The sequence below is a fragment of the Bos indicus x Bos taurus genome, chromosome 23 (assembly GCF_003369695.1).
Source record: "Bos indicus x Bos taurus breed Angus x Brahman F1 hybrid chromosome 23, Bos_hybrid_MaternalHap_v2.0, whole genome shotgun sequence".
Classification (NCBI taxonomy): domain Eukaryota; kingdom Metazoa; phylum Chordata; class Mammalia; order Artiodactyla; family Bovidae; genus Bos; species Bos indicus x Bos taurus.
The window spans coordinates 29,449,714-29,593,892 of NC_040098.1; the positions used below are offsets into that span (position 1 = coordinate 29,449,714).

The 144,179-nt window shown below is 44.4% G+C and overlaps 2 protein-coding genes, 4 long non-coding RNA genes and 1 pseudogene across 9 annotated transcripts; 2 read left to right on the top strand and 5 right to left on the bottom strand.

The window, feature by feature from the left end:
• Positions 1-7,082: 7,082 nt before the first annotated feature.
• On the bottom strand, positions 7,083-33,022 carry LOC113881452 (annotated as a pseudogene). Its single transcript, XR_003508041.1, has 8 exons — positions 32,889-33,022; positions 29,957-30,248; positions 28,409-28,630; positions 9,538-9,813; positions 9,316-9,420; positions 8,855-8,891; positions 8,682-8,725; positions 7,083-7,923 (listed from the first exon to the last, which is right to left on the bottom strand). The product of XR_003508041.1 is annotated as a BOLA class I histocompatibility antigen, alpha chain BL3-7-like (transcript).
• Positions 33,023-50,819: 17,797 nt separating this feature from the next.
• Positions 50,820-52,849, bottom strand: LOC113882070. Its single transcript, XR_003508271.1, has 3 exons — positions 52,524-52,849; positions 51,503-51,840; positions 50,820-50,931 (listed from the first exon to the last, which is right to left on the bottom strand). It is a non-coding gene; the product is annotated as an uncharacterized LOC113882070 (long non-coding RNA).
• Positions 52,850-56,833: 3,984 nt separating this feature from the next.
• On the bottom strand, positions 56,834-108,472 carry LOC113882058 (BOLA class I histocompatibility antigen, alpha chain BL3-6). Of its 3 annotated transcripts, none has more exons than XM_027525229.1 (8): positions 108,246-108,472; positions 107,638-107,907; positions 107,166-107,441; positions 106,000-106,275; positions 105,774-105,884; positions 105,316-105,348; positions 105,130-105,177; positions 103,517-104,120 (listed from the first exon to the last, which is right to left on the bottom strand). In XM_027525229.1, exons 1-8 carry the CDS (start codon positions 108,442-108,444, stop codon positions 103,864-103,866), a joined length of 1,470 nt encoding a protein of 489 aa, XP_027381030.1. In that variant the 5' UTR covers positions 108,445-108,472; the 3' UTR covers positions 103,517-103,863. The 3 variants fall into 3 exon arrangements, with proteins under 3 accessions (XP_027381031.1, XP_027381030.1, XP_027381032.1); XM_027525231.1 differs by lacking the exon at positions 103,517-104,120 and adding an exon at positions 104,640-104,967; XM_027525230.1 differs by lacking the exons at positions 103,517-104,120; positions 105,130-105,177 and adding an exon at positions 56,834-56,970.
• Positions 57,113-62,005, bottom strand: LOC113882063 (BOLA class I histocompatibility antigen, alpha chain BL3-7-like). The gene is made up of 6 exons (XM_027525236.1): positions 61,894-62,005; positions 61,309-61,578; positions 60,835-61,110; positions 57,782-58,057; positions 57,560-57,664; positions 57,113-57,141 (listed from the first exon to the last, which is right to left on the bottom strand). Exons 1-6 carry the CDS (start codon positions 61,964-61,966, stop codon positions 57,128-57,130), a joined length of 1,014 nt encoding a protein of 337 aa, XP_027381037.1. The 5' UTR covers positions 61,967-62,005; the 3' UTR covers positions 57,113-57,127.
• Positions 72,099-82,203, top strand: LOC113882067. The gene is made up of 2 exons (XR_003508269.1): positions 72,099-72,627; positions 81,885-82,203. It is a non-coding gene; the product is annotated as an uncharacterized LOC113882067 (long non-coding RNA).
• LOC113882072 lies at positions 75,418-83,405 on the bottom strand. Its single transcript, XR_003508273.1, has 3 exons — positions 82,927-83,405; positions 81,732-81,828; positions 75,418-75,540 (listed from the first exon to the last, which is right to left on the bottom strand). It is a non-coding gene; the product is annotated as an uncharacterized LOC113882072 (long non-coding RNA).
• An 8,166-nt stretch (positions 108,473-116,638) lies between the features above and the next one.
• LOC113882071 lies at positions 116,639-127,368 on the top strand. Its single transcript, XR_003508272.1, has 3 exons — positions 116,639-117,121; positions 125,020-125,147; positions 126,601-127,368. It is a non-coding gene; the product is annotated as an uncharacterized LOC113882071 (long non-coding RNA).
• Positions 127,369-144,179: the final 16,811 nt, after the last annotated feature.

The following is a 144,179-nucleotide window of genomic DNA, read 5'->3' on the forward strand; positions in this document are numbered from 1 at the left end:
AGTATTATACAGAGATATTGTTCCCAGAGGAGGGAACACTGGGAGCACCTTAGATCTGCCAAGCACAGGATGACTTTGGGATCATCTGACCACATGGCTTCTCACAGAACTAAGGCTAGGAATGCAGAGACCAAAATAATAGAGAGTTCAAGTCCAAGGTTTTGGGTCTCACTCCTCATATATCCAGAGAAAAATTATGTTCCAAAAGTACTAGGGCAAACTTCTAGGTTATTTGGAATTAAAAGAGAGAACTTTGTAGGTAGAAACATAAAGGTAGGAAATGAAAAGAAAGTAGCCAGGTTGAGAGTTACAGTTGTCTCACTGTCACTGGCAATTATCATGCCAGTTTCTGCAAGAACCACAGTGGAGAATTAACTGGATATGATGTGACCACCACACTTACATCCTGTAAGTCTTTGAGGATGACATTAATTTCTTTCATTATCCCCAGGACACAATATTGCCTTTAATACTCTGTTCTGGCTGAGTATTTTCCAACACCATTTTATATTCCCAGTAGCAGCTTCCATGCTTCCAAACTCTCCACATCCTCTCCGAGGATATGAATCTTGGTTTCTGGACTTTCAAGGAGGGGATGTCACGTATGCTCCCCACATGAACAAGCTCTGGGTTACATTTCCTATTACAACTCATAAGCTTGAGCAAACCAAAGGGAAGATTTTTCCAGATTTGGCTAATGCCCTAAGGGCAAAAACAACTCCCTCTAAAATATTGCCCACATTTATGTTTTCTGAAACATTTATTCTCTTAGTACTGTGCTTACGGAAGTTTTTTATACTTAATCTATTATTTTTATTTGCTTTCACTGGCCACGTAAACCTTAAAACCAGGCCAACCATGTTACTAAAAATGGACTCTCCAAGGCCTATATTTCCAATCCTGCTATTTTTCTGGCAAAAGGGTAGTTGTCAGAATACAAGTCCATCTAAACCAATGATACTTTATGTCTTCTGTCAGCCAGTGCTGCTTTGGGAAATGCTTGTTATCAGCTCACATACAGATATTGAAAGTGAGCATAAGCAAGTAAACTACCTTATCTTGACCCAGACTGGTAATTGCCAGGAAAAAGATGAGTGTTTTTATCATGTCATGGATCTGCTTAGACTGTTGGATTATTAGTCTTCATGGACTTAGAGATTATAGCTTGGTGTCTAAACTAGTACTTAAAAGACTTTTGTGTGGGTCACACGTAATTGATCAATTTCATAGATACTTTCCCCAGCAAATGCATGTACAAAGAAATACAAAAGTACAGTTCAGTTGCTCAGTCGTATCCAACTCTTTGCAACCCCATGGACTGCAGCACAGCAGGCTTCCCTGTCCATCACCAACCCCTGGAGCTTGCTCAAACTCATGTCCCTCGAGTCGATGATGCCATTCAACCATCTAATCCTCTGTCATCCCCTTCCCCTCGTGCCCTCAATCTTGCCCAGCATCAGGATCTTCTCCAGTGAGTCAGTTCTTCGCATCAGGTGGCCAAAGTATTGGAGCTTCAGCTTCAGCATCACTCCTTCCAATGAATATTCAGGGTTGATTTCCTTTAGGATTGACTGGTTTGATCTCCTTGCATTCCAAGGGACTCTCAAGAGTCTTCTCCAACACCACAGTTCAAGAGCATCAGTTTTCTTGTACTCAGCCTTCTTTATGAAGTCCAACTCTCACATCCCTACATGACTAGTGGAAAAACCATAGCTTTGACTAGACAGACATTTGTCAGCAAAGTAATGTTTCTGCTTTTGAATATGCTGTCTAGGTTGGTCATAGCTTTTCTTCCAAGCAGCAAGCATCTTTCAATTTCATGGCTGCAGTCACCATCTGCAGTGATTTTGGAGCCCGCCTAAATAAAGTCTGTCACTGTTTCCATTGTTTCCTCATTTATTTGCCATGAAATGATGGGACTGGATGCCATGATCTTAGTCTTCTGAATGTTGAGCTTTAAGCCAACTTTTTCACTCTCCTTTTTCATTTTAATCAAGAAGCTCCTCAGTTCCTCTTCGCTTCCTACCGTAAGGGTGTTGTCATCTGCATATTTGTGGTTATTGATATTTCTCCCGGCAATCTTGATTCCAGCTTGTGCTTCATCCAGCCCAGCATTTTGCATGATGTCCTTTTCATTATAGGGGACTGGAATGCTAAGCTGGGAAGTCAAGAAACACCTGAGGTAACAGGCATTTGGCCTTGGAATATGGAATGAAGCAAGGCAAAGGCTAATAGAGTTTTGCCAAGAGAATGCACTGGTCATAGAAAACACCCTCTTCCAACAACACAAGAGAAGACTCTACACATGGACATCACCAGATGGTCAACACCGAATTCATACTGATAATATTGTTTGCATCCAAAGATGGAGAAGCTCTATATAGTCAGCAAAGACAAGACCGGGAGCTGACTGTGGCTCAGATCATGAACTTCTTATTGCCAAATTCAGACTTAAATTGAAAAAAGTAGGGAAAACCACTAGACCATTCAGGTATGACATAAATCAAATCCCTTATGATTATACAGTGGAAGTGAGAAATAGATTTAAGGGACTAGATCTGATAGAGTACCTACTGAACTATGGAATGAAGTTCGTGACATTGTACAGGAGACCGGGATCAAGGCCATCCCCTTGGAAAAGAAATGCAAAAAAGCAAAACGGCTGTCTGGGGAGGCCTTACAGATAGCTGTGAAAGGAAGAAAAGCAAAAAGCAAAGGAGAAAAGGAAAGATATAAGCTTCTGAATGCAGAGTTCCAAAGAATAGCAAGGAGAGATAAGAAGCCTTCCTCAGCAATCAATGCAAAGAAATAGAGGAAAACAACAGAATGGGAAAGACTAGGGATCTCTTCAAGAAAATCAGAGATACCAAGGGAACATTTCATGCAAAGATGGGCTCGATAAAGGACAGAAATGGTATGGACCTAACAGAAGCAGAAGATATGAAGAAGAGGTGGCAAGAATACACAGAAGAACTGTACAAAAAAGATCTTCATGACCAAGATAATCACGATGGTGTGCTCACTCACCTAGAGCCAGACATCCTGGAATGTGAAGTCAAGTGGGCCTTAGAAAGCATCACTACGGACCAAGCTAGTGGAGGTGATGGAATTCCAGTGGAGCTATTTCAAATCCTGAAAGATGATGCTGTGAAAGTGCTGCACTCAATATTTCAGCAAATTTGGAAAACTCAGCAGTGGCCACAGGACTGGAAAAGGTCAGTTTTCATTCCAATCCCAAAGAAAGGCAATGCCAAAGAATGCTCAAACTACCACACAATTGCACTCATCCCACACGCTAGTAAAGTAATGCTCAAAATTCTCCAAGCCAGGCTTCAGCAATACGTGAACTGTGAACTTCAGATGTTCCAGCTGGTTTTAGAAAAGGCAGAGGAACCAGAGATCAAATTGTCAACATCTGCATGATCATGGAAAAAGTTAGAGAGTTCCAGAAAAACATCTATTTCTGCTTTATTGACTATGCCAAAGCTTTTGACTGTGTGGATCAGAATAAATTGTGGAAAATTCTTAAAGAGATGGGAATACCAGACCACCTGACCTTCCTCTTGAGAAACCTATATGCAGGTCAGGAAGAAACAGTTAGAACAGGACATGGAACAGCAGAGTGGTTCCAAATAGGAAAAGGAGTACGTCAAAGCTGTATATTGTCACCTGCTTATTTAACTTATATGCAGAGTACATCATGAGAAACACGGGGCTGAAAGAAGCACAAGCTGGAATCAAGATTGCCAGGAGAAATATCAATAACCTCAGATATGTAGGTGACACCACCCTTATGGCAGAAAGTGAAGAGGAACTAAAAAGCCTCTTGATGAAAGTGAAAGAGGAGAGTGAAAAAGTTGGCTTAGCTCAACATTCAGAAAACGAAGATCATGGCATCTGGTCCCATCATAGCCTTGATGTTCTCCTTTCCCAATTTGGAACCAGTCTGTTGTTCAATGCCGGGTTCTGATTGTTGGCCCTTGACCTGCATTCAGGTTTCTCAGGAGGCAGGTAAGGTGTCTGGTATTCCCATCTCTTGAAGAATTTTCCACAGTTCATTGTGATCCACGCAGTCAAAGGCTTTGGCGCAGTCAATAAAGCCGAAGTAGATGTTTTTCTGGAACTTTCTTGCTTTTTCTGTGATCCAACAGATGTTGGCACTTTAATCTCTGGTTCCTCTGCCTTTTCTAAATCCGGCTTGTACATCTGGAAGTTCTAGTTCGCATACTGTTGAAACCTAGCTTGGGGAGTTTTGAGTGTTACTTTGCTAGCATGTGAGATGAGGGCTACTGTGCAGTAGTTTGAATGTTCTTTGGAATTGCCTAAGTTACAAAAGTTAATATGCAATAAAATGTCAGTATATATGTATGGGTCCCATGAAGACTTATAGATCTTCTTTTTTTAATCCTGGAAAGAGACAAGGGCAGCTGGGGGACATTTTGAGTGATCATTTCATCATTCAGAAGTGCACTTCACTTATCTGAGAGTATAAACTAGAGTAGACAGAAACTGGCCCTCATAATGCAACGTCACAGAAGAATTTGAAAGATATGATTCATTCATCCAACCTGACTGGTTATGATGTAGCAGACCAAGTTCTGATCTAGATCACTGCTCAAAAAAGATTGAAGTTTGTCATTCTTTTCCCCTCCCTCACTCTCCTTCTCCAACCCCAGAATCTGTGCCCTCTTCCCAAATGAGGGGAATTTCACACTTGATGATCTTGGTGGAAGGCAGACAGCTTCCTCCATTAGACAGAAAACCTTGCTTCCTAAATATTCTTGCTGGTAGAAAGAGGCTGAGGCTCCACCAGGCAGTTTACCACATGCTGGACTCTTCCTTAGGACGTGATGCCACAGAGAGACTGGAACTGCACTGAATGCCTTAGGCACACGTGGCACATGGAGCAGGGGTGGCAGTGTGCCGTCCAGGTGTCAGGAGCAGCAGAGATCAGGTCTAGCCCAGGGTCCATTGTCCAGCATCAGGGCTGACAGTGCTGTGAACAGGGGTATCTGTGCTCACCTGCAGGGGAAGGGGTTCGTGTGTGGGACCCGACCAGGGTGGGGTTGAGGATTCTGTTCCCGGCTAGGGCCTCAGGGCTGTTCAGTGGTTTTCCCTGAAATAAACTCAAAACCACAAGTGTGCCTCTCTCTGTTCCATTTAGAACAATTTGAAATCTTTTTTTTTCCACCCAGAACTACCTAAGAATACCATGCAGGGAAGACTCAGAAAGCAAGGATTCAGAGACTTTTCCTTCTGCTTTATTATGATTGATATACAATACTGAGTCAGTTTATGGTGTACAATTGTTGATTTGACACACTTCTGTACTTCAAAATTATCACCACCATAGCTTTATCTGACAACTGAATCATGTCACATAATTACCTCTTTTGCATGTGTGGAGAAAATTTAGATCTACTCTCTTAGCAACTCAGAGACTCTCTTTATGGTGAGATGATAATCATTTCCTAAATTTTCAGCCTGGTGATAGCACAGGGCAGAAACAACATGTAACTCGCACCAAATACTTTTTCTTTTTCCTTTCAGGAAAAAAAACATTTAAATGTGTGTTTAAGACCCCTCCCTACCTTAATCATTCTCTGATCTTTAACGTCAGTGGATCCCAGTCTGCTCAGGACTGCTTGTAGAGCTTGTTACAAAATATTCAGGACTCTTCCCAGATCCACCGTCTAGAGTGTAGGGCTCAGAGTCTGGGAATCTATTATGAACGAGCTGTACAGGGAGGCTGGTGCATAGCCAGGTGGGAATCCAGATCTGTGTTCTTGCTATGAAATGTGTGATCTGAAGATCAGCACCAACCATGATATAAGTCTATTCCAGACCGTCTGTCTCTAAGAGGAGTGCAGGTGAAGGACATTCCTTCATGTCCTTCAGGACCCCTTTCCATGTGCCATCTAGACGTCAGAATGGTGCCGTCTGCTCAGGTGTGTGGTCTGATCAGTTCCCATAGCGCAGGGGATTCAGGATTCAGTCCTTGTCCCTCTGCTTCTATAGCCAATTGTCCCCTCATCTGTGACCTCATCTGTTCTCAAGGTTCTAAACATCATTTATATGGTGTCACCACTTCCATCTATTTCTGCAGTCAAGTCATCTCACCTAAACCCTAGACTAGTAACCCCAACTCAGTTGCCACCTCCCTAAACCCAATGCTGATGGCGATGCCTCCTCAAATATGTTCCTTCCAGAGTCCCCTCATTTCCACTGTAGGCGTCCCATATGCTTACTTGCGAATCTCAAATTTTGCGGTTCTCCTTCACTCTTTCTCATAACTCAGGTTTAATCCACCAGGAAATGCTGTAAAATGCATTTTCAGAGTAGATCAAGAATCCACTCACTCACTACTATCTTCCCTGCTCACACTCCAGACAAGCAGCAGCCTCCCCAGCCTGGATCCTGTGCTGTTTCCCTCAGGCTCCTTTGCGCCTCCTTCGCCCTTCACCTCCTGACTCTGCACAGCAGCCTGGCTGACGCTTCTAGAGAGCAATCACAGCAGGTCCTCCCCTGTTCGTATCATTCTATGACCCCACTGCTTACTGAGATAAAATCAATCCCCTCTAACATCCTGGAGGCCCACAGGATCTGGCCGGATATGGGATCTGAGTGCAATTCCTTTTCCTTCAGCCCCAGCTGTCTCCTGGCTCTCCCTTGAACACAGATACTCTCCTGCCCTCGTGCATTTGCCCTGGAGGCTCCTCTGCCCGGAGAGAACCTCCCCTAGGCCTCCTTGTGGACATTCCTTCATGTCCTTCACATCTTTACTTAAAGGTCACCTTTTCAATGAGGCCCACTGTCCAGCCTAGTAACACAGCCACCTGCCCTGTCTCCACACACTTGTACCCTGGGTCACCTTCCTCAGAGCACTCATCAACCTGTAAGGGAAACACTCCCTCACTTACTAGGCTCATAGTCATGCTCTGCCCCTTCTCCCTAGAACACACTGTACATGGCGGACAGGGTTTGTCTGCTGTTAGTTCACTGAGCTCTCCTAGATGCAAAAAGAGTGTGTCGTGTCTCTGTCACACAACAAATATTAGTTCAATAGATGGTCAGTAAAGCACTTCCCTATTCCAGAGATAGTGTCTTTATTGATGTGACCTCAGGCCACATGCTGTCTCGTGGCAGTTACAGCACAACATCCATTTGCACTGACCTCAGTGCCGCCTGTATTTTACTCACAAAGGTTGATCTCCCTTCCCTCCCACACCAATCAGCCTGCACACCACACACAAGGCTCTTTATCTCTTCAGAAAGGAAGATCCTTTGCTTCCAGCTCTTATATTCAACCTGCTGTGATTTTATTAGACTCTGCTTTCTAAATCCATGAGTTGAGACGGGAGCCAACAGTAGCCTTAGAAGATGTAAGGGCAGAAAAGGGGGCAGACTGCAGAGAAGAGAGAAACCCTGCAAGAATTAAGTCAAGATATGAAACTATTGGGTCCCTCCTCTTTGCAAGTTCCATCACGTGGTTCCTTTAAAAAGATGAAGAAAAGTTGGAAAGAAGAATCCAGCAAAATCTCTAGAAGGGGAGCAAGAGCTGGATGGCTCTGAAATTTCTCTCTTGACACAGCTGAGATCCTGTGTGCATGGATCCTTTGACTTGTGGGGACAATGACAGGCAAAGTGACCCCTGCTGCTGTCAGAGATGGGGTCACCCAGAGAAGAATGAGGCCGGTCTCTACAAATGAAAAAGAACAGTCATTACACCAACAACAATAATACCAGTAACTAAATAAGCAAAATATAAACACATTCAAAAATGACAGGAGCTAAGGATTGGACCAAGGCCTGAGCCTAGCCTAACTGTTTAAGAAACGCACCCTGACCATGGTGCTGGAGATCAACAAGGCCCAGGTGACTTCTCAGTCCATGATCACAGGTCCTTGGTGGAACAAGGATTTACTGAGGGCACAAGGACAACGGAATGGAGAAGAGTAACCAGTCCAGGAGTGACCATGGGCAGTGCATGCATGCCCACCAGGCACGGATCACTGACTGGGCACAGCCCTGTTCACACTCAGCTTCTCACAGCCTCCTCCTGTTCTCCTGCAGCTGATTCAGCACAGCAAAGATGTGGATGGATCTGGAAGGTTCTTGGTGTTTCAATTTATTTCCTCATTCAAACTTTAGGAATCTTCACCTTTATTATTTATCCCCCATCATGGTACCAATTAGTAAAAACAAATTCATATATATACAGATTTTGTCTTCAAAAAGGAAATAAGACATCATTACTCAGTGCATATGAAGCAAAGACAGCGATGGAGATGGCCCAGCCCCGTCTCTGCCAGAACAGGACAGTGTATCAGGGAAGAGAACATCAGGGTGCTGGGAGGGGGCGCAGTGGGCAGGGGTGACCAGTCTCCCCAACTCCTCACGTTATGCTAATAAGAACACAGACACATTCGGATGCAGCTGCAGAAAGAGGGGTCTGGGGATCTGACGTCACAAAGTGGGACTGAGCATCACTCAGTCCCCCCAAGGCACGTGTCTCACACTGTGAGAGAAAAGAATCAGGAACCAGTTTAGGTCAATCATGAAAGGGCTGACATTCTCCACAGTCCCCCACAAGCTCACATGTCCCACTCAGAGATCCCCAGCACCCAATGTGTCCCCTCTGCCCCAATCCCCCTTCCAATCTAGACCCTCCAGGGTCTCACCTTTAGGAACCGTGAGAGACACATCAGAGCCCTGGTCACTGTCGCTGCCTGGGGGAGAACAAGACCAGGACGTGGTCAGAACCCACAGGAGAGAAAGGCACTTTGAGGAGGGTGAGCCCCCCATGGCCTCCTGTCTGCACCCTCACAAGGGTCTCAGGAATCACCCTCTCCACAGCCTTGCAGCCTGGGTGTAGGTCCGTCCTTTTTCACCTGTGAGAAGAAAATATCATGTGAGAGGCCAGGGAGAAGGCTGAGTCATGAGACCCTACAGGAACCCCTAGTCCTGGACCCCAGAGAACTTTCTGGAACTGTGGTCAAAACTCATGCTAGGATCAGGAACACAGAGAAGGGAGACGTGTAAGATTGGGCCACGTGCCCTCCTGGAGGTCTGTTCTCAGCAAGGACCTCCCTTCTGATGTTCAAGTGCTGGAAACCTGGTCCCCAACTGGAATTAGGAAGGTGAAAATTTTGTCTTTCATAACACACGTGTTTTAGAAAAGGAGAATGTTAGCATCAGCTCCAGACTCCACAAGTATGTGGAGGGTACTTTCCAATAACCAGGCAGGTAAACTTCTACCTGGGCTGAAACCCCCAGTGAGACAAGAAATCTCAGGTCCCTCCCTCCCTTCCCTACCTGAGCACTTCTTCCTCCAGATCACAGCTCCAGCCACCATGGCCACCACGAGGAGAACCTGGACAAGAATGATGCCCATGATGGGGACAAAGGGCTGAGGAGGTTCTGTGGAGGCAAGGGAAGAGGCCCTGACCTCAGGCTTGAGTCCTGACCTTGCTGAACTGAGTCCTGAAGGGCTCCTGCTTTATCTGAGAGGAAGCTCCATTCCTACCCCCTCCTTACCCCATCTCAGGGTGAGGGGCCCCTGAAGCCCCTCGTGCTGCACACGGCACGTGTATCTCTGCTCCTCTCCAGAAGGCACCCCCAGGGCTGCCCACTTCTGGAAGTTTCCATCCCCTGAAGGCCTGGTCTCCACAAGCTCCATGTCCTGGGTCAGGTCCTCCCCATTGCGTTGCCAGGTCAGTAAGATCTCCTCAGGGTAGAAGCCCAGGGCCCAGCACCTCAGGGTGACCTCACGGTCAGAGATGGGGTGATGGGTCACATGTGCCTTTGGAGGGTCTGAGGAAGAATCAGAAAAGTCAGTTTGTGTAACCTCCATGGGTCACTGAAGCAGCATCATGTGATCATCCTGAGAAAGGACAGACAGTGATTTTTTCCCCAGCTTTACTGAGGTATACTTAACAAAAATTGTACACATTTAGAGTGTACTACATGTTGCTTTGATATATATGTACACTGTGAAGGTAATTAATGTATTCATCAACTTGCCTTATGTGTGTGTCTGTTCGAGAGGGCTGATGAGAATGATTAAGATCAATTTTAAAGTATACAATACAGAATTATTATTAACTATAGTCACCAGGCTGTACATCAGATCCCCAGACTTATTATGAAATTTTTTTTACCCTCTGAGCTATGGAACATTCAGGACCAAGGTTTTCAAAAAGGCAGCACAAAAGCTAGATAACATCTTGGAGATCAGGGATGATCTACATTAGTCCTTGGAAGTTTCTAGAATGAGAGACTAAGACAGGAGCTCTAAAAATGTGAGGGGAGAATACAGACTAAAGGTCCTGATTCTGGTGGAGGCTAAATGACTCAGAAAAGCTGGAGTCAGGGGGTTCTCAGAGTGAGAACAGGCCTTAAGGGAGAAAGTCAAGGATCACAAGATGATGGCTAGGGTCAAAGGGCACCCACACAATGAGAAGCCCGCCCACCACAAATGGAGAGTAAGCCCCGCTTGGCCCAACTACAGAAAAGCCTGTTCAGCAGTGCAGTCAAAAATAAATTAATTAAAAAAATCACATTCGGCACATCTGCTGCAATTAAACTAATTCGAGTTAAGTTCTTAGCAGTCCACTGTCATCTACCACGATCCATCCAATTTTTGCTAGAACCAGACTGGCAAATTCACTGCTAATATATTTGGACCAGGCTCCACCCCACATCCCTTGTGTATTCAAGGGTGGTATTAAGCACTTTCATTACCCTTGAGATATAAAATTGTTTTAGTTTTCTATCCTGGCTAAGGTTCAAAGGCTATTTCATGGGCTTCCACCTGCCCTATATTATCACCAAACTTTTATTGCACAGGTCAAACAAACGTGAGGTTCCAGCAATTGTTAAACATGGCCATTCTAATGACGCATTTGGAAACTGGGGAAATAATCACAGGGGGGATGTGTGGACACAGAGAATCCACTGAGACATGGGTGGACCTGAGACAGGACACAAACTATTTCCTGGTCCTCATATACCTCTCTTCTAATGGGAGTCCATGACGGTGCTTTGGTTCCCTAAGAATTAGTGTCAATTCTAATAAGCCTAGCAAAGATCTGGGCATTTTCTTTCTTCAGTGTATTGTGGCCGTTGATTCCTTTAGTGAAGGACTTGGGGAATTACTAATGTACCACACCTGCTATAGTGTTACAGAAACTATGGGGGCCTCTAATTAATGGATTCTGGGTCTGAGATCTGGAAACTGGTCAAGGAATCATAACTTTCTATTGAGGCCGTTTATCTCAGCCTTCAGCTTATTTGTCATTCTTCTACTGGCTCAAATATTAGGCAACACTCTTGTAAGCTGCCCTTCTATCTTGCCCCAAGGAGTATAATGGTCTGTTACCCATTTCCAAAATTCCTCACAGTCAGAATTTCTCTGGTTTCAATTCTGACAATGATGCCTATTTTGACAATTCTGCTCACTTTGTTTCTTACTTGCTGTCACCTGTCCTCTGGCTTTCTGGGATCTTATTATCCCCACTAATGCTAAGGAGACGTTAATGCTAAGTTCTGTGATATTATCTCCTAGAGTCAGCCCCAGCTCACCAAGGACAGACACAATGAGCTTGATACTCCCCTTACCTGTGCATTCCTTATTGCCTGATAAACAGTACCCTTTGTGTCTCTCCAAGGAAATAGTCACCTGTGTGTTTTCCAGTTCTATAGCGTAGATTCAGACTAGCATGCCCCCTTCTCTGAACCTTTTCATCTTTCTTTCTACAAACTGCCATGGCAGTTCTGGCATCTATATTTCATTTAATTGAGCCATCACTTTCATTAGAAGTTTTATTTTTTTTAGATATAATTCACATATGTTACTCAATAATTTAATTAATCAGTAGTTTTTATGTTCATAGAACTAATGCAACAAATACCACATCAATTTTAGAACATTCTCATCACTCCAAAAACATTTTCAAAAACATTTTCATCACCACACATCCATTATTTCTCAGCAGTCATCCCCATTTCCATCCAGCATTCCCTGAGCCCTAGGCAACTACAAACCTACTTTCTGTCTTTATAGATTCACTTATTAAGGCCCCGTTGTCACCAAGTCGTGTCTGACTCTTCGAGGAAACGGACCCGTTAGATAAATGGAATAATACAATGTCAATCTTTGGTGACTGACTTCTTTCACAAAGCAAAATACTTTCAAAGTTCATCCCCATTGTAGCATGAATCAGTACTTCATTCCTTTCCATGGTCAAATAATATTGCATTATGTGGATATATCACGTTTTATTTATTCATTCATTCATGTGTTCATAGACATTTAGGTTATTTCTGTGTTTTGGTTATTATGAACAATGTTGCTTGAATGTATGTTCCAAACTTAATAATACACTTTAATAATTATTACTTCATGTAATTTTGGGAAGTTTCTATGTTTACGTCTTCAAGGTCACTGATCATTTCTTCTGCAATGTCATATCTACCATTACACATCTACCATAATCTACCAGTCTACCAATACACATCCAGTGTATTTTTATCTCAGAGATTTTCATCTAGAATTGTAATTGTGATCTTTCAAACATCTTTCATGTCTCTGGTATAACTTTTTGAACATAAGAAGTACATTTATAGTAACTTTTTATTAAATTGACTGCACTGTGCAATGTAGTTCCCTGACGAGGGATCAAACTTGTGCCCCCTGCATTGGAAGGCAGAGTCTTAACCACTGGACCACCAGGGAAGTCCTATAATAATCTATAGTAACTTTTATTGTCACTGTCTGCTAATTCTAACATCCTGGTCTCTGCAATTCTCAACTCTGTCCCCTTAACTCACAGGGACTGCTGGGCTCTCTTAGGGCTCCTCCCTTCCCACACTGTGTCCTGGAAGCTCTCTCCAGGAAGGAAGCTGGACAATTGTAGGCCTTGCCGCTTTCGTTTTCTTATTCGTAGAAGTCACAGTGCTTGTGCTGCCTGATGTCCAGGGTCTGAATACTGTTGTTTCACGTTTTATCTGATTTCGTCATTGTGTAAGACAAGAGAGTAAATCTGATTCTTAATGCTCCATGATGGCATTTTCAAACTTGTCATTTTTCTCTTTACACAAAATATCTGGGTTGTTTTATTTTCTATGTTTTATAATTTAAAATATTGAAGTTTTATGTACTATTGTTTCTTGTGGTTCTCAATCATATTGTCTTTTGCCCACTTGTACTTATACATCTCCTGCTCCCAGCTGTTCCTTTATCTTGCACCATTATTTGTGTAAAGTCTTTGTCATATAACGTAGGTTAAATGTCAAACAAATATATTAGTAATAAATGTGAATGAAAATGTGGACTAAGAAATGGAATATAACAAAATAGATCAGTTTGTCAGAGATGAAAGTGAATGAGGAGGATATTGTCAGTATAAGGAAAAATACTGGTCATAGTATTGGGGGAAACAAAACCTCTTTTTTTCTCCTCTTCTTATCAACTCTATTAATTTATGTTTACTCTTAGAATATTATAGGGTTACAAAGTAAGGAGTAAAGGGAACATTTAACTTAGTAATTGAATATTAGATTCTCTATATATGGTCTAAATATAAATGATACCAAAAGATTGAATGAGTGAAAGTCACCCAGTCATGTCCAAGTCTTTGCGACCCCATGGACTATATAGTCCATGGAATTCTCCAGGCCAGAATACTGGAGTGGGTAGCTGTTTTCTTTTCCAAGAGATCTTCCCAACCCAGGGATCAAACTCAGTTCTCCCGCATTGCAGGCAGATTCTTCACCAGCTGAGCCACAAGGGAAGGCAACCAAAACATTATATAATATAAAATTAAGTGTGGTAAGTACAAAGCCCACTTTCTCAACCGCTCACAGAAAGCTATCTAAAATACAGACTCCTTTGCTCATCTCTATCCTGAAGTATAGAATTTGGAGGGGGGAGTAAAAGAATTGACGAGTATATTAAATTTTAATAAGCAGTTATGCTTTTTTCAACTTTGAAATAAAGTAGTATAAAATTTTTTTTTAATGGAGGATAATTGCTTTACAATGTTGTGTTGGTTTCTGCTTACAACATGGTAAATCAGACATAAGTATATAGATATATATCCCTCCCTCTTCAGCCTCCCTCCCACCCAAAGTAGTGTAAAATTCCTAAAGGGCACTTTTGCAAATCATCTCCACAGTTTAAGTGTGCTTGTATTTTGATGCAGAAATAACTAAATTCCTGGGACTTTTCTGGCTTCCCAATGGTTAAGACTCTGTGTTTCCAATGCAGGGGGCATGGGTTCAACCCGTGGCTGGGGAGCTAAGATCCCACATGCCGAACGATGCGGCCAGAAGAAAAGCAAAAAAGAGAAATAACTAAATTCCTAAAAAGGATTTATCCTAGGAAGATAATCACACCTGTCTCAAAAATATTAATATGTGCTTAACGATGTTTCCTGAGTTGTGGTTTATATAAGCAAAAGAGTGGAACTTATCTAAATGCTGTAGTCAATATAATGATGATGTGCTCAGTCGTGTTTGACTCTTTGTGAGCCCATGGACTGTAGCCTGCCGGTCTTCTTTGCCCATGGGATTTCTCAGGCAAGAACACTGGAGTGGGTTGCCATTTCCTCCTCCAGGGAAGATCTTCCCCACCCTGGGATCAAACCCAAGTCTCCCATATTGCAGGCAGATTCTTTACCATCTGAGCCATCAGGGAAGCCCATTATAATAATGAAAACTGTGAATAAAGGAACACTTAATATGTCTCAGGCAATAAGACCATGTGATTTACATGGTCAAATTTTATCCTCAAAGCAAACCCATGAAGCACCCAATTTGTGATCATTTTGTACTGAGAGAGTTTAAGGACGTGGTGGAGTTGGGGTTGGGATTGAACCCAGGATATCTTCCGTCAGAAACCTTTGTGACCTGTTTTCCATTAGGTCCCAGTCCATGAGGTAGCAGGCATGACTCTGCACCCCGTGCTAGTGAACTGTTGCAGTGTTCCAGAATGTTCTATGATAAGAGGCTGCTAGGTTCAGAAGTCAGGAGGACATCAAGTGGCAGTGTGGCTTAACTGCCTGAGCCACACTAAAGTCCATCATCCAGGATATGTTTTGAGGCCTCCAGTGGGTCAGGATCTGCTAGTTCCTGGAAACAGAAGGAAGAGCAAGGGTAAGACCCTGGTGATATGGCACTTTAACTGTCATAAGGGAAATGAACATTTAGCAGAAATCATAAAAGAAGATAATCAAGAGACCTAATGGATTCCATATGACTATAATCAATAATATATAAAAGATGCAAAAAAGATATGGCATATGAAAAAAGACCAGAATTACATACTATTGTATACAGAGAAGAAGAAAGCACTCTTAGAAATTAGAAATATGATCATAGAAATAAATAATTTAATAGAAGAATTAGAAAATTAAGTTGTACTTCCATTTAGTGCTACAAAATGGAGAAGAAATGGCAAGAAGGAAAGAAGAACCATGAGTTCTGGGTTATCAGCAAGGGATTCCAACACATCAAGAACATAAGTTTCAAAGAGAATGGATAGTACCAAATATTTTTAAAATTTCAAGAAAGTTTCTCAGAGTTTGACAGACAAAAGTTTATACTTTGAATGGTCCCAACCAAGTTCTCGGCACAGAAGATGAAAACAGATCCACACAAAGATATATCACAGGTGAAATTTTGGTGAAAAGGGTGCAAAAGAAGAGACTTTGAGCACTTCCCTGGTGGCACAATGGTTAAGAATCCACCTGCCAATGCAGGGGACACAGGTCTCAGCCCTAGTCTGGGAAGATTTCATATGCCCAGAGCAACTAAGCCCAGGCACCACAACTACTGAGCCTGTGTGTCGCAACTACACAGCCCACTCGCCCTACTGCTCACCCCGACTACTGAGCCCGCAAGCCTAGAGCCTGTGCTCCACAACAAGAGGAGCGCGCCCCGCTAGGTGCAACTAGAGAAAGCCCTTGGACAGCGACGAAGATCCAGCGCAACCAAAGACAAAGTAAATAAGATTTTTTAAAAAAGAAGAGACTTAGAAAACTTCAAGAGGGAAAAAAAAATCTTCTCTGGAGAAGCTAGAAAATGCTGAAGCAATGCTTTCTAAATTCTGAGGGAAATTATTTCCAAGACAGAATTCTATACCAAGTCACTATGTGAGTAAGTGGAGAAGGCAATGGCACCCCACTCCAGTACTCTTGCCTGTTAAATCCCATGGATGGAGGAGCCTGGTAGGCTGCAGTCCATGGGGTCGAGAAGAGTTGGGCATGACTAAGTGACTTCACTTTCACTTTTCACTCTCATGCATTGGAGAAGGAAATGGCAACCCACTCCAGTGTTCTTGCCTGGAGAATCACAGGAATGGGGGAGCCTGGTGGGCTGCCGTCTATGGGGTTGCACAGAGTCAGACAGGACTAAAGCGACTTAGCAGCAGCATGTGAGTAAATGCTAGTAGCCTAAAGACATTTTTAGATATTTGTGTGTGTGTGTGTGCGCGCGCACGCTAGTCACTCAGTCGTGTCCAACTCTTTAAGACCCCATGGACTGTAGCCCACCAGATCCTCTGTCCATGGAATTCTTCAGGCAAGAATACTGGAGTGGGTTGGCATGCTCTTCTCCAGGGGATTTTTTTTTAGATATTTAGAGTTTCAATATTTTACTTTACATGTTCCCTTTCTCAGGATACTAACAAGATGGAGTAAAGGGACAGTGTTTGAAAACCAAAGAGGGGAACATGTGAGATCCAGGCAACAGGGCAAGCCAGTAGGAAAGAGAGGCAGAGGTCAGCCTGGGATGAAGTGAAGGAGATTCCGAATGTCAGCCACGCCCATGTGAGCAAGGAACCTGTCCCCATGTGGCAGCACCGAGGGCCGTGGGAAAGTGTGCAAAGAGACGAAGTTGGTAGAATATCTGATGTGCTTGAATATATTCATAAGGACTTAGGCTGTGGAGGAAATTTGGGAGTGATCTCATAATCAATACAACAGAAACTAAGCAAATGAAGGCATAAGACATTTATTAACTCCAGAACAATGTTTTTAAAAATTCAAGGGAGAAAAATTATCACAGTCTACTAAATGCTTAGCCGTGAGTAGCATTTGTTTATATGGTAATAATAATGTAGACACTGAACACTGAGCTAATAAAAATTATAAAACAACTATTTGAAGGATTGTGGTATGTTAAAGGAGAAGGCAATGGCACCCCACTCCAGTACTTTTGCCTGGAAAATCCCATGGACGGAGGAGTCTGGTAGGCTGCAGTCCATGGGGTCACTAAGAGTCAGACACGACTGAGCGACTTCACTTTCACTTTTCACTTTCATGCATTGGAGAAGGAAATGGCAACCCACTCCAGTATTCTTGCCTGGAGAATCCCAGGGACGGGGGAGCCTGGTGGGCTGCCGTCTATGGGGTCTCACAGAGTCAGACACGACTGAAGTGACAGCAGCAGCAGCAGGTATGTTGAAGAGAGCTAATTCACTAAAAGGATACACATACAAAAACAAAGAAGGAGTATCATGAATGTGCTATTTAGAGGAACAGAAATACCAATAAGAGAAACACACAAAGTTAAAGAGGTTGGCTCTGGAATCAGAAATGGGATGTATGGAAGATTGGGAGGCTTCCCTGGTGGTTTAGATGGCAAAGAATCTGCATGAAATGCGGGAAACTTGGGTTCATTCCCTGGGTCAGGAAGATCCTCTGGAGAAGGGAATGGCTACCCACTCCAGTATTCTTGCCTGGAGAGTTCCATGGACAGAGGCTGCAATCCGTGGGGTTGCACAGAGTTGAATACGACTGAGTGACTTTCACTCACTCAATTATTTCCATTAACAGGCCTTGTAGTAGTATTTATTTTTCAAGATATGTCCATATATGTATCTGATAAAAATAAAAGACAGCACAGTAGGTGAGAGCATGGACTCAAGTATTGTTCTATAAGGAAAGTCATAGAAATGGGGCACTGGTTGGAGGGGGATATGGCATCAAGTGGTGGATTTTAATGGGACCATATTGTTTTCATTTATTTGGTTTCATTTTGTTTGTTCTAATGAGAGGTATTAATATTATAGCACATTTGTATGCAAGAATGAGTGATACAGTAGAGACTAGGAAGTTGATTATTGGGGGAAGCAGGGGCCCAATCTTATGCTCAAGCTGAGAGGTGACCTTAGGTATGTGCAGGACCATCCATCATCACTGGTTGGAAGGCAGAGATACAGACACAGGGCTTGGGGCCACTGAGATCTGTACCCATCAACTTAGAGCTTTGGCACCTGGGCAGCATCAGTTTATATAATAAACTAGAAGAAAATACAACAGAATATTTCCAAGTGTGAAGGCTACAGCTATTTTTATTATCATTTATTTTCATCATTTTATAAATTTTCTATAGTGAACATACGTTACCATATATATTATAGAATTTCCGTATACATTATAATCAGAATTTTAAAAACTTGGTTTAAAGTTTGAAAGAAGACAGATGGGTGAAAACGTCAGGGACTTGGGGCGAAGAGCTGGAAGTGCAGGATTGCCTGTTTGGACTCTGGTGCAATAAACTTACAGGGCTGCTTCTCCATTTCCAGGACACAGTTCTCTATGAAGGGCAAGCAGGATCTTTCCCTTCTTTGGGAGGCTAAGTCATTTATTACTATCTTGTCAACTCATTGATGCTTTTAAGAAGATGGTTTTTGAGTTTAACATGGTATTTTTACTGCTTTTCAGTGCAAGGATTTGTCCACATACTATAGCCCATCTTTTCTAGAAATGGAAAATGGAAGTTCCATGAAAAGATCTTTGGGGAGTTTCTGGTTTCAGTTCTACTATAAGCAGCTTGGAAATTACATTTCTGTCCTTAAGACAACTAAAAACCTGAATGAGCTGAAAAATTACCAATTCTTCTAGAATTCATAAAAGAGAGGAAACAAGGGCAAACCACTGCCCCCAAGATGAAAAAAAAAAAATTCCCAGAAGTTCCCCAAAGCAAAATTTGAGTTTACTATACACTGGGAACTATTCATATAGCATTTACATTGTATTTACAACCATTTCCATAGCAATTACAGGTATTGTATTACAGGTATTAGAAGTAACCTAGAGATGATTTGGAGAAGCCAATGGGACCCCACTCCAGTACTCTTGCCTGGAGAATCCCGAGGACAGAGGAGCCTGGTGGGCTGTGGTCCATGGGGTCGCTAAGAGTCAGACATGACTGAGCGATTTCACTTTCACGTTTCACTTTCATGCACTGGAGAAGGAAATGGCAACCCACTCCAGTGTTCTTGCCTGGAGAATCCCAGGGACGGGGGAGCCTGGTGGGCTGCCGTCTATGGGGTCGCACAGAGTGGGACATGACTGAAGCGACTTGGAGGAGGAGGAGAGATGATTTAAAGTACACAGGAGGATGTGTGTAGGTTATGTACAAACACTATGACATCATTTAAAAGGGACTTGAGCATCCACAGACTTTGGTATCTTTGAGGGGCCCTGAAATTAATCCCCTGTGGGTGCTAAGGGACAATGTAGATCAACTGAATAGAATGAGGAGCCTAGAAATAGACCCACATAAATATTGTCAACTGACCTTTGACAAAAGAGCAAGGCACTACAATGGAGGAAAGATAGCCTCTTTAATAAATGGTGCTGGAACAACTGGACATCTATATGAAAAAATATCAGTCTCACACAGACTTTACACCCTTCACAGAAATTAACTCAAAATGGAGTATAGACCTGAATGTAAAATGTTAAACTGTACAACACCCAGAAGGTGATATAGGAGAACCTTGATGAATTCTGGGTACGGTAATGACTTTTTAGATGCAACACTAAAGGCACAATCCATGAAAGAAATAATTGATAAGCTGGACTTTAATTAAAGTCTTCTACAAATGTAGAGGATGTGGAGAAAAAGGAACTCTTATGCACTGTTGGTGGGAATATAAAATTAGAGCAGCCAATTTGGAAAGCAGTATGGAGATCTCTCAAAAAATTAAAAATGGAACTACCACGTGATCTAGCAATTCTACTTCTGTGTTTATCTGAAGAAAATGAAAACACTAACTCAAAAAGAGATGTGGCAGCCATGGCGATGGAGAACGCGGGATGTCTGGAACCTTGGGTGGGGCGACTGGGTGAAGGAACCCCTGAGTATGAGGCTGGACCACAAGTTTTGCCAGCTGAGCAAGACCAAGGCTAGAGCACAGAGGAGCGAGCAGCTGCAGGAGGAGGCCACCATCTGCCACCAGCTAGGGGAACTCCTGGTGGGATGGCTGTGGCCAGGCTCTGGCCTCTGTCCTGCAGGCCTGCCCCTCGCTCAGCACTGTGTACCTCCAAGCCTGTAACTTAAGCCGCACCTTTTCCCTGAACCACCAGGCGGCCCTGAGCAGCACCTTCCAAGACACCCAGTGCCTGAAGACACTGGCTCTGTCCTACAATGGCCTGGGCGCCACTGCCCTAGCCTAGGCCCTGAGTAGCCTGCCAGCCCACAGCCTCCTGCATCTGGAGCTAAGCGCTGTGGCTGCTACTGAGTGACCCAGGCCTCATGGACCCTGGTCAGCTACCTGATCTGGAAAGGCTGCGCCTGGGGTACCTGAACCTGTCGGCAAACCACCTGGGCAACGTGGCCTGAAGAGCTCTGAACAGATGTCTCCATCTCTGCTCCTCACTGGTCTCACTCACCTGTCTGCCCACCCTGAGATCAGTTGAACTGGCCTGGAGGAGCTCCTGGCTGCCCTCCGGGATTGGTCCCGAAGCCTCAGCTTCCTCCACCGTCAGGCTGTGCTGTCCATGCCCTTGGGCCTGGGCGTCTGGAACAAGATTATGGTGCAGCAGCTGTCTCTCCGCTGAGGACCGTGATGCCCTGCCTGCCAGCTGGGCCCCAAAGGGTGCACCCTGGACCGAGCCCCAAGCTCTTCTTCAGGTGCCTCTGACTGGCCAGCGCCATGCCCCGCCCGCCCCACCCAGTCAAGCCTCTACTAAAGGAAGCCCTTCTGCCTGCACCTCGCTCCGCTGCTGCTATCTGGAAGGCAAGTGGGAGGCAGAAGGCAAGGCTGTAAAGCCTAGAGCCTCCTGGAAGTGAGGATGTTACTGAGACAGGTTCATCTGCCCACTTAGCAGTGAGCCAAAACCGCAACATGCCAAGGTTGGCAGCAGAGAAAGGATTTAGTCACAAGGCAGCCAAGTGAGGTGACGGGAGGACAGATCGAATGTTTTCTTCCCCAAAGGCCAGGGGCTTGCGATATTTCCAGGACAAAGAAGCAGGCCAGGGGAATTCCCTGGTGGTCCAGTGAGTAGGACTCAGCACTTTCCCTGCTAAGGGCCCCGAGTTCAATCCCTGGTGGGGGAAATAAGATCCTACAAGCCAAATGCCTGTCTCTTCCTCCCCCACCCCATCCCCCAAGCAGGGTGGTCTTAGGCGCAGGAAAAGGACATTGGAGGCACAAAAAAGGTGAGGTAATCTGCTCTTCAGAGCCGCATCTGAATTACTTGCTTCTTCAGGGGACCCATGTTAAAACATGGTGGTGCATGATTGTCAAGGGGGCTCTGCTGTCAAAAGGTCGTTCATTAGACACCTGTGCAGGGCCAGTTTTTACTGGGGTCCAGCCCCAGCAAGAGCCAGGGATACCCTCAGGATGAACGGCATCAGCGAGAGAGTAAAGGAGAGAGAAGGAGGCTGATATTCCTTGGTTTACACAGAAAGACAATAAAGCCCCTGTCACAGGACTTGCTCTGTTCACGGAGGCCACAGGCACCCTCTCGAAGGAGCGAAGATGCAGAACGCCTTCTCTCCGGAGTGAAGATGCAGAGTGCCTTCTCGATTGGTTCTTAGAAGCCTGGGCAAAAAAGTGAACTCAGAGAGCCTCTGTGCTCCAGGGAATCAGACTGAAAAGAGAGAGAGAGAGAGAGAGAGAAAGAAAGAAGGACCCGGGGAGACCAAGCTCTGATGAAGCTGGGTCTGCAGCTTTATTTTCAGAAGGAGCTTTTATATCCTGAGTTACACACATTTCCAGAAGTGAAAGATACAAAGTCACGCAGAGTCAGCTCAACATTACATCAGTTTGACCTTCATGGGGACCAGGATGTTTTCTGCATACCTTTTCATTTACAAGGGTCTTTGTGTTATGTACATTATCTTCTGGCCCTGTGGCCTGCCAACATTTTATGACTCTTTTCTGATAAAGGTTGGTCAACCAGAAAACTTGTTTTCCCTTAAAGTGTTTCTCTTTATTCATCCAATCTATTAAATAATGTTACATTCTTATGGAGCAAAGGTGCAGTGGCTACAACAAAGAAAGCACTTATTAACTCAAAGGTCTTATGTTGTTAATGCCAAGGCTTCTGCTTGCGTTTCTTGCATACCAACTGTACTAGCTAATGCACTCCCAGGTGCACCTTGGGTAAAGGGCAAGGAAACTCGGTAGCAAACATTGGCTCAACAATGCAGTATTATTTTAATAAAGCTTTTTTATCGCTCGAAGGTTATGCTTGGGGTGTTGTGAACAATCATATGCGTTAGTTGCAAGAGTGTGGATAAACCTGCCAAGCAAGCTAAAATGGTGACAGAGGGGTTAGAATGGAAATACTCCTTTCAAGCCCAGGAGACTTATTAACTAGAGCCCTAAGTTGATTTTCTTCAGAGAAAGGTGGTCGGGGATAGCCCCCTGTTAAAGTCAGAAGAGTTGGTGAAAGCATAATATAGTCAACAGTAGACAGATTTTGGTTTCGTGGTAGATGCTTGAGCAAGTCCAGGGACTCCCTTGAGTCCTGATCTACCTTTGCCTGTCAGGTCTTCTCCACATGACCTTTGTCATGGGTGGGATCTCCCGTGGTGGCTCCCGGCAAGTTTTAGTATGAAACATGCAAGTTTTTGTGTCAACAATTAAAACCAGCTTGATCAGTGGAGAGAAAAGAGATGTGCACCCCCATGTGCACTGAAGTATTATTACTACAATAGTCAAGATATAGGGACAGCTAAGTGCCCATCGATGATTGAAAGGATATGAAAATGTAAGAGGAATATTAGTCTTCCATATAAAATAATGGAATCTTGCCATTTGTATCAAGATCTATTGTACAATGGTGGGACGGGCATAGGATAACTTCATACACTTTTAAAAAACATTTTATCTATCTATTTATTTTTGGTAGTGCTGGGTCTTCATTGTTGTGCAAGGGCTTTCTCTAGTAGTGGAGAGCAGGGGATTCTCGCTGTGGTGGCTTCTCTTGTTGCAGAGCACAGGCTCTAGAGCATGTGGTTTCCAGTAGTTGTGGCCAGTGGGCTCTGTTGCTCTGCGGCGTGTGGGATCTTCCTGGAACACGGATTGAACCATGTTCCCTGCAATGTCAGGCAGATTTTTAACCAGTGGACCACCAGGGAAGCCCCAAACACATTTAAAAGGGGAGAAATGGGAGGCACAAAGAGTCACTGGTCTGTAGCAATGTTTGAACACAGCCAAAACCAAAATGAAATTTGTCATTCTTTTTCCATCTCTCATTCCCAACCTCCACCCCCAGTAACTGTGCCCTCTTCCCATGTTAGGGGAATTCCAGACTTTAAGTGCCCTGGTAGAAGGCAGAGACTACTTCCCTCCATATGAGAGGAAAACTTGCTTCCCCAACATTCTTGCAGGTGGACACAGCATAAGTCCACAGTGAGGTGAACACATACTGACTCTGGCTCAGAGTGTGGTGACATAAGCTGCAACAGTGAAGAATGCATTTGGCAAAGGTGGCATGAATGGCAGTAACGACACCCATTTGCCAAGAGAAGTAATGAAAGTAGTCCCAGCCCGGTACGGGGTCAGTGGTGTGAGTTGTCACATCTGTGCTCAGCTGGGGCCAGTGGGTCCTAGTGGAACCCCACCTAGGAGGATTGTGGATTCTGTTCCTGGCTGTGTAACTTCAAGCTTATTCTGTGGCTTTTCCTGAAATGAAATGAAATGAGTTCAGTTCAGTTCAGTCACTCAGTCGTGTCCAACTCTTTGCGATCCCATGAATCGCAGCACGCCAGGCCTCCCTGTCCATCACCAACTCCTGGAGTTCACTCAGACTCATGTCCATCGAGTCAGTGATGCCATCTCATCCTCTGTCGTCCCCTTCTCCTCCTGCCCCCAATCCCTCCCAGCATCAGAGTCTTTTCCAATGAGTCAACTCTTCACATGAGGTGGCCAAAGTACTGGAGTTTCAGCTTTAGCATCATTCCTTCCAAAGAAATCCCAGGGCTGATCTCCTTCAGAATGGACTGGTTGGATCTCCTTGCAGTCCAAGGGACTCTCAAGAGTACACATACACACAATTTTCATTTATGTAACAGAAAAATTTGTATTCTGTTGTTTACACTAAGGAATGAGTGAGAAATCCATTTAGGTAATAGTTTCAAAGAAATCCGTTGGTTTTCATTATTTTGAGCTGATGACACTTCTTCAGTCTTCCACCTGGCTATGTACCTATGTAGGGTAGAGAAACCAACATGCATCTCTAGCCCTTTTCTTCCTAGGAAAATACAAATGTTGAAGTGTGGATTTAAGACTCCTCCCCAATCTGAGTGCTTTCTGATCACTCACCTCAGTCATTCCCAATATGGCTGAGCTCTGGGATTGCCTGTGAGTCCCTGTGATCACATGTTCTGGTGGGACAAGTTTCTACGGAAGGGACAAGGACAAAGAAACAGAGAAGATGACCCATCCAACCAGTGACCACTTTGAAGCTCACAAAGGACTCAGAACTCACTGGAGAGGGCTCATACCTCTTCATATCCTTCTCTGGCCCCACTGAGATCAGACTCAACACAGCAAACATGTAGATGCTGGAAGATTCTCAGTGCTTCCGTTTGTTTCCTATCTCAAACTTTAAGAATCTTTTTCTTTATTAACCCATCGACCCTCATGATATGAATTAGAAAAAACAAATTCACATCCAGATTCTTATTTTCAGTATTTCTTAGCACAACATGATGTTAAGACAAAGGTAGAAAGGGCCCAGCCCCGCCTCCGCCGAAACAGGGGAGTCAAACAGGGAAGAGAACACAGGTCAGGGTGGGTAGGGGGAGTGGTGGACAGGGGTGGGCCAGTCTCCCCACCTCCTCAGGTTATGCTAATAGGAGCACGGATACATTCAGATGCAGCTGCAGAAAGAGGGGTCAGGGGATCTGACGTCACAATGGTGGGGGGCGGGGAGACTAATCTTGTGTCACTCGGTCCCACATAGGCAGCTGTCCCACACTTAGAAGAAAATGGTCATGAACAAATTTAAGTCAGTCACAAACGTCTTGACATCCTAAACAGTCCGTTGTATGTTCCAAATGCCCACTCAGAGAATCCCCATTACCCAATCATGCCACCTCTGACCTACTCCTCTCCTGCTTCAGGCCCTCCAGGGTCTCACCTTTAGGACTGGTGAAAGGTAACATCACAGCCCTGGGCACTGTCGCTGCTTGGGATAAAACAGAACAAGGCCTGGTCAGAACCCACAGGAGATGAGCCTAAAGGAGGGATTATGGGATGGGTGAGATCCCCCATGGGCTCTCATCTGTACTATTCCAGGGTCTCAGGGATAACCCTCCAACCCACCAAACTTACTAGCAGCCTGAACATAGCTCCCTCCTCTGCCTGTGGGGAGAAAGCATCACATAATAGGCCAGGGAGGAGGCAGGGCCATGACATCCTAGAGGAGCCCCTTAGTCCTGGGCCCACTGAAGACCCAGGTAAGGTCAGGAAATATGAAAAAAGGAGATGTGCAGGCATTGGACCGAGTGCCGTCCTGGAGGTCTGTCCTCAGCCAGGACCCTCCCCTCTGACCTTCAACTGCTAGGAATCGGGTCCCCATCATCAGAATGATTAAGGTGAAAAATTTGTTTTCATGTTCACATATACTTTACAGAAAGGTAAATGTTAGCACTCAGCTCCAACTGGCAAGCACATATGTGTGGATGGTTTTTCCAAGGGATGAGGCAGGCAAGATTCTACCTGGGCTTGACACCCCCAGTGAGACAAGAAAACTCAGATCCCTCCCTTCCCTACCTGAGCACTTCTTCCAGATCACAGCTCCACTCACCACAGCCACCATGAGGAGAACCAGGACAACAGTGATGCCATGATGGGGACAGAGGGCTGAGGAGGTTCTGTGGAAGAAAGGAAAGAAAAGAAAGTCATACCTGACTTCAGGTATGAATTCTAACCTTGCTGAAGTTCTCCTGAAGGCTCCTGATTTCCTGATAATAAGGTTGACCATTCATCCCACTCCTTATGCCATCTCAGGGTGAGGGGCTCCTGAAGCCCCTCATGTTGCACACGGCAGGTGTATCTCTGCTCCTCTCCAGAAGGCACCACCAGGGCCACCCACTTCTGGAAGGTTCCATGCCCTGAAGGCCTGGTCTCCACAAGCTCCATGTCCTGGGTTAGGTCCTCCCCATCATGCTGCCAGGTCAGCAAAATCTCAGGGTAGAAGCCCAGGGCCCAGAACCTCAGGGTGACCTCAAGGTCAGAGATGGGGTGATAAGTCACATGGATCTTTGGAGGGTCTAAGGAGGAAGAATCGGAAAATTCACACTTTGTGTTATCTCCATGGGCCCTTGAAGAGGCATCATGTGACCATCTTGAGAATGGATAGGACAGTGGGTTTGAAAAGAAATACAAACAGCAGACACCAGCCTGGACCCTGGGGTCTGGGACACTAATGTAGAAGGCTCCAGGTCTCAAAGGGATAAAACAGATTTCTGGACCCAATCTGAGTGAAGAATGAATGACTCAGAAATTCTGGAGTCAGACCTCCAAAGATGTTTTCAGGCCAAGAACAAGGCCTTGACAGAAAAAGTCGTGGTTCACCAATATTGCTGTCAAGGTCATAGGGAATTATTGATCAGTTACTTCAGGGATAGTCTTCCTTTCCAACCCCATGAGACTGGATTCCTCAATTGTCCCTTAGAGAAACTCTAGCCCTCTGGATGCATCACTCTCTAGTACAGAATACGAGAACTGTTGGGGGCCAGCGTGAGGCACTCTGCCCATGGCAAAGGTCATGAGGAAGGAGGCTTGACATACGCAAAGGCGGGATTGAGCCTCAGGAGTCCGCCTGGAAATCCTCGAGCATCTACCCCCGTAACCAGAGCCTGCCTACTTTACTATGTGCTCTCACCTACACCTCTGACTTTATGGGGGGCTGTCCCCAACCACCTCTTTCGGAGAAGGAGTTAACCTAGAGCTCCAGTTAATAAAAACTTCTGGGCATGACAAGAGTGTTTTAACCTACAAACTCCTCTGAAGGTTCTCTAGCCTGCCTGACAGGCTTGTCCGGCCACATGTGATTGCTTACAGCCTCCCAACTGTGAGAGGCACGAGATGCTTTAAACCTTCTAAAAACAGGTTCCTTAGGAAAGTTAGAAAACCATTAGTATAAGTATAGTGGGCTGATTAGAAATTGTATTGGTGAAGGGTTTTTCATTTGTTGAGCCAATGTTTGTTGCTAAGTCTCCACATCCCCTGCCCTTCCACACATTAATGAATATATAGAAGAAATAAGTATTAACCTTTGATATAAATTACATTAGACCTTAGGCTAAGTAAATTCTTTTCTTAACTAAAACCCACTACACCCTCACCCTATAGGAACGTAACTTTATTTGGGTGGCGTCTGTTTTAAGAATAATCACCCCTGGAGAAATAAGTGTCCTGGTTGACTGACCGCTGTCACAAGGAGAGGGTCATAAATTGTCAGCAGGCCCCCTGGCCAGAAGATGATGTAACACCCCTAAGACCTCTGTATACATTTGTATGAAGCACCTGACTTTAATAAAAGTCAGGACTGCTGACCCACGTGACTTTTGCATAACATCTCAGTGTATAAAAGTAGACCATGGAAAATAAAGAATTGGGATCAGTTCCTCGAAAGACTGGTCTCCCCATGTCTCTCTCTCTCTCAAATTCTGGCTGAGTCTCCATCTGGAGCATGGAACGTGCCATGCTTACTAATTATGCCTGGGCTTCTAAGATCTGACCGGGGAGGCCTCAGTGTCTCCTCTACTTCGGGAGAACGGAAGGACGCCTGCGGCCTACATAAGTGGTGCAAACTTCTTGTCTTGAAGTTTTATTGGTCTCCCGTGTAAACCAAGCTACTCAGCCTCTTTTCTCCACTGAATTTTCCTACTGAGCTATCCTCATTCTATTACTCTTTATATCTCTAATTAATATCTAACTGAAGCTATTGTATCCTGATCCTTGCCGACGTCGTCCCTGCTTCGAATACCCTGAATCAGCTGGGGCTGGACCCCAGCAGAGAACCTAGAAGGATTCCTCCCTCTCCCGCCTAGAAGGAAGAGTGGTATTCTGATACTGATTCCACTTTCCTCTCCTCGTGGGAAGCCAGCTCCAGTCCAAGGGGAGATCAGGGAGGCCCCGCGCCCCTCCTACCTGTGCGCAGCAGCGTGTCCTCCTGTTCTCCTGGAATCTGTGGAACTGCTCCACGCACGTGCCCTCCAGGTAGTTTCTGTAGCACTGTGCATCACCAGAGGCCTCTCACTTGCGCTTGGTGATCTGAGCTGCCGTGTCTGCCGCCATCCTTTTCCGTGATCTGGTGGATGTTGGTAATTTGATCTCTGGCTCCTCTGACTTTTCTAAATCCAGCTTGAACATCTGGAAGTTCACAGTTCATGCACTGTTGAAGCTTGGCTTGGGGAATTTTGAGCATTACTTCACTAGCTGGTTTTAGAAGAGGCAGAGGAAACAGAGATCAAATTGCCAACATCCATTGGATCATCGAAAAAGCAAGAGAGCTCCTGAAAACATCTACTTCTGTTTTATTGACTACGCTAAAGCCTTTGACTGTGTGGATCACAACAAACTGTGGAAAATTCTCAAAAAGATGGAAATACCAGAGCACTTGACCGGCCTCCTGAGAAATCTGTATGCAGGTCAAGAAGCAACATTTAGAACTGGACATGAAACAACAGGCTGGTTCCAAATCGGGAAAGGAGTACTTTAAGGCTGTATATTGTCACCCTGCTTATTTAACTCACATGCAGGGTACATCATGAGAAACATTGGGCTGGATAAAGCACAAGCTGGAGTCAAGATTGCTGGGAGAAATATCAATAACCTCAGATATGCAGATGATATCACCCTTATGGCAGAAAGTGAAGAACTAAAGAGCTTCTTGATGTAAGTGAAAGAGGAGAGTTAAAAAGTTGGCTTAAAGCTCAACATTCAGAAAACGAAGATCATGGCATCTGGTCCCATCACTTCATGGGAAATAGATGGGGAAACAGTGGAAACAGTGACAGACTTTATTTTTTGGGGCTCCAAAATCACTGCAGATGGTGACTGCAGCCATGAAATTAAAAGACACTTACTCCTTGGAAGAAAAGTTATGACCAACCTAGACAGCATATTAAAAAGCAGAGACATTACTTTGCCAACAAAGGTCTGTCTAGTCAAGGCTATGGTTTTTCCAGTAGTCATGTATGAATGTGAGAGTTGGACTATAAAGAAAGCTAAGCACTGAAGAATTGATGCTTTTGAAGTGTGGTGTTGGAGAAGACTCTTGAGTCCCTTGGACTGCAAGGAGATCCAACCAGTCCATCCTAAAGGAGATCAGTCCTGAATATTCATTGAAAGGACTGATGTTGAAGCTGAAACTCCAATACTTTGGCTACCTGATGCAAAGAACTGACCCATTTGAAAAGACCATGATGCTGGGAAAGAATGAAGGCGGGAGGAGAAAGGGATGACAGAGGATGAGATGGTTGGATGGCATCACAGACTCAATGGACATGAGTTTGAGTAAACTCCAGGAGTTGGTGATGGACAGGGAAGCCTGGCGTGCTGCAGTCCATGGGGTCACAAAGAGTCGGACAGGACTGAGCGACTGAACTGAACTGAACTGAAAATGAAATTGGCTGAAAGACCCGCTGACTCTGGCTGGGTGAAGGTCCCCAGCGGGTCCACCTGTGTTGAGGCAACCTGGCTGGTACCTGGGGGTGGTGCTAGTGACCTGGATCTGGGCCAGCGTTGCTCACCCACTTTGCTCTGGTTGTAGTAGCCCCGCAGGGAGTTCAGGTTCACTCTGAAAGTCTGGGCAGTGTCCTTGATGCCCTGCATGTTCCAATCCCAATACTCCGGCCCCTCCTGCTCCATCCATAGCGCCCGCGCCTCCATCCTTGGATTCGGGTCGTCGCTGTCAAACTGCAGGAACTGCGTATAGTCTACCACAGTGAGACTGATTGGTTTCTGTAGAACCGAACAGGCAATGGGACTGAGAATTGGAACAGCATCAGGAGAATCCACGTGGGAAGGCCCAACATATTACAACCCAGGCAGGGTTATAATACTGATAACTCTTTACATGTTAACAGAAATAATATGTTTTTTTAAATGAGAAAGAACCATTTCCCCAAATAAGGAAGGTAGTGAGAAGAATAAATCTTTTAATTTTACATTTTTGCAAGTCTCTTGTCTCAGAAAAAACTGGCCTAAAACTCAACATTCAAAAAATGAGGATTATGGCATCTGGTCCCATCACTTCATGGCAAATAGATGGGGAAACAGTGGAAACAGTGGCTGACTTTATTTTCTTGGGCTCCAAAATCACTGTGGATGGTGACCGCAGCCTTGAAATTGAAAGACGCTTGCTCCTTGGAAGAAGAGCTATGACAAACCTAGACCGCATATTAAAAAGCAGAGACATTACTCTGCCGACAAAGGTCCATATAGTCAAAGCTACAAAGCCACGGTTTTTCCAGTGGTCAGGTATGGATGTGAGAGTTGGACCATAAATAAGGCTGAGTGCTGAAGCATTGATGCTTTTGAACTGTAGTGTTGGAGAAGAATCTTGAAAGTCCCGTGGACTGCAAGGAGATCCAACCAGTCCACCCTAAAGAAAATCAGTCCTGAATATTCATCGGAAGGACTGATCCTGAAGCTGAAACTCCAATACTTGGCCACCTGATGCGAAGAACTGACTCATTTGAAAAGACCCTGATGCTGGGAAAGATTGAAGGTAGGAGTAGAAGGGGATGACAGAGGATGAGATGGTTGGATGGCATCACCAACTCAATGAACATGAGTTTGAGCAAGCTCTGGGAGTTGGTGATGGACAGGGAAGCCTGGCGTGCTGCAGTCCATGGGGTTGCAAAGAGTCAGACATAACTTAGTGACTGAACTGTCTGTCTCATTAGAACACCACAGGATTTTTGTATTTGCTTCTGTATTTAAATTGTTATTTTGGTTGAAGTATATGACAAAACATACAGCCTTACAAATATGTTAAAGTAGTATTTTTACTAACCTTAGTAGATAATTGTCTCTGATTATCTGAATGTCTCTGATTATTTCAGCTATTCAACTCTGATACTAAAAATTACAAAATTGGTAGTTTCTCAGGGTTTGAGGGTTTTTGTTTCTTTCTTTTATCAAGTGAACCTGAAACACCACTGTTGAATATTTTCTGTTTTGTTACATTAAAATCCACAGGCCTATCTTGGACATTGAATGGATCTTTTACTAATGCATGAGTTTTTAAAGTAATGTAGTGTTTCACTAAGTTATGTACAACCTAAGTTATGTACATCCTTCAGTGTTGACTCCTGTAAATCAACACTGGAATCAGACTATTTAAAAAATTATTATTTGTTTTAATATTACCACAGATCCCAAGAGAAAGGTTTGTCGGTACTGAGAAACTCTCAGTCTTACAGTGATTGGACACACATTTTCCAGAAATCTGATTTTCTCTGGAGAGCTTACCTTTTATCAAGGGAAGTACTGTGAATTGTCATCTGTCAGTTATTTTCTTGAATGGAGATGCTCACGTTCATTTTCAAGAAAATGTCCGCCAAATGTCCAAGTCTAAACAGCCATAATTCTGGGTCATTCTTTCCTTCAAGTAAAAATGGCATTCCATTAAAAAAAAAAAGGCTAGTTCAGCTCATAAAAATTATTTTCCTTGGGACATAGTACTTTGGAATGTTGCAGAAATGCTTGTATATATCTTGTGTGTGTATATATACATATATCCATGTCATCGTGTAAGATATTTTTAAAAAGTGGATTGTGGATAATAATTTAGTACAGATAATAATTTTTAATGCTTTAACCAGGCAGTTTAAAGTGATATTGCTTTGATTTTTTTTTTTTTCAGTGTGAAAGTAGGTGGTGGTGAAGAATAAATAACTATTGCAGTTTGGTACCATAGCTTTCATTCTTGTTGAGTTTCACCTCAGTGCAAATGTCGATATAGTGCAAAGGCAAATACTGTCTAAGAAATGTTGTGAAACTAGTTTTGACCTTATGATTCAAGATATGATCGTGAAAGGGTCTCATTGAATTCAAGGTTTCCACAGACAAAACTGTGAGAACTGCTATTCTGAGTAATTGCTATTCTGATCTTCCCAGGTGATACAGTGGTAGAGAATCCACTTGCCAGTGAAGGAGATGCAAGAGACGTGGGTTCCATCCCTGGGTCAGGAAGATCCACTGAAGTGGGAAATGGCAACCTGCTCCAGTATTCTTGCCTGGGAACTCTCATGGACAGAGGAGCCTGGTGTGCTACAGTCCATGGGGTCTCAGATTTGGACAGGACTCAGTGAATAAACAACAACACACCACCTGACCTTTCAAGCCTGGAAGGCAGCCTCCTTTTCTCAGCCCAGAGAGCTATGACCCTAGCATCCTGCCTCTTCTTCCCATTTGTGAACCTGATAGACAGGCCACCTCTAAATCCTGAAATCAAATGTCCTAGACCCAAATCTAATTTCTAGCCCCATTGATGACCCAGGAGTTCGGGGTCTTCTCCAGTCAGGGGAGACTCCCCAGTCCCACAGGCTGCAGCTGAGCCATGCCACCAGCTCATTCTGGATCTAAGACTGGGAGTTGGAGGACTTCACCACCTAAGAACATCTCCACCAGATCAAGGCGTCCCTCAGGAGTACGAGTCTGTGGAGGCAGCTGGTGGTCTGGCTGTCTGTTCTCGGTGCTTGTGGCCACAAGTGAGGGCGCTGTGGAGCTGTCTGTCTGCTTGGCTGCCAGCATGGGGTAAATTAGTGAGTAGCTCCTCCTCCTTCTAACACAGTCTCCTCCTCATTCCTTACCAGGAACTGCCTGCGTTTCCTGCCCCAGTCTCAGCTTTAAGGATGTGTTCAACCATCAACAAATATTTTGGGGCATCTACTATGTGCCAGGTACAATTCTAGGCAGGGTATTTAAACCCACTCAAATTCCTGCCTTGATCCACTTACATGCTGATGGAAGACCTGATAATAAACAGCAAGGCCCTTGAAGTAATGATCGGGGAACCATAAAGCAGTGAGTGATTTAGAGAAAGAGAACAACCAGCAGGAGAAGGCAATGGTACCCCACTCCAGTACTCTTGCCTGGAAAATCCCATGGACGGAGGAGCCTGGTAGGCTGCAGTCCATGGGGTCGCTAAGAGTCGGACACGACTGAAGCGACTTAGCAGCAGTAGCAGCAGCAACAACCAGCAGGAGCTGGCTGTAATTTTAAATACAAGGGAGGCTTTCCTCAGAGACGACATTTAAGCTAAGCCCTAAAGGAGGTGAGGAGTGTTCTTGAATTATTGGGAGGAAGAATGTTCCAGGATCACCGTCTGCCCACACTTGGGGCTCTACTAGACAAACACTGAGGCTGCAGCAGGAACTGGAGTGGGCAGACTTCAAGAAGGACTTCCTGTAGAGGAATGTGGGGATCTAAGTTTGTATACCTCATGCCCTCCTCCTGTTTGTGCTTGGAGATTCACGAAACCCTCCAGATTAGAGGAGGAAGAAGGGCCTGTGAGTGGAGCAAAGTGGGGAGAGGCGGGAAAAAACTGAGGTGGGGTCCTGCCCCAACTCCGTGCTCATTCTCTCCTGAGTCCAGAGTGAGGTGGACGCGGGGACACTGATTGGCCTCTAAAAACTGGCCACCCAATGGGAGTGAGAACTAGGGCCGCGTCACGAGTGTCCAGGCAGGAGGGCTCGACACAAGTTGTGAGAGAGAAAGTGAAACTCGGGAGACGGGGAATCCCTAGCACCAGCGTCCCCACCCCTGCTGCTGCTGCTAAATCGCTTCAGTCGTGTCAGACTCTGTGCGACCCCATAGACGGCAGCCCACCAAGCTCTCCCATCCCTGGGATTCTCCAGGCAAGAACACTGGACTGGGTTGCCATTTCCTTCTCCAATGCGTGAAAGTGAAAGGTGAAAGTGAAGTCGCTCAGTAGTGTCCGACTCTTAGCGACCCCATGGACTGCAGCCTACCAGGCTCCTCCGTCCATGGGATTTTCCAGGCAAGAGTATTGGAGTGGGGTGCCATTGCCTTCTCCGGTCCCCACCCCAGACACCTCCTTTGACTCAGACCCTGAGAGCCTCGTGCCCTGGGGCACCTGGGACTTTGTCCTGATTGCTCCCCTCCTGCACCGAGAGCTCTTTGTCATGCTTACTCTTATAGTCCTGACCCAGTCTCAGCCCTTAGTGAGGACCTCAAGGATAATTTTATGTGGCCAATTTATCGTTATTTTCCACACAATAATAATAGAGTTAAAATTTTTTGTTAGCCTATTTATAATAATATTAATAACCCATGAGTTTAATGTGAACAATAACTATTTCCCAGAATAGATAAGGTAGTGAGAAGAGTGGAGCTTTTTACATTTTTATGTTTTTGCAAGTCTCTTTCTTGTCTGTCTCATTAGACCACCACTGGATTTTCAGGTTTCCTTCTGCACTGAATCCACTTTTCTGACTGAAGTCTCTGAGGATCAAAAGGCCTACACAAATGTAGGAGTAGTATTTTTAATAATCTTTTCAGATAATTGTGGATGTTCATCTTTCTTACAAAACTATACAAGTGGTAGTTTCTAAAAGGTTATTTTCAAAGTGGACCTGAAAGAATATCATTGACTATTTCTTATTCTGTTACATTAAAATCCATAAGCAACTAAAGATCCCACATGCCACAGTGAAGCCCTAGTGCAGCAAAATAAATAATAAGTAGCTAAAATAAATATTAATAAAATAAAATGAGTACAACAAAAATAAGATATATATTCCAGGGAAAATTGAAATATCCACTTTAGAAAAGCAAAGTCGATATGTGTACGTGTGTAACAGATTGATTTTGCTGTATACCTGAAACTAACACAACACTGTAAATTAACTAAATTCTAATAAAAATTATAAAATAAAAAACAAAAAATAGAAAATGAAAAAGTAGTTTTAGAAACTATATAATCCAATCTTCTTCTTTTCTATTTACTTTCTCACAATGTATTTATTGATTTATTTTTGGCTCCAGTGGGTCTTCCTTGCTACATCTGAGCTTTCTCTAGTTGCAGTGACCAGGGGCTGCTCTCTAGCTGCAGTGCTTGGGCTTCTCCCTGCGGTGGCTTCTCTTGTGTGGAGTACTGGCTCTAGGGCGTGTGGGCTCAGTAGTTGTGGTGCACGGGTTTAATTGCCCCTTGGCATGTGGAATCTTTCCTGACCAAGGATCGAACCCCTGCACTGGCAGGTGGATTCTTAACCACTGGACTACCAGAGAAACCTTTAACAATTTCATTGAGGTATAATTGCTATACAAAAAATTGCACATATTTAATATATATAATTTGATGAGTTTGTACATGTGCAAACACCTATGAAAATATCACCAGAATCAAGGTAATAAAGATATCTGTCACCTCCACACAAAAAAAGAAAGAACAAAAAGAAATTGTAGTCTACTAAATGCTCAGTCGTGACTAGCTTTTCCATCATTATAATAATACAAATATTGGACATTGAGCTAATCAAAATTACAAAAATGATAGATTTATAATTATAAATTGGGAAGATGGGATATGTGAAAGAAAAACCAATTAACTACAAATGGTACATAAAACTGAAAACCAGAAAGGAGTGTTATAGGTATGCTTTTAAGAGACATAGAAGAAATAGAGAATCAGCTGAAGGAGCTAAAACAATTGGTCTCTGATATTCAAGAGATGGGGGACATCCATCTTGATTTCAAGTCTTGTAGAAGTATTTTATTTCTTAAAATTTTGTGCATAGATCCACTAACTAAAAATAAAAAGACAAGCCAGTAGGTGAGAGAGTGGACTTTGGACTCAGGAATTGTTCCGTAAGAAGAGTCCTAGACATGGAGCAGTAGTTGGAAGGAAACTGGACATAGAATGGTGGATGTTTATGGCAGGATTTTGTTTGGATTTATTTATTTATGTTTAATTAATTTTAATGAGAGGAATTGTAGCATGTTTGTGTGCAGGACTGAGGGAGCCAGTAGAGAGTGGGAAACTGATGACACGGGGAAGGATGGAATCAGGTCCTGTGCCCACGCTGAGGGGCGGCCTTAGATGTGCGGGGTGGGGCGTCCATCATCACTGTGGAAGGTAAAGGTACAGGTGCTAGTGTGGGAATGCGGGGGGAGGAGGATGGACTGAGTATTATTTTCTGAGTGGAAAGCTCAGCATTAAGAACAGGGAGTAGGGAGGCAGCCGAGGGTTTGAGGAGGGAGAGAGGGATGAGAACTAGCCTTCTCAGGAGGTGTGAGAGTGAGCTGACGGGAAATGGCATCAGGGGAGTGCAGGCTGGAGGCCACTGAGGTCTGGGCTCATCAGCTTAGAAAATGTTTCAGCAGGAAGATGTGCAATAAACTAAAAGAAAATGCAACCAAATTTCACTGGGTGTAAGGATTACAGGGTTTTTTTACTTTGTCATTTATCACTCTCAACACTTTATTAGTTGTTTCACAGTGAATATACATTAGATCATGTATCATACATTGCACGTATACCGTACATTGCACATATATCATGTGTGTGTGTGGGTGTGTGTATGTGCGTTCAGTCACCTCAGTCGTGTTCAATGCTTTACGACCTTATGGACCGTAGCCTGTCAGGCTCCTCTGTCCATGGGATTCTTCAGGCAAGAATACTGGAGTGGTTGTCATGCCCTCCTCCAGGGGATCTTCCCAACCCAGGGACAGATCCTACATCTCTTACATCTCCTGCACTGGCAGGCAGATTCTTTGCCATTAGCACCACCTGGGAAGCTGAGAGAAATGCAAAAATACTCAAGAATATACAAAATAAATAATTCATATTCTCCCCTGCATGCTCCAGTCACTCAAGTCCTCTACTCAGATATCAAGACAGTTAGCAATTTCTAATTTTTCTCACTAGAAAAATATAACTATGCATCAATATATATTGCTATTGTCAGTAATAGACCTCAGGCCACTGACTGGAGAAATTATTGACAAATTTACATATCTAGTAAAGGACTTAGAATATGCATAGAACACTTAAACTCAACAATATGAAAACAAATAACTCAATTAAAATTGAGGAAAAAATAAAAATGAGGAAAAGTCTGAATAGACATCTCATCAAAGATGGTATCTCAATGAAAATATATAGGGAAAGATGCTCACTGTCACATGTTATTAGGACATGCAAAGAAAACCAGCAATGATACATCCTCACACCCCTATTAGAGTAGCTATAATCCAAGAACCTGTGATGCCGAGTATTGATCAGGACGTGGAGCAGCAGAAACCCACGCTCACTGGGGCAGGAATAGGAAGCAGCGCAGCCGCTAGAAATTAGTCAGCAGTTTTTTATGAAGCTCATGGATGGAAGCTGTCCATCCAGGCTACTAATCAATCTAGTATTTCTCTAACTCATTTGAAAACTTAGTTTTGCACATAACCCTGCACACCAATGTTTATAGCAGAAAGCCCTTTAAAAATTATGTATTTATTTATTGGCCGCACTGGATCTTCGCTGCTGCGCTCAGGCTTTCTCTAGTTGCAGAGAGCAGGAGCCACTCTTCACTGCAGTCCTCGGACTTATCGCAGTGACTTCTCTTGCCGTGGAACACAGGCTGTAGGTGCACGAGCTTCAGTAGGTGCATCACTTGGACTCAGTAGTTGTGGCGCATGGATGCCTGGGCTTTAGTTGCAAGTGAAATATTCCCAGACCAGGGATCAAACTCGTGTTCCCTGCCTTGGCAGGGGCATTCGTATCCACTATAGCACCAGGGAAGTACTAGCAGAGCACTCTTTAAGTGTGCACTGCACATTGTGACTTCCTTCTCCAGACTGCAGTGTGGAAAGTGGGGAAGTAAAAAAGAAAGGTCCCAAGGAGATAGCTAGGGAATGCTACCCTGGCCAGACGATGAGCTGAACTTAATAGTGATAATAGAGATGCCTCTGAAGGCATCTCCATCTCCCATTGCTGCTGTCCAGCCTGCAAGGCAGCCATTTCCCCAGGCTGTGCTGAACAGGAGAGAGCAGAGTGGTGGCGCTCCCATGAGGCCACAGGGCTGGCGACAAGAGACCTGAGCTCCCTTTTGACCTCCTTAGCAGGGACCTGCCCAGGATCTCCCTTCCAGTGGGTCAGGGCCCCATCCAGCATCAAGTTCAGAGTCCGAGTTGTTTTCCCAACATACACTCTGACACAGACATTTCTCTCCCCATTAAATGACCAAGGACTTTGGCTTCAGGGAGCAGCTGATCTCCAGGCTATAACAGCTGGTTTCCAGGTCCAGGAGGGACCCCACAAACATACTGGGTGCCCTCAATGTCCTGAAATCAGTCTTTGAACCCCAAGTTCCTGTCACTTGTTCCTGTTGCTTTTGTGATTGGAGGCTCTTCCTTCAGGAAATCAACTCGGGATTCTTCATCCTAGGATGAGATGAAAGAGAGGGAGGAAGAGGAGGAGATCCCCAAGGTAATGGCCTGTGGAGACGGGGAGGCTCCTGGAGAAGTGAAGAGAGGGAGGAAACAGTGACACCATGGGATGGAGGCCACGGGAGTGGAGGGCGAGGAACCAGAGAGGGGCGGTGGGGGGGGGCACTTAGTGGACTCGTGTGCAAGGAGGTGGGTAGAGGCACAGGGGCTTCTGGCCTGGGCACTAGTAAAAGCTTTATTTTCCACCAGGATGATAATTACATAGGTGTCAGCTCGATATTATTGCTTGGAAATTATACTTACAGTTTAGGTATTTTCCTGTCCTTACAGGTATGGTATAACGCAAATACACATGGAAGAGGGGGAAAGAGAAAAGCAAAGAGGGGAAGTGATTAAAGGAATTCCTCTCTTCCAGAACAAGACCTCCCCCAACTCCTTCACCAGCCCCACTTAGGCTGGGGTGCAGGGAGAACCATGGCAGGGAGAGGAAGGAGAGCAAGGTCCGTGCAGCCCTTGGGGAGTCCCCCTGGCCCTGACTCCGAGGTTGCCAGAGTCCCACTAAGACATCACAGCTACATCCAAGTCTGTCCTCATGTCACAGCGCTGGGCTACTTGGATACTATCTCTTTATTTTCTAAGACAGTGGGAATTACTGCGTCAAAAACAGTGGCCCCAGAGCAGCAGAAAAGGAGCTGCCCAGCTGATGGTCAGATAGGTCACTCTTGGAGCACAGAGAGGGGGACATGGGGTGGAGCCTGGAGTCTGTAGTGAGCCCCAGAGATGGGCCGTGAGTCTCAGCCCATGGGTCTGTCCAGTGTTTTCCCTGTTCTCAATTAGTCAGGAGAGGTAACCCAAGAGAAGGAGGACAGCCATCTCTAGAGTGATCATTTCCTTGTGCCCAGTTGCTCAGTTGTGTCCTACTCTTTGCCACACTTTGGACTGTAGCCCTCCAGGCTCTTCTGTCCATGGGATTTCCAAGGCAAGGATACTGGAGTGGGTTGCCATTTCCTCCTCCAGGGGATTTTTCCTGACCCAGAGATTGAACCCATATCTCCTGCATCTCCTGCATTGGCAGGTGGATTTTTCATCACTGAACCATCAGGGAAGCCCTGGATGATCACCTGTCACTTTTAAAATATTGTTTCTTGCCACAGGTTTGTGAATAAAGATACCTCAGGGTTGGGGGGGTGGTCAGTGGCTCTAAAGGAAAAAACCATCTGCCGCAGGAGGAGAATGGACAGCTGGTGTCCATCAGTCTGAGTTTCATCATCCTCTCCACCCCTCCACCCCCAGGGCAGCTGGGCCAGTCTGGGATCTCATTGCTATCTGGGACTTATGTTTCAATACTGAAGATGATGTAACCACCTCTGCTTCATGCCAACCTTTAGAATATCTCTTATAAATAGTACAAGAAAACAAATGATCACTTTGAGACATCAGTTTGGTTGTTAAAACCATGATCAAAACACAGGCAGGGAAGAAATCATCGAATTGTGCCGCAGAGACTGAGAACCACTGCTCTAGTGTTAGACCATATGAGATGAAAGGAGGGTGTCAGTCTAAGTGGGAAATTCCAGACCCTGACTAGGGAGGGCATGCGTGGTGACCAGCCCTTTGAAGAGAGAGGTGCTGGATAAGCCCATTGTCTGAGTGCCCAGAAGAGATGGGCCTACCAGGCTAGACTGAGAGGAGATAACAGCAGGAGGAACCCCCCAGTCAGCTCATCTGTGCAGGACACTGGAGTCACCCAGCTCCATGTTCTGAACATTCCAGAGGCTCCAAATGATTGTGCTGCTCATACCCAGCATAGACTCTGCTCTAACCCACCTCCGGCAAAGTGATCCCTGCAGGACTGTTGTAAATGACCCCTGGTTGTCCTTCCTATGGGGAACAAGTATCCTGTGGACACTGTAGCCTGAAGAACACTGTACAGTGTTTCCTCACTGTGCTGTGTCCACTGCAAAGCCTAAGCTGTTCACTGGGGTTGGCTTAACCAGCTCTGGGTTCTTTCATTCACTGTACATTTCTGCCACCCTGTGAACTTGAATGAAAAAGGTGAAATACTCACTCTCAAGTAGCTCTGAGGATTTGATCATGGAGGTAAGGACATAGGCAAGTAGTTAAGAGCTTGTAGGAGCTGGGGGTTGTCAGAGACCAAGGTTCATTGGAGCAAGAGATGGACAACACTGTACTTCAAAGGAGCAGCAGGAGCTCTGGGTTATGTCTTAGGGTTTGATTCATTGATTTTAGAAGAGTCTTCTTTTTTCACCGCAAGAGAGTAATTTTAAAAATATACAAAGAGGGACTTCCCTGGTGGTACAGTGGATAAGAATCTGCCTGCTAATGCGATAGGCACGGGTTCGATCTCTGGTCCAGGAAGATTTCACATGTGGCAGACCAACTAAGCCCGTGATCCACAACTACTGAGCCCTCGCTCTAAAGCCTGCCCTCCAAAACCAGAGAAGCCACTACAAGAAGCCCCCGCTCAACTAGAGAAAGCCCGTGCACAGCAATGAACACTCAGGACAGCCATAAGTAAATAAATAAAAAAAAAAAGAGAGAGGGATTGCTATTCTTTCAGGAGAAAACTTAAATGCATCTTATTCTCTGTGTTACAACAGAAAGAGTAATGGGACTATAGATTACATCTGAAAGAATTTGAGAATCCCAAATTTTTGAGAAGAGCTCTGAGTGTTTGGGGACGACATTTTGAGAAAGATGGTTTTAGAGCAGTGCTTCTGAAATGTTAAGATGTAAGCAATTGCCTCAAGGGCTTGTTAAAACATAGATCCTGATTTTCTAAACTGTGCAGTAGTCCTGAGAACTTTGGAAATGATCTGTCTAGCCTCCCAAGAAAGTCTAAGAATCCAATATCCTTCACTTGAAGTGTCCAAGTTTGGAAACTCTGTGATTTTCCTTCCTGACACTTAATCGCCCTTATGTGTTATGCTGCCTTTTTCCTTATTTACTAATTCACAGACCCAGGAACATTCATACTTCTAATAGGAGGGCTGGTAGAGCTAGATGTCAGGACAGAGCTCCACAGGGGGAAGGTGTGGAGCTGAGATAAATTGACAGGGCAGGAACCTTCCCTGGGGGCACCTACCTGACGGGAGGAAGGAGAATGGATTCTACTCCACAGACAGTGAGAGAGAGTTAGGACTGTGTTTGGTTGTGGCGCTTTTGCTTTTAGGCCCAGATAGCTGAGAAAACTTTGGGTTCTGGCTACTCAGAGTGTGGTCCGGGGAGCAGCAGCAAGAGCTCCCTGTGGGAGTTTCGTAGCTATGCAGGGTCTCGGGACCAGCGCACAATTTAGAGAATCAGGATCCGAATTGTAACAAGCCCTTGAGATAATTGCTTCCATCTTAACATTCCAGAAGCACTGCTCTACAGAGCCATCCCTAAACACTCAGAACTCTTCTCAAAAAAGAAAATTCTCAAGCTCTGCCCGACTTGCAGCAGTACTGCGTTGGGTTCTCTGTGGGTAGACCCAGGAATCTGCATTTTCAATAAGCACCCTAGGTTCTTGTGCACATTGATGTCTGAAGACCACTGGAGGCAATTACATGGAGGCAATCTGGGCGGGGTGGGAGATGTGGGCTGGAAATGGTATGATGACATGTAGCAACCGCAACATGTAGCATCCTGCTGTGTTGGGAGCAGTGGGGGTGGGATGGGGAATCCTGCAGATACAGTGAAGGAAACAGAGCTTTGTCTGTCCTCCAGAATCCCAGGGGTGTGGTGGCAGGGTGGCTGCCACATCTGCCCCCTCACTGCTGACCAATAAATCATGGAAACACTTGACCATCGTGATTAGAATCTCATCTCTCGTCAGGGTCTCATAAAAGGCCGTGTCTGTCTCAGGGATACAGCAGTACCCCTGGTTCCTCGAGGCCAAAGAATGGGGCTAATTTCCCTGTAAAAGAACCTGAAGAGTAAAAATGGTACCCTCTTTATGTGCAGTAGTGAAGGTCACCTGCCCCTTCCTGATATTGAAAGTCACCTCTGTCATTGGGGAATTTTCATCAGAGTTGGTTTGGTTTTGGGGGTGTGAGAGTTCACTCAGTGCTGTCCCCTGGTGACCCTACAGCCCAGATCCCCTCCTTCTGGCAGTGGGAGATCCTTCCCTTTCTTCCATTTGACTCTAGAGCCACCCCCAGGATGCAGTCTACCTAGTGTGAAGATGCCACCCTCCAGGGGTGGTCCCAGAGGAGAAGCCGTCCTGAACCAGCACATAGGGGTCGGTGGTAAATCCTTTAGGAGGAGCAGATGGTCCTAGTACAGAGCCCCTCATAGCCACATATTCCCCATTCTAGGACACAGTAGTTTTAAGTGAGCAATGTCCTGGTTCAGAACCACTTGCACAGCTAGAGAAAGCGTCCGAGGGTCAGAGCTCCACTGGGTTGGAATAGGAGACCCAGATCCTACCCCTCACTAGACTCAGAGCCTATCCCTTCAGCCATCTGTTCCTCAGTTTCCTCCTGCACAGGATGGGAGAAGTCATTATTATTAATGATATTATGAAAAGGACTTAAATGTCCATGTCATCCTACGGTTTACAAAACACACATTTAAGGCTCTTGACAACTTAAATGTGATGTGGCAAAGAGAGAAAGTGTTACTTCTCTTTTAAGGGCAGGAGTGTGTGTCTCAGGAAGATGAGGTGTTTGTGTCCAGTCACTTGGCACCTGAGACAGAAGAGCAGCTCCAATGTGATCACTGGAGGATGACCTATTTTTCCTATTTCCTGCATTCTCCTCACAAGAAAAGGGAACTTTCCAGATATCTTTATGCTTTAATTTTCTTTATTCACGTTCAGTGATTGCTGCTGTAGAAGCCATTTCTAAGTGAGGAGGTTGCCCTAGCCTGTAGTTCACGAAGACCCTACTATGCTTTGGCCTCTCTCTGGATTGATGGCCATGGCCCCTCAGAGAAATAGAAAATCATCATTTGCTTTCAAAAGTTTAAGTCTCAATTATTATTTCCTCCAGCAGAGAATCTCAAACTTTCTTCACTCTGCTATTTTAAGCACAATTGCTCCCCCAACACAGACTGTTGAGACTTTTTCATATTTCATTCACAAATACACGTTGAACTTGTACAGAAGTAAATAGGGCTGTTTGCATGGACTGTGACTCCTCAATAGGGCCCTTAGCTTTGTGCACATAGGCCTTACCCTGGGTCACTTTTTCTAGCATATCTGCTCGTGTTCCCAAGGTGAACTGTCCTGAAACTCATGCCAATTGTTGTAAGAGCAGATTTTATGACTTACAACATGCAGAACTCCTGAAGACTGGGGTATCCTTTTGATATCTAATTTTGATTCCTCATGTCCCCTCTAAATTAATAACCTTTTGTGAGGAAGATTGAACTGGGACAATATGAAATAAAACCTGCTACTAGACTGCCACCTCTTAGTGTTATTCTCACCCATCACTTAAAACTCTATGATCAAATATCTTACACTCAACCGCGACCAGGAATAGACTCTTCTCAGACAAACCTGTGTCTTCTGGTGGCCTGACTCTGGCTCCATTGGGTCTCACCTTTTTCTGTGAGGAAATGAAACAGAAAGAAGAGAGTCTTCCACTTTTTTCCTGGGACCCTCAGGCTTTGTCCTTCCTTGAGGAGCAGTGAAAAGTGCAGTGGACTGGGGGTCAGCAGTCCTGGGTTTCCATCCACATTCTGCCACAGACCAACCTTCATGGCCGCTAAGAATCTATTTACCTCATCTGTACACGTGAGTTTAGAATGATTTTTAAGCACAAGCTCTAGACCCTAACATTTCCTGGCAGTCATGACTTTCTGTAGCTCCACCCTCCTTATTTGGTGTGATTTTCTCAAGACTGAACAGACCAGGAAGCTGTCAGGTGTGTCAGGCACACACGCTTCAGTGGGGCCATCACCAGTCCCAGCATGCAACGTGTGCCTGCTGTAACATGAGCACTGCCCAAGGTCGGCCCCCGAGGAGGAGAGAGCTGATCAGCAGTGTTTGAAGTCAGGCCTGGCCTCTCTGCCATTCCACTGCTCACACTCATGCCAGAAGCTCAAGTTGGGGTGAGAGTGTGTGACTCACGTTCCCTCCTTAGTCAGCCTCATGGGCCCCGCTGTCTTACAAATATCCTTCTATTATTTATTTATGGTTGTGCTGGGTCTTCTTTGCTGGGCACAGGCTTTCTCTAGTTTGGGTGAGTGGGGGCTACTGTTAATATGGTGCATGGGTTTCTTATTACAGTGCCTTCTCTTGTTGCAGAGCACAGGTTCTAGGCATGCAGACTTCAGTAGTTGCGGTGTGTGGGCTAAGTAGCTGTGGCCCACAGGCTTAGTTTTTCTGAGGCATGTGGAATCTTCCTAGAGCAGGGATTGAACCCATGTCCCTGTATTGACACTTGGATTCTTAACCATTGACCTACCAGGAAGTCTGCAAACATCCTTCTATGAATCTCTCTCTTCCAGCTCCTCATTTTAGCCAAGATAATTGAAGCAGCACCCTGTCCATCCTCATTCCATAACCCTGAGAGTGAGTGGACACAGGCCCCGTCATCAGAAATGATACCCTGGGCTTCCCGGGCTGTGGTTATTAGGCTCAAGCTGGTCCGTGCTTAGTGCTCAGAGGGAGATGGCTCCCGGCCCCTGCCCTTCTATATAACTTCTATTGCTCCCAGGCCTTGGACGTGAAGGCCCTTCTGGGAGGGAGAGAACAGTGTTTGAACATAGGCTGCCTCCATGTGCTGCCCTGTAGTTCTCTCCAAGGCTTGGTGGTGACACTGCCTGCCCTGCATCTGATTGACCCACGTGTCCTCTGGATACTGGACCCTAGGGTTGGAGAAGCAGCATGTAGGGCACAGAGAGCACAGAGCCCCAATCAAAATAGAAACAAGACTGAGGCTAGGACTGTTGTCTGGTTAACAGTCTATATGAGCTGTGTGACCTCAATGCATGTGTTGTTCTTCCTGAGTATCAATTTCCTGTGCATAAAAACATGTTAGAGAATCTACCCTGGGTGCATTACTGTTAAGGGGATGTGAAATTATGAATGAAAAGACCTGCGCCACAACAGTTACAGAGTAATTTTTAAGTCACATACACTGGACACATGAGGGCGTCATTAATTTAGTACTGTCATGATGACCCCCAACTTCCTCATAGTCTCCTTGTAAGTTCTTTTCCTGGTTAGCCTTCTAGGTGGATCTTAGTCACATTTATTATACTTAGAAATGCACTGGACATGATTGTCTTATCCTTCTATTGGGTTGGATTCCCTCATCTTTTGGCTGGAAAATATCAGAGAAGAAATCATATACTGACTGAGTTTCAGCAATATGACAATTCTTCAGTTTTCTAATCTCACAGAAGTTTAAAAAAAATGATCTAGTTTTAAATAATGGAATCAAAATCAAAATTTAAATCAAAATCCACAGAAGTAAAGAGGACAGTTTTTCGCTCAACAGCTACAAGCTCTTTTCCGTTACTCTCTGCGAATGGCTCTCAGGGATCCTTAGAACCTCAGGAAAGCCCTTCTCTGCTGGGTCTGTGGAGAGTTAAGGAGAATGTCACAAAGTGGGGTTGAGGGGAAAGGGGCTAGAGAGCTTCCCTGCTCCTTTACTTAGAGTGGGAAGGAGAAGGTGCCTCATCGTTCTATATCAGGGGTAAATTCACTCTCTTTAGCTATAGTGGGCTTCACCTTGGTGTCCTGGATGTTTTTTCCTGGGGCTAAAACCATTCCCCGGGTTGCCTGGTATTGCTCCAACATGTGACATGGCCTGTGGAAGAGGAAATGGAGGCCTGATCACCATGGAGTAAGAGTTCAGCTACAAGAGGCAGAAGGGGCAGACATCTGGCCTGGAGCTGGCCCTGCCACTAGGTGACCCATTAAAGGCAACTTCCTGCTCAGTTGGCTCATAAGGTGGACTGGTTTTTGTCGTCCTTACTGGATCATTTTGAAAAATTGTAAAGTGCAATCCTGCCTCCAATTGTACTTTTTCTGACCCTAAATTATGATGCTGTGAAAGTGCTACACTCAATATGCCAGCAAATTTGGAAAACAGCAGTGGCCACAGGACTGGAAAAGGTCAGTTTTTATTCTAATCCCAAAGAAAGGCAATACCAAAGGATGTTCAAACTACTGCACAATTGCATTCATCTCACACGTTAGTGAAGTAATGCTCAAAATTCTCCAAGCTAGGTTTCAATGATACATGAACTGAGAACTTCCAGATGTTCAAGTTAGATTTTAAAAAGGCAGAGGAACCAGAGATCAAATTGCCAATATCTGTTGGGTCATAGAAAAATCAAGAGAATTCCAGAAAAACATCTTCTGTATCATTGACTACACCAAAGCCTTTGACTGTGTGGATAACAACAAACTGGAAAATTCTGAAAGAGATGAGAGTACCAGACCACCTCACCTGTCTCCTGAGAAACCTGTATGCAGGTGAAGAAGCAACAATTAGAGCCAGACATGGAACAATGGACTGGTTTCAAATTAGGAAAGGAGTACATCAAGGCTGTACATTATCACCCTGCTTATTTAACTTATATGCAGAGTACATCATGCGAAATGCCGGGCTGGATGTAGCACAAGCTGGAATCAAGACTGTGAGGAGAAATATCAATAACCTCAGATATGCAGTTGACACTAACCTTATGGCAGAAAGTGAAGAGGAAGTAAAGAGCCTCTTGATGAAGGTGAAAGAGGAGAGTGAAAAAGTTGACTTAAAACTCAACATTCAGAAAACTAAGATCATGGCATCTAGTCCCATCACTTGATGGCAAATAGATGGGGAGACAATGGAAACAGTGACAGAATTTATTTTCTTGGGCTCCAAAATTACTGCAGATGGTGACTGCAGCCATGAAATTAGAAAGTACTTGCTCCTTGGAAGAAAAGCAATGACCAACTTAGACAGCATATTAAAAAGCCGAGACATTACTTTGCTGACAAAGGTCTGTATAGTCAAAACTGTGATTTTTCCAGTAGTCATGTATGGATGTGAGAATTGGGCCATAAAGAAAGCTGAGGGCCAAAGGACTGATGCTTTTGAACTGTGATGTTGGAGAAGATTCTTGAGAGTCCCTTGGACTTCAAGGAGATCAAACCAGTCAATCTTAAAGGAAATCAACCCTGAATATTCATTGGAAGGACTGATGCTGAAGCTGAATCTCCAATACTTTGGCCACCTGATGCATAGAGTCAACTTATTGGAAAAGACCTTGATGCTGGGCAAGATTGAAGGCAGGAGGAGAAGGGGTCGACAGAGGATGAGATGGTTGAATGGCATCACCAACTCAATGGACGTGAGTTTGAGCAAGCTCTGGGAGCTGGTGATGGTCAGGGAAGCCTGACATGCTGCAGTCCATGGGGTTGCAAAGAGTCAGACACGATTGAGTACATGAACAACAACCCATGCTAGTAAGGTCATGCTTAAAATCCTGCATGCTGGGCCTCAGAATAATGTGAATCAAGAACTTCAGATGTCCAAGCTGGGTTTAGAAAAGGCAGAGGAGCTAGAGATAAAATTGCCAACATTTGCTGGATCATAGAGAAAGCAAGGGAATTTCAGAAAGAAATCTACCTTTATTTCATTGACTACACTAAAGCCTTTGACTGTGTGGGTCATGACATGCTGTTGAAAGCTCTGTTGTCACCGTGTTGTACTCTTTTCTCAATCCTGAACCACTCTGTTGTTATACAAGGGTTCTAACTGTTGTTTCTTGACCCACATACAGGTTTTTCAGGAGATAGATAAGGTGGTCTTGTACTCCCATCTCTTTAAAAGCTTTCCACAGAAAGATTTTCTCTTCTTGGGCTCTAAAATCACTGCATATGGTGACTGCAGCCATAGAATCAGAAGATGATTACTTCTTGGCAGGAAAGCTATGACCAACCTAGCCACTGTGTTGAAAAGCAGAGACATCACTCTGCCAACAAACGTCCCTATAGTCAAGGCTATGATATTCCTAGTGGTCACATACATTTGTGAGAGCCGAATCATAAAGAAGGCAGAAAGCCAAAGGATTGATGCCTTCAGACTGTGGTGCTGCAGAAGACTCCTGAGAGTCCCTTGGACAGCAAGGAGATCAAATCAGTCAGGAAATCAACCCTGAATACTCATTGGAAGGGCTGATGCTGAAGATGAAACACCAGTATTTTGGTCACCTTATGTGAACAGCCAACTCATTGGAAAAGTCCCTGATGTTGGGAAAGATTGAGGGCAGAAGGAAAAGAGAGTGTCAGAGGATGAGATGGCTGGATGGCATCACCAATGCATTGGACATGAACTTGGGCAAACTCCACTTGGGCAAACTCCAAGAGATGGTGAGGGACAAGGAGGCCTGGTGTGCTGCAGTCTATGGGATCACAAAGAGTCAGACATGACTGGGCGACTGAACAACGTAGCACTTGTTAGAACAACTTTATTGAAATATAATTCACCCACTGAGAAGAATCAATTTTAGCATATTCACAGAGAGACATGACCATCTCCACAACCAATTTTGGAAGGTTTTCATCACCCAGAAGCATTTTTAGAATGTTGTTATCCAGGTACCAACTTCCCAGGTGGCTCAGTGGTAAAGAATCTGCCTGCAATGCAGGAGAATCAGGAGACATGGGTTCACTCCCTGGGTTGGGAAATCCCCTGGAAAAGAAAATGGCAACTCACTCAAGTATTCTTGGAAAACTGCATGAACAGAGGAGTCTTGCAGGCTACAGTCTGAAGGGTCACAAAGAGTCAGACATGAATGAGAGACTGAGCATGTAAGCAAGCATTGAGGTACCAATTTATTCCTGGGAAGTCAGCCCCCATTTCCCTTCAACATTCCCCTCATCTCTAGACAAACACTAATCTACTTTTGGTCTAAATGGATTTGCATATAAATCTTATATAAAATCCAACAATTAATATGATCTTTTATTCTTGTTTTCTTTTGCAGAGCATAATGTATTCAAGGCTCACCCATGCTAGGCATCCATGTACTAGACATCTGTACTTCCTTCTTTTCATTTTCAAATAATTTTCCAATGCAGGTTTATACCGCTTTTATTTATTCATTCATGAAGGGATGGAGATTTGAGTTATTTCTGCTGTTTGGCATCATGATTAATGCTGCTGTGAGTGTCACATATAAACTTTAGTGTAGACAGATGTTTTACTGTTTCCCAGGTAAATATCTAGGAATGGAATTTATTTATGAGTCATAGAGTAACACTAGGTTCAAACTTGGAAGAACTTCCAGATTGTTTTCCAAAGTGGTAGCACCTTTTTATATTCCCACTAGCAGGTTCCATGGTTCCAAATTCTTCACATCCTTTCTAAGGATATGAATCTTGGTTTCTGGATTTTCACAGAGAGGATGTCTCTTATGCTCTCCAGGCGAATAAACTCTGGGTTACATTTCCTATTACAGCTCCTAAGCTTGAACAAACAAAAGGTAAGATTTTTCCAGATTTGGCTAATGCCCTAAGCATAAAAACAAATTTTCCCTCTGAAATATTGCCCACATTTATAGTTTGGCCTACACATTTATTCTCTTGATACTGTACTTTATGGAAGCTTTTTATACCTAATCTATTATTTTTATTTGTTTTCACTGAACAAGGAAGCCTTTAAACCAGGCCAACTATGCTACCGAAAATTGAATCTCTAGGCCTATTTTTTCAATCCTGCAATTTTTCTGGCACCAGGGTAGTCACCAGAATACAAGTCCGGCTTAATCAATGATACTTTATCTCTTCTGTGAGCCAGTGCTGGTTTGTGAAATGTTTGCTATCAGCTCACAATAAGAAACAAACAGACATTTAAAATGAGTGTAAGCAAGTAAACTTCTACTTTATTTTGACCCAGACTGGAATTGCCAAGAAAAAGATGAGCATTTTCATTGTATCACTGGATCTGCTAAGACTGATGGATTAAGACTCCATGGGCCAGAGATTATAGCTTGGTGTCTAAACTAGTATTTTTAAAAGATGTTTGTGTGGTTCACATGTAAAATAATCAATTTTATAGATACTTTCTCCAGCAAAATACATATACAGAGAAATTAACATGTAATAAAGGAAAAGTCACTCAGTTGTGTCTGACTCTTTGCAACCCCATGGACCCCATGGAAGTCCATGGACTTCTCCAGGCCAGAATACTGGGGTGGGTAGCTTTTTCTTTCTTCAGGGGATCTTCCCAACCCAGGGATCAAACATGTAGTAAGATGTCAGTATATATGTATGCATCCCATGAGGACTTATAGGTCTTCTTGTTTTAAGCCTGGAAAGAGACAACAGCAGGGAGAAGACATTTTGAGTAATCATTTCATCATTCAGAAGTGAACTCTGCTTATCTGAGAGTATAAACTAGAGTAGACAGAGTTGGACCTCATAACAGAACATCACAGAAGAAGCTGAAAGATGTCATTTATTAGTCACTTACTCATTCATCCAATCAGACTGGCTACAAGGTAGTAGATTAAGTTCTGATCTAGATCACTGCTCCACAAATTAAAATTCGTCTTTCTTTCTCCTCTTTCACCCTTCTTCTCCAACCCCAGATTCTGTATCCTCTCCTAAGTTAGGGCTTCCCTCATTGTTCAGTCGGTAATCTACCTACAATGCAGGAGACCCAGGTTCGATTCCTGGGTCAGGAACATTCCCTGGAGAAGGAAATGGCAACCCACTCCAGTATTCTTGCCTGGAGAATCCCATGGACCGAAGAGCCTGGGAGGCTATTGTCAGTGGGGTCACAAGAGTCAGACATGACTTAGTGCACTAAACCACCACCACATTTGACAATCTTGGTAGTAGACAGAGCCCACCTTCCTCCATAAGACAGAAAACCTTACTTCCAAACATTCCTGCAGGTTGAAAGAGCCCGAGGCTCCACCAGGCAGGTGACCACATGCTGGACTCTGACTCAGGACACGGTGACACAGAGGCTGAACTGGGCTGAGTGCTTTGGCACACATGGCGGAGGTGGCAGTGTGTTGTCCAGGTGTCAGGAGCAGCAGAGACAACAGGTCTAGCCGCAGGGTCCATTGTTCGGCATCAGGGCTGACAGTGCTGTGAACAGTGGTGTCTGTGCCCGCCTGCAGGGCAGGCGTTCTTATGTGGGACCTGACCCGGGTGGAATCGTTGATTCTGTTCCCGGCTGTGTAGCCTCAGGGCTGTTCTGAGGCTTTCTCTGAAATAAAACAAAACCACAAGTCTGTCTCTCTCTGTTCCATTTAGAACAAGTTGAAATCCTTTTCCCCCCCACACAGAACTAAGTAAGAATACCATGTAGGGAAAATCTCAGACATCAAGGATTCAAAGACTTTTCCTTCTGCTTTATTATGATTGACATACAATACTGAATCAGTTTATGGAGTACAGTTGTTGATTTGATACACTTCTGTACTGCAAAATAATTACCACCATAGATTTATCTGACAATTGCACCATGTCACATAATTACCTCTTCTGTGTGTGTGGAGAAGATTTAGAAGTCAGCAACTCAGAGACTTTATGCTGAGCTGATAATCACTCCACCTAGTGATAGCACATGGCAGAAACAACATGTAATGCCCACCAAATGTTTTGTCTCTTTCCTCTCAGGAAAAACATTTAACTGTGTGTTTAAGACTCCTCCCCACCTTGATCATTCTCTGATCACTAACGTCAGTGGATCCCAGTCTGCGTGAACCTCAGCACTGCTTGTAGAGATTGTTACACAATACTCAGGACTCTTCCCAGACCCACATCTCAGAATGTTGGGCACGGAATCCAGAAATTCCTTATGAATGAGCCCTACTGATAAGGCTGGTGCACAGCCATGTGGCATCCTGGACACCCTACTACATGTGAGATCTTAAGATCAGTACCAACCATGTTATATGTCTGTTCCAGATAGTCTGTCTCTAAGAGGAGTGCAGGTGAGTCCTGCGCATATGGAGGATCAGGACCCCATTCCATGTGCCGTCTAGACGTGGTGTCAGAACTGTGCTGTCTGCTCAGGTGTGTGGTCTCATCAGTTCCCATAGCGCTGGGGGTCCAAGGTTCAGTCCTTGTCCTTCCCCTTCTGTAGCCAATTCTCTCCTCATCTGTGACATCTTCTCAAGGCTCTAAACATCATTTATATAGTGTTACCTATTTTATCAACAATCTCAGATATGCAGATGATACCATTCTAATGGCAGAAGTGAAGAGGAACTAAAGAGCCTCATGATGAGGGTGAAGGAGCTGGCTGAAAACTAAATATTGAAAAAACTAAGATCATGGCATCTGGCACCATTACTTCATGGCAAATAAAAGGGGAAAACGAGGAAATAGAGACATATTTCCTCTTCTTGGGCTCCAAAATCACTGCAGATGGTGAGTGCAGCCATGAACTCAGAAGATGATTGCTTCTGGGAAGGAAAGCAATGACAAACGTAGACAGTGTGTTGAAAAGTAGAGACATGACTCTGCCAACAAAGGTCCCTAGAGTCAAGGCTATGGTCTTCCCAGTGGTCATGTATGGTTGTCAGAGCTGGACCATAAAAGAAGGCAGAACACCAAAGAATCGATGCCTTCAAACTGTGGTGATGGAGAAGACATCCGAGAGTCCCTCGGACAGCAAGAGGATCAAATTGATCAGTCTTAAATGTAAACAACCCTGAATATTCATTGGAAGGACTGATGCTGAAGCTTAAGCTCCAGTATTTCGGTCATCTGATGTGAACAGCTGACTCATTGGAAAACTCCCTGATGCTGGAACAGATTGAGGGCAGAAGGTGAAGACAGTGTTATAGGATGACATGGCAAGATGGCATCACTGATGCAATCGACATGAACTTGGGTGGACTTTTGGAGATGGTGAGGGACAGGGAAGCCTGGAGTGATGCAGTCCATGAGATCACAAAAAGATGGACACGACCAGGTGACTGAACAACAACAACCTCTTCCATCTAATTTCTCCAGTCAAGTCATCTCATGTAAACCCAATTCAGTTGCCACTTTCCTAAACTGAATGTTGATGGTGATGCCTCCTCAAATATGCTCCTTTGAGACTCCCCTCATTTCCACAATAGGCGCCCCACTTGCCTAGTTGGAAATCTCAAATTTTGCAATCCTCTTTCATTCTTTCTCATAACTCAGATTGAATCCACTAGGAAATGCTGTAAAACGCATTTTCGGAATAGATTAAGAATCCACTCACTCATCTTCCCTGCTCACACCCCAGACAAGCAGCAGCATCCCCACCCTGGACCCTGCGTTGTTTCCCTCAGGCTCTTCTGCGCCTCCCTCACCCTTTACCTCCTGACTCTGCACAGCAGCCTGACCGATGCTTCTAGAGAGCAGTCACAGCAGGTCCTCCTCTGTTCAAATTATCCTGTAACTTCATATCCTACTGAGATAAAATCAACCCCTTTTAACATCCTGGAGGCCCACAGGATCTGGCCCATCTTTGGATCTCATCTCAGCTTCTTGCTCCTTCAGTCACACCTGCCTCCTGACTCTTCCTTCGAATACAGACACTCTCCTTCCCTTGTACATTTGGAGGCTCCACTGCCTGGAGAGACCCTCCCCCAAACATCCTTGTGGACATTCCTTCATGTCCTTCACATCTTTACTCAAAGGTCACTTTCGCAATGAGGCCCACTGTCCACCCTAGTAACACAGCCACCTGTAGTGTCCCCACACACTTATATGCTGGGTCACCGGCCTCAGAGCACTAACCAACCTCTAAGGGAAACACTTCCCTTCTTACTTCTTACTAGGCTCCTAGTACACACTCTGACCCTTCCTCCTAGAACACACTGCACATGGCTGACAAGGTTTGTCTGGTGTTCATTGAACTCTCCTAGATGCAAAAATAGTGTGTCATGTCTCTGGCACACAACAAATATCAGTTCAATGAATGGTCAATGTAAAGCACTTCACTATTCTAGATACAGTGTCTTTATTAATGTGATCTCAGGCCACATGCTGTCTTGCGGCAGCTACAACAGAACATCCATTTGCATTGACCTCAATGTTGCCTGCATTTTGCTCACAAAGGCTGATCTCCCTTCCTTCCCACACCAATCAGCCTGCGCACCACACACAAGGCTCTTTGTCTCTTCAGAAAGGAAGAGCCTTCACTTCTGGCTCCTGTAGTCAACCTTCTGTGATTTTATTAGATCTGTTTTCTAAATCCATGAGTTGAGATGGGAGCCAACAGTAGTAGCCTTAGAAGATGTAAGGGCAGAAAAGGGGGCAGACTGCAGAGAAGAGAGAAGTCCAGCAAGAATTAAGTCAAGATATGAAACTATTGAGTCCCTCCTCTTTGCAAGTTCCATCACGTGGTTCCTTTTAAAAGTTGGAGAAAAGTTGGAAAGAAGAATCCAGCAAAATCTCTAAAAGGAGTTTAAGAGCTGGATGACTCTGAAATTTCTCTCTTGACACCACTGAGAATCCTGTGTGCATGGACCCCTTAGACTTGTGGGGACAATGACAGGCAAAGTGACCCCTGCTACTGTCAGAGATGGGGTAACCCAGAGAAGAATGAGACCAGGACTCTACATATGAAAAAGAACAGTCATTACACCAACAACAAGAAAAATCAATAACTAAATAAGCAAAATATAAACATGTTAAAAAAAAAACCAAAACCGGAGCTAAGGATTGGAGCAAGGCCTGAGCCTAGGCTGACCTTTTAAGAAACGCACCCTGCCCATGGTGCTGGAGATACAACAAGGCCCAGGTGACTTCTGAGTCCATGATCACAGGTCCTTGGTGGGACAAGGGTTTAATGAAGGGACAAGGACAAAGGAATGGAGAAGAGGACCCAGTCCAGGAGTGACCATGGGCAGTGCATGGGTAGTCCAATGCATACCCACCATGTACTGATCACTGACTGGGCACAGGCCCTGTCCACACTCAGCCCCTCATAGAGTCTGCCTGTACCTCTTGCAGCTGACTCAGCATAGCAAATGTGGATGGATCTGGAAGGTTCTCAGTGTTTCCATTTATTTTCTCTTTCAAACTTTAGGAATCCTCACCTTTATTATCTGATCCCCCTTCATGCCACTAATTAGAAAAAAAAATTCATATATACAGATAAGGAAATAAGACACCATTACTCAGTGCATATGAAGCAAAGACAGGGATAGACATGGCCCAACCCCGTCTCTGCTGGAACAGGACAGTGGATCAGGGAGGAGAACACAGGTCAGGGTGGGGAGGGGGCACGGTGGGCAGGGGTGACCAGTCTCCCCAGCTCCTCACGTTATGCTAATAGGAGCACAGACACATTCAGATGCAGCTGCAGAAAGAGCAGTCTGGGGATCTGACATCACAAAGCAGGATCAAGCATCACTCAGTCCCCATGACAGAGTTATTTCCTAGGCAGGTTAATAAGAAGTCTAGGGGTCCCCAAGGAGAGAGGGGTCTGGAATTCTCAAGGAGGAGGAAAGGACAAACTTTTTTGTTTCTCTACATTCCTTCAGTTCAGTTCAGTCGCTCAGTCGTGTCTGACTCTGCGACCCCATGAACTGCAGCATGCCAGGCCTACCTGTCTGTCACCAACTCCTGAAGTCTACTCAAACTCACGTCCATCGAGTCGGTGATGCCATCCAGCCATCTCATCCTCTTTCGTCCCCTTCTCCTACTGCCCCCAATCCCTCCCAGCATCAGAGTCTTTTCCAATGAGTCAACTCTTTGCATGAGGTGGCCAAAGTATCGGAGTTTCAGCTTCAGCATCATTCCTTTGAAAGAACACCCAGGACTGATCGATTTTAGACTGGAAACAACCTTCTGGCTAATCCTGTTATCTTAAGGTGTAAATTATGGGAGTAGGTCTAGTGAGGTCTTTACAACCTCCAGACAGTCTTTTGATTCACTGTAATAACTAATTAGAGAGTATATAACTCCATGGCTAACACTAGCAAGGGGGTACTCTTTCTGCCCCCTTCTGATGCCTATGTCAGAAGCTTTCTCTATCTCCTTTATACTTTAATAAAACTTTATTACAGAAAAGCTCTGAGTGATCAAGCCTCGTCTCTGACCCTGGATTGAATTCTTCTCCTCCGGAGGCCAAGAATCCTGGTGACTTTGTGTCATTCAGCAACAACCTTTCACCCACAAGGCAGGTGTCTCACAATGTGAGAGAAAAGAATCAGGAACCAGTTCAGGTCAGTCATGTAAGGGCTGACGTTCTCCACAGCCCCCCACACGCTCACATGTCCCACTCAGAGACCCCTGCCACCCAGTGTGTCCCCTCTACCCCAGTCCCTCTCCCAATCTAAACTGCCCACGGTCTCATCTTTAGGAACCGTGAGAGGCACATTAGAGCCCTGGGCACTGTCACTGCCTGGGGGAGAACAAGACCAGGACGTGGTTAGAACCCACAGGAGAGAAACAAGAGAAGGCACTTTGAGGAGAGTGAGCCCCCCATGGCCTCCCGTCTGCACCCTCACAAGGGTCTCAGGAATCACCCCCTCCATACTTACTTGAAGCCTGGGTGTAGGTCATCCTTTTTCACCTGTGAGAAGAAAATATCATGTGAGAGGCCAGGGAGAAGACTGAGTCATAAGATGCTAGAGGAATCCCTAGTCCTGGACCCCAGAGAACTTTCTGGAACTGTGGTCAAAACTCACGCTAGGATAGGGAACACAGAGAAAGGAGATGTGTAAGGAATGGACTAACTGCCCTCCTGGAGGTCTGTTCTCAGCAAGGACCTCCCTTTTGACCTTCAAGTGCTAGAAACCTGGTCCCCAGCTGGAATTAGGAATTTGTCTTTCGTTTTCACACGTGTTTTAGAAAAGACAAGTGATAACATCAGTTCCAGACTCCACACGTGTGTGGAGGGTACTTTTCAATAACCAGGCAGGTAAACTTCTACCTGGGCTTGAAACCCCCAGCGAGATAAGAAAACTCAGGGCCCTCCCTCCCTTCCCTACCCGAGTGTGTCTGCATCCAGATTACAGCTCCAGCCATCACAGCCACCACGAGGAGAACCAGGCCAACAATGATGCCCATGGTGAGGAAGGGGGTCTGAGGAGGTTCTGTGGAAGAAAGGGAAGGAGACCAGACTTAAGGCTTCAGTCCTGACCTTGCTGAACTGAGTCCTGAAGGGCTCCTGCTTTATCTGAGAGGAAGCTCCATTCCGACCCCCTCCTTACCCCATCTCAGGGTGAGGGGCCCCTGAAGCCCCTCGTGCTGCACATGGCACGTGTATCTCTGCTCCTCTCCAGAAGGCACCACCAGGGCTGCCCACTTCTGGAAGTTTCCATCCCCTGAAGGCCTGGTCTCCACAAGCTCCATGTCCTGGGTCTGGTCCTCCCCATTGTGCTGCCAGGTCAGTGAGATCTCCTCAGGGTAGAAGCCCAGGGCCCAGCACCTCAGGGTGACCTCATAGTCAGAGATGGGGTGATGGGTCACATGTGCCATTGGAGGGTCTGAGGAAGAATCAGAAAATTCACAGTTTGTGTTACCTCCATGGGTCACTGAAGCAGCATCATGTGACCATCCTGAGAAAGGACAGACAGGGATTTTTTCCCCAGCTTTACTGACATATACTTAACAAATTAGTACACATTTAGAGTGTACTACATGTTGCTTATAGTGTACATATATATATATATGTACACTCTGAAGCTAATTAATGTAATCATCAACTTACCTTATGTGTGTGTCTGTTTGACAGGGATGGTAAGAGTGATTAAGATCAATTTTAAAGTATATAATACAGGATTATTATCAACTATAGTCACCAGGCTGCATATCAGATATCCAGACTTAGTACGAAATTTTTTACCCTCTGAGCTACAGAACATTCAAGACCACAGTTTTGAAAAAAGCAGCACAAGAACTAGATAATAGCCTCATCTCGGAGATCAAGGATGATCTATATTAGTCCTTGGAAAATTCTAGAACGAGAGACTAGGATGCTGCTGCTGCTAAGTCATTTCAGTCGTGTCCGACTCTGTGTGACCCCATAGACGGCAGCCCACCAGGCTCCCCCGTCCCTGGGATTCTCCAGGCAAGAACACTGGAGTGGGTTGCCACCTCCTTCTTCAATGCATGAAAGTGAAAAGTGAAAGTGAAGTTGCTCAGTCCTGTCCAACTCTTCACGACCCCATGGACTGCAGCCTACCAGGCTCCTCCATCCGTGGGATTTTCCAGGCAAGCGTACTGGAGTGGGGTGCCATCGCCTTCTCCAGCGACTAGGATCAGTTCAGTTCAGTTCAGTCGCTCAGTCGTGTCCGACTCTTTGCGACCCCATGAATCGCAGCATGCCAGGCCTCCCTTGGTCCATCCACCAACTCCTGGAGTTCACCCAGACTCACGTCCATCGAGTTAGTGATGCCATCCAGCCATCTCAGCCTCTGGCATCCCCTTCTCCTCCTGCCCCCAATCCCTCCCAGCATGAGAGTCTTTTCCAATGAGTCAACTCTTCGCATGAGGTGGCCAAAGTACTGGAGTTTCAGCTTCAGCATCATTCCCTCCAAAGAAATCCCAGGGCTGATCTCCTTCAGAATGGACTGGTTGGATCTCCTTGCAGTCCAAGGGACTCTCAAGAGTCTTCTCCAACACCACACTTCAAAAGCATCAATTCTTCAACGCTCAGCCTTCTTCACAGTCCAACTCTCATATCCATACATGACCACTGGAAAAACCATAGCCTCGACTAGACAAACCTTTGTTGGCAAAGTAATGTCTCTGCTTTTGAATATGCTACCTAGGTTGGTCATAAATTTCCTTCCAAGGAGTAAGCATCTTTTAATTTCATGGCTGCAGTCACCATCTGTAGTGATTTTGGAGCCCAAAAAAATAAAGTCTGACACTGTTTCCACTGTTTCCCCATCTATTTCCCATGAAGTGATGGGACCGGATGCCATGATCTTCATTTTCTGAATGTTTAACTTTAAGCCAACTTTTTCACTCTCCACTTTCACTTTCATCAAGAGGCTTTTGAGTTCTTCTTCACTTTCTGCCATAAGGGTGGTGTCATCTGCATATCTGAGGTTATTGATATTTCTCCTGGCAATCTTGATTCCAGCTTGTGTTTCTTCCAGCCCAGCATTTCTCATGATGTACTCTGCATAGAAGTTAAATAAGCAGGGTGACAATATATAGCCTTGACGTACTCCTTTTCCTATTTGGAACCAGTCTGTTGTTCCATGTCCAGTTCTAACTGTTGCTTCCTGACCTGTATACAAATTTCTCAAGAGGCAGATCAGGTGGTCTGGTATTCCCATCTCTTTCAGAATTTTCCACAGTTTATTGTGATCCACACAGTCAAAGGCTTTGGCATAGTCCATAAAGCAGAAATAGATGCTTTTCTGGAACTCTCTTGCTTTTTCCATGATCCAGTATATGTTGGCAATTTGATCTCTGGTTCCTCTGCCTTTTCTAAAACCAGCTTGAACATCTGGAAGTTCATATTGCTGAAGTCTGGCTTGGAGAATTTTGAGCATTACTTTACTAGCATGTGAGATGAGCGCAATTGTGCTGTAGTTTGAGCATTCTTTGGCATTGCCTTTCTTTGGGATTGGAAAACTGACTTTCACAGCATCATCTTCCAGGATTTGAAACAGCTCAACTGGAATTCCATCACCTCCACTAGCTTTGTTCATAGTGATGCTTTCTAAAGCCCACTTGACTTCACATTCCAGGATGTCTGGCTCTAGGTCAGTGGTCACACCATTGTGTGCTGCACTCAATATGCCAGCAAATTTGGAAAACTCAGCAGTGACCACAGGACTGGAAAAGGTCAGTTTTCATTCCAATCCCAAAGAAAGGCGAGACTAGGATAGGCGCTCTAAAATTTGAGGGGGCGAATACAGACTAAAGGTTCTGACTCTGGTGGAGGCTGAATGGCTCATAAAAGCTGGAGTCAGGCCTCGTAAGATGTTCTCAGGGTGAGAACGGGCCTTGAGAAAGTCATGGATCACAAGATGGCGGCCAGGGTTAAAGGGCACCGCTGACCAGCTATTTCAGGCATGGTTTGTTTCCTGCTTCTTCCTCAAAGACACTGGATTCCGTAATTGGTCTTCAGAGAAGTGGGGACACTGGTGACTGTCTTGTACAGAATATGAAAACCTGGGCGGATTTCCTCCCTCTCCTGACAAGAACCTGGGGCGCTGTTCCCACAGGGACCCCATTTTCCTCTCCTCGTGCGAAGCCAGCTCCAGCCCGAGGGGAGATCAGGGAGGCCCCGCGCCCCTCGTACCTGCGCGCAGCAGCGTGTCCTTCCCGTTTTCCAGGTATCTGCGGAGCCCCTCCACGCACTCGCCCTCCAGGTAGTTCCTCTCGCCCTCCGCAGCACCTGCCTCCTCCCACTTGCGTTTGGAGACCTGAGCCGCTGTGTCCGCCGCGGTCCAGGAGCGCAGCTCCTCGTTCAGGGCGAGGTAATCTCTGCCGTCGTAGCCGTACTGATCATACCCGCCGAGGAGGCGCCCCTCCGGCCCCACGTAGCAGCCGTACATCTCCTGGACGGTGTGAGACCCTGACCCGCCCCGACCACCCGCGGTGATTAAGCCCAAACTGAACATGAGAGGGCGTCAAGTCCCCGCGAGCTCCTCCCGGGTCGGGCCGGGCGTATTCCACAATGTTGGGGTGACTTTCGGACCCGCAGACTCGGGGAGACCCCGGGCGGTCCCTGGGGATGGGGGTCGTGACCTGGACCCGGGCCCGCGTCGCTCACCGGCCTCGCTCTGGTTGTAGTAGCCGAGTGCGGCGTTCAGGTTCGCTCGGAAAGCCTCTGCGGCGTCCTTAGCTCCCTGCGTCTCCTCATCCCAATACTCCGGGCCCTCCTGCTCCACCCACCGCGCCCGCGGCTCCATCCTTGGATTCGGGGTGTTGCTGTCGAACCGCACGAACTGCGTGTCGTCCACGTAGCCGACGATGATGAAGCGGGGCTCCCCGAGGCCGGGCCGGGACACGGCGGTGAGGAAATACCTCAGGGAGTGGGAGCCTGGGGGCGGGGAGGCGTGAGACCCGGCCGGACCTCCTCGCGGTTCGGGTCCCGGGTCCGAGGTGAGGGGGCCGGGAGGGCGGAGGGGGCTTAGGGCCAGCGAGATGGAAGCGGTCGAAGACCGGCCCGAACTTCGGAGGGGGAAGAAAAGAGGGGTTGGGATGCAAGGGAGGGACAGGACGGGACCAGGGGTGAGGGGGAGGGTCTGGGCAGGGGCGTCGGGGTCGCTCGTTCCCTGGGGTCCTGCCCCCAGGCTCCCGGGGGATCCCCTCGCCCCTCTCCGCAGAGTTCGTTCCCTCCCGACCCCGCACTCACCCGCCCGGGTCTCGGTCAGGACCAGGACCCCCGAGAGGAGCAGGAGGAGGGTTCGCGGCCCCATGACTCGCATCCTCTGGGTCTGGGAAGAAGCAGAATCCGGGCGGGTCAGTGGAGACTTTGTAATCGGGATCCGCCGAGACGCTGATTGGTTTTTCTAGAAACCGAACACCCAGTGGCAGTGAGAACTGGGGCGGCGTCACGAGTGTCCAAGCAGGAGGAGCCAAGGAGGAGGGCTCGACACAGGTTGTGACAGAGAAAGTGAAACTCTGGGAGACGGGGAATCCCCAACATGGAGCGTCCTAGCCCCAGACACCGCCCTTGACCCTGAGATCCGGACCGGCTCGCCCTTCAAGGACCTGGGATTTTGCCCTGATCCCTTCCCTCCTGCTAGGTCAGTCAGTTCAGTCGCTCAGTCGTGTCCGACTCTTTGCGACCCCGTGCTGCGAATCGCAGCACGCCAGGCCTCCCTGTCTATCACAAACTCTGGGAGTTCACTCAGACTCAAGTCCATCGAGTCAGTGATGCCATCCAGCCATCTCAGCCTCTGGCATCCCCTTCTTCTCCTGCCCCCAATCCCTCCCAACATCAGAGTCTTTTCCAATGAGTCAACTCTTTGCATGAGGTGGCCAAAGTACTGGAGTTTCAGCTTCAGCATCATTCCCTCCAAAGAAATCCCAGGGCTGATCTTCAGAATGGACTGGTTGGATCTCCTTGCAGTCCAAGGGACTCTCAAGAGTCTTCTCCAACACCACACTTCAAAAGCGTCAATTCTTTGGCGCTCAGCCTTCTTCACAGTCCAACTCTCACATCCATACATGACCACAGGAAAAACCATAGCCTTGACTAGACGGACCTTTGTTGGCAAAGTAATGTCTCTGCTTTTGAATATGCTATCTAGGTTGGTCATAACACTCCTTCCAAGGAGTAAGCGTCTTTTAATTTCATGGCTGCAGTCACCATCTGTAGTGATTTTGAGGCCCCAAAAAATAAAGTCTGACACTGTTTCCACTGTTTCCCCATCTATTTCCCATGAAGTGATGGGACAGGATGCCATGATCTTTGTTTTCTGAATGTTGTATGACCTAAGTCAAATCCCTTATGATTATACAGTGGAAGTGAGAAATAGATTTAAGGGCCTAGATCTGATAGATAGAGTGCCTGATGAACTATGGACTGAGGTTCGTGACATTGTACAGGAGACAGGGATCAAGACCATCCCCGTGGAAAAGAAATGCAGAAAAGCAAAATGGCTGTCTGGGGAGGCCTTACAAATAGCTGTGAAAAGAAGAGGAGCGAAAAGCAAAGGTAAAAAGGAAAAATATAAGCATCTGAATGCAGAGTTCCAAAGAATAGCAAGAAGAGATAAGAAAGCCTTCCTCAGCGATCAATGCAAAGAAATAGAGGAAAACAACAGAATGGGAAAGACTAGCGATCTCTTCAAGAAAATTAGAGATACTAAGGGAACATTTCATGCAAAGATGGGCTCGATAAAGGACAGAAATGGTATGGACCTAACAGAAGTAGAAGATATTAAGAAGAGGTGGCAAGAATACATAGAAGAACTGTACAAAAAAGATCTTCACGACCCAGTAATCAAAATGGTAGAGCCAGACATCCTGGAATGTGAAGTCAAGTGGGCCTTAGAAAGCATCACTACGAACAAAGCTAGTGGAGGTGATGGAATTCCAGTTGAGTTATTTCAAATCCTGTTAGGTAGGATCTTCAAACTACCATACAATTGCACTCATCTCACATGCTAGCAAAGTAATGCTCAAAATTCTCTAAACCAGGCTTCAACAGTGCGTGAACCGTGAACTTTCAGATGTTTAGTCTGGATTTAGTAAAGCTAGAGGAGCCAGAGATCAAATTACCATTATCCTCTGGATCATCAAAAAAGCAAGAGAGTTCCAGAAAAATATCTACTTCTGCTTTATTGACTACGTCAAAGCCTTTGACCATGTGGATTACAAAACCTGTGGAAAATTCTTAAAGAGATGGGAATACCAGACGGGCTGACCCGCCTCCTGAAAAAACTGTATGCAGGTCAAGAAGCAACAGCTAGAACCAGGACATGAAACAACAGACTGGTTCCAAATTGGGAAAGGAGTGGGTCAAGGCTTTTTATTGTCACCCTGCTTTTTAATTTATATGCAGAGTACATCATGCAAAATGGTGGGCTGGATGAAGCACAAGCTGGAATCAAGATTTCCAAGAGAAATTTCAATAACTCAGATATGCAGATGACACCACCCTTATGGCAGAAAGTGAAGAAGAACTAAAGTGCCTCTTGATGAAAGTGAAAGAGGAGAGTGAAAAAGTTGGCTTAAAGCTCAATATTCGGAAAACTAAGATCATGGCATCTGGTACCATCACGTCATGGCAAATAGATGGGGAAACAATGGAAACAGTGAAAGACTTTATTTTGGGGGGTTCCAAAATCACTGCAGATGATGACTGCCACCATGAAATTAAAAGATGCTTGCTTTTTGGAAGAAAATCTATGACCAACCCAGATAGCATATTGAAAAGAAACATTACTTTGCTAACAAAGGTCTGTCTAATCAAAGCTATGGTTTTTCTAATAGTCATGTATGGATGTGAGAGTTGGACTACAAAGAAAGCTGAGCGCTAAAGAATTGATGCTTTTGAAGTGTGGTGTTGAAGAAGACTCTTGAGAGTCCCTTGGACTGCAAAGAGAACAAATCAGTCAATCTTAAAGGAAATCAGTCCTGAATATTCATTGGAAGGACTGAAGCTGAAGCTCCAATACTTTGGCCACCTGATGTGAAGAACTGATTTATTAGAAAAGACCCTGGGCAAGATTGAAGGCAGGAGGAGAAGGGGATGAGGATGAGATGGTTGGAGGGCATCACCAACTCAGTGGACATAAGTTTGAGCAAGATTCAGGAGATGGTGATGGACAGGGAAGCCTGGCGTGCTGCAGTCCATGGGGTCACAAAGAGTTGGACATGACTGAGCGACTGAACTGAGTTCCCCTCATGCACTGAGAACTCTTTGTCTCACTTTCTCCCCGAATCCTAGCTCTGGGGCTGTTTGTGATTTTGATTAAAATATCTACACAATCTTACAAATTAGTGAGGACCCCAAGGATAGTATTATGTGGCCACTTCTATGCATATTTTCCATACTATGAATAATACACTTTTTGTTAGTTTGTTTAGAATAATATTAATAACCCATGCATTTAATATGAATGACTATTTCCCAAAATAAACAGGGTAGTGAGAAGCATAGAGCTTTTTACATTTTTTCCAAGTATCTTTCTTGTTTCTTTCACTAGAAGACCACTGGATTTTCAAATTTGCGTCTGCATTGAGTTCATTATTTTGATTGAAGTCTATGAAAGTGAAAAAGCCCACACATACGTAGGAGTAGCATTTTTTAATAATCTTTTCAGATAATTGTGGATGTTCATCTTGGATACAAAACTAAAACTGTACAAATTATAGTTTCTCAAAGGTTTTTTCCACAGTGGACCTGAAACAATATCATTGACTATTTTCTATTCTGTTACAGTAAAATCCATCAGCCTATTTTGCACATTGAGCATCTCTTGCAGTAATATAAGAATTTTACAAAGTAATACATTGTTTCACTAAATTATACAGATCTTTCTTTGTCATTCATTCTTTAAAGTAACAGTCATGTTCCATGAAAAAGAGGTTAGTTCAGTTCACAGAGTTTTCCCTTGGGCCATAGGACTTTGAAATGTAGTAGAAGTGTTCGATGTGTACTTTCCATGTCATCACAGAAGATACTTTTAAATGTGTATTTAAGAATGATGATTAGGAAACATAAACATTTTTATTTATTTTATTTAAAAAATATATTTTATTGAAGAATATTTGATTTATAATATTAAGTTCTGCTGTACAGCAAAGTGATTGACTTATACATTGTATATGTATATTCTTTTTCACATTTTTTCCATTTTGGTTTATTAAGGACAGATAAGAATTTTTAATGTGTCATTCTGGATGTTTTAAAGCAAACCTGATTATTAGTTTTCTTTTTTTCTACAAGAAAGTTTTGGTGAAAATAATTACTAGTTAAGTTTGCTACCATAGTCTCCATTACTGCTGTTATACATCAAAGCAAATGTCAACATAGTGAGAAGCCAAATAATATCCGAGAAAGCCAAAAGCTTTCACCTCAGGGATCTCATGAAACGATCTCAGTGACCCTTTCCACAGTTGAACAGACCACAGATCAACGGGTTCCACAGACCACACTCTGAGAACTCCTGTTCTGAATGAACCAGGGCGTCTCCCATCTGATCCCCGCCTTTGTCTCCTCTTCATTTTGGAAAATGCTTTTACCTGAGCTGGACTCCGTGCCTCCCCAAACTTAACTGAGGGCCCTGCCCCTGGGCTCCTCTAGGAGAGAACTCACCCTCTAGAAAGTGATGCCAGAGAGTGTCATCAGTCTGGGAAGGGAGGTGGGGGGACAGGTATTTCCCCTTCGGAACTGGGAACAGTTTGTACCTAAAGGCGCCAGACATACTCATAACCTAGTTTGACTTTGTTACACACCAGCTTAATATGTATTCATATCCAAGACAGAAATCTGATAGTGTCTAAGAAAAATATTATTGGTGCTTTCATCTCACGTGGTCTAATGCACCTGAACTGAGGCCAACAAATCATGAAGAGCCGTCCATTCCAACAGAACATTCTGTGGTGAAAGAATTTTCTATGTCTGTGCTGTCCAGTTAAGTAGCCAGTAGCTACATGAGGCTATGTAGCACCTTAAAGTGTCTGTTGTGCTGAGCACTTTTATTTAATTTAAATAGCAATATGTGGCTACTAGCTAGCATATTGGTCAATGCATATCTAGAATGTTGTTAATTAACTCCTCTTTCCCCTAAAAGATACTATGTGACTCATAGGTTGATGCACATTAAAATAATCTTAATATTGAAGTCACAGATTTGTCTGTGCAGGTCTTAGATATAGCTTTAAAATACAACATGCTCTGAAAGTTTCTCTAATGTGTATTTTAACAGACAGCGTGTTCAGACATGGGCCAAACCATGGTTTATCACCTTAAGGTCTTAAGTGTTCAAAACTGCTCATCACTGGATATAATCTTTGAGCTCCTGGTGTTTTCCTTAACTTGGTAAACATAACGACACACAGAAGTCTTCATTTAGCTCAAGAGAAAGTGTTTATTAAACACAATAGATATCAAAACTTTGTGGGACTTGTAAATACTTGTAAAGTTGTGAAGCAAAAGATGCAATGTTAGAATCCACCACCTTACTACTTTTTACTTACAGTTCTTGCTATACTTTCACCCCAAATTCCATCAGTTCTGTTTCCCTTCACCCTTGGACTCCTCTCTCCTAGATAAGAATATACATGAAATTTTTACACTTGTGGAATGAAGAGTTTTATGACCCAAAGATTAAAAGCCATCAAAACATATAAATCTTTCCTATGTCAATCAGACACTCACAGGATACAAACATATGCCCCTACTCCAATGGAGACACATAAACACTTTTGGCAAACAGGTAACATGTCTCAATGTTCTTCAGCCAAAGACCACAAGAAGCAAATCTGTGGGCAATCAAGTTGGATTTATACTGGATACAGCGAGGGAGATTACACAGTATCAGGGACGATAGTGTCCTTGTAAGGTGCTAGAACATACACAGCCAGGAGTCCCTAAACTCTGAGCTTGGCCCGGTACCTCCCGTCAGATCAGTGCCAACATTAGGTTAGAAAAAAAGTGTACAATAAAAATACTGTGCTTAAAAAAAAAAAAAAATACTGTGCTTAAATCATCCTGAAACCATTCCTCCCACCCCTGATCCATGAACAACTGTCTTCCATGAAATCAGTTGCTGGTGCCAAAAAGTTGAGGACCGCTGATATAGAGGATGTGGGCTTTGATTTTGAGAAGCGTCTGTGCGAGACTGGCTCACTCTAGATTGGGTGTGGTCAGGAAGTGGGGGCAATTCTATGCCTGGGCACCTCAGTGAGCCTCTGCCATAGGGAGGGCAGACTAGAGCGAGGATACAGCTGTGACTGGGAGGAAGCAGTGGTCTCTAGATCAGCACAGGGAGAGGTTTGGTCCACGGTGAGGGGCACCGTGCTGCCTGGTTGGTCTGAGCTTGTACAGAATGCTGTCGTGTTCTTGTTTTGTCTCTCTGTGTCATGCACTCAGATGTCCTTGTCTGATGCTGATCTTCTGTGAGATGACTTATGTCCAACAGGAGAACAACACAGTCGCATGGTGAGCTCCAGCTCAGCTAGAGGATCAGAATGTACATCCTAGTGCATGAGCTGAGGGTGATCTGTCAAGTGTTTACAAATGTAAGGGATTTTCATGTAATTATTGAAAGCATTATTTACCAGCACACAAGAGAATTGAAAAGATACTCAAGCATATACAAAAATAAATAATTCATGTTCTTCCCCTCATTCCCCATTCACTCAAGTCCTCTACTCAGAAACAATTGCAGTTAAAATTTTTTCATTTTTCTTTCCAGAAAAGTATACTGTTCATTAATGAATACTGGTAGATCAGTAAAAGAGCTCAGGCCAGAGCCTGGGAGAAATTATTGTAAATTCACATATCTGATAAAGGACGTGTTTTAGAATATACATAGAAGTCTTCAACTCAACAAAATGAAAATAACTCTTCAAAAATAAAGTTTGAATAGACACCTCTTCTAGAAGATATAACAATGGAAATGTATATGAAAAGATGCTAAACATCTTATGTTGTTAGGAAATGTAAATTACAAAGACAGCCATGTGCATCACACCTGATGGCACATCTATAGTCCAAGAACTGGTGATGCCAAGGTTGGAGCAGCAGAAGGACATAGAGCAGCAGAAACCCTCACTCACTGGGGGAGGAATAGGAAGCAGCGCAGCCTTGAAAAATGAGAGTCAGCAGTTTCTAATGAAGCTACACAGAAACTCTCCATCCTGTCTACTGATCAATCTAGTATTTCTCGAATTCATTTGAAAACATATTTGCACAAACCTCTGCACACCAATGTGTATATCAGAGTGCCCCTTAAGTGTGAGCTGCACATAGTGACTTTCTTCTAAAGATCACAGGGTGAGGAGTGGGAAAGTAAAAATAGAAGTTCACACAGAAACCTAGGAAATGTACCTTAGCTACGTGATGAAGTGAACTTATCAGTAATATCCCAGTGGACAGTGTATACCCTTGGTGACTGGAGAATGTCACTCATCTCTGTGGTCCTCTTCCCCAAAACCCTTTGCCCCAGTCAAATGGAAAGATGTTCTACTATGTCTCTGAGCAGTACTCCCCAATACATCAAAGTCATCAAGAACAAGAGAAGTCGGTGTGACTGTCACATCCAGAAGAGAACAAAGGAGACTAAATTCAGACTTAATATGTGTCTTTCATAGGATCTTGGGTCAGGTTAAAGGAAAACTAATGAAGTCCAAATAAATTCTGGAGTTTAGTAACACTATTAATATTGGTCATCAGCTGTGAGGAATGTATGATGGTGGTATAAAATGTCGTCACAGAGTGTGGGATATATAGTAACTGTATACTGACTTTGCTACTTGTTTGTAAATCTCAAACTATACTAAAATGAAAACACATTTTAATATCAGCTAGAAATGAACAGGAAGTGGAAGAAGCAATTATTAACTTTTCAGGATGTTTTCATCAATGAGCTTCAGACAGGAGACTGGAGAGAAAAGATGGAAACCTGAGATACAGGCAGGGCTCCAGCGCTCTCCTCTCCTCTAATCCTTGCTGTACCCTCGAGCCTGACCCCAGAGCTGCTCAGAAAGCACCTTCACCCCCTCACTGGGCCAGGACAGCCACCTCTGTCTGACTCAGACGACAATGCATCCTCTGCCTTCCCTGAGCAGAACTGGAGAGGGAACAGCGGTCGTGACCCCGTGTGGCCACAGAGCTGATGACTGGACACCTGAGCTCCCCTTTGACCTCCTTACCAGAGACCTGCCCAGGCTCTCCTTAGGCTCCCAGCAATGGGTCAGTGCTATGCTCACAAGCTGGTGTCCATTCAGTGTCAAATTCAAAGCCTGAATTGTCACCCAAAATACACGCTGACATGGACATTTCTCTCCCCATTAAATAACCAAGGACTTTGGCCTCAGAGAGGATCAGATATCCAGGCTGTTATGCCAGGTCCAAAGTGGACCCCACAAACATACAGCATGTCCTCAAATCAAGGGATGGGACCTCGAAGCCCAAGAACTGTCACTTCATCTGACTACTGCCAGACTTATAGACTCTCCTTCTGGGGAATCAGCTCTGGAACCTCCATTCCTAGGATGCGGTAGAAGAGGGGAGGAAGAGGAAGGAGAGGAGATCCCAAAGTGCCTATAAAGGTGGGGAGGCTCCTGGAGAAGTGCAGAGAGGCAGGAAACACTGACATTATGGGATGGAGGCCAGGGGTGTGGAGGGGGAGGAAGTGGGGAGGAACCAGAGGGGAGCGTGTGGGGGAGGGTCACTGAGTGGACATGAACACGGGGAGGTGGGGTCTGTGTGGGGAGAGGCACAGGGACTTCTGGCCTGGGCGCTGGTAAAGGCTCTCTTTTCCACTGGGATGATAAACACACAGGTGTCAGCTCTATATTTTGGTGGTAAGCTATACTTATGTTTTTGGTATTTTTCTGAAATTTCATGTATCAGTTCAGTTCAATTCAGTTCAGTTGCTCAGTCATGTCCGACTCTTTGCAACCCCATGGACTGCAGCAAGCCAGGCCTCCCTGTCCATCACCAACTCCCGGAGTTTACTCAAACTCATATCCATTGGGGATTCCCTGGTGGCTCAGACTGTAAAGCTCTGCCCGCAATGCGGGTGACCAGGGTTCGATCCCCAGGTCGGAAAGATCCCCTGGAGAAGGAAATGGCAACCCACTCCAGTACTCTTGCCTAGAAAATTCCATGGATGGAGAAGCCTGGTGGGCTACAGTCCACGGGGTCGCAGAGAGTCAGATACGACTGAGAGACTTCACTTTCACTTTCTTTCATATCCACTGAGTCGGTGATGCCATCCAACTGTCTCATCCTCTGTTGTCCCCTTCTCTTCCCACCTTTAATCTTTCCCAGCATCAGGGTCTTTTCAAATGAGTCAAATCTTTGCATCAGGTGGCCAAAATACTGGAGTTTCAGCTTCAGCATCAGTCCTTCCAACGAATATTCAGGACTGATTTCCTCTAGGATTCACTGGTTGGATCTCCTTGCTGTCCAAGGGACTCTCAAGATACTTCTCCAACACCACAGTTCAAAAGCATCAATTCTTCAGCGCTTAGCTTCTTTATAGTCCAACTCTCACATCCATGCAGGTATGCTGTGACTCAAGTACAGGTGGAAGAAGGGAAAAGAGAAAAGGAGAGAGCACAGGAGATTAAAAGAATTCCTTTCTTCCAGAGAAATACCCCCACCTCAGTCCCCACTTCACACACCCCCATACACGATGCTGGGGGCGGCGGTGGGGCAGGGAGACTCAAGGAAGGGAGAGCTCATCCTCAGCTCACAGTCAGGGGTACTGGGACATTGTCCATTTATTTGCTAAAACAGCAGGGAGGGCTCTGTCAGAAAGACTGCCCCAACAGCTTGGGAAAAAGATCTGCCCAGCTGGTGGCCATGAAGGTGGTTCCTGGAGATCAAAGGACAGGACCTGGAGTGGAGCCTGGAGGCCACAAGGGTGACAAGGAGATCAGGCATGAGCCTGGGCCAGGGGTCCCCCTAACATTTTCCAGAGGCAGGAAAAGGACCTTCCGCCTCCCTAGACCTACACTTAAGGACACCAAGGGGGGTTCCCCTCCTCTCCAGGCATCACACACCTCCCACCCTTTGAAGCCTTGAAGAGTACTCTTCTGCCCTGAGTCCTAAGAGCCCAGGACCCCAGCCTCTTCATCTCCTTCGTGGAACATAACAGACAGAGACCTGATGTCTGAATCCCTGAGACCTGATCCCTCCCCTTTCAAATCTAACTCTGACTCCGATAATGACCCAGGGTTTGGAGTCAGCGGTCCCAGAGAGGGAGGCTGCCCAGGGCCCCACAGGCCGCAGCTGAGCCAGGCTTTCCAGCTGCGCACAATCAGCCGATTCTGGAACAAAACCCGAAAAAAAACAAAAACAAAAACAAACCCAAAACGAACAAAAGCACTGCAGGCTCTTCTTAGCCGGGGTATGTGTGGGGTCTGTCGGGGGGGAAAGTGTGAGGTGGGGGAAACCCGCCTTTCTTGGGGGTCCTGCGCCTCCGGGGGCAGTCCTCTGCTCCTCCCCCTTGCAGAGCACCGCTCCCCCAGATTTTGGTCAGAGGCAGGGACTCTGAGAGCAGCGGAATCCTTGATTTCCTAAAGCCTCTATCATTCAAATCCGAGGAGAAAATCAGCGCAGGCAGATCGGTAGAGACCCTAAAACCAAGGAAGGGCTCTGATTGGCTTCTAGAAACCGGATAGGCAATGGGAGTGAGAACTGGGAACTCGTCATGAGTATCCAGGCAGAAAGGCCCGACACAGTTTGAGAGAAGAGAAAGTGAAACTCCAGAGAGATGGGGAACCCCTCCCCCTACTCGACACTTACCTTCCCATCCCCCAGACATCACCTTAGGCCAGAAGGTGGCCTAAGATCCCGATCGCCTTGCTCGGTGACCTGGGACTTTGCCCTGACCCTGCTACTCCTGCCTGGAGGACCCTGTTACATGGTCTCCCTGAGTCCTGGCCCAGCGGCTGGGTAAGTCAGCAGTTGACAAAACTTGCGGTTTCAGAATCTGTCTATGGACCTAGGACCTGGGACCTCAAAGACAATACCATTTATATGGGTTACATCTGTGAACATTTACCGTGTTAGAAATATAAACAGAAATCTATTGATTCAACTATTATATTAATAACCCATTACATGAAAAGACATTTTTATGAAAAAAAAATCACCATTTTCAAAATAAAACAGTGTAGTGAGAAGTGATCTTTTCTAGATTTTACATTCTTTCAAAAGTTGACATTCTTTTCTTGTATGTCTCATTGAAAAACTGAAGACTGCATATCTGCTTCTGTTTTTAATCTTTTTGATTGAGTATATTAAAAAATCCAGCCTCACACAAATAGGTAACAGAAGTATCTTGAATAACATTTTCAAATAACTGTGGTTCCCACTTTGATACAACACTAAACAAGTGGTAGCAGCTTAAAGGTAGCGTCTTATTTTCAGTGATAACCCATAACTGCCACTGAGTATTTCCAAATCTGTTGCATACGAATATAAGGTCTGTCCTGAACATTGAGTGAATATTGTACTAATGCGTGATTTTTTTTTAAGTAGTGTATTGTTTCACCAAGTTGTATGATTTTAAAGTATTAACATTTAAGATTATCAAACAATCACATTTGTTAATATCACCACAGTTGACACTAGAAAAATTTGTCGGTACTGGGAATCTGTCAAGATTAATTTTCTCATGAGAGCTTGCATTTTATCATCGGCAAAAAATAGTATCAGTTGATATTCTAGAAGGGAGAAGCTCCCATTCATTATGCCAAAATAACTAAATGTAAGCAATCATAGTTTTCCTGTTCTTCATTCTCAAAGTGAAAATGGCATTCCATAAAAAAAGGAGCTAAGTCAACTCAGAATAATGATTTTCCTTGGGCCATGGTACTTTAGAATATAGCAGAAGGACTTTTATGTGTACTTCCCATTTCATCTTATCAAATATTCTAAAATGTGGACTTAAGATTGGTGACTGTAGCAACTTAATAATTTTTAATACTACAACCTGGATATTTTTCAGTGAAACTTGCTTTTCTATTCTGCAACTGAATGGTGGTGAAGAATACAATAACTGCTATTGCTGTTTGGTGAAATAACCCTCACTTCTGCTAAGTTTTACCTCAGCGCAAATGTCAGCACAGTGGAAAAGGTAGGGGCTTCCCTGGTAGAGCAGTGGTTACTAATCTACCTTCCAATGATAGGGGACGTGAGTTCAGTCTCTGTTGGGGAACTAGGATCCCACCTGATGAGCCTATACACTCTAGAGCCCAGGCTCTGCAACTAGAGAAAGCCCCAATACCTCAATGAAGACCCTGTACAGCCAAAATAAAATAAATAAACTAAAAAAAAGGTGAATAAATTTTTGGTAATGTTATGAAAGTAGTTTTGACCCATAATTGGATCTCAGAGACTTCAAGGGTTCCATAGACCAGACTTTGAGAATTTCTGTTCTGAGTAAAGCAGGGAGACTACAAGCTGGCGGCTTCCCCTGTAGCTCAGTCGGTAAAGAATCTGCCTGCCATGCAGGAGACCCAGGTTCAATTCCTGTGTCGGGGAGATCCCCTGGAGAAGGAAATGGCAACCCACTTCAGTATTCTTGCCTGGAGAATCCCATGGGCACAGGAACCTGGAAGGCTACAGTCCATGGGGTCTTAAGAGTTAGACACAACTTACCAACTAAACCGCCACTACCTCTTTGCCTCCTCTTCACTTCTGAGAATACCTCTTCTGGAACTGGACTCCCTGCCTCCCAAACCTTTACTTATTGGGGCTCTGCCTCTCGGCTCTTCTAAAAGAGAACTTACCCCTAGAAATTTGATGCCAGAGTGTCTCCATATAGACAGGGAGTTGGATGACAGGTGTTTCCCCTTTGGAATGGGGACAGTTTGTGCCTGAAGACAAGAGAGAGAAATTCATTCATGACCCATTTTGAATTTGTTCTTTTCCGTTCAGTTCAATGACTCAGTCGTGTCCGACTCTTTGCGACCCCATGGACTGCAGCAGTACATCAGGCCTCCCTGTCCATCACCAACTCCCGGAGTTTACTCAAACTCATGTCCATTGAGTCAGTGATGCCATCCAACCACCTCATCTTCTGTCGTCCCCTTCTCCTCCCACCTTCAATCTTTCCCAGCATCATGGTCTTTTCAAATGAGTCAGTTCTTCGCATCAGGTGGCCAAGTATTGGAGTTTCAGCTTCAGAATCAGTCCTTCTAATGAATATTCAGGACTGATCTCCTTTAGAATGGACTGGTTGGATCTCCTTGCAGTCCAAGGGACTCTCAAGAGTCTTCTCCAACACCACAGTTCAAAAGCATCAATTCTTTGGGGCTCAGCTTTCTTTATAGTCCAACTCTTACATCCAAACATGACTAGTGGAAAAACAATAGTCTTGACTAGATGGACCTTTCTTGGCAAAGTAATATCTCTCTTTTTTAATATGCTGTCTAGGTTGGTCATAAATTTTTCTTCCAAGGAGCAAGCATCTTTTAATTTCATGGCTGCAGTCACCATCTGCAGTGATTTTGGAGCCCAAAAAATAAAGTCTGACACTGTTTGCACTGTTTCCCCATCTATTTCCCATGAAGTGATGGGACCAGATGCCATGATCTTAGTTTTCTGAATGTTAAGCTTTAAGCCAACTTTTTCACTGTCCTCTTTCACTTTCATCAGGAGGCTCTTTAGTTCTTCGCTTTCTGCCATAAGCGTGGTGTCATCTGCATATCTGAGATTATTGATATTTCTCCTCACAATCTTGATTCCAACTTGTGCTTCTTCCAGCCTAGTGTTTCTCATGATGTACTCAGCATATAAGTTAAATAATGAATTTGTTGATGCCAGCTTAATATTGATCCATATCCCAGATAGAAATGTGATCTGTGTGAGAAATAATATTGGCCCTTTGGTTTTAAATGGGTCTAATGCACCTTATTTGAAGCCCAATAATAGCAAAAATAATAGTGCTACTCAAAGTTCTAGGTCTGCTCAAAGTTCTAGTCTGTGACTTTCCATGAGGTGCTAGCTACTGAGCTATTGAGCACTTTAAATGTGGCTAATGTCATTGAGCAGTTGAATTTTTATTTAATTTCATTTAAATTTAAATAGCCATATGTGGCTAGGAGGCTTCCCTGGTGGCTCAGATGGTATATAATCCTTCTGCAGTGCAGGAGACCAGGGTTCCACCCCTGGGTTGGGAAGATCCCCTGGAGAACAGAATAGCTACTCACTTCAGTAATTTTGCCTGGAAAATTCCAAAGACAGAGGAGCCTGGTGGGCTACAGTACATGGGGTCACAAAGAGTTGGACATGCCTGAGTGACTTACACACACACAGACGTGCCTAGTAGCTGCCATATTTGACAGAACATATCTAAGTGTTTTAGTTTTCATTCTCCCGAGATATTGTATGACTCACAGATTGAAGTACACTGAAATTATCTTTATACATTTATTTTTGTGGGTCTTAGAATCACCTTAAAGTACAGAAGTCCAGAAAATTTAATCTGCCTGCAATACAGGAGACCTGGGTTTCATTTCTAGGTTGGGAAGATCCCCTGGAGAAGGGAATGGCTACTCACTCCAGTAATCTTGACTGGAGAATTCCAAGGACAGAGGAGCCTGGCAGGCTACAGCCCAGAGGGTTGCAAAGAGTCGGATATGATAGAGTGACTAATGCTTTCATTTTCTTTAACATCTAGAGTGCACAGACATTAACCAAAATATAATCTATAACTTCAAGTTCATCAGTTTTCAAAAACACCCATCATTGGAGCCAATTTTGGTCTATATTACATTGAGACTCTTGGTGTCGTTTTTGCTAACCTGGTAAACATAAACAAGCACTTATGTCTTCACTTAGCCACGAGAAAGCACTTATTGAATACCCCATTGTAAAATACCCTGTAGGTCCTACATAGTTAGGAAATACAAAGCAGAAGATGTAAACCCTAGCATTCCACCACCTCAGAATTCTTTACCTGTTATTCCTCCCTGTAGTGTGTGTAAAGTGGTACCTGCCCCCAGTTTCAGCTTTTTGTTTCCTTTCACCCTTGGACACCATCCTCCTCATCGTCTCTACTTAAATGAAAATATACATAGAGTTTTCACAATTGCAGAATGAAGAATTTTCTAAGCCTGACCCAAAGATAAAAAAAAAACCACCAAGAAAAACTAAACTTTCTATGGCAACTACAAACTTACAACCATGCAAACACATGTCCATAATCAAATTCAAAGACACATAACAAATCTGACAGACAAAAGGTTAGCATATGTCAGCCAGATATTTTTCAGCCAGAGACCGCCAGGTACACGCCTAGTTGAACACACTGTGTTTACTGCTGATACAGCAAAGGAGGGCACACATCGTGGGAAATCATAGGACATTTTAGAATGAAAGTATAAGAAAGAATGTGTTATTGTGGAATTTGGGCTCTGATTGGATAAAAGAAAGGTTTACTCTAAATTGAGTATTGCCAGGAGCATGGTCAGTTACATGACTGGGTGTTCTAATCAGGCTTATCTATAAGGAGGGCAGACTAGAGCAAGGGTAAAGCAGCGGTTGGTAAAGAAGCAGCCGTCACTCATGTTACCCAGGACGGGATGTTCAGTACTTTCTGAGTTGCACTGTATCCTGTGTTCTCTGCGCTGAAGCAAAATTATGCATAGTCTTGTCTTATTTTGTGTCACTTTATTATGGTTTCAGTGTATCCTTGTTTGATATTGGTATTTTATAAAATAGTTTATTCCAAAGAGAATTACATGGCCTAGCTGTGAGTACCAGGCTAGCTTCAAATAACACTGAGGTCAGCTGTGAGTGACACACCTGTTACCTGGGGTCAGGAGGCTGATTTTTCTTCTTCCTTAAATTCAATATTTTAAAATTCTTACATTGCAAGTGAAAAATAAAGATTATAAGAAAATAGTTTGGAAAAGAAGAAATGCAAATACCAAATAATTTATTATTAATAGGTTGGAAAAATGAGACTATGAAAGGAAAAGTGGAAAGAAAAATTAAAATCTGTCAGCTTGGCAAAGATGAAAGGAAGATAAAGGCTAGGACCTTTAGTGGGTCTTTGGGAAAGTCAAGGCAGGGCAGGGTAAACAGATTAGGATTGGCTGGTATGAATAATTTCAGCTGGCTTTGGGTTAGAGATGGTCTTTAGTTGTCTGGTACCTAGCCCTGGTATCACTGGTGGTGGTAGTGGTTTAGTTGCCAAGTCATATCTGACTCTTGCAACCCTGGCCTCTGTAGCCTGCCAGGCTCCTCTGTCCATAGGATTTCCCAGGCAAGAATCCTGGGGTGGATTGCCATTTCCAGGGATCAAACCTGGGGCTCCTGCGTTGCAGGTGGTCTCTTGCGTTGGGGGTGGCCTCCTACATTGCAGGTGGATTCTTTACTGACTGAGCCATCAGGGTAGCCCCCAACTCACAGAGGTAGAGGAATACTGCCTTTTGGGGTCCAAGGCCAGATAGGGGATGGAGGGCTCTGGATTAGTTAGTTTGCATATCAAAGGCTTGCTCCTGCCAGGGAAAGCAATCTCTCCTCAGGGAGAAAGGTTTTTTTAAAAAATTAATTTTTACCTTTCACCCGGGTCTTCATTGCTGCACGTGGGCTTTCTCTGCTTTCAGAGAGCTAGAGGCTACTCTCTAGCTGCAGTGCACTGGCCTCTCACTGCCATGGCTTCTCGTGTTGCAGAGCACAGGCTCTGGGCCCGGGGCTTCAGTAGGTGCAGCACATGGGGTCAGTTGCTCTGTGGCATGTGGAATCTTTCCGGATCAGGGATCATAACCCGTGACCTCTGCATTGGCAGGGAGATTCTTACCCACTGTACCACTAAGGAAGTCCCTCAACAAAACATTCTTAAACACTGAGCTATCAGAGCAAATTTCCCCACATCTTGTTGGCACCTAGCCTCTGCTCCCATGCCTTGAGAATGCTGGCTTACATGAGTCTTGAGAGACCATGTCTTATTACAGAAGCTGAAAACATACTTCCCTAACCTTTTGTTGTTGCTGGGGCACAGGCAGGCATCCTATACTCTGGCAATCTGGTGCACTTATGCCAGATTTTGATTTAGGAGTTAGTTCCACGAAGAACTAGGAAATCCACTGATTTCCTGAGCCCATTCCCTCCTCAACTCTTCATTCTCATTTCTCTATCCAGGAGAAATATACTCATCAGTTGGGTCTGAATCCACTGGGATAGCTACTGCCAAACACACCTCTGGCTCCATTCCCATCTATAGTAATTACTTCTTCATCCTCTGCCTCCCACCAGATAATATCCACTCTCCATTTGCTTGGACTCATGCATGTGTCTGTTTATATGCTGACAATCCCTATGATCCTCTCAAGTCCTGCTGACTCCTCCTCCTCCTCCCCCTCTCACTCCAGCTCCCAGCTCTCTGGGTGTCATTGGATCTGCCTCCAGAATTTGCAAGCAGGCAGGCACATGTATCCCTCTCTCTTTGCACTGCACATGCCCTCGTAATGTTTAACAAAGTTCCTGTTTTCTAAAATTAGCCAAATTTGTTTTCTGCTGCTTATAGGTAAGACTGCTAATTTAATATTAAGCTAAGTATCTATTTGTACCATCTCAAAACACAGCTGACATAAAATTTACTTCAGAACCAAATGATTTCCAAAAACTCACATACACCTAAACCTCACGTGGCTTCCCCTGGCCCCTTCCTATTGCAAAAATTATCAGAACACGGCAGATAAAGGAATTCTCACACCAGATATCTCAAATCTCATAGCATATCAAATGTGAAATGGGTATGAATTGCCAAATATTTACTGTTTCCTCGGATGCTTAGAAGGATGACAGGAGAAATTGTGGGGCAGAAAAGGTGCTTTGGAAATATCGGTATGGATGTTGTCATCAATTACTATTTGTGGCAGGGGCTGAAATTCTATGTGCAGTCACTCATTCTCATACATTTGTCTCGGCAGCAGATGAAGAACCAAATCAAAGGCAACAAAAGTGATTAATTAATAGTTAACACATTTTAATAAGTACTTTAAAGACACTCCAACCATTCCCCTTAGAGAAAGAAGATCATCTATTACCGTCTTCATTATAGAGACAAAGCAGTGAGGACAGGAGACTCCTAACTCTGCCGTAAGGCTCTAGTCATCTGAGAGCTTGTTGGAAACCTAGCGGGATGATGCAGCTGAGGCAGAGAGCTGGGAACGATGAAAAGGAGCAAAGGATAAATGAAAAAACCTGTGCCAGGAGGTCTTCTCTCAGGGTCTCAGTGTGAGTTTGGATCTCATGCAGTTAAGCCACAGGAAAGGGAAAATTCTCCCAGTGAAGGCAGATGAGAATTCATAGATGAACTCTTGAGTTCTGGCATTGGTAAAGGTTACCTTCCCACCATCATGATCCAGAGTGACTCCAATGTGCCGGGGGCAGTAGGACAGGATTTGGAAGGGCCCTGGGCTGGTGCATATAGACACCCCAGCTGAGGACAGCTGCAGAGTCCAGACCCCTCCTCGGGGGTGAAGTTGAGAAATCCCCTTCTCACCACTGACTCTCTTGCCACCCCCACCAGGCAGAATTTTGGCCATATTCCATTTTCCTGAAACCATTTCTCCTCCAACTCCTCATTCTCCCCTCCATATCCAGGAGAATGATACCCATCAGTGATGCCTGTAAATCCACCAAGATCTCTACTGCCGAACACACCTCTGCTTCCAGCCCTGTATCTCCTTGCGTCTTCTTCCTCCTCTGCTTCCCACCAGATCCTGTCCACTTTCACTTCCCAGTACACTTTGCCCCATGTGAAGCCCTTACTGCCCAGCACCCCGAGCTCCAGATCAAATCTCTGACCACGCTGGCATTTGTTCCTCCACAAGCCAGTGAACATCATACTCTTCCCATCTGGAGACACTGAGAGGTAGCCATTGGCTGTCTGGGAATTCAGGATGATCCTCACTGTGGGGACAAGGAGACAAAGGTGTGGCCTCACAAAAGATATAAATGAGATTTGTCCCATAGGTTCTGGGCCTTTATGACAACGGTGGGAGGCTCCTCAGGGGACCAGGACAAAGACTGCTTTTGACCTTGTGTTCAGACTATTAGCAACCATATCTAGAGAGTGTTAAGAACATAGAAAATTCAAGGCCTCAGGCAGTGCCATGAGACTTGAGAGGGAAAATGATAAGGCCTGGGACCACTTCAGTTTAGTTCAGTCACTCAGTCATGTCTGACTCTTTGTGACCCCATGAACCACAGCATGCCAGGCCTCTCTGTCCATCACCAACTCCCGGAGTTCACTCAGACTCATGTCCATCGAGTCAGTGATGCCATCCAGCCATCTCATCCTCTGTTGTCCCCTTTTCCTCCTGCCCCCAATCCCTCCCAGCATCAGAGTCTTTTCCAATGAGTCAACTCTTCGCATGAGGTGGCCAAAGTACTGGAGTTTCAGCTTTACCATCATTCCCTCCAAAGAAATCCCAGGGCTGATCTCCTTCAGAATGGACTGGTTGGATCTCCTTGCAGTCCAAGGGACTCTCAAGAGTCTTCTCCAACACCACAGTTCAAAAGCATCAATTCCTCAGCACTCAGCTTTCTTCACAGTCCAACTCTCACATCCATACATGACCACAGGAAAAACCATAGCCTTGACTAGATGAACCTTTGTTGGCAAAGTAATGTCTCTGCTTTTGAATATGCTATCTAGGTTGGTCATAACTTTTCTTCCACGGAGTAAGCATCTTTTAATTTCATGGCTGCAGTCACCATCTGCAGTGATTTTGGAGCCCCCCAAAATAAAGTCTGCTACTGTTTCCACTGTTTCCCCGTCTATTTCCCATGATGTGATGGGACCAGATGCCATGATCTTCGATTTCTGAATGTTGAGCTTTAAGCCAACTTTTTCATTCTCACTTTCACTTTCATCAAGAGGCTTTTGAGTTCCTCTTCACTTTCTGCCATAAGGGTGGTGTCATCTGTATATCTGGGATCACTGTAGCTGGGCAAATCTGATTTTGAAATCAGGATAAAGAATTTGGATACATTAGTTACACAAAGACCTTCCATTTTAAAACAGAATTGCTGACCTTGAGTAATGGACCTTCACAGGAAAGCTGCAAACTTCAGCCACTATCCCCTCCAGATACTCACTTGTCTTATATTCCAGATCCCTCATCAATTTTCCTAGAATAAAAGAAAAAAGGACAATTCTTTCTTGTTTTTTTTTTTTTTTTCTTTAGCCACACTGCTTGACTTGTGGGAAGTCCAGCGTTGAACCCAGGCTGATGGCAGTGAAAGCACGGAGTCCTACCCACTGGACCACCAGGGAATTCCCAAGAAGAAGCAATTTTAACACCACAGCTTCTAGGTCAAGTTCTCTTACATGGGCTCATATAACTTTAAATGATGACAGGGCACCATGAAAGTTCAAGTGAATTCGAGAAAGCAATTCGGGAGACACCCAGACCTGTGCAGTCTAAACTGGTTCTTGTAAGCATATATACCAACAAGTGCTGAACCCACCTGCTGCTTCATTAAAGAGTACCTTTGGGCACACCACCTGTTGTTAAACTAAGTCTGAAACTTCTAGTCCTAAACCACACTGTTTCTCTCCATTCTCACAGATACCTCTTTGAGATACACTTTCCCAGTATTCTTTAAATTGTTAAAAAAATTTTTATTGTGGTAAAAGCACATGACATTTACCATCTTTACTATTTTTAAATGTATAGTTCATTAATGTTTAGTTCAGTTCAGTCACTCAGTCATGTCTGCCTCTTTGCAGTCCTATGGACTGTAGCATGCCAAGCCTCCCTGTCCATCACCAACTCCCGGAGCTTGCTCAAACTCATGGCCATCGAGTTGGTGATGCCGTCCAGCCATCTCATCCTCTCTTGTCCCCTTCTCCTCCTGCCTTCAGTCTTTCCCAGCATCAGGGTCTTTTCCAGTGAGTCAGTTAATCATTAATGTTGCTGCTGCTGCTGCTGCTAAGTCACTTCAGTCGTGTCCAACTCTTAGCGACCTCATGGACTGCAGCCTACGAGGCTCCTCTGTCCATGGGATTTCCTAGGTTAAATAACTATGCAATTGATTTCCAGAACTTTTCCATTTTGAAAAATTGAAACTCTGTACCCATTAAACAGCAGCTCCTCATTTCCCCCTCCTCTCTAACCTGGCAACCGCTAATCACTTTCTGTTCCTATGGATTTGACTGCTTGAGAGACCTCATATACAGGGAATCATATATTACTTGTCTCTTTGTGACTGGCTCCTTTCACTTACCCTAATGTCCTCGAGGTTCATCCATGATATAGTACGCGGCATGATTTCCTTCCTTTTTCAGGTTGGATAGTATTCCAGTGTCTGCATCTGCCACATTCTGTTTCTCCATTCATCCATCGATGGGCATGTGGGCTGTTCCTGCATCCCACCGGGGGTGAATAATGCTGCTATGAACCTGAGAGTGCGAAGATCTCTTTGAGATTAAAATTCTCTTTTAATTCTTTAGGAAGTGGGAATGCTGGACCATATGGTAACCATATTTTTAATTTTTTGAGGAAATGCCTCACTTGTACTCTCAGTGTTTTGAGACACTCTCCCAATATTCTTTTTACCTCACTGTTAGATATGAAATATCTTTTTACCATCTGGAGACCTCTGGCTGTGACTGTATTTTAGTCTAGGTTCCATTCTTAGATTATCATGTGGTGAGGATGAGATGGCTGGATGTCATCACTGACTCGACCGACGTGAATCTCAGTGAACTCCGGGAGTTGGTGATGAACAGGGAGGCCTGGCGTGCTGCGATTCATGGGGTCGCAAAGAGTCGGACACGACTGAGCGATTGATCTGATCTGATCTGATCCGATCTTGGACTTAGATTCCCTCTCCAGCGTCCCTGCCTGTTGTGAATGACACACAAAGAGCAAGGAACTCTGAGAAGTCACAGCCATGCTCACAACCTAAGGACACATTATAGAGAAAGAAAGAAGCTTTCTAGGTTCAGAACCCCCTCCTTTATGATTGACTTCTCTGAGTCCTTTCTCTGAAGAAAGAAGTATATCTGAAAATTCTTCTGCCTGATTTTTGATTGCAGGACTGATCAGCTTTTCAACCCAGAACTTCTTCCAGGGTAGCCAGAGTAATGACGTCACAGTGAGAACTCCTGAGAGAAAGGTGTGATTTCCCACCATCACCTCCTGCACATGCGCACGAGCACTAACAGTAGCCCAAAGACGCAGAGAGGACAAGATGGCTTCCAAATGGTCGCTTTCAAGGTCAGAGTCAAAGAGTAGAATATGGAGTTCTGAAGAAACGGTCATGATCCAAGGATTCTCTCCCCACCAATATGTCATTTATAGACAGTATTCAAAAAGAAAGAAAGGCATTTTCCTCCTTTAAAACTCTTTGAAACATGCTACTAATACTACAAGCTCTAAAGAAATTACCTGAGGATATGAACTAGACAAATTAAAATTAAATTTTAAAAGCATTAAATTTAAAATTAAGGTATAGCTAGGCAGATATATAAACTAAACCCAAAATGAAAGAAGTCTGTGGTTTTGATCTTATTATCAAAAAGTATTAGATTCAAGGCAAAAAAAATTTATTAATGAAACAGTGGCTATTTTACGGTACTAAAAATTATAATCATCAATTAGGATATAACTCACCTTAAGAATCATACAGGGACAAAACATCAAAATATAAAAAGCAATATGTGTGCAGCCAAGTCGCTTCAGTTGTCTTACTCTTTGCCACCCTATCAACAGTAGCCTGCCAGGCTCTTCTGTCCATGGGATTCTCCAAGTAAGAATACTGGAGTGGATTTACATGCCCTCCTCCAGGGAGAAGGACTCTTCCTGACCCAGGGATTGACCCTGCATCTCTATGTCTTCTACATTGCCAGGTGGGTTCTTTACCACTAGTGCAACCTGGAAAGACCTAATATATATATATTAGATCTATATAGTGTCTTTTTAGAGATGAGTTTTTGCCCATAGTGTACTCTCACTATCAGAATACAAGAAAAATGGGCAAAAACTCATTGCTAAAAGGAAACTTTGGGTGACTTTTTTCTAGTCTATGACATATCAAAAAGTCAAAAAATCAGCATCAACACAAAATACCTAAATGATGTAATTACTAAGGAAAACCTCGTGGACATGTATCAAATTCTATTCCAAAGACAGAGAGAATGTAGCTTCTTTTTGAATATTTGGAACTGTCCAAAAATTCACAACATACAATACAGAAAGCCTCAATAAAGTCCAAAATAGTGAATTGGCAGCAAACTCATCTAATCCCAAGATTTAAAAACTGTGAAACATAAGAGTATTAGAAACTGCCCTCTTGCCCCCACTGGCACCCGTGACAGAAAAAGAAAAAGATGAGGAGAGTCTCTGAAGAGGCTCTTACCTGGAGGGGAAGGTTACACAGAGTCTCACCTCCTTGTCCTGGTCCTGCTTACCTGTGCTGGATCCCGTCACCTGCTGCCTACAGGACCGTCCTGGCATCGGGCTGGTTACAGACAAAACCATCAGTCTTGGTCTTTGGAGTCAATGCTGCTCAGCAAGGTCTTGCCTCAGCCCTCCCTGGTTTGTTACCACTGACCCTCCAGAGCGCACCCGACCCCCACACACCAGCCCTGAGGCAGGGGGTCACAGTAAGTTTTGGACCACGTGGGCCAAGGTCTTCTCTCCAATCCTCAGCGCACTTCCCACACAAGGACAACACAGATTAGCAGGGTTCCAGGGAAGTCATGGACTGACACTGACCCTCATCAGGGTGAGAGGTTTAGGTCACCAGAGCATAGACCTCAGTTTTCTTCCTGTCCCCAGCAGGGGGCGCTACTCCTGACACACAGGAGGTTCTCCATCAGTTCCCTCCCTCCTGGAAGCTATTTTCCAACAACTATAGACTGTGTTGCATTTGCATGTCATTCCACCCCACTGTGAATCCCTTGGTGTGTCACTCACTGAGACCCAGTACAGAGCCTGACATCTAGTAACCACGTAACAAATGATGAGCAAATCAGTGTGGGGTTTTCTTCAACTAATACATACATAAAGTCTAAAATATTCATATGACATAAAGGGTTACAGTGAAAAGTAAATTTCCTCCTCCATCCCATCCAAAATCTTTCCACATTCCCTCCCTGGACAAGGTAAGTGTTACAGTTTAGACAGTATTCTAGAGACAGAGTCCATGTTGTAAGATGGTATTTTCCATACATTCTATCTACAACTTTGTTATCAATTAGCAATATATTCTGAGACTATTCTATTTTTAAAAATACAAATCTAATTCAGTTTAAGATATTGATAATAATGATTCACCACTGCTGATTTTAAACATTTAAGTATAGGAATAATCCTCCATCTTCCACAATAATAGAATTTTTTTCTAGACAAAGTCATCCAGATTTAAAATATACTCATTCTCCAATCTCCCCGAGGCTGCTTGTCCTCATGAATAATTTCTGGCCAGTATGATGAAGCAGATGTAAATTTTTGAATTTTGATCTTCAAGGGAAGAAACTTTTCCTCCTTCCCTGCTTTCCCTGGTTGCTCCCAAACCATGAACGTGGTCTTAGGTCCTCGGTCCATGCCAACAAGGGCAACGTCCCAGGGAGAACAGAGAGGAAAGGTCCCAGGGACCTGGATGCCTGGACAACCTCGTGTTGCAGGGCCGCCCTAAGGTTAAGATGTTTGTTGCTCAGTCGTGTCTGACTCTTTGCGACCCCATGAACTGTACCCTTCCAGTCTCTTCTGTCCATGGGATTCTTCAGGCAAGAATAATTGAGTGGGTTACCATGTCCTTCTCCAGGGGATCTTCCCAACTCAGGGATTGAACCCCAGTCTCCCGCCTTGAGTGGTGTTCTCTCTACCATCTGAGCCACCAGGAAAGCCCAAGCAGCACTGCAGCCACTCTAGCAGCCCTGGAACTCCCTGCCTCACTGTCCTGGGAGACACACACCAGCTTCCTTCCTGTGAGACCGGTGTTACTTGGGTTCTGCTGCACAGAGTGAATTAATACATATCGGGAGAACAGGATGCCCAGAGTGTGAGTTCATGATGGTCTGTTGTGAGATGAGCAGAGATGTATTTACAGTGTCACCCCTGGCTCCCGGGACATTACTGTGAGCTGGAGGAAGGGAGAGCTGGGCTGGGGGTGGGGGGCAGCACAGGGAGCCTGGAGATGTTACCTTCCTCATCTTCCCAGCCGTGGGGTCTGACAGAGGAGGGTTTGGTCACCAGGTATCCATTTGGGGGCGTTTGCCTCTTCACGTTCCTTCCTGTCCTCTTTACAGACAATTTCCTTCACGTTCCAGACAGGATGAGAATCTGCAGGTGCTCTCTTCCTCCTCGTCCTCCTGTCTGAGGGCAGGGCCTGCGGAGGCTGAGACCTAGAGGAGAAACTTCTCAGGTAGGACAGGAATGCAGGTCACTTATCCTCCTTCTGGAATCTATGCTTCCCCAGCCTGGCCTGGACAGCCAGTCTTGAGACAGCTGAATCCCCAGTATAAGTGAGGCATATGGGGAAAATAAAATAATGTGCATCCATGGGTCCCTCATATCTTTTCCCCCATAATCCCAAAATGTACATTTATTAATCTCCTAATTGTTACCAGAGAGTCACTAGTCCAGCTGATGTTCCTAAAGTGAGTATTATACAGGGGCATGCCTACCAGAGGAGGGAACACTGGGAGCACCTTAGATCTGCCAACCACAGGATGACTTTGGGATCATCTGGCTTCTCACAGAACTGAGGGTAGGAATGCAGAGACTTAAATAAGTAGAGAGTTCAAGTCCAAGGATTTGGAACTCACTCCACAGATATCCAGATCAAAATTAAGTTCCAAAAATACTAGTGCAATCTTCCAGGTTATTTGGAATTAAAAAAGAGAACTTTGTAGGTAGAAACATAAAGGTAGGAAATGAAGAGAAAGTAGCCAGCCAGGCTGAGAGTTAGAGTTGTCTCATTATCACTGGCAGCTATGGTTCTGCAAGACCCACAGTGGTGAGTTAACTGGATATGATGTGATCACCACGCTTGCATCCTGTAAGTCTTTGAGGATGACATGAACTTCTTTCATTATCCCCAGGACACAATATTGCTTTTAATACTCTGTCTTGGCTGAGCTTTGAAGGCTTTTTCAGGGTCTTCCACTAAACCTTTCTTACTTTTACTCCACACACACAACCACACAAAAATCAACATGTGGGTTCTTGCCAACTCTAAATATGTCTATAGCCATGACTCTAGGTGGAGAAATTGCCACCAAGAGAATGTGTAGATACAGAGAAGCCATGAGATATTTATGGCCCTAAGACAGGATGCACATTATTTTCTGTTCCCCATATGCCTCACTTATACTGGGGATTCATGATTGCAGGCAGGTATCAGGGTCAAATCTGACTTGTATCCATAGACCTAGAAGGATCTAGATGTTCCCTTTCATCAGTGAGTGAAATAAGAACAATGGCCATTGGTTCCCACATGGAATGATGTGGGGAATTACTGTTGAACACAACTGCTCTGTATTGCAGGGTATGTCCTCAGGGTATTTAGGTTCCCTTAGGTTCAGGAAGTGAGTTCTGGGTGTGAGAATTGGCTCAGGTCTGGAAATTAGATAAAGGATGGTAACTTTCTACTAGGCAGCTAACCTCAGCCTTCAACTCATTCATTTTGATCTATTAATATAATACTAAGAAACACTCTTGTTGCCTGTCCATCTTCCTTGCCTCTAGAAACATCACAATCTATTAACCATTTCCATAAACCCCTTACAGTTAGAATATCCTGCTTCTATCCTGACATTGTTGGTTAGTTCATAAATTTGGTCCTTGTTCCTGCCTTGCTGTCACCTCTTCCCCTGCTTTCTGGGATCCTGTTATCCACGCTGCTGCTGTAGTCCTATCTCCTAGATCAGCTCTGCCTACACAGGACAGCGAGGTTAACACTGCTCACTTGTTCATTCCCTATTGCCTGATAAACACTTTCCTTCTGGAAATATTTGCCTGAGTTTTTTTTTTTTTCCAGTTTTGTTTTTATACCAGCATGCCTACTTCTCTGAGTTTTTTCATGACTTTCTGTACAATTGCCACAGTGATTCAGACATCAGTGCTTCATTTAATGTGAGCCATAGCACTTGTTGTGGCAGAGGGGCTGAAGTGAAGCTATGAGCCATGCTGTGTAGGGCCACCCAAGATGGATGGGTCACTGTGGAGAGTTCTGACAAAAACGTGATCCACTGGAGAAGGAAACGGCAAGCCACCCCAGTATACTTGTTATGAGAACGTCATGAACTGTATTAAAAGACAAAAGGTATGACAAGGAAAGATGAGTCCCCCAGGTTGGAAGGTGTCCAATATACTACAGGGGAAGAGTGGAGACCTACTAAGAGCCCTGGAAAGAATGAAGCGGCTGGGCCAAAGCGGAAGTGATGCTCAGTTGTGGATGTGTCAGGGGATGAAAATAAAATCTGATGCTGCAAAGAACAGTATTGCATAGGAACCTGAAATATCAGGTCTAAGAATCAAGGTAAATTGGACACGGTCAAGCAGGAGATGGTAAGAATAAATATCAACATCTTAGGAATCAGTGAACTTAAATGGATGGGAACGGGCAAATTTAATTCAAATGACCATTATATCTACTACTGTGGGTAAGAATCCCATAGAAGTAATGGAGTAGTTCTCATTATCAACAAAAGAGTCTGAAATGCAGTAATGGGGAGCAACCTCAAAAATGACAGAATGATCTCGGTTCATTTCCAAGACAAGCCATTCAACATCATGGTAATCCAAGTCTATGCCCCTACTGTTGATGCTGAAGAACCTGACGTTGATCAGTTCTATAAAGACTTAGAAGACATCCTGGAACTAACACCAAAAAAAAAAAAAAAAAAATGCATTCTTCATTGAGCATTGGAATGCAAAAGTAGGAAGTCAAGCGTCACCTGGAGTAACAGGCAGGTTTGGCTTTGGGGTACAAAATGAACCAGGGCAAAGGCTAACTGAATTCTACCAAGAGAATTCACTGGTCATAGCAAACACCTTTCCTTTAACAACACAAGAGATGACTTTACACATGGACATCACCAAATGGTCAAACAAATCAGATTATATTCTTTGTAGTTAAAGATGGAGAAACTGTATACAGTCAGCAAAAACAAGACCTGGAGCTGACTGTGGCTCAGATAATCAGCTTCTTATAGCAAAATTCAGGCTTAAGCCACAGAAAGTGGGGAAAACCACTAGGCCAGTCAGACATGACTTAAATCAAATCCCCTATAAATATGCAGTGGAAGTGATGAATAGATTCAAGGGATTAGATCTCATAAACAGTGTGCCTGAAGAACTATGGACAGAGGTCTGTAATACTATTCAGGAGCAGTAACAAAATCATCCCAAGGAAAAAGAAAATCAAGAAGGCAAATGGTTATCTGAGGATTCTTTATAAATAGTTGAAGAAAGAAGTGAAAAGCAAGGGAGAAAGGGAAAGATGCACCCAACTAAATGCAGAGTTCCAAAGAATAGCAAGGAGAGACAAGAAGGCCTTCTTCAATGAACAATGCTTAAAAATAGAGGAAAACAACAGGAGGGGAAAGACGAGAGATCTCTTCAGAAAAATTGGAAATATCAAGGGAACATTTTTCCCAAAGATGGGCACAATAAAAGAGAGAAATGGTTGAGATCTAGTGGAAGCAGAAGAGACCAAAAAGAGATGGAAAGAATACACAGAAGAACTGTACAAAAGAGAACTGGATATCCATGATGATGTGGTCAGTCACCCAGAGCCAGACATTCTGGAGTGTGAAGTCAAGCAGGCCTTAGGAAGCACTGCTGTCAACAAAACTAGTGGATGCAATGGAATTCCAGAGCTATTCATAACCCTAAAAGATGATGCTCTCAAAATGTTGCACTCAATATGTCAGCAAATCTGGAAGACCCAGCTGTGGCCACAGGACTGGAAGAGGTCAATTCTCTCATCCCACGTCCCAAGAAGGGCAGTACTAAAGAATGTTCAAACATCAGACAGTTGCACTCATGTCCCATGCAGATGTTCAGGCTAGATTTAGAAAAGGTAGAGGAACCAGAGGTTAAAGTACTGACATCCATTGGATCATAGAAAAAACAAGAGAATTTCAGATAAACATCTACTTCTGCTTCATCGTCAATGCTAAAGCCTGTGACTGTGTGGACCACAAGAAACTGTGGAAAATTCTCAAAGATACGGGAACATCAGACCACCTTACTTGCCTCCTGCAAAACCTGTATGCAGGCCAAAAAGCAACAGTTAGAACTAGACATGGAACAACACACTGATTCCAAATCAGGAAAGGAGTACATCAAGGCTGTATATTGTCACCCTGCTTATGTAACTTATATGCAGAGTACATCATGTGAAATTCCAAGCTGGATGAAGCACAAGCTGGAATGAAGATTGCAGGGAGAAATATCAATAACCTCAGATATGCAGATGACACCACCCTTATGGCAGAAAGCAAAGAGGAACTAAAGAACCTTGTGATGAAGGTGAAAGAAGAGTTAAAAAGCTGGTTTAAAACTCAACATTCAAAAAACTAAGATCATGGCATGTGGTCTCACCAATTCATGGCAAATAGATGGGGAAACAATGGAAACAGTGACAGAAGTTATTTTCTTGGGCTCCAAAATCACCGCAGATGGTGACTGCAGCCATGAAATTAAAAGATATTTGCTTCTTGGAAGTAAAGCTATGACCAACCTAGCCAGCATATTCAAAAGCAGAAACATTACATTGCCAACAAAGGTCTGTCTAGTCAAAGCTATGGTTTTTCCACTGGTCATGTAGGGATGTGAAAGTTGGACCATAAAGAAGGCTGAGCACCAGAGTATTGATGGTCTTGGACTGTGGTGTTGGAGAAGACTCTTGAAAGTCTCTTGGACTGTAAGGAGATCAAACCAGTCAATCCTAAAGGAAATCAACCCTGAATATTCATTGGAAGGACTGATGCTGAAGCTGAAACTCCAATACTTTGGCCACCTGATGCAAAGAGCTGACTCATTAGAAAAGACCCTGATGCTGGGCAACATTGAAGGCAGGAGGAGAAGGGGATGACAGAGGATGAGATGGTTAGATGGATCACCAACTCAATGGATATGAGTTTGCGCAAGCTTCGGGAGATGGTGAAGGACAGGGAAGCCTAGCGTGTTGCTGTCCATGGGGTCGCAAAGAGTCAGACACAACTGAGCAACTGAACAGTGACCCACACTAGTAAGATCATGTTTAAAATCTTGAATGCTAGACCTCAGAATAATGCAAACCAAGAACTTCCAGATGTCCAAACTGGGTTTAGAAAAGGTAGAGGAACCAGACATCAAATTGCCAATGTTCGCTGGATCACAGAGAAAACAAGGGAATTTCAGAAAAACATCTACCTCTGTTTCATCGACTACACTAAAGCCTTTGACTGTGTGGATCATAATAAATTGTGGAAAGCTCTGTTGTCACCTTGTCATACTCTCTCAATACTGAGCCATTCTGTTGTTCTACACAGCATTCTAATTGTTGCCTCTTGACCCGCAGACAGGTTACTCAGGGGACAGATAAAGTGGTCTGGTACTCCCATCTCTTTAAGAGCTTTCCACAAAAAGATTTCCTCTTCTTGGGCTCAAAAATCACAGCAGGTAGTGACTCAGATCAGATCAGATCAGATCAGTCGCTCAGTCGTGTCTGACTCTTTGCGACCCCATGAATCGCTGCACGCCAGGCCTCCCTGTCCATCACCAACTCCTGGAGTTCACTGAGACTCACGTCCATCGAGTCAGTGATGCCATCCAGCCATCTCATCTTCTGTCATCCACTTCTCCTCTTGCGCCAATCCCTCCCAGCATCAGAGTCTTTTCCAATGAGTCAACTCTTCGCATCAGGTGGCCAAAGTACTGGAGTTTCAGCTTTAGCATCATTCCTTCCAAAGAAATCCCAGGGCCGATCTCCTTCAGAATGGACTGGTTGGATCTCCTTGCAGTCCAAGGGACTCTCAAGGGTCTTCTCCAACACCACAGTTCAAAAGCATCAATTCTTCGGTGCTCAGCCTTCTTCACAGTCCAACTCTCACATCCATACATGACCACAGGAAAAACCATAGCCTTGACTAGATGAACCTTTGTTGGCAAAGTAATGTCTCTGCTTTTGAATATGCTCTCTAGGTTGGTCATAATTTTCCTTCCAAGGAGTAAGCGTCTTTTAATGTCATGGCTACAGTCACCATCTGCAGTGATTTTGGAGCCCAGAAAAATAAAGTCTGACACTGTTTCCACTGCTTCCCCATCTATTTCCCATGAAGTGATGGGACCCGATGCCATGATCTTCATTTTCTGAATATTGAGCTTTAAGCCAACTTTTTCACTCTCCACTTTCACTTTCATCAAGAGGCTTTTGAGTTCCTCTTCACTTTCTGCCATAAGGGTCGTATCATCTGCATATCTGAGGTGATTGATATTTCTCCCAGCAATCTTGATTCCAGCTTGTGTTTCTTCCAGCCCAGCGTTTCTCATGATGTACTCTGCATATAAGTTAAATAAACAGGGTGACAATATACAGCCTTGACGTACTCCTTTTCCTATTTGGAACCAGTCTGTTGTTCCATGTCCAGTTCTGACTATTGCTTCCTGACCTGCATACAAATTTCTCAAGAGGCAGATCAGGTGGTCTGGTATTCCCATCTCTTTCAGAATTTCCCACAGTTTATTGTGATCCACACAGTCAAAGGCTTTGGCATAGTCAATAAAGCAGAAATAGATGTTTTTCTGGAACTCTCTTGCTTTTTCCATGATCCAGCAGATGTTGGCAATTTGATCTCTGGTTCCTCTGCCTTTTCTAAAACCGGCTTGAACATCAGGAAGTTCAAGTTCACATACTGCTGAAGCCTGGCTTGGAGAATTTTGAGCATTACTTTACTAGCGTGTGAGATGAGTGCAATTGTGTGGTAGTTTGAGCATTCTTTGGCATTGCCTTTCTTAGGGATTGGAATGAAAACTAACCTTTTCCAGTCCTGTGGCCACTGCTGAGTTTTCCACATTTGCTGGCATATTGAGTGCAGCACTTTCACAGCATCATCTTTCAGGATTTGGAATAGCTCAACTGGAATTCCATCACTTCCACTAGCTTTGTTCATAGTGATGCTTTCTAAGGCCCACTTGACTTCACATTCCAGGATGTCTGGCTCTAGGTGAGTGATCACACCATCGTGATTATCTGGGTCGTGAAGATCTTTTTTGTACAGTTCTTCTGTGTGTTCTTGCCATCTCTTCTTAGTATCTTCTTCTTCTGTTAGGTCCATACCATTTCTGTCCTTTATCGAGCCCATCTTTGCATGAAATGTTCCTTTGGTATCTCTGATTTTCTTGAAGAGACCTCTAGTCTTTCCCATTCTGTTGTTTTCCTCTATTTCTTTGCCTTGATCGCTGAAGAAGGCTTTCTTATCTCTTCTTGCTATTCTTTAGAACTCTGCATTCAGATATTTATATCTTTCCTTTTCTCCTTTGCTTTTCACTTCTCTTCTTTTCACAGCTATTTGTAAGGCCTCCCCAGACAGCCATTTTGCTTTTTTGCATTTCTTTTCCATGGGGATGGTCTTGATCCTTGTCTCCTGTACAATGTCACGAACCTCATTGCATAGTTCATCAGGCACTCTATCTATCAGATCTAGGCCCTTAAATCTATTTCGCACTTCCACTGTATAATCATAAGGGATTTGATTTAGGTCATACCTGAATTGTCTAGTGGTTTTCACTACTTTCTTCAATTTAAGTCTGAATTTGGCAATAAGGAGTTCATGGTCTGAGCCACAGTCAGCTCTTGGTCTTGTTTTTGCTGCCTGTATAGAGCTTCTCCATCTTTGGCTGCAAAGAATATAATCAATCTGATTTTGGTGTTGACCATCTGGTGATGTCCGTGTGTAGAGTCTTCTCTTGTGTTGTTGGAAGAGGGTGTTTGTTATGACCAGTGCATTTTCTTGGCAAAACTCTATTAGTCTTTGCCCTGCTTCATTCCGTATTCCAAGGCCAAATTTGCCTGTTACTCCAGGTGTTTCTTGACTTCCTACTTTTGCATTCCAGTCCCCTATAATGAAAAGGACATCTTTTTGGGGTGTTAGTTCTAAAAGGTCTTGTAGGTCTTCATAGAACCATTCAACTTCAGCTTCTTCATCTTTACTGGTTGGGGCATAGACTTGGATTACTGTGATATTGAATGGTTTACCTTGGAAACGAACAGAGATCATTCTGTCGTTTTTGAGATTGCATCCAAGTACTGCATTTCGGACTCTTTTGTTGATCGTGATGGCCACTCCATTTCTTCTGAGGGATTCCTGCCCGCAGTAGTAGATATAATGGTCATCTGAGTTAAATTCACCCATTCCAGTCCATTTTAGTTCGCTGATTCCTAGAATGTCGACATTCAGTCTTGCCATCTCTTGTTTGAACACTTCCAGTTTGCCTTGATTCATGGACCTGACATTCCAGGTTCCTATGCAATATTGCTCTTTACAGCATTGGACCTTGCTTCTATCACCAGTCACATCCACAGCTGGGTATTCTTTTTGCTTTGGCTCCATCCCTTCATTCTTTCTGGAGTTATTTCTCCACTGATCTCCAGTAGCATATTGGGCACCTACTGACCTGGGGAGTTTCTCTTTCAGTATCCTGTCATTTTGCCTTTTCATACTGTTCATGGGGTTCTCAAGGCAAGAATACTGAAGTGGTTTGCCATTCCCTTCTCCAGTGGACCACATTATGTCAGATCTCTCCACCATGACCCGCCCATCTTGGGTTGCCCCACCGGCACGGCTTAGTTTCATTGAGTTAGACAAGGCTGTGGTCCTAGTGTGATTAGATTGACTAGTTTTCTGTGAGTATGGTTTCAGTGTATCTGCCCTCTGATGCCCTCTTGCAACACCTACCGTTTTACTTGGGTTTCTCTTACCTTGGGCGTGGGGTATCTCTTCACTGCTGCTCCAGTAAAGTGCAGTCAATGCTCCTTACCTTGGACGAGGGGTATCTCCTCACCACCGCCCTTCCTGACCTTCAACGTGGGATAGCTCCTCTAGGCCCTCCTGTGACTACATCCATAAAATCAGAATATGATTACTTGTTGGCCAGAAAGCTATGACAATCCAAGACAGTGTGTTGAAAAGCAGAGACATCACTCTGCCAACAAAGGTCTGTATAGTCAAGACTATGGTCTTCTCAGTGGTCAGGTATGGTTGTGAGAGCTGGACCATAAAGAAGGTAGAGTGCCAGAGGATTGATGCTTTCGAAATATGGTGCTGCAGAAGACTCCTGAGAGTCACTTGGACAGCAAAGAAATCAAACAGTCAATCTTAAAGGAAGTCAACTCTGAATACTCATTGGAAGGACTGATGCTGAAGCTGAAGCTGAAGCTCCAGTATTTTGGTCATGTTATGTGACAACCAACTCATTGAAAAAGTCCCTGATGTTGGAAAGATTGAGGGCAGAAGGAGAAAAGGGCTTCAGAGGATGAGATGACTGAATGGCATCACTGATGCAATGGACTTGAACTTGAGCAAACTCCAGGAGATGGTGAGGGACAAGGAGGCATGGCATGCTGCAATCCAAGGGGTCACAAAGAGTCAGACATTGTCAGGATCCGCATTAGGCATTACTGACAAAATAGAGGCACGGCCCCAGCCCCCCTCCTCATTCTGCAGGCATGGTCCCGGGATGAAGGAGTTAGGTCTTGTAATTCTGACTTGTCTTTTCCTCTCCTCGGCTGAATTGACTGAAAAGGAATATTAAGGTGCTTATTGTTCTTGAGAGGAGCATGAGAAGGCACAAAGCCTTCTGCAGCATTGCTCAGAAAATAATTCATAAAGTTTATCATTGACATTTGTTTAAGGACTTTTACAAAAGAGTGTTCCATGATGAGCACAGAGGCCACAGCTTGAGGCCATGGGAGGGATTGCTATCTGAATCCTATTTGTGAGGAAAATGTTTATGGCAAAGGAGTTTACTGAATTTAGGGCTTAAAAATAATTAAAATAGTTAGAAGTTAAAGATTTAAGGAATGTTGTAAAATTAGCATATTTTACTATAGCTTATAGAAGTTAGGAATTTTAGAGACGCTATAGCTAGAAGCCTTTTTAAGAGTGAGTTCAGGATGTTATGGGCAAACAGGATTTAGGAAGATAAGTAGTAAACTGAGGAATGTAGCACGAGTTACTATGTAATCACAAGTTAACTATAGGACATATTAGAGGAGGTAGATAATAGATGATAAGGCTGATTCCGAGAGAATCACTGAAGCAGGAACTCTGTTTGAAGAGCAACAATGATTTATGGAGATAATAAATCTGGGAGAGGGGGAACTGAAAATGTCAAACCTCTGACCTAATGTTTTTGTAAAAGTATAAAAGAGAATCTTAAACTTGAAATAAATAGGCAGTCCAAGAAAAATAAGAGGCTGCCTCATTTCTCTCACCAACACTGTTCATCTCTTCAGGTTGAATCCCTGGCTGCTGGAGCTGGACTCTGGCAAGACATGACTAGTCAACTGAGCAACAACATAGCATTTGTTAGAACAACTTTAAGTGAAAGTTCCTCAGTTGTGTCCGACTCTTTGTGACCTTATGGACTATACAGCCCGTGGAATTCTTCAGGCCAGAATACTGGAGTGGGTAGCCATTCTTTTCTCCAGCGAATCTTTCCAACAATATTGGAATATAATTCACCAATTGAAAAGAATCAATTATAGCATATTCACAGAGAGGTGTGACCATTGCCACATTCAACTTTGAAAGGTTTTCATCACCCAGAAGCGTTTTTTAGAATATTGTTATCCAGGTACTAACTTCCCAGGTGGCTCAGTGGTAAAGAATCTGCCTGCAATGCAGGAGAATCAGGGGACATGGGTTCGAGCCCTGGGTTGGGAAGATCCCCTAAAGAAGGAAATGGCAACTCACTCCAGTATGCTTGCCTGGAAAATTCCATGGACAGAGGAGCCTGGCAGGCTACAGTCCAAGGGGTCCCAGAGTTGGACATGAATGAGCAACTGAGTATGCATGCAAGCATTGAGGTACCAATTTATTCCTGGGCAGTCAGCCCCTATTTCCCTTCAACATTTCCCTCTGCTGCTGCTAAATCACTTCAGTCGTGTCCGACTCTGTGCGACCCCATAGATGGCAGCCCACCAGGCTCCCCCATCCCTGGGATTTTCCAGGCAAGAGTACTGGAGTGGGGTGCCATTGCCTTCTCCGCAACATTTCCCTCATCTCTAGACAAACACTAAGCTACTTTCTGTCTAAACGGATTTTCTTATAAACCCTATAAATAAAATCCAACAATTAATATGATCTTTTATTCTTGTTTTCTTTTGCAGAGCATAATGTATTCAAAGTTCACCCACGCTAGGCATCTATGTACTAGACATCTGTACTTCCTTCATTTCCAAATAATTTTCCAATGCATGTTTGTACCGCTTTTACCAATTCATTCATGAAAGGATGATGATTTGAGTTATTTCTACTGTTTGGCTATCATGATTAATACTGCTGTGAATGTCAGCTATAAACATGATACTGTGGACTACCGTTTTCATTGTTCCAAGGTAAATACCTAGCAATGGAATTTGAGTCGTACAGCAACACTAGGTTCAAACTTGGAGGAACTTCCAGACTGTTTTCCAACATCATTTTTATTCCCACTAGCAGGTTCCATGCTTCCAAACTCTCCACATCCTCTCCGAGGATATGAATCTTGGTTTCTGGATTTTCAAGGAGGGGAAGTCACCTATGCTCCCCACATGAACAAGCTCTGGGTTACGTTTCATATCACAGCTCATAAGCTTGAGCAAACCAAAGGTAAAATTTTTCCAGATTTGGCTAATGCTCTAAGGGTAAAAACAACTTCTCCCTCTGAAATACTGCCCACATTTATATTTTGGCCTAAACATTTATTCTCTTGGTACTCTACTTATGGAAGCTTTTTATACTTAACCTGTTATTTTTATATGCTTTCACTGGACAAGTAAGCCTTAAAACCAGGCCAACCATGTTACTAAAAATGGAATCTCCAAGGCCTACTTTTTCAATCCTGCTATTTTTCTGGCACCAGCGTAGTTGTCAGAATGCAAGTCCACCTAAACCAGTGATACTTTTTCTGTGAGCCAGTGTTGGTTTGTGACATGCTTGTTATCGGCTCACAGTAAGAAACATACAGACACTGAAAGTGAGCATAGCAAGTAAACTACCTTATCTTGACCCAGACTGGAAGTTGCCAAGAAAAAGATGAGCATTTTTATCATGTCATTGGATCTGCTAAGACTGTTGGATTATTAGTCCTCATGGACTAGAGATTATAGCTTGGTGTCGAAACTAGTACTTTTAAAAGACTTTTGTGTGGGTCACATGTAAATTGATCAATTGTATAGATACTTACCCCAGCAAAAAGCATATATACAAAGAAATACAAAAGTTCAGTTCAGTTGCTCAGTCGTATCTGACTCTTTGCAATCCCATGGACTGCAGCACACCAGGCTTCCCTATCCATCATCAACTCAGGGAGCTTGCTCAAACTCGTGTCCATTGAGTCAGTGATGCCATCCAACCATCTCATCCTCTGTCATCCCCTTCTCCTCCTGCCTTCGATATTGCCCAGCATCAGGGTCTTCTCCAATGAGTCAGTTCTTCGCATCAGGTGGCCAGAGTACTGGAGTTTCAACTTCAGCATCAGTCCTTCCAATGAATATTCAGAACTGATTTCCTTTAGGATTGACTGGTTGGATCTCCTTGCACTCCCAGGGACTCTCAAGAGTCTTCTCCAATACCACAGGTCAAGAGCATCACTTCTCTTGTGCCCAGCCTTTTTTATGGTGCAACTCTCACATCCCTATATGACTACTGGAGAAACCATAGCTTTGATTAGACAAAACTTTGTTGGCAAAGTATGTCTCTGCTTTTGAATATACTGTCTAGGTTGGTCATAGCTTTCTTCCAAGCAGCAAGCATCTTTCAATTTCATGGCTGCAGTCACCATCTGCAGTGATTTGGGAGCCCCCCCAAAATAAAGTCTGTCACTGTTTCCATTGTTTCCTCATTATTTTCCATGAAATGATGGGACTGGATGGGATCTTAGTTTTGTGAATGTTGAGTTTTATCTAACTTTTTCACTCTCCTCTTTCACTCTCATCAAGAAGTTCCTCAATTCCTCTTCCCTTTCTGCCATAAGGGTGGTACATATTTGTGGTTATTGATATTTCTTCCAGCAGTCTTGATTCCAGCTTGTGCTTCATCCAGCCCAGCATTTTGCATGATGTACTCTGCATATAGGGCTTCCCTGATAGCACAGTTGGTAAAGAATCCACCTGCAATGCAGGAGACCCCAGTTCAATTCCTGAGTCAGGAAGATCTGCTGGAGAAGGGATAGGCTGCCATTCCATTATTCTTGGGCTTCCCTTGTGGCTCAGTTGGTGAAGAATCTGCCTGCAATGCAGGAGACCTGGGTTTGATTCCTGGGTTGGGAAGATCCCCTGGAGAAGGCAAAGGCTACCCACTCCAGTATTGTGACCTAGAGAATTCCATGGACAGTCCATGGGGTCGCAAATAGTCAGACATGACTGAACCATTTTCACTTTCACTTTTCACTCTGTATATAAGTTAAATGAGCAGGATGACAATTTATAGCCTTGATGTTCTCCTTTCCCAATTTGGAACCGGTCTGTCATTCATTGTCCCGTTCTAACTGTTGCCTCTTGACCTGCATACAGTTTCTCAGGAGGCAGGTAAGGTGTTCTGTTATTCTGATCTCCTGAAGAATTTTTCACAGTTCGATGTGATCCACACAGTCAAAGGCTTTGGTGTAGTCAATAAAGCCAAAGTAGATGTTTTTCTGGAACTCTCTTGCTTTTCCTATGATCCAATGGATGTTGGCACTTTCATCTCTGGTTCCTCTGCCTTTTCTAAATCCAGCTTGTACATCTGGAAGTTCTAGGTTCGCATACTACTGAAACCTAGCTTGGAGAATATTGAGCGTTATTTTGCTAGCATGTGAGATGAGTGCTATTGTGCGGTAGTTTGAATGTTCTTCGGCATTGCCTAACTTACAAAAGTTAACATGCAATAAAATGTCAGTTATATATGTATGGATCCCATGAAGATTTACAGATCTTTTTTAAGCCTGGAAAGAGACAACAGCAGCTGGAGGACATTTTGAATAATCATTTCATCATTCAGTAGTGCACTCTGCTTATCTGAGAGTATAAACTAGAGTAGACAGAAACTGGACCTCATAACGCAACATCACAGAAGAAGTCGAAAGACATCATTGATTCATTCATCCAACCTGACTGGTTACAAAGTAGCAGACCAAGTTCTGATCCAGATCACTGCTCAAAAAGATTGAAATTTGTCATTCTTTTCCCCTCCCTCACTCTCCTTCTCCAACCCCAAAATCTGTACTCTCTTCCCAAATGAAGGGAATTTCACACTTGATGATCTTGGTGGAAGGCAGACAGCTTCCTCCGTTAGACAGAAAACCTTGCTTCCTAAATATTCCTGCAGGTAGAAAGAGGCTGAGGCTCCACCAGGCAGGTTACCACATGCTGGATGGACTCTTCCTTAGGACATGGTGCCACAGAGAGACTGGAACTGCACTGAATGCGTTAGGTGCATGTGGCACACGGGCAGGGGTGGCAGTGTGCTGTCCAGGTGTCAGGAGCAGCAGAGAGCGGGTCTACCACAGGGTCCATTGTCCAGCATCAGGGCTATCAGTGCTGTGACAGTGGTGTCTGTGCTCACCTGCAGGGGAAGGGGTTCCTGGGTGGGACCCAACCAGGGAGGGGTTGAGGATTCTGTTCCCGGCTGTGGCCTCAGGGCAATTCAGTGGTTTTCCCTGAAATAAACCCAAAACCACAAGTGTGCCTCTCTCTGTTCAATTTAGAACAATTTGAAATTTTTTTTCCTCCATACAGAACTATCTTAAGATTCCATGTAAGGAAATCTCAGAGAGCAAGGATTCAGAGACTTTTCCTTCTGCTTTATTATGATTGATATACAATATTGAGTCAGTTTATGGTGTACAATTGTTGATTTGATATACTTCTGTACTTCAAAATTATCACCACCATAGCTTTATCTGACAACTGAATCATGTCACATAATTACCTCTTTTGCATGTGTGGAGAAAATTTAGATCTACTCTCTTAGCAACTCAGAGACTCTCTTTATGGTGAGCTGATTATCACTTCCTAAATTTTCAGCCTGGCGATAGCACACGGCAGAAACAACATGTAACTCGCACCAAATGTTTTGTTTTTCCCCACAGGAAAAAAAACATTTAAATGTGTGTTTAAGACCCCTCCCCACCTTAATCATTCTCTGATCTTTAACGTCAGTGGATCCCAGTCTGCCAGGACTGCTTGGAGAGATTGTTACAAAATACTCAGGACTCTTCCCAGATCCACCATCTACAGTGCAGGGCACAGAGTCCGGGAATCTATTATGAACGAGCCAAACAGGGAGGCTGGTACACAGCTGGGTGGGAATCCAGATCTGTGTTCTTGCTATGAAATATGTGATCTGAAGATCAGTACCAACCATGTTATAAGTCTATTCCAGACCTTCTGTCTCTAAGAGGAGTGCAGGTGTAGGACATTCCTTCAGGTCCTTCAGGGCCCCTTTCCATCTGCCATCTAGACATCAGAATGGTGCCGTCTGCTCAGGTGTGTAGTCTGATCAGTTCCCATAGCACAAGGGATTCAGGATTCAGTCCTCGTCCCTCTGCTTGTATAGCCAATTCTCCCCTCATCTGTGACCTCATCTGTTCTCAAGGCTTTAAACATCATTTATATGGTGTCACCTCTTCCATCTATTTCTCCTGTAAGGTCACCTCACCTAAACCCTAGACTAGTAAACCCAACTCAGTTGCCACTTTCCTAAACCAAATGCTGATGGCGATGCCTCCTGAAACATGCTCCTTCCAGAGTCCCCTCATTTCCACAGTAGGTGCCCCACATGCTTACTTGCAAATCTCAAATTTTGCAGTCCTTCTTCACTCTTTCTCATAATTCAGATTAAATCCACTAGGAAATGCTGTAAAATGCATTTTCAGAATAGATCAAGAATCCACTCACCACCCTCGTCCCTGCTCACACCCCAGACAAGCAGCAGCCTCCCCAGCCTGGACCCTGCGCTGTTTCCCTCAGGCTCCTCTGCGCCTCCCTCGCCCTTCACCTCCTGACTCTGCACAGCAGCCTGGCTGATGCTTCCAGAGAGCAGTCACAGCAGGTCCTTCTCTGTTCCTATCATCCTATAACTCCAAGCTTACTGAGATAAAATCAACCCCTTTTAATATGCTGGAGGCCCACAGGATCTGGGATGGCCCACAGGATCGGACATGGGATCTCATCACAATTCCTTTTCCTCAGCCCCAGCTGCTCTTGGTTCTCCCTTGAACACAGACACTCTCCTGCCCTCGTGCATTTGCCCTGGAGGCTCCTCTGCCTGGAGAGAACCTCCCCTAGACCTCCTTGTGGACATTCCTTCATGTTCTTCACAGCTTTGCTTAAAGGTTACATTTTCAGTGAGGCCCCTGTCCACCCTAGTAACACAGCCACCTTCCCTGTCCCCACACACTTATACCCTGGATCACCTTCCTCAGAGCACTTACCAACCTGTAAGGGAAACACTTCCCTCACTTACTAGGCTCATAGTCATGCTAAGCCCTTCCCCCTAGAACACACCACACATGGCTGACAGGGTTTGTCTGTTGTTAGTTCACTGAGATCTCCTAGATGTAAAAAGAGTGTGTCATGTCTCTGTCACACAACAAATATCAGTTCACTGAATGGTCAGTAAAGCGCTTCCCTATTCCAGAGATAGTATCTTTATTGACGTGACCTCAGGCCACATGCTGTCTCATGGCAGTTACAGCACAACATCCATTTGCATTGACCTCAATGCTGCCCGTATTTTACTCACAAAGGCTGATCTCCCTTCCCTCCCCCACCAATCAGCCTGCACACCACACACAAGTCTCTTTATCTCTTCAGAAAGGAAGATCCTTCGCTTCCAGCTCTTATATTCAACCTGCTATGGTTTTATTAGACTCTGCTTTCTAAATCCTGAGTTGAGATGGGAGCCAACAGTAGCCTTAGAACATGTAAGGGCAGATAAGGGCAGACTGCAGAGAAGAGAGAAACCCAGCAAGAATTAAGTCAAGATATGAAACTGTTGGGTCCCTCCTCTTTGCAAGTTCCATCACGTGGTTCCTTTAAGAAGATGAAGAAAAGTTGGAAAGAAGAATCCAGCAAAATCTCTAGAAGGAGAAGAGCTGGATGGCTCTGAAAATCCTCTCTTGACACTGAGAATCCTGTGTGCACAGACCCCTTGAGCTTGTGGGGACAATGACAGGCAAAGTGACCCCTGCTGCTGTCAGAGATGGGGTCACCCAGAGAAGAATGAGACCAGGACTCTACACATGAAATACAACAGTCATTACACCACCAACAAAAATACACAATAACTAAATAAGCAAAATATAAAAACATTCAAAAAAAGACAGGAGCTAAGTATTGGACCAAGGCTTGATCCTAGGATAACTGTTTAAGAAATGCACCCTGCCCATGGTCCTGGATATATAACCAGGCCCAGGTGACTTCTGAGTCCATGATCACAGGTCCTTGGTGGGACAAGGATTTACTGAAGGGACAAGGACAAAGGAATGGAGAAGAGGACCCAGTCCAGGAGTGACCATGGGCGGTGCATGGGCAGTCCAGTGCATGCCCACCATGCACTGATCACTGGGCACAGGCCCTGTCCACACTCAGCTCCTCATAGCCTCTGACTGTCCCTCTTGCAGCTGACTTAGCACAGCAAATATGGATGGATCTGGAAGGTTCTCAGTGTTTCAATTTATTTCCTGTTTCAAACTTTAGGAATCCTCACCTTTATTATCCAATCCCCCTTCATGGCACCAATTAGAAAAAACTAATTCATATATACAGATTTTATTTTCAATAAGGAAAGAAGATATCATTATTCAGTGTATATAAAGCAAAGACAGGGATAGACATGGTCCAGCCTCGTTTCTGCTGGAACAGGACAGTGGATCAGGGAAGAGAACACAGGTCAGGGTCGGGAGGGACGGCAGTGGGGAAGGGCAGCAGTGGGCATGGGTGGGCCAGTCTCCCTAACTCCTACGTTATGGGAATAGGAGCACAGACGCATTCAGATGCAGCTGCAGAAAGAGCGGTCCAGGGATCTAATGTCACATAGCGGGATGAAGCATCACTCAGTCCCCATAAGGCAGGTGTCTCACACTGTGAGAGAAAAGAATCAGGAACCAGTTCAGGTCAGTCATGTAAGGGCTGACATTCTCCACAGCCCCCCACATGCTCACATGTCCCACTCAAAGATCCCTGCCACCCAATATGTTCCCTCCGCCCCATTCCCCTTCCAATCTAGACACCCCAGGGTCTCACCTTTAGGAACCGTGAGAGACACATCAGAGCCCTGGGCACTGTCACTCCCTGGGGGAGAATAAGATCAGGACGTGGTCAGAACCCACAGGAGAGAAACTAGAGAAGGAACTTTAAGGAGGGTGAGCCCCCATGGCCTCCTGTCTGCACCCACACAAGGGTCTCAGGAATCACCCCCTCCATACTTACTTGAAGCCTGGATATAATTGCCTCCTTTTTCACCTGTTAGAAGAAAATACAATGTGAGAAGCCAGAGAGAAGACTGAATCATGTGATGCTAGAGGAACCCCTAGTCCTGGACCCCAGAGAACTTTCTGGAACTGTGGCCAAAACTCATGCTAGGATCAGGAACACAGAGAAGGGAGACGTGTAAGGACTGGACCAACTGCCTCGTGGTGGTCTGTCCTCAGCAAGGACCTCCCTTCTGACCTTCAAGTGCTGGAAACCTGGTTCCCAACTGGAATTAAGAAGGTCAAAATTTCACTTTCATTTTCGCATGTGTTTTAGAAAAGGAAAATGTTAGCATCAGATCCAGACTCCACATGTGTGTGGAGGGTACTTTCCAATAACCAGACAGGTAAACTTCAACCTCGGCTTGAAACCCACATTGAGATAAGAAAACTCAGATCCCTCCGTCTCTTTCCTACCTGAGCACTTCTTCATCCTGATCACAGCTCCAGCCACCACAGCTCCAGTGACCACGAGGAGAACCAGGCCAACAATGATGCCCATGGTGAGGAAGGAGGGCTGAGGAGGTTCTGTGGAGGCAAGGGAAGAGGCCCTGACCTCAGTTGAGCCCTGACCTTGCTGAACTGAGTCCTGAAGGGCTCCTGCTTTATCTGAGAGGAAGCTCCATTCCGACCCCCTCCTTACCCCATCTCAGGGTGAGGGGCTCCTGAAGCCCCTCGTGCTGCACATGACACGTGTATCTCTGCTCCTCTCCAGAAGGCACCACCAGGGCCGTCCATTTCTGGAAGCTTCCGTCCCCTGAAGGCCTGGTCTCCACAAGCTCCATGTCCTGGGTCTGGTCCTCCCCATCATGCTGCCAGGTCAGTGAGATCTCTTCAGGGTAGAAGCCCAGGGCCCAGCACCTCAGGGTGACCTCACGACCAGAGATGGGGTGATGGGTCACATGTGCCTTTGGAGGGTCTGAGGAGGAATTGGAAAATTCACAGTTTGTGTTACCTCCATGGGTCACTGAAGCAGCATCATGTGACCATCCTGAGAAAGGACAGACAGTGATTTTTTCCCCCAGCTTTACTGAGGTATACTTAACAAAAATTGTACACATTCAGAGTGTACTACATGTTGCTTTGATATATATGTATACTGTGAAGGTAATTAATGTATCGATCAACTTACCTTATGTGTGCGTCTGTTTGACAGGGATGAGAATGATTAAGATCAATTTTAAAGTATATAATACAGGATTATTATTAACTATAGTCACCAGGCTGTACATCAGATCCCCAGATGTATTATGAACTTTTTTACCCTCTGAGCTACACAACATTCAGGACCATGGTTTTGAAAAAAACAGCACAAGAGCTATATAATAGCCTCATCTTAGAGCTCTATATTAGTCCTTGGAACTTTCTAGAATGAGAGACTAGGATAGGCTCTCTAAAAATGTGAGGGGGAGAATATAGGCTAAAGGTCCTGACTCTGGTGGAGGCTGAATGACTCAGAAAAGCTGGAGTCAGGCCTCCTAAGATGCTCTCAGGGTGAGAACAGGCCTTGAGAGACAAAGTCATGGATCACAAGATGGTGGCCGGGGTCAAAGGGCACCGCTGACCAGCTATTTCAGGGATGGTTTGTTTCTTGCGTCTTCCTCAAAGACACTGGATTCCTTGATTGTCCTTCAGAGAAGTGGGGCCACTGGTGACTGTCTTGCACACAATATGAAAACCTGGGCGGATTTCCTCCCTCTCTTGACAAGAACCTGGGGCGCTGTTCCCACAGGGACCCCATTTTCCTCTCCTCGTGGGAAGCCAGCTCCAGCCCGAGGGGAGATCAGGGAGGCACCGCACCCCTCGCACCTGCGCGCAGCAGCGTGTCCTTCCCGTTCTCCAGGTATCTGCGGAGCCACTCCACGCATTCGCCCTCCAGGTAGTTCCTCTGTACCTCAGCATAACCTGCCGCCTCCCACTTGCGCTTGGTGATCTGAGCCTCCGTCTCCCCCGCGGTCCAGGAGCGCAGGTCCTCGTTCAGGGCGAGGTAATCTCTACCGTCGTAGCCGTACTGCATGAACCCGCGGCGGAGACGCCCGTCCGGCCCCACGTCGCAGCCAGACATCCACTGGAGGGTGTGAGACCCTGACCCGCCCCGACCACCCGCGGTGATTAAACCCAAACTGAAAATGAAACCGGGTCAAGCCCCGCCGGCTCCTCCCGGGTGGGGGTCGGGTGTGTTCCGCAATGTTGGGGTGACCCTCGGACCCGCAGACTCTGGCGACCCCGCCGGTCCCTGGGGATGGGGGTCGTTACCTGGACCCGGGCCCGCGTCGCTCACCGGCCTCGCTCTGGTTGTAGTAGCCGCGCAGGGTGTTCAGGTTCACTCGGAAACTCTGTGCGTTGCCCTTGGCGTTTCGCGTGTTCCGATCCCAATACTCCGGCCCCTCCTGCTCCACCCACCGCGCCCGCGGCTCCATCCTCGGATTCGGGGCGTCGCTGTCGAACTGCACGAACTGCGTGTCGTCCACGTAGCCGACTTCCAGGTACCGGGGCTCCCCGAAGCCGGGCCGGGACACGGCGGTGCTGAAATACCTCAGGGAGTGGGAGCCTGGGGGCGGGGAGGGGTGAGACCCGGTCGGACCTCCTCCCGGCGCGGGTCCCGGGTCCGAGGTGATGGACCCGGGTCCGAGGTGATGGACCCGGGAGGGAGGAGGGGGCGTAGGGCCAGCAAGATGGAAGCAGTTGAAGACGGGCCCGAACTCCGGAGGGGGAAGAGAAGAGGGGTCGGGAAGCAAGGGAGGGACAGGCCGGGACCGGGGAGAGGGGCAGGTCTGGGCAGGGGCGTCGGGGTCGCTCCTTCATGGGGTGCTGCCCCCGCCCCCCGGCCCCCAGGAGATCCTCTCGTCCCTCCCCGCAGAGGCCGTTCCCTCCCGACTCCGCACTCACCAGCCCGGGTCTCAGTCAGGACCAGGACCCCCGAGAGCAGCAGGAGGAGGGCTCGCGGCCCCATGACTCGCGTCCTCTGGGTCTGGAAAGAAGCAGAGTTGGGCGGGTCGGGGAAGACTTTAAACCCGGGAACCGCGGAGACTCTGATTGGTTTTTCTAGAAATCGGACACCCAGTAGCAGTGAGAGCTGGGGCCGCATCACAAGTGTCCAGGCAGGAGGGCTCTACACAGGTTGTGAGAGAGAAAGTGAAACTTGGGGAGACAGGGAATGCCCAATATAGAGCGTCCCAGCCCCAGACACCGCCCTTGACCCTGAGATCCTGAGCCGCTCGCCCTCTGGGGACCTGGGACTTTGCCCTGATCCCTCCCTTCCTGCTTGGTAGCATGTTCAAACTACCGAATAATTGCACTCATCTCACACGCTAGCAAAGTAATGCTCAAAATTCTCCAAACCAGACTTAAGCGGTATGTGAACCTTGAACTTTCAGATGTTCAAGGTGGATTTAGAAAAGCTAGAGGAGCCAGAGATCAAAGTGCCAACATCACCTGGATCATCGAAAAAGCAAGAGAGAAAACATCTACTTCTGCTTTATGGACTGTGCCAATGCCTTTGACCATGTGGATCACAACAAACTGTGGAAAATTATTCAAGAGATGGGAATACCAGACCATCTGACCTGCCTTCTGAGAAATCTGTATGCAGGTCAAGAAGCACCAGTTAGAACTGGACATGGAAAAACAGACTGGTTCCAAATTGGGAAAGGAGTGCTTCAAGGCTGTATATTGTCACGCTTATTTAACTTACATGCATAGTACATCATATGAAATGCTGGGCTGGATGAAGCACAAACTAGAATCAAGATTGTGGGGAGAAATATCAATAACCTCAGATATGCAGATAACAACCACCCTTATAGCAGAAAGGAAAGAGGAACTAAAGAGCCTCTTGATGAAAGTGAAAGAGGAGAGTGAAAAAATTGGCTTAAAGCTCAGCATTCAGAAAACTAAGATCATGGCATCTGGTCCCATCACACCATGGCAAATAAATGGGGAAACAATGGGAACAGTGAGAGAATTTATTTTGGGGGGCTCCAAGATCACTGCAGATGGTAAGTGCCGCCATGAAATTAAAAGACGCTTGCCCCTTGGAAGAAAAGCTATGACCAGTCTAGACAGCACATTAAAAAGCAGAGACATAACTTTGCCAACAAAGGTCCGTCTAGTTAAGGCTATGGTTTTTCCACTGGTCATGTATGGATGTGAGAGTTAGACTATAAAGAAAACTGAGTGCTGAAGAATTGATGCTTTTGAACTGTGGTGTTGGAGAAGACTCTTGAGAGTCCCTTGGACTCCAAGGAGATCAAACCAGTCAATCTTAAAGGAAATCAGCCCTGAATATTCATTGGAAGGACTGATGCCGAAGCTCCAATACTTTGGCTACCACATGGGACAAATTGACTCACTGGAAAAGACCCTGATGCTAGGCAAGATTGAATGCAGGAGAAGGGAATGCCAGTGGATAATATGGTTGGATGGCATCACTGACTTGATGGACATGAGTCTGAGCAAGCTCCAGGAGATGGTGATGGATAGGGAGGCCTGCTGCAATCCATGGGGTCACAAAGAGTTGGACACCACTGAGTGACTGAACTGAACTCCCCTCCTTCACCAAGAACTCTGTCCCACTGTCTCCCCAAGTCCTAGCTCTGGGGCTGTTTTCAATTTTGATTAAAATATCTACACAATCTTACAAATTAGTGAGGATCCCAAGGATAATATTATGTGACCACTTCTATGCATATTTTCCTTACTACACTTTAAAGATTTTTGTTGGTTTATTTAGAATAATATTAATAACCCATGTGTTAATATGAATAACTATTTCCCAAAAAAACAGGGTAATGAGAAGCATAAAGCTTTTTACATTTTTTCCAATTATCTTTCTTGTCTCTTTCACAGAAGGCCACTGGATTTTCAGATTTGCGTCTGCATTGAATCCGTTATTTTGATTGTATCTGTGAAAGTGAAAAAAGCCTGCACATCCATAGGAGTAGTATTTTTTAATAATCTTTTCAGATAATTGTGGGTGTTCATCTTGGATACAAAACTAAAACTATACAAATTGTAGTTTCTCAAAGGTTTTTCCACAGTGAACCTGAAACAATATCATTGATTATTTTCTATTCTATTACATTAAAATCCATAAGCCTATTTTGCACATTGAATATCTCTTGTACTAATATGAGATTCTTACAAAGTAATACATTGTTTCACTAAATTATACAGGTCTTTCTGAGTCATTCATTCTTTCAAGTAGCAGTCCTATTCCATGAAAAAGAGGTTAGTTCAGCTCACAGAGTTTTTCCTTGGGTCATAGGACTTTGAAATGTAGTAGAAGTGCTCAATGTGTACTTTCCATGTCATCACAGAAGATACTTTAAAAATGTGTATTTAAGAATGATGATTAGGAAACATAAGCATTTTTATTTATTTTTTAAAATTTATTTTATTGAAGGATATTTGATTTATAATGTTAATTTCTGCGGTACAGCAAAGTGATTCACTTATACATGTGTGTGTGTGTGTGTATATATATATATATTCTTTTTCATATTTTTTCCATTTTGGTTTATTAAGAACAGATAAGAATTTTTAATGTGTCATTCTAGATATTTTAAAGCAAACCTGATCATTAGTTTTCTTTTTTTCTACAAGAAAGTTTTGGTGAAAATAATTACTAGTGCAGCTTGCTACCATAGTCTTCATTACTGCTGTTTACATCGAAGCAAATGTCAACATAGTGAGAAGTCAAATAATATCTGAGTGATGATATGAAAGTAGTTTTCACCTCAGGGATCTCATGAAAGGGTCTCAGTGACATCAAGGGTTCCACAGACCACACTCTGAGAACTGCTGTTCTGAATGAACCAGGGCGTCTCTCAACTGATCCCTGCCTTTGCCTCCTCTTCATTTTGGAAAATCATTTTTCCTGAACTGGATTCCTGCCTCCCCAAACTTAACTGAGGGCCCTGCCCCTGGGCTCCTCTAGGAGAGAACTCACCCCCTTGAAAGTGATGCCAGAGAGTGTCCTCAATCTGGGAAGGGAGGTGTTTCCCCCTTGGAACTGGAAACAGTTTGTGCCTGAAGGAGCCAGACCCACTCATAACCTAGTTTGATTTTGTTACACACTAGCTTAATATGTATTCATATCCCAGACAGAAATCTGACATAGTGTCTAAGAAAAATAATATTGGCCCTTTCACCTCACGTGGTCTAATGTACCTGATTCGAGGCCCACAAATCATAAAGAGCAGTCCATTCCAACAGAACATCCTGTGGTGAAAGAATTGTTCTATGTCTGTGCTGTCCACTCAGGTAGCCAGTAGCTACATGAGGCTATTTAACACCTAAAAGTGACTGTTGTGCTGAGGACTTTTATTTATTTTAATTTGAATAGCAATATGTCGCTACTAGCTACCATATTGGTCAATGCATATCTAGAATGTTGTTAATTACTCTCCCATTTCTTTCCCCTAAAAGATCCTGTGTGACTCATAGGTTGATGCATACTAAAATGATCTTAATACTGAAGTCATGGATTTGTCTGTGCAGGTTTTAGACGTAGCTTTAACATACAGCATGCTCTGAAGTTTTCTTTAATGTGTATTTTAACAGATAGAGTGTTCAGACATTAGCCAAACCATGGTTTATCACCTTAAGGTCGTAAGTGTTCAAAACTGCCCATCACTGCTAGTTGTCCGATAATGATAAATGGGTATAATCCTTGATCTCTTGGTGTTTTCCTTAACCTGGTAAACATAAGGACACACAGAAGTTATCAACTGAACACAACAGATATCAATACTTCGTAGAACTTGTACATACTTGTAAAGTTATGAAGCACAAGATGTAACATTAGAATCCACCACCTTATTACCTTTTACTTATTACTCCTGCTATACTTTCTCTCCAAATTCCATCAGTTCTGTTTCCCTTCACCCTTGGACCCCTCTCTCTGACACAAAAATATACATGAAGTTTTTACTCTTGTGGAATGAAGCATTTTATGACCCAAAGATGAAAAGCCATCAAAACATATAAATCTTGCCTATGTCAAGCAGACACTCATAAGATACAAACATATGCACCTATTCCGATGGAAAGACACACAAAATTTTTTGGCAAACAGGTAACATGTCTCAATGTTCTTCAGTCAAAGACCACCAGGAGCAAATCTGTGGGCAATCAAGTTGGATTTATACTGGATGCAGCAAGGGAGATCACACAGCATCAGGGACCATGGCGTCTCTTGTGATGTGTTAGAACATATAGAGCAGGGGGTCCCCAACCTCTGGGCTTGGACGGGTATCTCCTGTCAGATCAGTGCCAACATTAGATTAGAAATAACATGTACAGTAAATGTAATGTGCTTGAATCATCCTGAAACTATTCCCCCCTCCCCTGGTCCATGAAAAAATTGTCTTCATGTAATCAATTCCTGGTGCCAAAAATGCTGAGGACCACTGACATACAGGATGTGGACTTTGACTGGGTGATTTTGAGGGGCATCTATGCAAGACTGCTTCCCTGATAGCTCAGATGGTAAAGAATCCACCTGCAATATGGGAGACCTGGGTTTGATCCCTGGATTAGGAAGATCCCCTGGAGAAGGGAAAGGCTACCCACTCCAGTATTCTAGCCTGGAGAATTCCATGGACCATGTAGTCCATGGGGTCGCAAAGAGTTGGACTCGACTGAGTGACTTTCACTTTCACACCCAAGACTGGCTCACTTTGATTGGGTGTTGTTAGGAAGTGGGGGCATTGCTATGACTGAGCATCTCAGTGAGTCTTGCCTGTAGGGAGGGCAGACTAGAACAAGGATACAGATGTGATTGGAAAAAAGCAGAAGTGACTAGTATTAGCACAGGGAGAGATTTGGTACATTGTGAGGGGCACAGTGCCACTTCTTTGGTCTGTGCTTAGAATGATGTCATGGTCTTGTTTTGTCTCTGTGTCATGCACTCAGATGTCCTTGTCTGATGTTGGTCTTCTGTGAGATGACCTATGTCCAACAAGAGAATAACACAGCCGTGTGGTGAGCACCAGCCCAGCCAGAGGATCAGAATGTACGTCCTAATGTATGAGTTGAAGGTGATCTGTCAAGTGTTTACAAATGTAAGGGATTTTTAATCCCCTGTGATTTTTGAAAACATTATTTACCAGCACACAAGAGAATTGAAAATATACTTAAGAATGTACAAAAATAAATAGTTCATGTTCTTCCCCTCATTCCCCATTCACTCACGTCCTCTACTCAGAAATGATTAGAAATTTCTCACTTTTTCTTCCCAGAAAAATCTATCTGTTCATTAATGAATATTATTATATCAGTAAAAGAGTTCAGGCCACAGCCTGGGAGAAATTATTGCAAATTCATGTATCTGATAAAGAACTTGTTTTAAAATGTACACAGAACTCTTAATCTCAACAAACAATAACCAGTAACCTTTTAAAAATAAAGTCTGAACAGACACCTCTTTGAAAGACATAACAATGGAAATGCATATGAAAAGATGCTAAACATCTTATGTTTTTAGGAAATGTAAGTTTAAAAATGACAGTAATGTATCATCACACCTAATAGAATATCTAGAATCTAAGAACAGGCGATGCCAAGCGCTGACCAGGACGTGGTGCTGCAAAAACCCTTGCTCACTGGGGCAGGAATAGGAAGCAGTGCAGCCACTAGAAACGAGTCAGCAGTTTCTTATGAAGCTACTCAGAGACTCTCCATCCACTCTGTTCATCAATCTAGTACTTGTTCAACTCATTTGAAAACTTATTTTTGCACAACCCCCTGAAAAACTTGTCGATAGAAGAGTACCCCTTAAGTGTGGGCTGTGCATGGTGACTTCCTTCTAAAGAGTATAGTGTGGAAAGTGGGGAAGTAAAAATAGAAATTCACAAGAAGAAACCTGGGAAATGCTACCTTATCTAGGTGGTGAGGTGAACTTATTAGTGATAATCGAGTGGACAGTGCATACCATACCCTTGGTGACTGGAGAATGTCACTCATCTCTGTGGTCCTCTTCCCCATAACCCTTTGCCCCAGTCAAATCGAAAGATGTTCTACTGTGTCTCCAAGGAGTACTCCCCAAAACATCAAAGTCATCAAAAACAAGAGAAGTCTGTGTGACTGTCACAGCCAGAGGAGCCTGAAGGAGACATGATTCCCAGACTTAATATGTGTCTTTGATGGGATCCTGGATCAGGTTAAAGGAAAACTAATGAAGTTCAAATAAATTCTGGAGCTCAGTAACACTGTATCAATATTGGTCACTAGCTGTGACCAACGTATGATGGTAGTATAAGATGTTCCCATAGAGACACTGAGTGTGGGATATATAGTAACTCTCTACTAACTTTGCTACTATTTTGTAAATTGCAAACTATGCTAAAATTAAAACACATTTTAATATCAACCAGAAACAAACAGGGAGTGAAGAATCAATTACTGACTCTGAGATTTCCAGGGTCTTTCATCAGTGACCTGCAGAGAGGAGACAGAGAGAGAAAAGATGGAAACCTGAGATACAGGGAGGGCTCCAGGGCTCTCCTCTCCTCCAATCCCTGCCTAAACCCTGAGCCTGACCCCAGAGCTGCTCAGAAAGTACCTTCACCCACTCATTGGACTAGGGCAGCCACCTCTGTCTGACTCAGACCACAATGCATCCTCTGCCTTCCCTGTGCAGAAATGGAGAGGGAAGAGTGGTCGTACCCCCGTGTGGCCACAGGGCTGATGACTGGATACCTGAGCTCCCCTTTGACCTCCTTACCAGAGATCTGCCCAGGCTCTTTCTAGGCTCCCAGCAGTGGGTCAGTGCTGTGCACACAAGCTGGTGTCCATCCAGTGTCAAGTTCAAAATGTGAGTTGTTTTCCAAAATACACACTGACATGGATGTTTCTCTCTCCACGAAACAACCAAAGACTTTGGCCTCAGAGAGGATCAGATATGAAGGCTGTAAAACCTGGTTTCCAGGTCCAGGGTGGAGCTCACAAACATACAGGGTGTTCTAGTTATCAAGGGATGGGACCTTGAACCCCAAGTTCTTGTCACTTCTTCCGGCCACTGACAAGGTTATAGACTCTTCCTCCAGGGAATGAACTCTGGAACCTCTATCCCTATAATGGGGCCTAAGAGTTGGGGGTGAGGAGGAGGAGGAAGTGGGGAGAAAGAAGAAGAGGAGATCCCTATAAATATGGGGAGGCTCCTGGAGAAGGAGGAAACAGTGACATTATGGGATGGAGGCCACAGGAGTAGAGGGGAGGAATCAGACAGGAGAGGTGTGAGGGAGGGTCCTTAGTGGACACGTGTGCAGGGAGGTGGGGTATGTGAGGAGAGACACAGACAGGGGCTTCTGGCCTGGGTGCTAGTAGAGGCTCTATTTTCCACCTGGATGATAATCACACAGTGTCAGCTCCATATTTTGCTGGGAAATTGTACTTATATTTTTGGTATTTTTCTGTAATTACAGATATGACATGACTCAAATACATGTGGAAGAAGGGAAAAGAGAAAAAGAGAAAACAGAGGTGATTAAAGGAAGTCCTCTCTTCCAGAGAAATACCCCCACCCCAGTCCTCACTCTACACCCCACACACATGATGCTGGGGGAGTGGGAGGGACAGGGAGACTTAAGGCAGGCAGAGCCCATCCTCAGCTCACAGTCAGGGGCTACTTAGACATCCTCTCTTTATGAGCTGAGACGGCAGGGACCACTGTGCCAAATACACTGGCCCAAGAGCCTGGCAGAAAGACCTGTCCGGCTGCTGGCCATGAAGGTGCTTCCTGGAGATCAAAGGACAGGATGTGAACTGGAGCCTGGAGGCCACAAGGGTGACAAGATCAGCCATGATTCTGGGCCGTGGGTCCCCCTAACATTTTCCTGAGACATGAAAAAGACATTCCTCCTCCCCAGACCTACAACACCATACCAAGGACACCAAGGTTGGACCCTTCTGTCCAAGCATCACCCTCTCTACTCTATGAAGCCTTCAGGGCACCTTCTTCTCCTCCCAGGCCTAAGAGCCCAGGACCCTAGCCTCCTGTCTCTTCGTGGATCTAACAGAGAGAGACCTGCTGTCTGGATACCTCAGGCCTGATCTATCCACCTCCAAACCTTCAAATTAAAAAGTTCTGAGCTCCTGTACCCAAATCTAAATTCTGGCCCCGAGGATGAACCAAAGTTTGGGGTCACGGGTCCCAGAGGTGAGGCTTCCCAGGGCCCCACAGGCTACAGCTGAGCCAGGCCTCCAGCTGCGCAGATTCAGCTGGTTCTAGACCAAAACCCTGAAAAAAAAAAAAACCAGAACAAATCGCTGCAGGCTCTTCTTAGCCCAAATAAGTTTGGAGTCTGGGCCGCGTGAGGCGAAATTGCCTTGCTTGGAGGTCCTGCGCCGCAGCAAGCAGCCCCCTGCTCCTCCCCCTGCAGAATCTCCCTCTGCCAGATCTTGGTCAGACCCCGGGACCCTAACAGCAGCGGAGTGCTTGAGTTCCTAAGCCCCTACCATCCGAGCCTGAGAAAATCAGTCCGGGCTGGTCGGTAGAGACCCTAAAGCCAGGAATGGACACTGATTGGCTTCTAGAAACCGAATACGCAATGGGAGTGAAAACTGGGACCTCGTCATGAGTATCCAGGCAGAAAGACCCTACACAATTTGAGCCGAGATAAAGTGAAAGCCCAGGGAGGTGGGGAATCCCACGAGGTTTGACTCCCCTGCCCAGACATCACCTTCTGGCCTAAGACCCTGAGAGCCTTGCCTGGGGACCTGGGACTTTGCCCTGACCCTTTTCCTACTTCCTGGAGGATCCTGTAAGTCACAAGTTTACAAACTTTCGGTTTCAGAATCACTGCATGACTATACAACTTGGGACCTCAAAGATAGTATCACTTATGTGTGTTATATCTGTGAACATTGGCCATATTAGAAATTGAAACAACAGAAATCGATTGATTCAATTGTAATATTAATAACCCATTACATTAAAAGAAATATTTTTATGAAAAGTCTCTATTTTCAAAAATGAAATAGTATAGTGAGAAGTGAGAGACTTCTAGATTTTACATTCTTTCAAAAGTTTACATTCTTTTCTTGTATGCCTCATTAGAAGACTGAAGTATTTGGATATCTGCTTCTGTATTTAATTGTTTTTTGATTGAAGTAAATGAAAAAAATCCAGCCTCACAAAAATATAGGTAAGGGAAGTATTTCGAATAACATTTTCAGATAATTATGGCTACTCATCTTTGATACAACACTAAAACTACACAAGTGTTAGGTTTCATAAATAATATTTTGCTATGTGGAACTTGAAACTATATCTGAATATTTCCAAATCTGTTGCATAAGAGTCCATAGGTCTGTTTTGTACATTGAATGAATATTGTATCAATGCATGATTTTTTAAAAAGTAATTTATTGCTTTACCAAGCTGTGTAGATTTTAGAGTGTTGACATTTAGGATTATCAAACGATCACATTTGTTCATGTCACCACAGCTTACACAAGAAAAGTTTGTCAGTTCTGGGAAGCTGTCAAGATTAATTTTCTCATGACAGCTTGCATTTTATCATTGGCAATAAATACTGCAAGTTGATTTCCTGGAAGGGAGAAACTCATGTTCATTATGCCAAATAACTAAATCTAAAAAATCATAGTTTTCCAGTTATTCATTCGTAAAGTGAAAATAGTATTCCATAAAAAAAGAAGCTAAGTCAGCTCAGAAAAATTATTTTCCTTGGGACATAGTACTCTAAAATGGAGCAGAAGTATTTTATGTGTACTTCCCATTTCATCCTATCAGATATTCTAAAATGTGTACTGAAGAATGATGACTGTAGAAACAATAATTTTTAATACTACAACCTGGATATTTTTCAGTGAAACTTGCTTTTTTATTCTGCAATTAAATGGTGGTGAAGAATTAAATAACTGCTATTGCTGTTTCTTGAAATAGGCTCATTTCTGCTGTTTTACCTCAGTGCAAATGTCAACACAGTGAAAAAGGTAGGGGCTTCCCTGGTGGAACAATGGTTATGAAATGGCCCTCCAATGCAGAGGACAAGGGTTTGATCCCTGTGGGGGAACTGAGATCCCACGTCCCAAAGGACAATTAAGCCTTCAGGTTGTAACTGCTGAGCCTAAAGAAAGCCCATGCTCTGCAACTAGAGAAATCCCCTATGCCTCAAAGAAGACCCAGTGCAGCCAAAATAAGAAATACATATTTAAAACAAAAAGGTAAATAAATTTTTGGTAATGTCATGAAAATAGTTTTGACCTCACGTCTCCCATAGTAGGGTCTCAGAGACTTCAAGGGTTCCACAGACCACAGTTTGAGAACTACTGTTCTGAGTAAAGCAGGGAGACTACAAGTTAGCACCCACCTCTTTGTCTCTTCACTTCTAGACTCCCTCTTCCTGAACTGGACTCTGTGCTTCCCAACCTTTACTTATTAGGGCTCTGCCTCTTGGGTCTTCTAAGAGAACTTACCCCCAGAAATTTGATGCCAGAGTGTCTCCACCTAGGAAGGGAGTTGGGAGACAGGTGTTTCCCCTTTGGAACTGGGAATAGTTTGTGCCTGAAGGCATGAGAGAGAAATTCATTCCTGACCCATTTTGGATTTGTTGGTACCAGCTTAATATTTATCCATATCCCAGAAATAAATCTGATGTAATCTGTGTGAGAAATAATATTGGCCCTTTGGTTTTAAATGGGTCTAATGTACCTTACTTGAGGCCCACTAATATCATCAATAATAGTGCTACTCAGAGTTCTAGGTCTGCACTTTTCATGCGGTAGGTGCTAGCTCTATGTGGCTATTGAGCACTTGAAATGCGGCTAACATCACTGAGCAGTTGAATTTTTATTTAATTAAATTTTAGTTTAAATAGCCATATGTGGCTTGTAGCTACTGTATTTGACAGAGCATATCTAGATGGTTTAGTTTTCATTCTCCCAAGATACTGTATGACTCATAGATTGAAGTACATTGAAATTATCTTCACACATTTAGTTAGGTGGGTCTTGGACATTACTGTAAAATACAGCAGGCCCAAGAAAATTTAATCTGTCTCCAGTGCAGGAGACCCGAGTTTGATCCCTAGATCCCCAGGAGAAGGGAATGGCTACCCACTCCAGTAATCTTGCCTGGAAAATTCCATGGACAGAGGAGTCTGGCGGGCTACAGCCCATGGGGTCGCAGAGACAGACCCATTGAGTGACTAACACTTTCACTTTCTTTAACATCATTAACCTAAACATAATTTATCACCTCAAGGTTATCAGTTTTCAAAAACACTCATTATTGGAGCTATTTCTTATCTATATTACATTGAGGCTCTTGATGTCATTTCTGTTAACCTGGTAAACATAAGCGAGCACTTATGTCTTCACTTAGCCAGGAGAAAGTGTTTATTGAATACCCCATTATAAAATACCCTGTTGGCCCTACAAAATTATAAAAACATAAAACAGAAGATGAAAACCTTAGAATTCCCACCCCCTTTGAATTCTTTACCTATTATTCCTCCCCCTAGTGTGTGTAAAGTGATACTTGCCCCCAGTTTCAGTTTTTTGTTTCCTTTTACCCTTGGGCCCCATTCTCCTCCTCATCATCTACCTAAATAAAAATATACATAAAATTTTCACAATTGTCGAATGAAGAATTTTCTAAGCATGACTCAAAGGTTTAAGAAAAAAACGCAAAGAAGAAATAAAGCTTTTTTATGGCAACCACCGGAGAAGGCAATGGCACCCCACTCCAGTACTCTTGCCTGGAAAATCCCATGGATGGAGGAGCCTGGTAGGCAGCAGTCCACTGGGTCGTGAAGAGTCAGACATGACTGAGCGACTTCACTTTCACTTTTCACTTTCATGCATTGGAGAAGGAAATGGCAACCCGCTCCAGTGTTCTTGCCTGGAGAATCCCAGGGACAGGGGAGCCTGGTGGGCTGCCGTCTATGGGGTCGCACATAGTCAGACACGACTGAAGTGACTTAGCAGCAGCAGCAGCAGCATGGCAACCACAAACTCACGAGCATGAAAACATGTGTCCATAATCAAATTTAAAGACACCTAAAAAATGTGATAGACAAAGTATTAGCATGTGTGGATATTCTTCACCCAAAGACCACCAGGAACACACCTAGTTGAACTCACTGTGTTTACTACTTGACACAGCAAGGGAGAATGCACACAGTGGGGAACCACAGGGCATCTTAGAGTGAGGGGATAAGAAAGAATGTGTTATTGTGGGATTTGGGCTTTGGTTGGAGAAAAGAGGGGTTTACTCCAAAATGAGTATTGCCAGGAAGCATGGTCAATTACCTAATTGGGTGTCCCAATCAATCACATCCATAAGGAGGGCAGACTAGAGCAAGGATAAAGGAGCATTTGCAACCATCAGGTATGTTACCCAGGATAGGGAGATGTTCAGTACTTTCTGAATTGCACAGTGCCCTGTTTCTCTGTGCTTAAATGAAATTATGTATAGTCTTGTCTTTTGTTTCACTTTATTATGATTTCAGTGTATCCTTATTTGATGTTGCTATTTTATAAATGATTTATTCCAAAGAGAACAACATGGCCTAGCTGTGAGCACCGGGCCAGCTTCAAGTAACTCTGAGGTCTAGCTGTGAGTATCACACCTGTTCCCTGGGGTCAGGAGGCTGATTTTTCTTCCTTAAATTCAATATTTTAAAATTCCTACATTGAGACTGGAAAATAAAGACTATTAGAAAACAATTTGGAAAAGAAAAATGTAAATTTTTTATTTATAATAAATTCATTATTAATAAATGGGAAAAATGGGAATGTGACAGGGAAAATGGAAAGAAAAATTAAAATCTGTCAGTTTGGCAAAGATGAAAGGAAAATAAAGGCTAGACCCTTAATAGGTCTCCTTGGGAAAGTCAAGGTGTAGGGCAGGGAAAACAGATTAGGATTGGCTGGTATGAACAAATATCACCAGGCTTTGTGTTATAGTAATGGTCTTTGGTTGTCTGGTACCTGGCCCTGGGATTATTAAGGCAGAGGAATATTGCCTCTTAGGGTACAAAGGCCAGACCAGGGAGCAGAGGTCGGGTGGGAGTGGGGGGGGGTGGGGGGGTAGGGAAGGTGGGCAGGGTTGGGGTCTGGATTGGTTAGTTTGCATATCAGTGGCTTGCACCTGGCTGGGCTGTAGTCTGGGAAAGCTGTGTCTCCTCAGTGAGAAAGATTTTGTCATTGTTTTTTAAGTATTAATTTTTATCTTTGATTGCACTGGGTCTTCGCTGCAGTGGATGGGCTTTCTCTACTTGCAGAGAGTGGGGGCGAGGTGGGGGTGGCTCCTTTCTAGCTGCAGCGCACAGCCTTCTCACCGCCCCATTCCCATTTTTCCCATTTATTCTCTTGTTGCAGAGCACAGGCTCTGGGCCCAGGGGCTTCAGTAGTTGCAGCACATGGGATCAGTTGCTCTGAGGTACTTGGAATCTTCCCCAACCAGGGTTGAACCCATGTCCCTGGGTTGAACCTGAATACAAGGAGATTCTTATCCACTGTACCACTGGAGAAGTCCTTCAGCAAAACATTTTTAAACAACTGAGCTATCAGAGCAAATTTCCCCACATTTTGAACCCAGGAGTTTAAGTATGGGAAGTTCTTTGGCAAGTAGCATGTGCTCCCATGTCTAGAGAATGCTGAACTGCATGTGTCTTGATGAGACCATGTCTTATTACAGAAGCCGAAAACACACTTTGCTTTTTTGTTGCTGAGCACAGGCAGGCATCCTATACTCTGGTGTGCTTATGGCAGATTTTGATTTAGGGGTTAATTACATGAAGAACTAGGGCCTATTCTAACCGCTAATTTCCTGAACCCATTCCTTCCTCAACTCTTCATTCTCATCTCTGTATCCAGGAAAGCTTTACCCATCAGTTGAGTCTGTGAATCCACCAAGATTGCTACTGCCAAACACACCTCTGGCTCCGTGTGTAAGCGTTGTTACTTCTTCCTCTTCTGTTCCTCATCAGATTATATCCACTCTCCAATAGCTTGGACTCATGCATGATGTATTCTGTTTATATCCTGACAATTCAACAATCCTCTCAAGTCCTGCTGACTCCACCTCCTCCCTCTCTCACTGCAGCTCCCACCTCTCTGGAGGTCATGTGGACATCCCTCCAGAATTTGCATGCAGGCAGGCACACGTATCCCTCCCTCTTTGCACTCCAGATGCCCCAGTGATGTTTAATTAATTTCCTTTTTAAAAAAAATTATTTTCCCTTTTTCTAACATCAGCCAATTTGTTTTCTGCTGCTTATATGTAAGACTCCTAATTTAACATTAAGCTTAGTATCTATTTCTACCACCTCAAAACACAGCTGACATAGACTTCAGAACCAAGTGACTTCCAAAAACTCATATACACCTGAACCTTACATGGCTTTCCCTCTCGCCTTCCCACTGCAAAAATTATCAGAATATGCAGATAAAGGAATTCTTACACCAGATATCTCAAATCTCATAGTGTATCAAAGATTAAACAGTTATGAACTGCCAAATATTTACCATTTTCTCAGCTGCTTAGATGATTTGGAAAAGACAGTGATGCTGCAAAGATTGAGGGCAGAAGGAGAAAGGGATGACAGCAGATGAGATGGTTGGATGGCATCACTGACTCAATGGATATGAGTTTGAGCAAACTCTGGGACATGGTGAACACAGGGAGGCATGGCGTGCTGCGGTCCATGGAGTTCCAAAGAGTCAGACACGACTGAGCAACAGAACAACAACAATTGCTTAGAAGGATGGCAAGAGAAATTATGGGACAGAAAAGGTGCTTTATAAATCAATGTGGATGTTGTCATCAGTTACTATTTGTAGCAGGAGCCGAGATTCTGTAATACAGTCATTCTCATACATTTATCTCAGTGGCAGGTGAAGAACCAAATCAAAGGCAACAGAAGAGATAAATTAGTTAAGACACATTTTAATAAACACATTAAAGACATTCCAACCATTCCCCTTAGAGAAAGATCAACTACTACAATCCCCATTTTAGAGACAAAGCTGCGAGGACAAGACACTCATGACTGCCATAAAGCTCCGGTCATCTGAGTGCATTCAGAAACCCAGCAGGACCATCCAGCTGAGGCAGAGAGCTGAGACTGATGAAAAGGAATAAAGGGTGAATGACAAAACCTGGGGCTGTGCCAGGAGGTCTTCCCTCAGGGTCTCAGCGTAAGTCTAGATCTCATGCAGTTAAGCCACAGGAAAGGGAAAATTTTCCCAGTGAAGGCAGATGAGAATTCATAAATGAACTTTTGAGTTCTGGCATTGGTAAAGGTTACCTTCCCAGCATCATGATCCAGAGCAACTCCAATCTTCTGGGGGCAGTAGGACAGGATCTGGAAGGGCCCAGATTATTATGTTATTATAATATTATACATTAATATAATAAATATATTAATTATTAATACAATATATATATTAATTGTTAATATTTAAACCATATATTAAAATGGTGGTATTGATTAATAATATATCATTAATATAAATATTAATATATTATATATTATATATAATTATAAGAGGCAGAGTAAATAAATTTATTTACTTTATTTAGTAAATAAATTTATTAATTTAATTAAATAAATTTAATTATAATAATTAATATAATTTATATATTAATAAATAATATATTAATATATAACATAATATATAATAAGAGCCCAGAGTTACTCTGCCCTCAGTCTTCACAGCTGAGGACAGCTGCAGAGTCCAGAACCCCGCCTCGGGGGTGAAGTTGAGAAATCCCCTTCTTATGACTGACTCTCTTGCCACCCCTACCAGGCAGAATTTTGGCCATATTCCATTTTCCTGAGACCATTCCTCCTCCACCTCCTCATTCTCCTCTCTGTATCCAGGAGAATGATACCCATCAGTGATGCCTGTAAATCCAAGATCTCTACTGCCAAACACGCCTCTGCTTCCAGCCCTGTATCTCCTTGCGTCTTCTTCCTCCTCTGCTTCCCACAGATCCTGTCCACTTTCACTTCCCAGTACACTTTGCCCCACGTGAAGCCCTTACTGCCCGGCACCCCAGGCTCCGGATCAAATCTCTGACCACGATGGCATTTGTTCATCCACAAGCCAGTGAACATCATACTCTTCCCATCTGGAGCCACTGAGAGGTAGCCATTGGCTCTCTGGGAATTCAGGATGATCCTCACTGTGGGGACAAGGAGACAAAGGTGTGGCCTCACAAAAGATACAAATGAGATTTGTCCCATAGGTTCTGGGCCTTCATGACAATGGTGGGAGGCTCCTCAGGGGACCAGGACAAAGACTGCTTTTGACCTTGTGTTCAGACTATTAGCAACCATATTTAGAGAGTGTAAAGAACACAGAAAATTCAAGGCCTCAGGCAGTGCGATGAGACTGAAGAGGAAAAAAAGATAAGAACTGGGATCACTACAGCTGGGCAAATCTGGGGAAAGGTTTATGGTTTTGAAATCAGGATAAAGAATTTGGATACATTAGTTACACAAAGACCTTCCTTTTTAAAACAGAATTGCTGACCTTGAGTAATGAACCTTCACAGGAAAGCTGCTAACTTCAGCCACTATCCCCTGCAAATACTCACTTGTCTTATATTCCAGATCCCTCATCAATTTTCCTAGAGTAAAAGAACAAAAGGACAGTGAGCAATTCTTTCTTTCTTTTTTTTTAGCCACACTGCTTGGCTTGCGGGAAGACCAGGGATTGAACCTGGGCTGACGGCAGTGAAAGCACGGAGTCCTACCCACTGGACCACCAGAGATTCCCAACAAGAAGCAATTTTAACACCACAGCTTCTAGGTCAGGTTCTCTTACATGGGCTCATATAACTTTAGATGATGACAGGGCACCATGAAAGTTCAAGTGAATTAGAGAAAGCAATTCAGGAGACACCCAGAGCTGTGCAGGCTAAATTGTTTCTTGTAAGCATATATACCAACAAGTGCTGAACCTACCTGGTGCTTCATTAAAGAGTACTTTGGGCACACCACCTGTTAAACCAAGTCCGAAACTTCTAGTCCAAACCCACACTGTTTCTCTCCACTCTTACAGATACCTCTTTGAGATACATTCTCCCAGTATTCCTTAAATTGGTAAAAAAAATCTTATTGTGACATCTACCATCTTTACTATTTTTAAATGTATAGTTCGTTAATGTTCAGTTCAGTTCAGTCACTCAGTCGTGTCCCACTCCTTGCAACCCCATGGACTGCAGCACACCAGGCCTCCCTGTCCATCACCAACTCCCGGAGCTTGCTCAAACTCATGGCCATCAAGTCGGTGATGCTGTTCAGCCATCTCATCCTCTCTTGTCCCCTTCTCCTCCTGCCTTCAGTCTTTCCCCGCATCAGGGTCTTTTCCAATGAGTCAGTCATTAATGTTAAGTATATTTAAATAAATATGCAGTTGATTTCCAGAATTTTTCCATCTTTAAAAACTGAAACTGTATACCCATTAAACAGCAGCTCCTCATTTCCCCCTCCTCTCAAACCGTGGCAACCACTAATCCACTTTCTGTTCCTATGGATTTGATTGCTTGAGAGACCTGATATACAGGGAATCATATATTACTTGTCTCTTTGTGACTGGTTCCTTTCACTTACCCTAATGTCCTCGAGGTTCATCCATGATATAGTACGCAGCACAATTTCCTCCCTTTCTCAGGTTGGATAGTATTCCAGCGTCTGCATGTGCCGCATTCCGATTCTCCATTCATCCATCGATGGGTGTTTGGGCTGTTCCTGCATCCCATCTGGGGTGAATAATGCTGCTATGAATGTGAGAGTGCTAAGATCTCTTTGAGATTAAAATTCTCTTTTAATTCTTTAGGAAGTGGGAATGCTGGACCATATGGTAATTATATTTTTAATTTTTTGAGGAAATGCCTCACTCATACTCTCAGTGTTTTGAGATTCTCTCCCAATGTTCTTTTTACCTCACTGTTAGATATGAAATATCCTTTTACCATCTTGAGACCTCTGGCTGTGACTCTATTTTAGTCTAGGTTCCATTCTTAGACTATCATGTGCTTTGGACTTAGATTCCCTCCCCAGCGTCCCTGCCTGGTGTGAATGACACACAAAGAGCAAGGAACTCTGAGAAGTCACAGCCACGCTCACAACCTAAGGACACATCTTAGAGAAAGAAAGGTTTCTAGGTTCAGAACCCCCTCCTTTACGACTGAATTCTCTGAGTCTTTTCTCTGAAGAAAGAAGTATATCTGAAATTTCTTCTGCCCGATTTTTGATTGCAGGACTGATCAGCTTTCCAACCTGGAACTTCTTCCAGGATATCTAGAGTAATGACGTCACAGTGAGAACTCCTGAGAGAAGGGTGTGATTTCCCACCATCACCGCCTGCACATGCACACGAGCACTAACAGTAGCCCAAAGACGCAGAGAGGACAAGATGATTTCCAAGTGGTGGCTTTCAAGGTCAGAGTCAAAGAGTAGAATATTGAGTTCTGAAGAAAGCGTCATGATCCAAGGATTCTCTCCCCACCAATATGTCATTTATAGACAATATTCAAAAAGAAAGAAAGCCTTTGAAAGTCTTTGAAACATGCTACTGATATTACAGGCTCTAAAGAAATTACCTGAGGATATGAACTAGACGAATTAAAATTAAGCTTTAAATATACATTTTAAAAAGCATTAAATTTAAAATTAAGGTATGCTGCTGCTGCTGCTGCAGCTGAGTCTCTTCAGTCATGTCTGACTCTGTGCGACCCTATAGACAGCAGCCCACCAGGCTCCGCCATCCCTGGGATAGCTGGGCATATATATAAACTAAATCTAAAATGAAAAAAGTCTGAGATTTTGATCTTATTATCAAACATGATTAGATTCAAAGCAAAAAAAATTATTAATGAAACAAAGGTATTTTATGGTACTAAAGATTATAATCATCAATTAAGATGTAACCCACCTTAAGGATCATACAGGGGAAAAACATCAAAATATAAAAAGCAATATGCATGCATGCAAAGTTGCTTCAGTCGTGTTGCTCCTTGCCACCCTGTCGACAGTAGCCTGCCAGGCTCTTCTGTCCGTGGGATTCTCCAAGCAAGAATACTGAAGTGGGTTCACGTGCCCTCCTCTAGGGACTCTTCCTGACCCAGGGATCGACCCTGCGTCTCTATGTCTTCTACATTGCCGGGTGGGTTCTTTACCACTAGTGCCACCTGGAAAGACCTAATATATATATTATGTTTATATAGTTTCCTTTTAGCAATGAATTTTTGCCCATTTTTCTTGTGTTCTCATAGTGAGAATACACTATGGGCAAAAACTCATCGCTAAAAGGAAACTTTGGGTGACTTTTTTCTAGTTTATGATGTATCAAATAGTAAAAAAAATAGCATCAATACAAAATACCTAAACAATGTAATTGATAAGGAAAACCTCATGGACATATATAAAATTCTATTCCAAAGAGAGAATGTAGCTTCTTTTTGAATGTTTAGAACTGTCCAAAATTTCACAACATATAACACAAAGCCTCAATAAAGCCCAAAATAGTGAATTGGCAGCAAACTCATCTAATCACAAGAGTTAAAAACTGTGAAACATAAGAGTATTAGAAACTGACCCTTTCCCCCCACCAGCACCACTGACAGAAGAAGAAAAAGGTGAGGAGAGTCTCTGAAGAGGCTCTTAACTGGAGGGGAAGGTTACACAGAGTCTCACCTCCTTGTCCTGGTCCTGCTTACCTGCGCTAGATCCCATCACCTGCTGCCTACAGGACCGTCCTGGCATCAGGCTGGTTACAGAAAAACCGTCAGTTCTGGCGTCTTGATCTTTGGAGTCGATGCCGCTCAGCAAGGTCTTGCCTCAGCCGTCCCTGCTTTGTCACCACTGACCCTCCAGAGCACACCCAACCCCCACACACCAGCCCTGAGGCGGGGAGGTCACAGTAAGTTTTGGCCCATGTGGGCCAAGGTCCTCTCTCCACCCCTCAGCTCACTTCCCACACAAGGACAACAGAGATTAGCAGGCGTCCAGGCAAGTCATGGGCTGGCACTGACCCTCATCAGGGTGAGAGGTTTAGGTCAGCAGAGCATCAGATCAGATCAGATCAGATCAGTCGCTCAGTCATGTCCAACTCTTTGTGACCCCATGAATCGCAGCACGCCAGGCCTCCCTGTCCATCACCAACTCCTGGAGTTCACTCAGACTCACGTCCATCGAGTCAGTGATGCCATCCAGCCATCTCCTTCTCTGTCGTCCCCTTCTCCTCCTGCCCCCAATCCCTCCCAGCATCAGAGTCTTTTGCAATGAGTCAGCTCTTCACATGAGGTGGCCAGAGTACTGGAGTTTCAGCTTTAGCATCATTCCTTCCAAAGAAATCCCAGGGCTGATCTCCTTCAGAATGGACTGGTTGGATCTCCTTGCAGTCCAAGGGACTCTCAAGAGTCTTCTCCAACACCACAATTCAAAAGCATCAATTCTTCGGCGCTCAGCCTTCTTCACAGTCCAACTCTCACATCCATACATGACCACTGGAAAAACCATAGCCTTGACTAGATGAACCTTTGTTGGCAAAGTAATGTCTCTGCTTTTGAATATGCTATCTAGGTTGGTCATAACTTTCCTTCCAAGGAGTAAGCGTCTTTTAATTTCATGGCTACAGTCACCATCTGCAGTGATTTTGGAGCCCAGAAAAATAAAGTCTGACACTGTTTCCACTGTTTCCCCATCTATTTGCCATGAAGTGATGGAACCGGATGCCATGATCTTTGTTTTCTGAATGTAGAGCTTTAAGCCAACTTTTTCACTCTCCACTTTCACCTTCATCAAGAGGCTTTTGAGTTCCTCTTCACTTTCTGCCATAAGGGTGGTGTCATCTGCATATCTGAGGTTATTGATATTTCTCCCGGAAATCTTGATTCCAGCTTGTGTTTCTTCCAGTCCAGCGTTTCTCATGATGTACTCTGCATAGAAGTTAAATAAACAGGGTGACAATATACAGCCTTGATGGACTCCTTTTCCTATTTGGAACCAGTCTGTTGTTCCATGTCCAGTTCTAACTGTTGCTTCCTGACCTGCATACAAATTTCTCAAGAGGCAGATCAGGCGGTCTGGTATTCCCATCTCTTTCAGAATTTCCCACAGTTTATTGTGATCCACACAGTCAAAGGCTTTGGCATAGTCAATAAAGCAGAAATAGATGCTTTTCTGGAACTCTTGCTTTTTCCATGATCCAGCAGATGTTGGCAATTTGATCTCTGGTTCCTCTGCCTTTTCTAAAACCAGCTTGAACATCAGGAAGTTCACGGTTCACATATTGCTGAAGCCTGGCTTGGAGAATTTTGAGCATTACTTTACTAGCGTGTGAGATGAATGCAATTGTGTGGTAGTTTGAGCATTCTTTGGCATTGCCTTTCTTTGGGATTGGAATGAAAACTGCCCTTTTCCAGTCCTGTGGCCACTGCTGAGTTTTCCACATTTGCTGGCATATTGAGTGCAGCACTTTCACAGTATCATCTTTCAGGATTTGGAATAGCTCAACTGGGATTCTGTCATCTCCACTAGCTTTGTCCATAGTGATGCTTTCTAAGGCCCACTTGACTTCACATTCCAGGATATCTGGCTCTAGGTCAGTGATCACACCATTGTGATTATCTGGGTCGTGAAGATCTTTTTTGTACAGTTCTTCCGTGTATTCTTGCCATCTCTTCTTAATATCTTCTTCTTCTGTTAGGTCCATACCATTTCTGTCCTTTATCGAGCCCATCTTTGCATGAAATATTCCTTTGGTATCTCTGTTTTTCTTGAAGAGATCTCTAGTCTTTCCCATTCTGTTTTCCTCTATTTCTTTGCACTGATCGCTGAAAAAGGCTTTCTTATCTCTTCTTGCTATTCTTTGGAACTCTGCATTCAGATGTTTATATCTTTCCTTTTCTCCTTTGCTTTTCGCTTCTCTTCTTTTCACAGCTATTTGTAAGGCCTCCCCAGACAGCCATTTTGCTTCTTTGCATTTCTTTTCCACGGGAATGGTCTTGATCCCTGTCTCCTGTACAATGTCACGAACCTCATTGCATAGTTCATCAGGCACTCTATCAGATCTAGACCCTTAAATCTATTTCTCACTTCCACTGTATAATCATAAGCTGTGGCTCAGCAGAGTAACTGTGGCTCAGCAGAGCATAGACCTCAGTTTTCTTCCTGTCCCCAGCAGGGGGCGACACTCCTGACACACAGGAGGTTCTCCATCAGTTCCCTCCCTCCTGGAAGCTGTTTCCCAACAACTAATTATAGACTGTGTTGCATTTACATCTCATTCTATGCTGCTGTGAATCCCTTGGTGTGTCACTCACTGAGACCCAGTACAGAGCCTGACATCTAGTAACCACATAACAAATGATTCGCGAATCAGTGTGGGATTTTCTTCAACTGACTCATACATGCATACAGTCTAAAAAGTTCATATGACATAAAGGGTTACAGTGAAAAGTAAATTTCCTCCTCTATCCCATCCAAAATGTTTCCACATTCCCTCCCTGGACAAGGTAAGTGTTACAGTTTAGACAGTCTTCTAGAGAGAGAGTCCATTTTGTAAGATGGTATTTTCCATACATTCTATCTACAACTTTGTTATCAATTAGCAATATATTCTGAGACTATTCTACTTTTAAAATATAAATCTATTTCAGTTTAAGATATTGATAATAATGATTTTCCACTGCTGATTTTAAACATTTAAGTATAGGAATAATCCTCCATCTTCCACAATAATAGAATTTTTTTCTAGACAAAGTCATCCAGATTTAAAATATACTCATTTTCCAATCTTTCTGAGACTACTTTTCTTCGTGGTTAATTTCTGGCTAATATGATGAAGCAGATGTAAATTTTTGAATTTTGATCTTCAAGGGAAGAAACTTTTCTTCCTTTCCTGCTTTCCCTGGTTGCTCCCAAACCATGAACGTGGTCTTAGGTTCCTTGGTCCATGCCAACAAGAGCGACGTCCCAGGGAGAGCAGAGAGGAAAGGTCCCGGGGACCTGGATGCCTGGACAACCTCGTGCTGCAGGGCCTCCCTAACGTTAAGGTGTTAGCCGCTCAGTTGTGTCTGACTCTTTACAAGCCCATGGACTGTAGCCCTCCAGTGTCCTCTGTCCATGGGATTCTCCAGGAAAGAATACTTGAGTGGGTTGCCATGTCCTTCTCCAGGGGATCTTCCCACCCCAGGGATCGAAACCTGAATTGGGGGGCGGGCGGACTCTCTACCATCTGAGACACTAGGGAAGTCCAAGCAGCCCTGCAGCCGCCCTAGCAGCCCTGGAACTCCCTGCCTCACTGTCCTGGGAGACCCACACCAGCTTCCTTCCTGTGAGACCCGTGTTACTTGGGTTCGGCTGCACACAGTGAATTAATACATATCGGGAGAACAGGATTCCCAGAAGTGTGTGTTCATGATGGTGTGTTGTGAGATGAGCAGAGATGTATTTACAGTGTCACCCCTGGCTCCCGGGACATTACTGTGAGCTGGAGGAAGGGAGAGCTGGGCTGGGGGTGGGGGGCAGCACAGGGAGCCTGGAGGTGTTACCCTCCTCATCTTCCCAGCCGTGGGGTCTGACAGGGGAGGGTTTGGTTGCCAGGTATCTGTTTGGGGGCGTTTGTCTCTTCACTTTGCTTCCTGTCCTCTTTACAGACAGTTTCCTTCACATTCCAGACAGGATGAGAATTTCTGCTGGTGGTCTCTTCCTCCTGGTCTCCTGTCTGAGGGCAGGGTCTGCGGAGGCTGAGACCTAGAGGAGGAACTTCTCAGATAGGAAAGGAATGCAGGTCACTCATCCTCTTTCTGGAATCTCTGCTTCCCCAGCCTGGCCTGGACAACCAGTTCTGAGACAGCTGACCATGGGTCCCTCATATCTTTCTGCCCCTTGATCCCAGAATGTATGTTTATTAATCTCCTAAATGTTACCAGAGAGTCACTAGTCCAGCTGATGTTCCAAAAGTGAGTATTATCCAGGGGTATTGCTCCCAGAGGAGGGAACACTGGGAGCACCTTAGATCTGCCAAGCACAGGATGACTGGGATCATCTGACCACATGGCTTCTCACAGAACTAAGGCTAGGAATGCAGAGACCAAAATAATAGAGAGTTCAAGTCCAAAGTTTTGGGTCTCACTCCAGAGGTATCCAGATCAAGATTATATTCCAAAAATACTAGTGCAATCTTCTAGGTTATTTGGAATTAAAAGAGAGAACTTTGTAGGTAGAAACATAAAGGTAGGAAATGTAAAGAAAGTAGCCAGTTTGAGAGTTACCATTGTCTTATTATCATGGGTAACTATCACGCCAGTTTCTGCAAGAACCACAGTGGAGAATTAACTGCTATATGATGTGATCACCACGCTGGCATCCTGTAAGTCTTTGAGGATGACATTAACTTCTTTCATTATCCCCAGGACACAATATTGCTTTTAAAACTCTGTCTTGGCTGAACTTTGAAGGCTTTTTCAGGGTCTCCCACTAAACCTTTCTTACTAAAAGTTTTTTTACTCCACACACAAAAATCAACATGTGGGTTCTTGCCAACTCTAAATATGTCTATAGCCATGACTCTAGGTGGAAATATTGCCACCAAGAGAATGGGTGGATACAGTGAAGCTGTGAGATATATTTGGCCCTAAGACAGGATGCACATTATTTTCTGTACCCCATATGCCTCACTTATACTGGGGATTCATGATTGCAGGCAGGTGTCAGGGTCAAATCTGCCTTGTATCCATAGACCTAGAAGGATCTAGATGTTCTGTCTCATCAGTGAGTGAAATAAGAACAATGGCCATTGGCACCCACAAGGAATGATGTGGGGAATTACTGTTTGAACACAACTGCTCCGTATTGCAGGGTATGTCCTCAGGGTGCTTAGGTTCTCTTCAGCAAGTGAGTTCTGGGTGTGAGAATTGGCTCAGGTCTGGAAACTAGATAAGGGATGGGAACTTTCTATTAGGCAGCTGACCTCAGCCTTCAACTCATTTATTTTGATCTATTAATATAATACTAAGCAACACTCCGGAGAAGGCGACGGCACCCCACTCTAGTACTCTTGCCTGGAAAATCCCATGGACGGAGAAGCCTGCTAGGCTGCAGTCCATGGGGTCGCTGAGAGTCGGACATGACTGAACGACTTCACTTTCACTTTTCACTTTCATGCATTGGAGAAGGAAATGGCAACCCACTCCAGTGTTCTTGCCTGGAGAATCCCAGGGACAGAGAGCCTGGTGGGCTTCCGTCTATGGGGTCGTACAGAGTCGGACATGACTGAAGTGACTTAGCAGCAGCAGCAGCAGCAGCAAGCAACACTATTATTGCCTGTCCATCTACCTTGCCTCTAGAAACATCACCATCTATTAACCATTTCCATAAACCCCTTACAGTTAGAATATCCTGCTTCTATCCTGACATTGTTGGCTAATTAAAAAATTTGGTCCTTGTTTCTGCCTTGCTGTCACCTCTTCCCCTTCCTTCTGGGATCCTATTATCCCCGCTGCTGCTGTAGTGTTATCTCCTAGATCAGCTCTGATTACACAGGACAGCGAGGTTAATACTGCTTACTTGTTCATTCCCTCTTGCCAGATAAACACTTTCCTTTTGGAAACATTTGCCTGAGTTTTTTTTTTTTTCCCCAATTTTGTTTTTATACCAGCATGCCTACTTCTCTGAGGTTTTCCATGACTTTCTGTACAATTGCCACGGTGATTCAGACATCAGTGCTTCGTTTAATGTGAGCCATAGCACTTGTTGTGGCAGAGGGGCTGAAGTGAAACTATGAGCCATGCTGTGTAGGGCCACCCAAGATGGATGGGTCACTGTGGAGAGTTCTGACCAAACGTGATCCACTGGAGGAGGGAACGGCAAGCCACCCCAGTGTACTGCCATGAGAACGTCATGAACTGTATTAAAAGACAAAAGGTAACCACACATGCATATGCATTCACAAATTAGATCATCTTTATCATAATCAATATATAAAAAAAAAAACAAATATTTTCAAAAAAAATAGTGTGGTTACTTTTTATAATGTGAAATAATGAATAATGAATTTACTCAAAATAAAACATAGGTTAATGAGAAAAAAAAATAAAAGACAAAATGTATGACAATGAAAGATGAGTCACCCAGGTTGGAAGGTGTCCAATATACTACAGGGGAAGAGTGGAGACCTACTAAGAGCCCCGGAAAGAATGAAGTGGCTGGGCCAAAGCGAAAGTATGCTCAGTTGTGGATGTGTCATGGGATGAAAATAAAATCTGATGCTGCAAAGAACAGTATTGCATAGGAACCTGGAATGTCAGGTCTATGAATCAAGGTAGATTGGACACGGGCAAGAATCCCATAGAAGTAATGGAGTAGTTCTCATTATCAACAAAGAGTCTGAAATGCAGTACTTGGGAGCAACCTCAAAAATGACAGAATGATCTCCGTTCGATTCCAAGGCAAGCCATTCAACATGACAATAATCCAAGTCTATGCCCCTACTGTTGATGCTGAAGAAGCTGACGTTGATCAGTTCTATAAAGACTTAGAAGACATCCTAGAACTAACACCAAAAAAGAAAAAAAAAATGTATTCATCATTGGGTATTGGAATGCAAAAGTAGGAAGTCAAGGGTCACCTGGAGTAACAGGCAGGTTTGGCTTTGGAGTACAAAATGAACCAGGGCAAAGGCTAACTGAATCCTACCAAGAGAATGCACTGGTCATAGTAAACACCTTTCCTTCAACAACACAAGAGATGACTGTACACATGGACATCACCAAATGGTCAATACTGAAATAAAATTGATTATATTCTTTGTAGTTGAAAATGGAGAAGCTGTAAAAACAAAGACCTGGAGCTGATTATGGCTCAGATAACCAGCTTCTTATAGCAAAATCCAGGCTTAAGCCAAAGAAAGTGGGAAAACCACTAGGCCAGTCAGATATGACTTAAATCAAATCCCCTATAAATATGTAGTGGAGGTGATAAATAGATTCAAGGGATTAGATCTAGTAAACAGTTTGCCTAAAGAACTGTGGACAGAGGTACATAGTTCAGAACTAAGATCAGTCTGGAATACTGGTCAGGAGCAGTGAACAAAACCATCCCAAGGGGGAAAAAAAAAAAAAAAGCAAGAAGGCAAATGGTTATCTGAGGAGTCTTTACAAATAGTTGAAGAAAGAAGTGAAAAGCAAGGGAGAAAGGGAAAGATGCACCCAACCAAATGCAGAGTTCCAAAGAATAGCAAGGAGAGACAAGAAGGCCTTCTTCAATGAACAATGCTTACAAATAGAGGAAAACAACAGGAGGGGAAAGACGAGAGATCTCTTCAGAAAAATTGGAAATATCAAGGGAACATTCTTCCCAAAGATGGGCACAATAAAAGAGAGAAATGGTTGAGACCTAGTAAAAGCAGAAGAGATCAAAAAGAGATGGAAAGAATACACAAAAAAACTGTAGAAAAAAGAACTGGATATCCATGATGATGTGGTCAGTCACCCAGAGCCAGACATTCTGGAGTGTGAAGTCAAGCAGGCCTTAGGAAGCACTGCTGTCAACAAAGCTAGTGGATGTAATGGAATTCCAGTAGAGCTATTCATAACACTAAGGGATGATGCTCTCAAAGTGTTACACTCAATATGTCAGCAAATCTGCAAGGCCACAGGACTGGAAGAGGTCAATTCTCTCATCGCAATTCCCAAGAAGGGCAGTACTAAGGAATGTTCAAACCATCAGACAGTTAGTTGTATTCATCTCCCATGCAGATGTTCAGGCTGGATTTAGAAAAGGCAGAGGAACGAGAGGGCAATGTGCCAACATCCATTGGATCATAGAAAAAGCAAGAGAATTTCAGATAAACATCTACTTCTGCTTCATTGACAATGCTAAAGCCTTTGACTGTGTGGACCACAAGAAACTGTGGAAAATTCTCAAAGAGATGGGAATACCAGACCACACTTTACTTGCCTCCCTCAAAACCTGTATGCAGGCCAAAAAGCAACAGCTAGAACTGGCCATGGAACAACACACTGATTCCAAATCAGGAAAGGAGTACATCAAGGTTATATATTGTCACTCTGATTATTTAACTTATATGCAGAGTACATCATGCGAAATTCCAGGCTGGATGAAGCACAAGCTGGAATCAAGATTGCAGGGAGAAATACCAATAACCTCAGATATGCAGATGACACCACACTTATGGCAGAAAGCAAAGAGGAACTAAAAAGCCTCGTGATGAAGGTGAAAGAAGAGTTAAAAAGCTGATTTAAAACTCAACATTCAAAAAACTAAGATCATGGCATGTGGTCCCATCACTTCATGGCAAATAGATGGGGAAACAATGGAAACAGTGACAGACGTTATTTTCTTGGGCTCCAAAATCACTGCAGATGGTGACTGCAGCCATGAAATTAAAAGATATTTGCTTCTTGGAAGTAAAGCTATGACCAACCTAGCCAGCATATTCAAAAGCAGAAACATTACATTGCCAACAAAGGTCTGTCTAGCCAAAGCTATGGTTTTTCCAGTAATCATGTAGGGATGTGAAAGTTGGACCATAAAGAAGGCTGAGTGCCAAAGCCAAATTGATACTTTCGAACTGTGGTGTTGGAGAAGACTCTTGAGAGTCTCTTGGGCTGTAAGGAGATCAAATCAGTCAATCCTAAAGGAAATCAACCCTGAATATTCATTGGAAGGACTGATGCTGAAGCTAAAGCTTCAACACTTTGGCCACCTGATGCAAAGAGCCAACTCATTAGAGAAGACCCTGATGCTGGGCAACATTGAAGGCAGGAGGAGAAAGGGATGACAGAGGATGAGATGGTTGGATGGATCACCGACTCAATGGATATGAGTTTGCGCTAGCTCCAGGAGATGGTGAGGGACAGGGAAGCCTAGCGTGTTGCTGTCTGTGGGGTCGAAAAGAGTCAGACACGACTGAGCAACTGAACAGCAACCCATGCTAGTAAGATCATGTTTAAAATCTTGAATGCTGGGCCTCAGAATAATGCGAACCAAGAACTTCCAGATGTCCAAGCTGGGTTTAGAAAAGGTAGAGGAACCAGACATCAAATTGCCAACATTCGCTGGATCAGAGAAAACAAGGGAATTTCAGAAAAACACCTACCTCTGTTTCATCTACTATACTAAAGCCTTTGTGTGGATCGTAACAAACTGTGGAAAACTCTATTGTCACCTTGTCATGCTTTCTCAATCCTGAGCCACTCTGTTGTTCTACATAGCATTCTAATTGTTGCTTCTTGACCCACAGATAGGTTTCTCAGGGGACAGATAAGATGGTCTGGTACTCCCATCTCTTTAAGAGCTTTCCACAGAAAGATTTCCTCTTCATGGGCTCAAAAATCACACCAGATAGTGACTACATCCATAAGATCAGAATACGATTATTTGTTGGCCAGAAAGCTATGACAATCCAAGACAGTGTGTTGAAAAGCAGAGACATCACTCTGCCAACAAAGGTCTGTAAAGTCAAGGCTATTGTCTTCTCAGTGGTCAGGTATGGTTGTGAGAGCAGGACCATAAAGAAGGAAGAGTGCCAGAGGATTGATGCTTTCGAACTGTGGTGCCGCAGAAGACTCCTGAGCGTCCCTTGGACAGCAAAGAAATCAAACAGTCAATCTTAAAGGAAGTCAACTCTGAATACTCATTGGAAGGATTGATGCTGAAGCTGAAGCTCCAGTATTTTGGTCACCTTCTGTGAACAACCAACTCATTGGATAAGTCCCTGATGTTGGGAAAGATTGAGGGCAGAAGGAGAAGAGGGCTTCAGAGGATGAAATGACTGAATGGCATCACTGATGCAGTGGATTTGAACTTGGGCAAGCTCCAGGAGATGGTGAGGGACAAGGAGGCATGGCATGCTGCAATCCAAGGGGTCACAAAGAGTCAGACATGACTAGGCGACTGAGCAGCAACAACATAGCATTTGTTAGAACAACTTTAAGTGAAAGTCCCTTAGTTGTGTCTGACTCTTTGTGACCCTATGGAGTATACAGCCCATGGAATTCTCCAGGCCAGAATATTGGAGTGCGTAGCCATTCTTTCCTCCAGCAAATCTTCCCAACAATATTGAAATATAATTCACCAATTGAAAGGAATCAATTATAGCATATTCATAGAGAGATGTAACCATTGCCACATTCAACTTTGAAAGGTTTTCATCACCCAGAAGCATTTTTAGAACATTGTTATCCAGGTACCAACTTCCCAGGTGGCTCAGTGGTAAAGAATCTGCCTGCAATGCAGGAGAATCAGGAGACATGTGTTTGAGCCCTGGGTTGGGAAGGTCCCCTAAAGAAGGATATGGCAACTCACTCCAGTATGCGAGCCTGGAAAATTCCATGGACAGAGGAGCCTGACAGGCTACAGTCCAAGGGATCCCAGAGTTGGACATGAATGAGCAACTGAGCATGCATGCAAGCATTGAGGTACCAATTTATTCCTGGGCAGTCAGCCCCTATTTCCCTTCAACATTTCCCTCTGCTGCTGCTAAGTCACTTCAGTCGTGTCCAACTCTGTGCGACCCCATAGATGGCAGCCCACCAGGCTCTCCCGTCCCTGGGATTCTCCAGGCAAGAACACTGGAGTGGGGTGCCATTTCCTTCTCCAACACATGAAAGTGAAAAGTGAAAGTGAAGTTGCTCAGTCGTGTCCGACTCCTAGTGACCCCATGGACTGCAGCCTACCAGCCTCCTCTGTCCATGGGATTTTCCAGGCAAGAATACTGGAGTGGGGTGCCAGTGCCTTCTCTGCAACATTTCCCTCATCTCTAGACAAACACTAAGCTACTTTCTGTCTAAATGGATTTGCTTATAAACCCTATAAATAAAATCCAACAATTAATATGATCTTTTATTCTTGTTTTCTTTTGCAGGGGCATAATGTATTCAAAGTTCACCCACGCTAGGCATCCATGTACTAGACATCTGTACTTCCTTCTTTTCATTTCCAAATAATTTTCCAATGCATGTGTGTAGCGCTTTTACTAATTCATTCATGAAGGGATGGAGATTTGAGTTTTTTCTGCTGTTTGGCTATCATGATTAATGCTGCTGTGAATGTCAGCTACAAACATGGTAGTGTGGACTACCATTTTCATTGTTCCAAGGTAAATACCTAGCAATGGAATTTGAGTCCTAGAGCAACACTAGGTTCAAATTTGGAGGAACTTGCAGACTGTTTTCCAACACTATTTTTATTCCCACTAGCAGGTTCCATGCTTCCAAACTCTCCACGTCCTCTCCGAGGACATGAATCTTGGTTTCTGGATTTTCAAGGAGGGGATGTCACCTATGCTCCCTACATGAACAAGCTCTGGGTTATGTTTCCTATCACAGCTCATAAGCTTGAGCAAACCATAGGTAAGATTTTTCCAGATTTGGCTAATACCCTAAGGGTAAAAACAACTTCTCCCTCTGAAATACTGCCCACATTTATATTTTGGCCTAAACATTTATTCTCTTGGTACTCTACTTATGGAAGCTTTTTATACTTTACCTGTTATTTTTATATGCTTTCACTGGACAAGTAAGCCTTAAAACCAGGCCAACCATGTTACTAAAAATGGAATCTCCAAGGCCTACTTTTTCAATCCTGCTATTTTTCTGGCACCAGCGTAGTTGTCAGAATGCAAGTCCACCCAAACCAATGATACTTTATCTCTTCTGTGAGCCAGTGTTGGTTTGTGACATGCTTGTTATCGGCTCACAGTAAGAAACATACAGACATTGAAAGTGAGCATAGCAAGTAAACTACCTTATCTTGACCCAGACTGGAAGTTGCCAAGAAAAAGATGAGCATTTTTATCATGTCATTGGATCTGCTAAGACTGTTGAATTATTAGTCCTCGTGGACTAGAGATTATAGCTTGGTGTTGAAACTAGTGCTTTTAAAAGACTTTTGTATGGGTCACATGTAAATTGATCAATTGTATAGATACTTTCCCCAGCAAAAGGCATATATACAAAGAAATACAAAAGTTCAGTTCAGTTGCTAAGTCGTATCTGACTCTTTGCAACCCCATGGACTGCAGCACGCCAGGCTTCCCTGTCCATCATCAACTCAGGGAGCTTGCTCAAACTCGTGTCCATCGAGTCAGTGATGCCATCCAACCATCTCATCCTCTGTCATCCCCTTCTCCTCCTGCCTTCGATATTGCCCAGCATCAGGGTCTTCTCCAATGAGTCAGTTCTTCGCATCAGGTGGCCAGAGTATTGGAGTTTCAACTTCAGCATCAGTCCTTCCAATGAATATTCAGGACTGATTTCCTTTAGGATTGACTGGTTGGATCTCCTTGCACTCCCAGGGACTCTCAAGAGTCTTCTCCAAAACCACAGGTCAAGAGCATCAATTCTCTGGTGCCCAGCCTTTTTTATGGTGCAACTCTCACATCCCTATATGACTACTGGAGAAACCATAGCTTTGATTAGACATAACTTTGTTGGCAAAGTATGTCTCTGCTTTTGAATATACTGTCTAGGTTGGTCATAGCTTTCTTCCAAGCAGCAAGCATCTTTCAATTTCATGGCTGCAGTCACCATCTGCAGTGATTTGGGAGCCCCCCAAAATAAAGTCTGTCACTGTTTCCATTGTTTCCTCATTATTTTCCATGAAATGATGGGACTGGATGGGATCTTAGTTTTGTGAATGTTGAGTTTTATCTAACTTTTTCACTCTCCTCTTTCACTCTCATCAAGAAGTTCCTCAGTTCCTCTTCCCTTTCTGCCATAAGGGTGGTACATATTTGTGGTTATTGATATTTCTTCCAGCAGTCTTGATTCCAGCTTGTGCTTCATCCAGCCCAGCATTTTGCATGATGCACTCTGCATATAGGGCTTCCCTGATAGCACAGTTGGTAAAGAATCCACCTGCAATGCAGGAGACCCCAGTTCAATTCCTGAGTCAGGAAGATCTGCTGGAGAAGGGATAGGCTGCCATTCCAGTATTCTTGGGCTTCCCTTGTGGCTCAGCTGGTAAAGAATCTGCCTGCAATGCGGGAGAACTGGGATTGATTCCTGGGTTGGGAAGATCCCCTGGAGAAGGCAAAGGCTACCCACTCCAGTATTGTGGCCTAGAGAATTCCATGGACAGTCCATGGGGTCGCAAATAGTCAGACACGACTGAACCACTTTCACTTTCACTTTTCACTGTGTATATAAGTTAAATGAGCAGGATGACAATTTATAGCCTTGATGTTCTCCTTTCCCAATTTGGAACCAGTCTGTTGTTCCATGTCCAGTTCTAACTGTTGCCTCTTGACCTGCATACAATTTCTCAGAAGGCAGGTAAGGTGTTCTGTTATTCCGATCTCCTGAAGACTTTTTCACAGTTCGATGTGATCCACACAGTCAAAGGCTTTGGTGTAGTCAATAAAGCCAAAGTAGATGTTTTTCTGGAACTCTCTTGGTTTTCCTATGATCCAACGGATGTTGGCACTTTCATCTCTGGTTCCTCTGCCTTTTCTAAACCCAGCTTGTACATCTGGACGTTCTAGGTTCGCATACTATTGAAACTTAGCTTGGAGAATATTGAGCGTTATTTTGCTAGCATGTGAGATGAGTGCTATTGTGCGGTAGTTTGAACGTTCTTTGGCATTGCCTAACTTACGAAAGTTAACATGCAATAAAATGTCAGTTATATATGTAGGGATCCCATGAAGATTTATAGATCTTCTTTTTTAAGCCTGGAAAGAGACAACAGCAGCTGGAGGACATTTTGAGTAATCATTTCATCATTCAGAAGTGCACTCCGCTTATCTGAGAGTATAAACTAGAGTAGACAGAAACTGGCCCTCATAATGCAATGTCACAGAAGAAGTCGAAAGACATCATTGATTCATTCATCCAACCTGACTGGTTACAAAGTAGCAGACCAAGTTCTGATCCAGATCACTGCTCAAAAAGATTGAAATTTGTCATTCTTTTCCCCTCCCTCGCTCTCCTTCTCCAACCCCAAAATCTGTACTCTCTTCCCAAGTGAAGGGAATTTCACACTTGATGATCTTGGTGGAAGGCAGACAGCTTCCTCCATTAGACAGAAAACCTTGCTTCCTAAATATTCTGCAGGTAGAAAGAGGCTGAGGCTCCACCAGGCAGGTTACCCCATGCTGGACTCTTCCTTAGGACATGGTGCCACAGAGAGACTGGAACTGCACTGAATGCGTTAGGTGCATGTGGCACACGGGCAGGGGTGGCAGTGTGCTGTCCAGGTGTCAGGAGCAGCAGAGAGCAGGTCTACCACAGGGTCCATTGTCCAGCATCAGGGCTGAAGTGCTGTGACAGTGGTGTCTGTGCTCACCTGCAGGGGAAGGGGTTCCTGGGTGGGACCCAACCAAGGAGGCGTTGAGGATTCTGTTCCCGGCTGTGGCCTCAGGGCAATTCAGTGGTTTTCCCTGAAATAAACCCAAAACCACAAGTGTGCCTCTCTCTGTTCCATTTAGAACAATTTGAAATTTTTTTTCCTCCATACAGAACTACCTAAGAATTTCATGTAGGGAAATCTCAGAGAGCAAGGATTCAGAGACTTTTCCTTCTGCTTTATTATGATTGATATACAATATTGAGTCAGTTTATGGTGTACCATTGTTGATTTGATACACTTCTGTACTGCAAAATAATCACCACGATAGCTTTATCTGACAACTGAATCATGTCACATAATTACCTCTTCTGTGTGTGTGGAGTAAATTTAGATCTACTCTCTTAGCAACTCAGAGAATCTCTTTATGGTGAGCCGATAATCACTTCCTAAATTTTAAGCCTGGTGATAGCACATGGCAGAATCAACATGTAACTCGAACCAAATGTTTTGTCTTTTTCCCCTCAGGAAAAAAAACATTTAAATGTGTGTTTAAGACCCCTCCCTACCTTAATCATTCTCTGATCTTTAACGTCAGTGGATCCCAGTCTGCTCAGGACTGCTTGTAGAGCTTGTTACAAAATAGTCAGGACTCTTCCCAGATCCACCATCTACAGTGTAGGGCACAGAGTCCGGGAGTCTATTATGAACGAGCTGTACAGGGAGGCTGGTGCATAGCCAGGTAGGAATCCAGATCTGAAGATCAGCACCAACCATGTTATAAGTCTATTCCAGACCTTCTGTCTCTAAGAGGAGTGCAGGTGAAAGACATTCCTTCATGTCCTTCAGGACCCCTTTCCATGTGCCATCTAGACATCAGAATGGTGCCGTCTGCTCACGTGTGTGGTCTGATCAGTTCCCATAGCACAGGGGATTCAGGATTGAGTCCTCATCCCTCTGCTTCTATAGCCAATTCTCCCCTCATCTGTTCTCAAGGTTCTAAACATCATTTATATGGTGTCAACACTTCCATCTATTTCTCCTGTAAGGTCATCTCACCTAAACCTTAGACTAGTAAACCCAACTCAGTTGCACTTCCCTAAACCAAATGCTGATGGCGATTCCTCTCCAAATATGCTCCTTCCAGAGTCCCCTCATTTCCACAGTAGGCGCCCCACATGCTTACTTGCAAATCTCAAATTTTGCGGTCCTCCTTCACTCTTTCTCATAACTCAGATTTAATCCTCTACGATGTGCTGTAAATGCATTTTCAGAATAGATCAAGAATCCTCTCACTCACCACCCTCTTCCCTGCTCACACCCCAGACAAGCAGCAGCCTCCCCAGCCTGGACCCTGTGCTGTTTCCCTCAGGCTCCTCTGCGCCTCCCTTGCCCTTCACCTCCTGACTCTGCACAGCAGCCTGGCTGACGCTTCCAGAGAGCAGTCACACCAGGTCCTCTTCTGTTCAAATCATCCTATAACTCTAAGCTTACTGAGATAAAATCAACCCCCTCTAACATCCTG

What these genes read in the sequence shown, in the direction of transcription:
- LOC113882063 (XM_027525236.1), bottom strand. Translation starts at nt 61,966, where the DNA reads ATGCGAGTCATGGGGCCGCGAACCCTCCTCCTGCTCCTCTCGGGGGTC. An exon ending in GGACACGCTGCTGCGCGCAG is followed by an intron (nt 58,058 to 60,834) that starts GTACGAGGGGCG and finishes ATTCTTCCTCAG; the next exon opens with ACCCTCCAATGGCACATGTG. An exon ending in GCCCCTCACCCTGAGATGGG is followed by an intron (nt 57,665 to 57,781) that starts GTAAGGAGGGGG and finishes TTTCTTCCACAG; the next exon opens with AACCTCCTCAGACCCCCTTC.
- LOC113882058 (XM_027525229.1), bottom strand. Translation starts at nt 108,444, where the DNA reads ATGCGGCCCCAGCTCTCACTGCTACTGGGTGTCCGATTTCTAGAAAAA. An exon ending in CCTGACTGAGACCCGGGCTG is followed by an intron (nt 107,908 to 108,245) that starts GTGAGTGCGGAG and finishes CCCCGCCCCCAG; the next exon opens with GCTCCCACTCCCTGAGGTAT. An exon ending in CTACAACCAGAGCGAGGCCG is followed by an intron (nt 107,442 to 107,637) that starts GTGAGCGACGCG and finishes GGGGCGGGTCAG; the next exon opens with GGTCTCACACCCTCCAGTGG.